At 41.8% G+C, this 134,747-nt stretch overlaps 5 protein-coding genes and 1 long non-coding RNA gene across 13 annotated transcripts; 2 read left to right on the top strand and 4 right to left on the bottom strand.

Moving 5' to 3' along the window:
* Positions 1-2,747: 2,747 nt before the first annotated feature.
* Positions 2,748-5,832, bottom strand: LOC310998700 (uncharacterized protein). Of its 2 annotated transcripts, none has more exons than XM_083988866.1 (4): positions 5,727-5,832; positions 5,118-5,195; positions 4,836-4,942; positions 2,748-4,279 (listed from the first exon to the last, which is right to left on the bottom strand). In XM_083988866.1, the coding sequence occupies exons 1-4, from the start codon at positions 5,751-5,753 to the stop codon at positions 3,913-3,915; spliced, it is 579 nt and encodes a 192-aa protein (XP_083844992.1). In that variant the 5' UTR covers positions 5,754-5,832; the 3' UTR covers positions 2,748-3,912. The 2 variants fall into 2 exon arrangements, with proteins under 2 accessions (XP_083844992.1, XP_083844993.1); XM_083988867.1 differs by having other exon boundaries at positions 5,535-5,807.
* A 30,603-nt stretch (positions 5,833-36,435) lies between these two features.
* On the bottom strand, positions 36,436-40,232 carry LOC310999908. Its single transcript, XR_014596070.1, has 6 exons — positions 40,017-40,232; positions 38,654-38,671; positions 38,426-38,455; positions 38,091-38,138; positions 37,801-37,857; positions 36,436-37,075 (listed from the first exon to the last, which is right to left on the bottom strand). It is a non-coding gene; the product is annotated as an uncharacterized lncRNA (long non-coding RNA).
* Positions 40,233-41,941: 1,709 nt separating this feature from the next.
* On the bottom strand, positions 41,942-49,741 carry dhdds (dehydrodolichyl diphosphate synthase). Of its 4 annotated transcripts, none has more exons than XM_083989252.1 (9): positions 49,623-49,741; positions 49,153-49,233; positions 47,172-47,288; positions 46,945-47,087; positions 45,528-45,644; positions 45,303-45,404; positions 45,035-45,149; positions 44,266-44,373; positions 41,942-42,685 (listed from the first exon to the last, which is right to left on the bottom strand). In XM_083989252.1, the coding sequence occupies exons 2-9, from the start codon at positions 49,213-49,215 to the stop codon at positions 42,443-42,445; spliced, it is 1,008 nt and encodes a 335-aa protein (XP_083845378.1). In that variant the 5' UTR covers positions 49,216-49,233; positions 49,623-49,741; the 3' UTR covers positions 41,942-42,442. The 4 variants fall into 4 exon arrangements, with proteins under 4 accessions (XP_083845378.1, XP_083845380.1, XP_083845379.1 ...); XM_083989254.1 differs by having other exon boundaries at positions 49,611-49,662; XM_083989253.1 differs by having other exon boundaries at positions 49,600-49,636.
* A 2,028-nt stretch (positions 49,742-51,769) lies between these two features.
* Positions 51,770-72,190, top strand: ago1 (argonaute RISC component 1). The gene is made up of 19 exons (XM_083989599.1): positions 51,770-52,185; positions 55,936-56,122; positions 58,790-58,910; positions 59,925-60,106; positions 60,834-60,970; positions 61,292-61,426; positions 61,688-61,775; positions 62,748-62,895; positions 63,638-63,757; positions 63,850-63,972; positions 64,112-64,245; positions 64,555-64,739; positions 65,000-65,159; positions 65,935-66,025; positions 68,232-68,426; positions 68,560-68,694; positions 68,795-68,896; positions 69,017-69,216; positions 69,553-72,190. Exons 1-19 carry the CDS (start codon positions 52,161-52,163, stop codon positions 69,659-69,661), a joined length of 2,577 nt encoding a protein of 858 aa, XP_083845725.1. The 5' UTR covers positions 51,770-52,160; the 3' UTR covers positions 69,662-72,190.
* Positions 72,191-73,109: 919 nt separating this feature from the next.
* On the top strand, positions 73,110-107,471 carry ago3a (argonaute RISC catalytic component 3a). The gene is made up of 19 exons (XM_083989598.1): positions 73,110-73,866; positions 87,176-87,347; positions 87,606-87,726; positions 87,905-88,113; positions 88,921-89,057; positions 93,566-93,700; positions 93,860-93,947; positions 94,396-94,543; positions 94,801-94,920; positions 97,434-97,577; positions 98,483-98,616; positions 99,275-99,459; positions 99,961-100,120; positions 100,332-100,422; positions 100,585-100,779; positions 100,975-101,109; positions 101,698-101,799; positions 102,327-102,526; positions 102,640-107,471. Exons 1-19 carry the CDS (start codon positions 73,848-73,850, stop codon positions 102,746-102,748), a joined length of 2,604 nt encoding a protein of 867 aa, XP_083845724.1. The 5' UTR covers positions 73,110-73,847; the 3' UTR covers positions 102,749-107,471.
* A 14,299-nt stretch (positions 107,472-121,770) lies between these two features.
* On the bottom strand, positions 121,771-128,078 carry LOC310999369 (uncharacterized protein). Of its 4 annotated transcripts, XM_083989771.1 has the most exons (6): positions 127,817-128,078; positions 127,233-127,292; positions 125,318-125,686; positions 123,908-124,147; positions 122,495-122,591; positions 121,771-122,180 (listed from the first exon to the last, which is right to left on the bottom strand). In XM_083989771.1, the coding sequence occupies exons 2-6, from the start codon at positions 127,282-127,284 to the stop codon at positions 122,120-122,122; spliced, it is 819 nt and encodes a 272-aa protein (XP_083845897.1). In that variant the 5' UTR covers positions 127,285-127,292; positions 127,817-128,078; the 3' UTR covers positions 121,771-122,119. The 4 variants fall into 4 exon arrangements, with proteins under 4 accessions (XP_083845897.1, XP_083845894.1, XP_083845895.1 ...); XM_083989768.1 differs by having other exon boundaries at positions 121,771-122,591; XM_083989769.1 differs by having other exon boundaries at positions 121,771-122,591; positions 127,233-127,289.
* Between the last annotated feature and the right edge of the window lie 6,669 nt (positions 128,079-134,747).

Below are 134,747 nucleotides of genomic sequence, written 5' to 3'. Positions count from 1 at the left end.
AAATTCTGTTAATTCAGGGGTAAAGGGAGCCCCCTGTTGGTTAGAGGAGATTAAATTCATGCTATCACATTATATTATAGGCCTCTCAACACAACTATGGCCAAAACCAAACACACGAGGGATACAAGGACAGAGTTTATACTCAAAGTGAGGATGAGGACGACCATGAAGCTGCTAAACTGAGTACCCTCACACTCACACCTCAGGACTTCACTGAAGTTAGTCAAAACTTTGTGCTTGCTGGAAACTGCTGTTCACGATTCAGTATATAAAAATAAAAACTCCCTGTTTGTGACCATTTCAAAATAGGAATTTTTCTTAGACACATGTTCCTACTCAAGAGGCCAGGTAAATTGGGTTTGAAAGTTTTTGTGACCCTCACAGCTAAACTTCATTGTTTCTGGAGCAGCTGGAGCTAAACCGAAATGATTAATGGATGACTGCAGCTCTGGGCTGTTGTTATGACGGTACCAGGTTGTGCTTGTGGGTGTATGTGTGTGTGTGTGTGTGTGTGTGTGTGTGTGTGTGTGTGTGTGTGTGTGTGTGTGTGTGTGTGTGTGTGTGTGTGTCTGCGTTTCAGCTTATCTGAATGAATTGTGTGTGCCCAGCGGCAGTTTTTAAAATTTGAAACCTTTGAAATTACACAAATATTTTATGGCCTCACAGCGTCGGAGCCACATTTACTAAGCAAACCAGGATGGTATTGGACTTTATTGTTCTTTCATTGGTCTCTAGCATTACATGGACACAGTCACTGGGTAAAGTGTTCAGGGGCACAGGGATATTATAATGATCCATTCTCAAAGCATATGGATATGATCAAAAAATTCTATATTAAAGTCTTTATGGAGGCCTACAAGGGCCATGCTTAAAATGATCATGTAAAATGTAAAATGAAAATGTAGGTTTAACACAAACTCACACACAATTATGCTCTTAGATTACTCTGGACTCGCCATAAAGAGGAGCATGTGATGCTTTTCCAAATATTTCCTTTCCTACTTTGGGTTTTTCTGGTCATGTTTATGATCTACATTCAGTAGCAAGGCTCAAAATACACAGGAATAACTTTGCTGCAGTAAAACCAACTCCCTCAGGGTCCTAGAAGCACAAATGTCAATCCATCCCTCAGTGTCAACCACATCCGAGGTGGACACACACACAGCACGCAAGTACTTAAAACCAAAAGACACTGTGGTCCCATTTGAACGGAGAAATCCATGTCGGCTCTGCCAACAGCACAAACACAATGAACCCAGTGGCTGGAATTAATTTTCACCAGGTTTGTTCCAGTGTTCCTGCACACAGGCCCTGGCTCAGCAACCACGCACAGTCTGAAGCTGGATGTTCACACAGATTATTTGCCCACTAACAGGACGAGACTCCAACTCACAGCCTGCAAGTCTGCATTAATATCTGTGGAACCAGGTTTGCTGTAACCTGATCCCTGACCATGCAAAGCAACTAGCAACACATGTAAATCCTTAAAACACTCATTAATATTCACATGCTACAGTTCAGACAAATTATCAGCAATTAAACATCCTGGTTATTTTTTCACTAACTATGAGGATTTAAATCATATCTCAATTCGTATTTACCAGCATCATAAACCAGCAGGACAGTGAGGCGGTGACTTCCTACCTTTGAGGAGTTTGTGAGGTCTGATTTGTGTCCTTTTACTCCAGAAGTTTCCACAGAAATAATAAGTGATCCAGGTGATCATATGCAGTCCAGAGTGTGGAGCACCTTTTTGGCACCGAGTCATCTTGGTTTCCATTTTTAATCCAGGTTAGTTGGATCAGTTATAATCCTCTCCCTCTAGATTGAGTTTAAATAGATTAAAATTGTGTCAATTGAGTCATTCTACTTCTCCGGAGTTTAAAGGCAATTGGTTTTCCATTATGTTACCTTACTGTCCCCTCCTGGTTGTGTCCATCCATTGCAACCAGTCTGGTTTCAAAAACCTCAATACATATTTCTATGTAACATGAGAGTTTACTATGTGGTAGTATGGATCACTTTTGATAATATAAACATCTGGAGGCAGATTTACTTTAAGAATCTTCTTTTCAACTCTTTTTTTTCTTTTCAACTCTTCACTATGTAGCTTCGCGGCAACAATACTTCCTGTTTTCTTAGTCACATGTCACTAACCGAACCAATCACAGGTGAGGAGGACTCAGGTAAATAAGCGGAGAATTAGAGAGACTGATTCAGGAGATCATTGACTGTTTTAGGGTTAAAAGACTTATAAGTAAATATTTCCCCTTGGAAATGATAAATGTAATATATAATAATAATAATAATGTAAATAATAAATGTGTATATATTCCTAGAAAAATAACTTCATCAAAAACGTTTCATTTACATTTCCACCCTTCAACCACATCAATGACCCTTGTGTCTCTGTAGGCCTAACAGTGTTATAAAAATGAAGAGCAATGTTAGGCTAACATTGCTCTTCATTTTATTCTCTTTATATTTCATAAATGAAATCAATAAATGCTCCAGTGTGCTTTGATTAATTGTGATTGAAATGGCCACTTTGGATGTTTACAGAAGCACAAGAAAGCACGACAGAATCAGTTTCCAGCAAACATTTTTAAAGATGAAATATTGAAATTTTGGATTTGATATGCTCAAGTGCAGCTCAGTCAAATCTTGGCACAAAGATCTTGGCACATTTTTCAGCTGCAGAAAGGAAAAATTACAACCAGTCATTTATGCTTTGTCAGATCTTTTAGTGCAATAGTTTTTATTATATCATACAAGGAGACAACACGACAGCAGTAAACATTCAACAAAGCAACACCAGGATTGGAGAGAAAATCATATCCACATTAAATATATTAAAATAATATTCCATGTCACAAAATCAGGAATGTTGAAAGCTCACACATTGCACATCTCACTCTCAGCCACTGTCGGAAGATTCAAGTCAGTTGTCATGATCTCAACACACACATTCATATTTCACACATTTATATCATTGTGCAACATATTTTCACCCCTACTTCTGAAAAAGAAGTGTTTTGTAAATAGATGGTTACAGAATATTATGTTATGGTTATGTTGCACTGCCAAATCTCTCAGCGGTAATCCTCTCTGCCATCTCAACAGGTGAGATAATGCTCAACTAATCCAACTATCACTGCCTTTTAATCCCTTAATCCAGTTTTTGCTACTACAGATTAGATTAAATTTGCTGACAGGTGCGAAGGCTCCTCTTAAAATAGATATCACCATACAATCCCAAATATGCTGAACATCACCATGAATAAAACAATAACTCTGTTGTGTTTACCTTTATTGCATTGGTGATTTGTTACACTGTTGGCTAAATGCTGTGTTTTAGGATTGTAAATAGACAGAGATTAGCTGTGCTATCACCTTTCTTATTTCTGGGGCATATTTCATCAGCTGTAGTAAAAGCAGTTTAGTCATCCTAGTGAAGCAAATACTAAAGCAGTTCTATGAGTTTCTATATTCCTCTGAATTGTCTCTACACTTTTGCTTCAGCACCATACTAGATGTCAATACAGAGTCATAGGTCATTTTGACAGAAATATGATGTCACCCATACAACGACCCCTCCTTTCTCTTCCAAGACTGGAAACAAAAACATATTTCCAGATGATTTTCTATTTCTGTCCTGACAGTATTTGTCCTTAAACTGGGTCGTGGGAAAGTAAAAGTTGTGCGCTCATTGTGATACAATGTTTAAAAATAATTTCTGGGAAGTAGTGCAGTTCAGTATTTGAGAAAGCAATAACAAAGGACTTCTACAATAGCTGTATAGTTGAGTTTGAGGATGTGTTGTGTAAAATAGACCCTGCTCTAAATGTTCCTCCACTATCTAACCCCCTCCACCCCCGCTGGCCACATACTGTTGTTCCCTAATCACAGCAGCTAGTTGGTCTTGGTCATGCTCTTGGTCTTCAGATCTGCCAGTTTGCTGGTGACAAAGTTCCACTTGAAGGAGGCGTCCTCACTTCCTCCACCCAGAGAGACGTATTTGGAGAAGCTGTTGTTGCTCCTTCCTCCTCCTCCTCCTCCTCCGCTCTCCTCTCCCTCAGTGATCTGCTCATCCTGGGTCTCCTCCCCTCCGGCCTCTGTCACCCCCTCCTCACATTGGCCCGCTGCCGCCTCGTTCGCAGCAGCGGCGGCGGCTGCAGCTTCGGCCTGCTTCTTGGCAGCCCAGTTGGTTGCAAAGCTATCCCAGAATCCTGAGCGCCTGCCGGGTCGAGGAGGCTCCTCTGGCTTCACTGCAAGTGGACTGAGAATTCAGATAATGTAATGGAGTAAATATAGTTTGGCTCTGAATGCTGAACACTTTTTAAATGACTATGTTTACATACACCATCATTTATACTGGCATTTAAATTACAGTTTATGTATTTATGTTATTTTCTGCACTGAGTTTGAACATGTGGGAATGTGAAGGGCTTAATGGAACTTAAATTAATAGTTCAGCCTTTCTTGAGGTGCTTTTTTAAAATAATAATGCACAGAATCTACAGCACAGACGTCCGCCAAGACCAAATCAAACAATATACAGGCAGTTCAGAGAAAACATGATCTAATTCAGAGTAAATGATTCAGATCAGACCCATTTTTCCTTCCTCCACTAAGTTTTATGCAAATTGGATCAGTGCTTTTTATGTAATCCTGTTGACAAACAAACCAATGGGGTGAAAACATAACCTCCATGCTGTTCCACTGACCACTGGCCGTTTCACCTGCACAAACAGATGGTTCAAGGTGCAGGAGTGAGACGCTCAACCAACAGGAAGGAGAACAGATGTCAACAAAAGAGAAAGATTTCCACTTACTGGTCAGCAACCGGCGGGCTCTCAGTCTCCTCCAGGAGCTGGTGTTCGTCATCTTTGTTGAAGAGAGATGATAGTCTGTTCCAGCTTTTGCTCCCGGCCCCCTGCATCTGGACACACAACCAACCACATACACAGAGGTCAAAGGTCCAAACAGTGATGCGTTCAGGTGTTTCCAAAGACTCATGGGACACTAATCCTCTCTGATACTATTTATTCATCCTTTCTTGTGAAATACCGAAGCTTCAATTATTCAGCAATAAAAATGTGTCAGTGTTCACATACTCTCTTGGCCAACTGGGAGACAGCATTGGGCCCCTCGTCCTCCTGCACAGGACTCATTTCATTCTCCACTTCTGTGACCTGCAACAGCAGAAACAAATGGTGATAAAAATGGATGTAGACAGAAATATCCTGACTATATTTAAAACAAACAGTCAAACTTGACCAAAGAGATACACAGGATTTGTGCACATTAGTCGCCATCTAGTGTATAAAAAGGAAATTACAATAGAAAATGGAACTTTGTTGAGTTCACAAGAGGACACCTACATTATATACAATAAAATTGATTTTAATTAGTGTTTATACTATGGAAAAACTAATCAGACTGATATAGCCAGTTGTACAGTTGTGCACATACAGTATTAATAACAGTAATCAATCTCTGTTTTGCCATAAAGACAGGTCACAGTAATTTACCTCAGCTGTCTCATATTTCACAGGTACATATGGAGTAATGTCCACTCAAATAGCAGCACTGACAACCCAGCTCATCCCTCTAAATGGAAACTATCTCTTAAACACCCGCAGTATTCCCTGTTGTCTGCGTAGAGGCCTCGGCTTTGTGTGCGACCACAGTTTGAAGCTGTCGGCCGGCTCATTCAAACACACCCCGAGGCCTTGGCCGGTCCGTCTCATCGCCCTGTCAGTCAGTCAGTGGAATGCCAACTAATCCCCATGTTCAGCTCCCGTGCAGGATCGAGTTTCTCAGCACTGTAGAGATCTGGGTCAACGCAACACTGTCTGTTTCATCACTATCAAACACTGGGTAAAGTACAGGTGCTGCAACAAGGCCCTGAAAACTGCTGGCAAAGTAAAGTGAACATGATGCTAATACATAGCTGCATTTATATTCCCACTGATGAAGTATATTCCTTTTGTAACTGAGACGCATGGAGTGTTTAACTGCTTCATATAGATTGATGGTCCAGTGGGGTGGGTGGGTGGGTGGGGGGTCACATGACAAATCTGAGGGGTCATGAATTGATTAACAGGGAAATCTAGAAAGAAAACCTCTGATACATTAATTTACATTCATTCTTTCAGCATTTTCTCTAGAGGGGAAATGGGCGACACTGACATCAAACACATAACAATGCTTGTTTGTTGGGTTGAGAGCAACTTGAAAAATACTTTGTATAATATGACTGTATTTCATGAGCTTATCACAAAATTTTAATCTATGAATGACAATTATTTACAGTGTTAAAAGTAAAATAAATAAATAAATAAAAGTAGTGTATGTATGCCTCTGAATTATATTGGAGGAAAGGTAAGAAGCATACAGTGGAAATACACATGTACCTCTGAATTGTACTTAAGAACAGCACAAATTAATAAATTAAAGCATTTAGTAGTACAGTAAGTTACAAGTTCACAGTAGATCTACATATCATTTTACTCAGTCAGTGTTTCAGTCAGCAGAGTCACCTTTCATGGAGGAAACACAGCAGAGGCCTAACTTCTGTCTTTAAGTTCCCTAAGCACAGAAAACAATACAGACCAGCTTAACAAGCTCATCTGAGCCAGTGATGAATAAAGAATGATCAGCAAAACTAAACCTGATGACTTTCTGACTTCGGTGCCAACAACCACATCGGCTGTCTCATACTTGACCATATGCGTATGGATCAGTATGAGGAACAAAGGTGGAGAAAGGAGTTGATTCTGTACCTCTTCAGCAGCGTCCTCCTCATACTCTGGGTTCAGCGTCTTCAGCACTTTGCTCTTATAAACCTTCCACACGGGATTCATACTTGCACGAATAGGTGCTCAACACTCAGGGCAAGACCTGTGAAGACCTCTCTCTGCCTCTGTGGTCCACCCTCCACCAAGTCTCCACTTCCAGCGTCAGCTCGTCTCAGTTGGGCCAACTCGGACCTGTTTACCATGTGTAAAGGTCTCAGTCGCTCAGCAGTGCAGAGGAACCCGTTCAGCACCGAGGCCCGCGCTGTGTCATAGCGTTTCTGCTGTCAGATTGTGTCTGTCCTATCAAGCCAACTGGGTTGACAGCTGCTTTCGTCCCTGCAGAGCGCCTGAACAGGTGAAGCTGGGAAGCGGTGCAGCTCATGCATGCGCCCACGCAGGTGTATACACACACACACACACACACACACACACACACACACACACACACACACACACACACACACACACACACACACACACACACACACACACACACACACACACACACACGTACGCACTCACATTCAGCGTCACTGTTCAGAATCTTACCTTGGTTACCTGGAGACAGGTGTGGATTTCCTCATTCATAATTCAGAGGGTTTCTTTTCCAGAGCCAGAGGTCCATTGTCAGGCAGCGTTGGTAGACTGGCTCTTGTAACCCTGATGCACACACACGCAGACACACATACACATGCACAGTGCTGACATGTTTATGTTGAGAAAGAAGGGTTAGTTTGATTACATTAAAACTACAGCAGCTCTTTGTTTGAGTTCACCCCTGAAGAGTTAGCAGTTTCCATCAAATCTGGATTTTAACTCTTAGTAAACAGAAAACTACAAATCAGTGAGGCGTTTTTTATTTTTTTAAACGCCCATACTGTATTTCCTCACATTCATACGTGCTGTTTATTTATGGAAACACACCTAAATGCCATCTCATTAAACAAACCACTAATCTCCCAGTGATACCTGCATGGACACTTCCTCATTGTCCACTCCTCTATTCTCATTGGCTGCTTCAACATATCAGTCAAACACCAATCAGATTACAGGTGCACCACAGAGTTGTTTTTTCTTTTTTTTTTCTTTTTTTGGTGACTGGTCTCTTGGCAACGCAGAGATCGCTAGCGCATGTTGTGTAGATAGAGTGAGATGTATAAAGCTTTGATGACTGATTGGGTTTCATCAGCCATCCACCACAATACAGTGTTTTGCTTATTCAACACAATCTTGCCTGCTAAAAACAACTCATTGGCAGTCAACATATTAACCCAACATGTCTTAATCATGCCTTTTGTTGCAGCAACAATTAAGAATAGAAGAGGTCTGTATATTGATTCAAACAATAGAAATACAGCACCCATCCTATCACTGTACATTTATTGTGGATTAGCCAGCGTAGACTTGATGATAATCTTGATTATGCACCAGAGAAATTCGATATACCCTGTCCTACAGCTCTCCTCTTCCTGGTTTTGATTACCATACAGACTTCAACTGCAATGAAGCTGAGAGGTCGGGGCAGATCCATAAGATGAACATGAATTATGAATGCAGTTCTATGGACGACACGTTGCTGCACACAGACCGAAGGATGTTGGTTATTTGAAGAGCAGCCAGTTTAGTTGTGGCTGGTACAGATCGGGTTTCAGATTGGAGAGGACACACCCAATAATCTATCAGAGTCAACACACCACAAGGCAGTTGATTGTTATGGAGGCAGTGTGGCTACTTTGATGACATGCATATCTTTTTTTTGTTCTTTTTAGGATTAATGAAACTGGTTAAGAGGTGTAGCAGTGGAGCTTTGAGAAAAACCTATAGGGGCAAAGCTTCAGAGGAGATTAAAAAAGACCTGAGAGTAGTTTACAAACTTGCAATGAGAAGACATTCAATGAACATGTTCTCTGTCTGTCACAGATGGATTTACGTATTATGATCTCACAATCATGTAATGAGCTCATGAAATACAAAGCAGTGGTAGTTTAAACTAACCAGATATGAAGAAGCTAAAGTAAGCACCACCTCAACCAGCTGCAAGTTGCTGCATGCACAGTAATATAGCAATAATACTACATCAACCATATGACATATAACAGCCTATTAGTATTCTTATTATCAGTTTAAGTATGTTTTGATGATACAATTTTACTTGAGTGACATTTTTTTGTAATAGACATCAACAGCAACTTCACAATCCAAACTTTCTGTTAATTCATCCTCCCTTCCTAGATATCAGTTCATCTCTCCTTTTTTAATATCACTGGTATTTGCACATTAGTTACTGACTATATTAAAACAAATACTAATGAGCAGCATACTGTTACAAGTCAGCATAGCCCTCATTTTATCCACCAGGTGGCTCAAGAGTCCTTCACAGTGTTGAACATCTAGTTTGCACATCATGAAGATAGAGTTATTTACATTTTGAAAAAAAAGAAAGAAATCATTTTAAATGTAAATGACTTTTATGATTCATAACGGTATCTGTTGATGCTGTTATTAAGGTGTGAAGTTTTTTTTAATTACAGTATATGATCAATTTAATCTTAAACAACTGAACTTTTAATAAGTAATGATAAAGCAGTCACAGACATCATCACATTGTCATTTGATAAACTGTAAAGCTACTGAATAGAGAAGAGATCATTGCGTGGCAGATTTAGATGGAGAGGTTAAACTCATCTAAATTATGAGTCTGATCTGATGTCACTTGGCAGCATTTGACAAACAGCATCTCTGTCAGCCAGATGTCTGGATTTGTTCACTTTCACATTATCTTGCCAAGAGATGACGATCATCTTCATTCTCCCACTTCAGAGTTCTCAGTGAAAGTGGGATAACACCTTTGTCTGAGACACGGACGTAATTTTAGGGGGGGACGCAGGGGACATGTCCCCCCCACTTTTTCAAAACGCCGTTTTTGTCCCCCGCTGTTTTTACCGTCCACAAACAATGTTAACACTAGCACCGCCATTGCACACTATATACCTATAACCGCCATGAGTCGTTCATTGGACGAACTGTAATAAAGCATAGCAAAGCAATTAGAGCTGTATAGGTGTTACATTTGTCGTAGTCTTTTAACAGCTACTCTGGGCCATGAAGTAGGCTGCACCCCGCAGCCTCCCCCCCCCCCCCCCCCCTGTAAAGCCAGGTTTCCACCGTATAAACGACCTTTTTTTTTCCTCTCTCTCTCTTTTACGGCAACATCCATAGTCCTTAGTGATCTTTGTTTGATATGTCAGGTGGAGCTGCCCATCATACCGACGCAGGATTGCCCCCCCCCCCCCCCCCCCCCCGCGTGCGCTCACGTCGGCGCTTTACATGAAGAGCACAGCGACTCTGTTTTTACACTAGTTTGCTCCTAAATACTGGCTTTATAAAACGAATTTCGTTTTCTTTTGATATCATATTGATATTTCCCCCCTGGATGTAGGCGACACCTCTTCTACAACTAGTCCAGTCCAGTCTGGAAAATAATTTCTGCACCGTGCGTGTGTGAAGTGTGGACCTGAGTGTGCATCTGCGCAGCCTGCGCACGTGTACACACAGAGATACACTTTAACACGCACGCACGCACGCACACACACACACACACACACACACAATCACACACACACACACACACACACACACACACACACACACACACACACACACACACACACACACAGAGAGAGAGAGAGAGAGAGAGAGGGGGAGAGAGAGCGCATAAGCCCAATAATGCCGGCGCAAATCGGTGAATTCTCTGGTCGTCCAATGAACGAACGTGGCGGTTATAGGTAAAAATGAGAAAACATGATCGATATTTTTTTGTGTGAGTAATATTGATTGTATTTAACAAAACGGGGTGCTGCCCAACATCATTTTAGGAAAAGTCACAGACTGGTGGACTTCAATGTATTTTTTAAATAAAGTTATGCACAAATGAAAATCAAAGTCAACGGCACTTGGCGGTTCTAGTGTTCATAGTCACAGCCATAGTCATTGTTCAGTCATTGTTTTATGGTATCTGTGCATCCCTAGTAGAAAACTAAAAGAACTGCTAGAAAACTGTAAGAAACTGAAAGAGTTTGGGTTTTATTAAAAATATGTCCCCCCCACTTCTAAAATCAAAATTTCGTCCATGGTCTGAGAGCTGTCAATGTCTTGATGCACTCGCTACATGAGAAAGTTATTTGTATTTTAGCTCTTTAGAACATGTTGGCCTACATTTACTTTTTTGCTTGAACCCCCTCAACTGGAGGTGACACTCCAAGAACACACCCGAGGCAGTGAGTACTGGCTGAGGATGGTTTGGAGTGTAATTGATTGCTGATGTTGTTGGAGGACAATAAAACTAAAGTGGAGCTCAGTTCACAACACCCGAGAAACATTATTTTATTTATTCCAGATACTTCCCCTCCTCTTCTCCACTGTGAAACAGACCATGTTCATCTCTATATGTGCATCAGATGCATGTGATGCGTCCTTTTGTGACTATATTGTTACACTTGCCTCTCTTTCCCGACCACTAGGGGGAGACCGCCACACAGTCCTATGCTGCTGCTGCTGCTGCTGCTGCTGTATGGTGCCTGAGAGGTAAAGAACAAAATGTACAGAACACAGTGTACACATACATTACTTGGTCATGTTTATTATATACATTGACACGTGCCATAGTGTCAACATGCAGGCTTGTTCAGAGTCATCTATAGAGATAAACAACTGCTGAACTTTGACTGAGAACAGCCAGCGAACACCGAGACATTCAATTGTAAAAATACGGATTTTTGAAAAATCCTACACTTTCCAATAGAAAGCAAGAGTGCTCTGTTCAAAAATTGAGATTTTGGTTTAGTGAAAGCTAATCCTGCGGACAAAGAGAACCCCCCCACTCTCAAGACAGCTGCGACTGATCAATTGAGGCTCTTTTGCATAAGCAGACCTCTCCCCAGTGCAGTGGGGGTCACTACGTGGGTGGTGGAGGCATGGAAGGAGAGGATGGCAGACTTGACCTGTCACAGAGACAGCTTCTCTTCACCACTAAATCTAGACTAACAGCCAAGAATACAACCAGAGGAATATCATGAGATAAACTAGACAATTATCACATGAGTGTCAAGTAGTTTTAAGTGACCATGCACTGAACTGATCTCTGTCCTGTCCTGTGTCCATCAAGCATCTCTGTGCCTGACATCACCCATTTTCATGTATTAATTCACATGAAGTGCTGAAAAGCTCCTGTTCATGAACCATAATAAAACCACTAATCTATTTACTGGAAAAACAGGAATTCTTCTCACACTCAGGGGTCAGTGCAGTAAAAACCAGGCGTCTTCCATAAAACACCACACTCATTGCTAATTTGGAGGCACAGACTTTGGCAGCAGATGATAACTCCCATCTGCGCTCATCCTTCTCCCCAGCTCCAAATCGACAGTATCTAGTCACCGCTGTTGATTCGTCCACTGGTGCCGTTTTGTTTGACCTCCCGCAGTGACTTGGACCGGACAGTGAAATTCCACTGCTGTACGTGTAAAGTGTGTGTGTATGTGTGCATGTGGGCCTGGACTTCATATAGCTGATGCATGTGTATATACTCACACAGAACAGAATGTTTCCACCCCCAAATAGACCTGAATGTAAAAACAGAGCCATGGGAAGATGAAAACCTGCCGATCCTCAAGCTCAGTATGAGCCATGTGTTGATGGGGGTGTGACACGGACCCTGCTGCACTTTGCTCTATTTACCCTGTGCTGTGAACCATTAGGTTTCTGATTGAAAGGCAGCAGTGTTTAAGTCAAGTCGACTGTGAATCAAATGTTCAAACTTATAGCATCTGACGTTCAGTTTTAGCTACAAGTGAAGCGATCAATTCAGTGACATCATGGCATTTCACAAAGCAGGTCAGTGGGTCAGTGGGTCAGTGTATGCAGTTTTCAGATGCCTGTCTTACGCTGCAGCTGCACTTTGACCTTTGGTTTATGTAATGGTGGATAATGACAATGGATGAAATTTCAATATTCTTGCTAAGAGAGAGAGAGAAGATTGATAACGCTCGCATGTCTGCTCTCTCAATGTGAAGCTACAGCCACTAGTTAGTGTTTTATCCTGTTTTCCCCTTTAATCTGAACAAAAATCAATCTGAAATAGTTCCTGGCAAAATCTGAAATAGTTCCTGGCATCTTAGCTGCCAGAAAATCTTCTTGATTGATGCTTTTATGAATCAGTTACTGTAAGGAATAATGATAATGAATTATCACAGGTTAAATTGAGGCACTTAGAGGCTCTTCTGTTTACTTAGTCTCTCAGCTCCAGATCCAGAATAGCAATACTAACATGGAGTGATTGTGGTTTTACAGGGAGTTATGTGATATCAAATTAGTTATAAATAATGAATCAGCCAAATGCATTTTGTTGACTTGATCGAGCCTTGCTATCCTGCTTTATAAACTAAGCTAGCTGACGCAACTGCACATTATAGCCTCATATTTAAAAGGGGCACATGGCTTGAAAGAGATTGTAGGCTATAAAACAAAACTTCTGGTGCTTTGTGCATATAAACAAATGAGATATCCATTATAAATGTTACCTAAAAGAGAAGACTCTTTAAACGTTGGACAGAACCAGATTTAGATAACTACCTCTGGGCTTTAGGTCCATTTTTAACAAAGAGACTTTTGAGTTTCTCATCTAATTTCCCAAAATGTCAAGCTCTATTTTTAAAATAAAGCAATGTCTGTGTTCGATCCCAATACAGAGAACTGAATCACATTACTTTCTTCCTTATAATCTTCTCATAACTCATTTGAATATGTAAAAGTTATTTAACAACATTATTTAGTAGACTACAGAGAAAAGTCAGAGGAAATAAGAATCAGCACAAAATCCTTCCTCTTTTGTGTCCTAATTATTTTCAGACTGGTTTGCAACCATTTGGAGGAGAACCTAAGGCTGGAAACTGCTGTCACACTTTATGTTATTATCAAGCATTTATTTGATCCAGCAGATTCTCATCAATAAATAATAATCCGGACATTGCTGCCGATAAATATTTCCCTCTCTGCCTGATCAGAATCATTTGGGTCATAATGTTCGTCTGCTCAAGTAAATATTTCTTCTCAAAAACAACTGTTTAAACTTGTTTGTTAAAGAGATGTCATGTTTTTAAAGGAGTCAGGTGAGAGTCAGACCATGTGCATTTTGCTTATGCAAATGCAAAAGATCTAAATGTAAATGTAACATGTCACATGGTTTAAGGTGTGGTGATCAGCATCAACTTTAAAAACAGTCCCACTCAGAAAGTAGGCTAAGAAATCAAGGAGCATCACCACTGACTTGCTAAAACATGTCTTATCTCCTGTCACATTTTTTCCCATCAAACATCAGACATGTGGATTAATCTAAACCATGTTTCACTATTGAGTGTATCATCCTAGCTGCAATGGAAAATACACCTTGATAGAAGTTATTATGGTCAGTTGACTGAATAGTGCTTCATTGTTTCCCCTACAGGTACATCATGTGCATGAGTACACAAACACACAGGTACATACATGTGTCTGCATGTTTGTGTTTTTTCTCTCTGTGTACATAAATGTATGTTTAAAAGCAGTAATGCTATGCCATGCACGTTGCCTGCACACATCCTTCTACGTTATTCCCGTGTTTTACGAGTCCCTGCAGACGTGTGAGTTTCAGCACTGTGGCCTCTTGTCGTGCCAACGGTTGTGTAACGTCCAATAAAATGCCCATTCACAGCTCCTCTTACCTCCCAAAACAGGATTTTGCTGTTGTTATGTTTCCATCATAAACTTGGCTTCAGGCTCTGGTTTTACATAAGGGGTCTTTGTCCAAATTCATTAAAGTACCCGCACACACAGTTGTGGATCTCATTGTCTGGTTGGTTAGAATCATCGTGAACGCTTTCATCTTAAGGAACAAAACATTCATGAGCAGGATGCTGCTTTTGCCAGCTCCCAAATGTTTTAACCTCTTACTGTCTGGGGTTTGCATGTGAGAGATATTTTGCAGACGTATTGGAAAAACTCAGCAAAGTGCAGATCTAGTGAACAGTGTGTTTCTTGGTACCAGGCTGACCACCAATGATATCTACAGTATATATGCACCCACATTGGGAAACGTCACAAGTCATTCACAAATCGATGTCAGTTTAACTACATTGATCTGTAATAACTAATTATATAAGAATAATAGATGCCCCCCCCCCCCCCCCCCCCCCACACACACACACACACATGAACACACATGAACACACAAACAAAACTCCTCCTCAGGATCTTCTTCCAAAATAGGCCACACTGACAGGTTGACCTCTCAGCAAATAGTGAAGCATTCCAGTGAATAACCAGAGACCCTTTGGACCAGCAGGCAAAGCCTCCTCAAAGCCGCTGACCAGCTCAAACCAGCCTATGCAAACTTTAACATGTTAGAGTTTGTCAGACATGACTGATGCCTGTCATGAGACTGTCAGAATTGACAATAGGACAAGAAGGTGCAGATATTCACCCAACAAAGATAACGTTAAAAGGAAAAATGGGAGAAAAAATAAATAAATTCTGGTGACTTAAAAAGAGTAGAAAAAGCACTGTTAAATTCAGAAAGCTTTTGCCAACCCATGATGTTAAAAAAAGAGACTTAAATGTGATTAATCCAACAAGTTATTGGACAGCTGTTGGATAAGTTGTTTTTGCTCTGGAACAATCGATGACATAAATGATGTCCTGACACAAGACCCGTCCTGAATGTGAAAGGGTCACTGTAAATGACCTGCGGACCTATACTTTACAGGGCCTTAGGGTGTTATAAATATATACCTGCTGCTGGTGTTGCCAAAACTGTGAACTCAATGACATGTCATGCTGTAAGCGAGATGATACTTACAGTTGGATCCAAATGTCTGATCCCTGTGGGGTTTAACACCATTTCCCTAATTACAAGGCATGCAGGCATGCATTCAAACACTCTGGATGTGGATTTCTATGTTTTGGTAGACCTACATGAACTGTATGTTTCATTTACTCATTAATTCAATTGGATTGCCATTTAGACTATAGCATGTTTAAGCTTGTTAGCCACATAAGTTTTCAGCTATGCTAGCAGGCGGGTCGATCAGTCCGTCAGTCCACTACTTTGGCCCTGACTGAAATACCTCTACATCTATTGGATGGACTGCAATAAAACTTTATGCAGACATCTATGCACTCTATATATGTAATCACTTTAAGGATGACCTTGCCTGTGGGATCATCCTCATCGGATCAAAATCCCTGCAAACCCAGTGACACTTGTACCTTGGCCTTAGATAGATCTTATTAGAAACAAGGGTGGACATGGTAAGCATTATACCTGCTAAACATCAACATGTTTGCATGGTTTCTGTGCGCATATTAGCCACATATTAACCCACCAGATAGCTTACAGTGTACCATAGTATTGCTATATAGCTGTTGAGTTGAAGGCTTCTTGTGTCTCAGGTATAGTTGTCAATGTCAAGTCATAAAAGAACCACCCTGTTGTTCCCCAGGATTATTTAACTGGGAAGAGAAAAAAGTATGTTGTCAGTTCACATGCCAGCAAGATCTGTTTTTGCTATGTAGCACTGGCATCTGGGTGGGAACATTTTGGCAGCATGACACAGGTGGGTTATTTTGGTAAAGAGAACCAGGGGTCACATTACAGGTAAACGCGAGTTACCTCCTGGAGAATAGAGACAAATAATACTCTTATGTTTCGGTGTTTGTGTGCTCATGTGTGGTTACATGTGCTCTGGTTTGTGTATGCACAGTCACAAGATACCTGGAGGACACTTGGAGATGTTTTCAAGCAGGTGCTTTATGTACACATTCAACGCTTTTTTTAAACTGTATTTGTGGTTGTGTGTTTACCTGTGAACTCGTGTAAGGATTTTTTTTCAAGACATAACCAGTTGAAACTGGCTGTGAAGGGCTTACAAGCAGGTTTTTCACTGCAAGGCTGGAGGCCGTTCCCAAACAGCAGGCCTGCTGTTTCACTCAACAGGAATGTAAAGCTCACGACCAAAAAGAAAACACAGTCACATGTAAAAGAGTTTAAAACAGTACAGATGAGATAGAAGGAGATAGATTTCAAGCAGATATGGAAATTAAATAGAAACACAAGCACAAGGCTCCATTTAGACAGACTGAAAAACAGCACTCAAAGACACGTACGCTCAACACGCAGGTACACAGTACACTTAATTGTTTCTGCACTGAACTGAAAAACAACCTGAGGGGATTTGGATCTGAGTAAAGCTGGACAACAAAACACAAGTGATCAACTGCATTCATGTTCATAAAAAGAGACTTTTCGGCATTCTCATTTTCTACACAACACCTTGTGGCGATGACTTTGAGTGCTCACTTTCAAAGAAAAAATACTAGAGTAATGTACTGTGCTCTGAAAAAAATCCAAACAAAGAACATCAGAGAATGTGCTGCAGAGTCTGCATGGGAGTACGTGTTAATACAGACATAAGCAGACTCTATATCATGCAATGCACTTACAGTAGTTGCATGCATGAACGTTAGTGGTAACATGCATTGCTGGACCAGTATATGTGACAGAGCTCCGATGCACATTATGCAACAGAGCCAGATGACCAGCAGTGGGAGATCACAGGCTCCCATTCTACTTAACAGCATCGACTGCTGGGCTCGCAGCGCTTCCTCTCATCCCCACCAATTCTCAAGGAATTAACTGACAGCTCCTCTGACCAATGAGAAGCAGTTTTGATCATGAAAGAGGGTTGCGAGCATGCAGCGGCCAAACATTTTCTGATGCTGAGCGTCCCAGCGCGACCTGGATGCAGTTGCATAAGTTAGCAAGCATCCATATAAGAAGCACCATGTGTTACAACAGAGTCTCTCAGATGTCTATCCACACCTGTCTGCTCATCCAAAATTAACCTGGCCTGTTTCTGTGTGAAGAAGAGAAATGGTCGCTGCCAAGGGAAGATTAGATGGAGGGATTCAGGGGGGATGGTGAGATGAAATGAGAGGATTAGATAGTAACAGCTCTCACTCAACTCTGCATTCTCTTTATAGCAGTCGTGGTTGCGGAGCCCTGGGACAGCTACTGGTGTAACAGGAACTTTACCAGGTGTTAGATGAGTTACAGCAGTGACAGGAGAGGAAACTGTGGAAAAGGGTGTGGACAGAGTGAGTAGTAAACAGAGAATAAGGTGCTTCATTAGGACACAAGCAACATGCACAGCAAACAAGATGTGTTTAATGTCAGCCAAGTTAGGTTTTAGGTTTAACAGGTGTAAATACAAACCGAAAGGCCATGTACAGAGCTTATATTTTTCTTATTGCTGACTCAGCAGAGAAACTCAGCAATGTATGACTAAACTTGAGAGGAATCTGTCATAACTATGCCAAAGTTTACAACAGGTTAACTTAAAGCTGCCCTGGGATTTTTTAAATTGCTGGTTCAAATAAACCCACGAGGAGAATCTGGACAGAGACAGAGAATTACTGGCCAACACCTTCCTAAATGCCATTGAGCATGACATTTAAACTATAACTGCTCTGATGAGGGATCCGAATGCCCTGTAATGACACACTACAGCTTCAGTCAGCCGCAACCACCATGAACAGATGATTGCCGAAAAGACAAGTGAAGAAAAAGCAAACATTTCACGCATGGTTTTGACAGCTGATATGATGCAGGTGCAATGAGTCATGGAAAACATTAGGTTCTTATTTATTTTATTGTGCCTAAACCACTGAATCATTCACTGGAATCTCATCAATTTATGTGTCCAAGTGATGAGATTAAAGGGTTTAATTGTATTTTTGTTGGTTTTATGTGAGTTTGACCAAGTAAAACCTTTGCTCCATTTCCTAAAGACTGAAATCGATGACTCTGTGTTTTTTAGGTGCCTCTATGTTGGTGGATGCAAAGTGAGAAGTGTGCCATGTCACAACTTATGCAAGATGCTGTTTACTGCTACTGAAGTAGGCCACATGGCCCCGAGGCATTCCCTTGGATAATATCTGTCAAGGTCTGACAATGACATAGCTGGGAAAGGTGACCCATTCCTAACAAGGCACTCCTTTCCTCAGACCTTTCCTCAACATTTGTGTCGGTTAACCTTTTATCAAGATCAAAGGAGATAAGAGACAGAACTGAAAAGAAGTGCCACAAGTCAAAAAAGATTCAACAAAACCTGACAGGAAATGAATGTGGACAACCTGCTACGAGTCGACTTCCACAACACCTCCTCTGCACACTTTTGTACGTATGAATTTAATGCCAGCACTGAAAACAGACCAAGGTGTTGATCTTAACATTTGAAAACCGACCAAAACTCCTTTTAAGTACTGTTTGCCTAGGAAAACCATTTCAGAACAATATTTGAATCTTCACGTCAGGAATAGCTCTCAGAGGGCCACAATGAGAGTATTCAACATGTCAAAGGGAGGGAAGAAGAGTCTATAATTCCCAAACCACCGCCTATTTCCAGCTCTGGCTCCCACAGCCGCTGGTATTCTCACAAGCATTCCCCACCAATACAGACAGGAAATCAGCAGCTCTGTGTCCCTGGTCCTCTCATATAGTGGCTCAGACCAAATATGTGCCCATCAAAACTGTACGCAGGGAGTTAAAACAACATTCTCAGGCTGTGGATTTTCATGAACAAAGGGAAAACAAAGAGCGTTAGTTGCAGAGCTAAAGGACGACATCCAACAGTGAAGATACTCAAACTCTACCCTGCAACAGCTTGCTGCGATGCATCATCTTTTTTTTTTTCCTTTTTTTTGACAGCACTGTCACTAACGTGTGTGACAGTGCCAGATATCTGTGGTTTTACCGAGCTGCCACTTCCTCTTTCAGTGATTTCCACTTCAGTTTTGCAACAGGTTCTGCAAATGTTTGCCCCACATTAGTTTTGTCTTGAAATAAAGCTGTGAATTTAAAACTAGTGGAAAGCTAACTCTGGTATGAGGAAGGATGACACTCAGTTGCGTGGCAGAGGAGGAATTAAGTCACAAGATTTGAAAACACATCCTTTCAACAACAAGTATGTCACACATGCTAGGTTCTAGCACGGCGTCGTAAGGCAAAAGCTTGTTTGCCTGACCTAAAAGCCATTGACAGCATGCTAACATGCTCATAGTGACAGACAGGTGATGGCAAAGTGGTATTCACCATCTTAACTTAGCATTTTAACACGCTATAATTTACTAGCACTTAACATTAAAGCAGAAGTAAGCGATCCGGTCGTTTTGGCTAACTTCTCGTCAGCCGATGGAGTTATCAGTCCCCGCCCTCGTCCCTACGTCACCACATTCCCGCGCATCCCTTGGCTGCACACACAGAGAGGACCGCCCCTTTATGCCGTTCTCTCTCCTCATTGGATAAAGGTTGTAGGATACAAGGAAAGTTTTCTCCTTGGCTTACAGCAGAGCAGAGTGACTGACAGACCCGTGTTTCAGACCAAACACTCTATATAAGTGATTGCTGTCGGAAGATATAACTATTTAAGACTTATATTAACACAAACATTCAACTTACTTCTGCTTAAAGTATAGCTAAGTTTGAAAGAAATGTCATTAGCTTAGTCATTCGTGTTGGTGATTTTAGTGAGTGACATCAAATTGTTCTTACAAGTGTCAAGTGTAAACATTTGTGGGTTATTTACAGCTGCACACTTTATCACTGCTTTTTTTTTTTTGCACTTAAGACATGACATCAGCTGACAACAGTCATAAAGCAATAAACCTTGTGGGAAAAAACAACACATTAACGTTAGCGTCCAAACAACCCTTAGAGTCCAGAGATAAGCGGCTTTTCAGTAAATCCTAATGAAAAGGAGCCATAGGGAGATAGGGAGGGGGGAAAAACATTGAGTGAGATTAGGAGGCAGAACATGGCGTCCCACATCACCGACCTGTGAGGGTGAAGGGCCCAGATACAGGAGCACTGACAGCAAAAGAAAACCTATAAACTACAGCTTTACAGTTATTGGTAGCAAATTCAATTTTTTACTTATCTGTGTTTTGGGAAGGGCAAAGTAAAAGTGATTCAACAAAACCAACATTTATACATAATCATAATCACTGGAAAAAAAAATAGACCTTTGCTTATTATAAAATGTTGATTCATAAATAGAAATCTATGACTGGAGGTTTTTATACAGCAGCAGATAAAAATGGATGATGCTGATTGTGCGGCAGGGCGGGGGTGTCTGGATCTGAGAGACTCTGTGTTCTCTTTAGTCTGCACGTTGGACGCCAGTCACAACAACAGCTCTGCAGGCAGAGGCCACCCCAGAATGAACCCCGATGTAGCACATGCTCCGGCCCGGCACGTGCACGCTGCTGTCTCCTCAGCCTGACTCTGTCAGGGATGCTGAGATGTGACCTGATGCGATCCCGTGCACACAAACAGGACCCATATCTGCTTGTTGCTGTATATTTTGTGTTTTTAATAAATCTGTGGTGGAAATCTGAGCAGAGCAGAGGTTTTATGTGCCATGTGAATTAACCAAACTGAAAATGTGTATTTGGCCATTCTCTTTTGGCAAAAAACACTCACTAACTGATTATGAGTAAAAGGTTGTTGCCCAAGATGATGCTAATCATCCGGGGCAACAACATTTCTCAATCTAGTATAGAATATACATATATATGGTGAATGTGACTGTTATCTAACCTGTATAACTACTCAGAAGTATGCTTTTGATATAATATGTTGTTTCTTATGTGGTGTGTTGTTGCCATGTGATGTGCTATTTTCATTTCATTTATTGTTTATTTGTTTGAGGACAGTGCACATTCATGAACAGTTAACGCCGTGGCATCCTGTAAGTTTGTTGTGTGTGTCTGCACCTTCACCGACGCTCTTTGTGATAAAGTTCCTAACTGAAAAAAAACTTTGATTTGAAAATAACCACAAATCAAAACTTATAGTTTGATGTCTTTATTAAGCATAGAGCGCTAACAAAACATCATATTTTCACATAGGAATATGAATGCCTCGTAAGGCTATAAAACTTCACCACCCCATAAGAAGGGTACTTTTAGGCCCATGTCATAAACTTGACAGATCTTTAAGCAGGTTTGCACACTTACAATGGAGTTCAGTCAGTACAAATATCATTCAAAACAAAATTTCCTCATCAGTATACAGCCTGAAATAGGAAAGCTCATGTTCATCTGAGAGGGTGATGGCAAAATCTCCCACTGTCATACAGTTTAAAGGTTTCTCATGCACACACAAGCTGAACATACAGTATTTATGGTAAAAGTGAACTCAGTGGCTGGAAAATTAAAGGTGACGTTCACCTGAGGTTAAGTTTCACCCTCATGTTTATGTCTCTTGTTCACACCTGCAGCTCTGAGTCCCACCCATTCCTGAAATTGTTTTTTCCACAGAAAGCTTGAGGGCCCTTCACAAGCATCTACAAAGCCACCTACAAAACCTGACTTGGTGTTGGCTCTTACAGCAAACTCTCTCCAAACACGTCCATAAGCCCCTTAGTGAGAATTGGTTCGACATTGAAACAAAAAAAAGAGGCAGTGGAGTCTGCACCCTCGTCCCAAATAATGATTCTCTCATCCACATTCCCCACCAGTGACCTTATCCCCATCCTTTGTCTCTGTGGCTTAGAACCAGGCCGATTTTGGTGACGCATCATCGGACAGCCAATGGGCGCCCTTCGTTAAGGGGTCGTGTCCTGCTCCTAGCATCACTGAGACACCAAGGGGGCATTTCTGCCCAGTGATGTGCGAGGGGGAGGGGATAGGGAGGGCGGCGGGGGAGGAGCTTGGCGGCGTGGGCAGAGGGGCACGTGGCGCCCAACGAGGTCTCGGCTTGTCATAGGGCATCACATCAGCCCACGAGCAGGCATGCGCACTCTAAACTCCACACCCTGAGAGAGAAAGGGAGAACGTAGAAGACAAGCTGTCGCAGTCTACCTCAAACCGATCTGCGTAGCAAAGGATCGTGGGAATAAGGTGCCAAACAAAAAAGATTCACATCATGACTCATCTCTGAAATGAAAAAGCCTGCAACTCTTAACACAGATGACTACATATTTGCTCTTTAATGTCATCTAGAGATAAGCTGGCCAACTGATATTATCTCTGATCACTTTCAACATCACATTTCCTTGAGTTAAGAGTTTCAGCTCATTAAAACAGCTGAACAGTTAGCATTTTGGATTCACCGAATAACGGCCATCGACTGTCCAGTTAAACAAGCCTTCGCCTTAGTTTCCCTTGGAGCACCTGAAACCTAAAAGACTGGATCAGCATGTTCTTACATTTTTGCCATCACAAAAGAGCTCAAATGCATCAACTATGAGCTTTACATTTGAGCAAAGCCACACCTCCATGGCTACAGGTTTGACTAATTTGGGCTTGCGTGTGAAGAGGGTACACCATCAGGCAGACACAAGAAAAAGCTACCTCACCCAAGACGTGTGCTTTAGCCGGACCACTTCCTGTCGCGTGCAGATGACACCACAGAATCTCTGATACAGGAAATACTGAAACTCTGCAGCTTCTAGTGCCAACCTCAGACCTGGTCTTACTTAACTGCTTCTGCAAACTAAAACGATACGAGCTTTGAATTGTCTGGGATGATTTTCAACACTGCTGAACAACCAATATTTGTTCAAAATATTCACAGCTTTATTAAATCATTACAAAATAAAGTAATACATTCATTCATTCATCAATAAAAGACAGACTGATGAATTTTGATTAAAAGTCTGCACACACATGCAATGTTCAATAAAGTTAAATGTTTGCATTAACATGTAGTTGATACTACAGGAAAGGTTTTTAACCAGGGTGCTTATCTAAGTCGTCACATGTCTTATTAAAAAGGACTTTGTATGTTATGTTAAATGGTGTGAAGTCACAGAAAAAAAAGACACCATATAAAAGAAAATAGGTAGTGAGTAGTATTTTAAGTCCCTTTGCAGTTCTATTGTAGTATTTAAAAACATTTAAGTTTTGTGCAAATATTCTTCACTTGAGCTCTGGACGCCTGACACTTGCATTTCACAGGTAAATATATTGACAGTAAATGAGTAAAGCTCCTGATCTGTTCACAGGCTCTGCAGACCAAAAAAACAAAACAAAACTGAAAAACTAAAAAACAGGTTGATCTAAATTGCATCCCCTTTAATTTTAACCATGTTCTGGGGCTGTCATCACTTCAATACAAGGTACATCTCAGCTGCACGGAGCCTTCCCTTAAAAAGGCATTACTGTTCATATTATTTGGCCATGCTTTGAGCACTGGCAAAAAAAAAAAATCACTTAGAATTCTTTCCCCTTTTTTGTTTTGAACAGTATTGACGGCATATTGCAGGCATGTACCTTTGTAATGACTGATGATCAGACCCAGTTGGCACTCAGCTGGTTTTGATCCCCCACCCAAAACCAGTCACATTAACCCTGTCCATTCCGAAACCCCAGAGTGAGCCGTCCCCACCAACCCCCTCAAGAGCCCGACAACAAAAAAAGTTACAGAAAACACTTCTCAGCAGCCCTGAAGTGTCCGCGCATGGTGAGTGAGGGAGACCAGAAATTCAGTGTCTGAGTGCGAGTGTGAGGTGAGAAAAGTGCAGTCCTGGAAGACACTGTTGTGCTTCCTGCTTCCTTGCGCCATCTCCTTCACTTCTCATTGGCTCATCCATAATCAGCATGTTCAGAGTAGTCGTGTCTCTTCAGGGCGCCGGCTGGACGTGGACCTTCTCCGTCATCTGTTTGGCACTGTAGTAGGACAGGCTCAGGCCCATGATGGCCAGCATCATGGCGATCTGGTTGACTGTACGGTCCTGTGGCTGCGTCTGCACCTCGCCGGCAACTTGCCTCTGGAGAGACAAAAACAAACAGCCAAAAAAAAAAAAAAAAAGGTCAGAGGTCAGTTACAGCCAACAGTGGAAACAATGAGCCATTGAGATGCTCCAGCCCTGAAAAGGCCAGACCTGTGTAAAAGCAAACAAACAGTCGCCACATATTTTGTCTTTAGATGCTTCTTCCTTAAAAAAAAGACTCAACATCTGCAACTCTGGTTCCACAGGCCTGTGCCATGTGATCAAACCTTTTGGCAAGAACAGTGATTAAACATTTAGGAGGGGGAGAGATCTCAGCAAAAAAAAAAGGAGAACACAATGTCCTGGGCACAAGCTAGAGTATGAAGAGCAAAGCATGTGCCCAGAATCAAACTGTGTATTGTAAGGAATGACTGCCTACTTCAGATCATGGCATGTGTATGTGGTTTCCAAATGTACAGCCCCTCCTTGCTCTCCGTGACCCCCGCAGGGCAAGAAGCAAACTGATAGGAATATCTCAGGCATGTGAGACAGCTGCTCACTCTCCAAAATACACCCCCACATCAGTTAAAGAAATTATACATCCACTCACACGCAGCGTCAAGATAACGCTCGACGTCTGGTGATACTAGAGGTACACACTACACTGGTTAACAGGATGCTGTTGGAAGCAGCAAATATGCAAATCCCCCCCCCCTTTTTTTTTTTTTTGCAGGGCTTGACTACCTTCAGCTCTTTGGTCCACACCAATTTAGTTATTGAGCTGAGCAAAATGTACAAGGTGGAACTGGCAGCTAAAATGTGGGTCACAGCTACCTGTCCCCTGAACTAAGTTCGGCTGCAGCCTCAAAATCTATCTGCCATCACCCTGACACAGATGTGTCAGTCTTTATCTTCTTACCAACTCAGCAATAAGTTGGTAAGGGTTTTTTCTTTTTAAAAATGAAATGATAATTTTGAACCTGACATTGAAATATTTGTCAATTCAAAGCAAAGAGCTGTGATTGATTCTGGTCCTGTACTTGTCGGGTTTTGTTTTTTTCCCCTCCTATTTTGTACTCCGTCTTGTCTTATCCTCCTGTTTGCACCTTTTGTTTGGTTGTTCTTTTTGTTTTTGTGTTAATTGATGTTTGTTAAGTTTAGATACTATTTGCACATGCAATTAGCAATTCTTAAAAAAAAAAACAAAGATAAGATGGTGTATATTGTGTGTTAAGTGGGAATGTACAAAACACTGTATATATTTTATGTTTTATAGACTACAGATTTGCGCTAAATCTGGTGCACCCATCTTTTCGCTTTATTTCTTTTTAAAAATGATTCATGTAAGTGCACATTGTCCCTCAAATAAGTTTAAAATTGAAGCGAAAATAGACTCATGGTTATAAACGTTCCAGTACAATTACGCAGAATTAGTTAAGTGAATTTACTGTCATGCTCAAGTGTCAAATCTTATGTAACAGTGGGTCAACATTTGTATGGTCTGTTAAGCATTTGAGTCACTGTAAAGCTATAGGATGGGACAACCTTTGTTTTCAAATTAAAAGTAAATGAGCGAACAAAAACTTTTACACAATAGACGTGACATATGGAGGATCACTACTGGTGAGTGGATTATGCTGACAGCAAGAGGAACAAAAGAAACTGAGGAAATGATATCACTATGATTAGTGTCACCCCTAATTATACTGGTGATGAAAGCGGATTGTGGGTCACAGAAGAGCGCTGGGCCCCTTGTCTGATGGCAGGTCAGATTATAGTCACCGTAGGTAGGATAAAGACATTGAACAGGCAGAAACTTTAACGCCCTATTACACTGCAGGTGGTTGAGTGGGTGGAGATGTATTCAATTTACCATTATAAAAAGAACCTGTCACTCATTTTCTTCAGAGTTAATAAAATCAAATGGTATGAAAGTTGGAGTCAGCAATTAAGACAAGTGTTCATGTGTAAACAGTGGTGAGCTGAACATACCTGGAGGAGGCGAAAGTATCCAGGTGTGAGTCTGCCCAGTCTGATGATCATGTCTGTTGTTGTGGTGTGAGGTGGCTCAGAGAGAAGAGCTGGTGTGGCTCAAGTCCTGGAAAAGAAAATGGAGAATTTAATTTGAATCTGCAGAGCAATCCAAGAGGAAAAAACAGTAACAAAACAAAAGTACAGCTGAAAAACTAAAATCTAATGCTTTTTTATAAGCATCAGCTACAATGGGCTGTCCCTGTCGAACTTTCAGAATAAAAGTGTAGCCGACAAAAGAGGAACAAGACCGCTGTTGGATTCCAAACTAAGCAAAGCCATCTGATCCTGCACGAGGAAGGAACATCTCTTGCCTGAAGCCATGACACAAGCCTCACCATGCGCAGATCCAATATGATCACCATGCACAGAGACCAAAACATATGCAATAAGTTCCTATATCATATGCTTCACATCTGGAATTCTTTTGGGTCTGCCCCACTTAGCCAAGTAGGTCGGGCAAGAAACCCCCATGTTATTAAATTATCATGTTTGAACTATATCTGGACCAGAGCAACAGACCCTCTATTCATGCTGCGTCATAACCTTATGCAGCAAAAAGAAAAGGGACAATTTAATTCATTCCACCATGGGCAATCCCATATGTAATCAATTAAGTGAGGTTTTATATGGCTTTTGGACACAAATAGTTGAGACAATATCAGAGAAAAGCTTATGGCAGGATGGATGTCCATCCAACCGTGAGTTTAGAACACAAAGTACCCAAGAGGCAAAGCCCAGGATTTTCACATTTAACACCGAACAAACTGTATAATCTTAACTCGCACAATGTTGGGAAATGGTCGTCTCAGTAATGCATCAAGACTAAGATGACGCAGAAGAGATTGTACGTTATAAGACACAAACCGCTAGGTGTTCACTTCAGAAACAAGAACCACCTGTCAAAGCCCATTTTCAGATGGGCTTTGATGAGTGCATCTCAGATGAGGGGGTCCAGGGGAGTTGAGGTGCAGGATTATCGGGAAGGTAAGACATGTGAAGCACTAAGGTACCAAGCTGGTTGTGGTTACACCGCTTTAAGGGAAAAAGTAACGCAATCCAAGCTTTAAAAGTTGCTCCTTATGTGAAAAATCGGTCTTAGTCATGAAAACCAATTGCTTGGGATTCCTCACCTTCGAAAAATAAAAACGCCAGAAAATGCCAGTCCAATTGGCCAGCAGGACCTTCTACTTCCCCCAAACACGCTGAAAATCCAAATAAAAGCCAAATGGTGATGAACTTGAGCTACTGAGAGCTCCTGCGCTGTGCTCCGCCTTTTTATACAACCCTGCTCTCACCCAACCAGATCTACGAGCTCGCCCACAAAGCCCGCCCACTCCCCAACACATACACACTGCTGTCGAAATGCATTACTCTCTGTGGGTTGCTTTCCCAAACACACCCAGTTCCACCTCCTTCCAAAACAAGTCAAACCCTCAGTGAGCTGTCGGATATGATTTGGATGACACAAGGTAAAGTGGAATCAAACAAAACAATGGAGCGCAACAATGCTCTCTCGCAGCGTGCATGCCTCAGTGTTGGGTTACATAACCAGCTTGATGTGTCCATCTGATCTGAAACTAGGGCAGGAATTAAAGTCAAAGACCTCAGGACTGTCCACTGACCACCTGATAATCCCCCAGGTTATAAACAAGGGGAAAAAAAACATCCCCCTTTTTTAACATTTAGTTTCAGTGAGTGTTTTAAATTTCATGAGTGACTCCATGTGTTAGCTATATAATTATGCTTTTCTGTTCCCCTGAACAAATAATTTGGGACAGCCGTGTTTACATCATGCAGTTTGGGTTTTAAAACGTTTAACTCAACATGGGATCTACAAAAATACAGCATGAGTCAACTTCCTATTGTGAATAGTTTTGTCATTAGTAAGCATATAAGTCACACCTTCAGCAAATACTACAAGAAGTCAAAGACACTCTAAAGTGACGCCAACGTCTGATCTGCAACAAGGAATTATCCAGGAGATCTGGTTTTACTGTCAAACAGGAACCAAATAATGCACATTAAACCACAATGTAAGCTCATTATTGGAAGTTAACAGCACCATGATTAGAAGATTTAGTTGGATTAAGTTGGTGGATGACTCCCAGTGACTCAATCTGATACAAGCAGGAGCCAAGAGAAGTTAAATACCTACTATAGAGTTGGAACATATGCAGAAAGGAAGTATAGAGTTTGAAAACTTGCTGCAAGGGACTGACGTCACAGATTTTTCTGTATTTACAGTCTGTCTAGTATCAGCCGGTTTCAGTCCTTTATTTACTTTTCTATCTCTCTCTTATCTATACTACACAATATAATACAGTTGAATTCCCAAAAACCCATTCTCACTCGCATTTTTCTGTCAGACAATGTAACAATTTGAAATAGTGGCTTAATTGTGGCCCATCAAGATTTATAACCACCTGAATAAAAAGGAGCTTCATCTGTCACTAGGTGCTTTATTGATAAAGTTGCTTAAGGGGTCTGAAAAGATGGTCAGTCTAGTGAGATATGTGATAAGTTGGGAACAGTGTAGGTAGTAAACACCCCCCAACTCAAATCAGGAAGCGTTCGCACCAATTCTGAAATGCAACGACCCACAGGAAAGCCAACGCTTGAGCAGCTGACCAATGGCGTGACTTCATGACTTAGTCACATGGCATTTGGCAAAATTTTTTAAAATGCTGCAACTCGATCACTCACGTCAGTCATGGTGGACATTCACATTTATAGAACTGGCAATGCAGTTGTGGTTCAGCCCCCAAAATAATGGCTGAGGTTCTGCTGAAACCATTTTCCAGTGATCAATTGACAATCTACTGTAGTGCCAGGCTTTCCAACAAGCTGGGTACCTACAATGTGTCCACGCTGCCAGTAGCTATGATTAGAAGTAGTGATGTGGGCTTGCTTCCATCCTACTTGCTAGATGACAGGGACAACACAGGGAATGACATTACCTCAAACAACAACACGCACTTTCACCTCATCCACCTTTTTTGTTTTTTCTACTCACAAACTAAAACTGAAAACCACCTGCTTGCTGGGTCATGTACACATTAACGTCCTGCTTTACACACTTCAAGGACGATAAATTAATTGAAGTGTAGGAACATACAGATATTTAAAATGTCAGTCACTCTGTCCTGTCATCATCTTCCCCTGCTAATTAGTTGACTGAGCAAATACCTCAGATGGTTTAAATGCTTTAGCAGGTTTGTATAGAGCACAGTATACACATGGTGCAGGTCAGCTCAGGTATCACCAATGTGTAATGGAAACAGTCACTTTGTCGGCATGTCAAAAAACTGTGGCGCACTCTGCCAGTTTTACACATGTAATCTAATTTAACACATCACAAGGAGATTTGAAAACGCATGTTTACAATTCACACCATTATTTCTCTAAATCTGTCCGTGTTCTGAGCAAATCGAATCAAATCACACACGCGGGCTCAGCTGTTACTCAGAGGTATGCTTATACGGGACACCATGACAAGTCATAACTTCTGAATGCAGCAAACACCAGCAGCTGATCCAGCTGCTGAGTAAGTTTGTAGGTGTGGCTCACTACACGACACGCTTGGTGCAAATCCACGTGAATCACCTGCAAACTATTCAGGTTGATCTGATGAGGCATAACATAAATGAAAGAAGGCGTGTCTCATTTGTGTTGCACTTGTGGTCAGCTTTCAAAACACTGGCTCAATGAGCAGGTGGGCTACTGTATTAACAGCTGGACTCTAAGCAGAGACATCAGAGACGGATGTCTGCTTAATGACCATAATGATATCTGATTTTTTTTTTAAAGAAATACAAAACTGATGTTAATCGAATTTGTGGGAATAACAAAAGGAGGATCATCAATCTGTCATTCAGGAGGTTTCTCAGCAGAATGCAATGAAAACACAAGGAGGGTAAGACTGAATTCATTTAGGCTACGTCATCCCTCAGAGAGTGTTTGAAAAAAAAAAGGATAAGAAAAGAAAAAACACTTAAAGATGTCAATCAGCATTAAAGCTGCACGTGAAAAAGGGCTTGTAAACATTTACTGGGTACACTGTGTACCATTCTCGAAGTGTCCAATCAAATCCAGTCATCGCCGCTTCCTCGCTCTCCTTGGTCCGCCTCCTAATGTCACTTTTTTTTTTTTTTTTTTACTCCCATCCGCAGCCCATCCACCCACAGCAGGGGTTCTCTTGTGAGTGAACATAGTAGTCGACAAAAGCCGAGCTGTCAGCCAGACAGTACAGCGGGCACAAACTCTCCAGCCGGGGAACAAGCAGTTCAGGATTACAACATCATCACCATCGACAGCCCCGCTGTCTGTGTGGCCGTGGACTCGCTGCACTCGTCTGCCTGGGAATCCTCCACACTCATGACTGTAGCATGTTCATGGCTGTTGCCATGGTTTCTCTGTGTCACCAGGCTCTCCATCTGCACAAGCTCTTATTGTGATGGAGTGATGATGGCAAATATGAACAGAGGCCTATTTATGTCTGTTTTTACTGAATTGTTTAACTTCTGGGACAAATATTGTGAAAATTAATGTGTCAGGATTTAAATTTAAAAACAGTTCCATAGAAATGAATAAAATAAAGTCACTGGCAACTAACTATTTTACTAATGTGGGGAATGATGAACCACTTCTTCAAATTTGTTAGCTACAACCTGTTTTGTGCATTAGTGGCAGACATACTTAAGGTAGGCTATACGTGACAATGAAACCCAAGAAGTGGCCTCCATTTTGGGCCCCCAGCTGTGCATGAGGAGGCCAACATGGCTGACACAGAGACCCAAAGAATAAGTTCTTGGTGAAAGTAACAGACGGATAAAGCTTTGTCATTTCAATGAGCCAGAAACCATTTGCCCATCCACTGTCACACAAAGCCTCCCACCTACTACGCCCACACATGCGTGTTAAAATCTCTTCCAGGAGTGAAAAGTGAACCAAAAGTCCTCACATTTAAAGATGAGAACAGCTGGTCAAATCAAAAACCTCCAGTCTTAAGAAGTTAACATTTGGTGTAATAATTTGCTTTGAACAGACTCCACCTGTATTTCCAAGAACATTTACCTTCCAGGATCTATATCTATACTGCCAGAGCACTAAATGTATAGATGACATGCCATGCACAGGAGAACTTCACATGTGGGTCAGATAAGAGCAACTGTAAATATGTGCCACTGATAAGGAATGTTAAGACCCTGTTTTAGCATACCGGTATACAAGTCACAAAAACATGATATTTTCAGATGTTAAACTCACACTTTCTGTATTAATGATGTTGAAATTAGAAAACACAAAGAAAAAGCAACCGAGACATTTAAAAATTAAAAATGGTCTTGGATCAATAATGGACAGGGACACTCCTCAATCTCAATCTGCAGTGTGGTTGAAAAGCAGCCCTGCACTTTAGGCTACTGCATGGACATGCACAAGAAATTCAAGGGTGAGAAAAAAAAAACCCATCTCAATTGCCTTTAAAAAAAAAATCTTACTTTTAGTAGCATTAATGCAACGTTATTGCCCCCAAATGGATTACTGAAGGATGTACGGTACTCCAGTTTATTCCAATTAGCTGCATTAGCCCTTTATTTCGTTTCCTCCGTCCGATAATTTACTAGGCCTACTGCAACAGTTTTATCTGGATTTCTGTTTTTCTTTTGTTTTCTTTTTTTTAACCTCGTGCAAAACCGATTCTTTTTCACAATTAAACATCTGATTCACTGTACATTCACGATGGTTTAAGTTTTTCAACAATGTCAGCATTTTCTCTTTAAATAACGATGTGCGGTGAACGAAAAAGATGCTCCGAGGTTTAAAAAGCATTAACATTAAGTTTTAAATGAGAGAACAAAGCTGACAAACACACCACATCAACTTTTCCACAGACAATGGGACACTTTTTCTTTCATCTATCGGACGCTACGTGTTGAAAAGAAACCTCGTGCCCACTTCTTTTTCCATCAGACGTGGGTGTAAAGTACCAGGTGTAAATGTTTGCTCTTACCTGCTGCAGCTGCTCTGGGCTTTGGGGCAGTTTTTGGGGCCGCTGGGTCAGCTTGGTTTGGGATAGTACACTGTGTTCAGGCTCCAGTCTTTATAGGAAGCCGGTAACATGTTCTATAGGAGAGGGGGGTGGGGCACTCACAGCCCTGCAGCACACACAAAGCATGCCACTGTGCATGTGAAACACACAGACCCCCGCGTCTGGACGGAATGAGCTCGTCCGACCTATGTGCCTGCACGTCCACACATCAGCTGGAACATTTTGTCTTCTTCCACCACAGGTCATCGTCAAATACACATCGTGACACATAGGAGCCATGTCTGAAACCTGCAGGATGGGGTCCGTGTTCTGATTGATTTCAGATCTTGAGCAGACAAAGTGGTTGTGGTAGGTTAAACGTGGGAAAAGAGCCTCCTGCATGTGCAGTCACGTGATTCAGAATGATTGCAATGACAAATGTAGCTGAAGTTTCCTTGTCTTCATTATAAACCCATAGTCTGAAGCTATAGTTTCCATCAGCTGTGATTGGGTAGGCTAGTTAACCCTTGCCCTTGAATCAGCATCATATCAAATCAAACTTTATTTATAAACCACTTTTCATACATTAAAAACGTAGCACAAAGTGCTTTACTTTACATGTTAAAAAAAACAACAGCCCCCAACCCTTCCCCATCCCCCTACCCGCCAAACCATCCCCCACTCCGACCCCCACCCCAGCACATACACACAGACACATGCACACACAGATAACAAGATCTTAGAAATGTGTGGCTGAATACAGAGGAGCCAGGTCAGGAAACACCGTCTGCACTGGGCGCTGCTCACGGCCCAGGGCCAGGATGCCTCCACCCGGGCGCCCACCTTGCTACAGGCCATGCAGCGAGGGGCCCACAGCAGCCAAGCACTGCCATAAACTCCCCACCTGGCCAAGCCGATGGTCACCACGGGTCGGAGACATCCCAGCCAGGGACAGCCACAGCCCCCGCTGAGGAAACACTGGAGATATGGTCAAAAACAAAGGACAGTCCCCTCTGTATGTCCGGGAGATTCTCACCATGTAAATGCAGGTCAAGTGATGAATGATTGAATCAATCAACGCATCAGTCATTTAGACTTCATTCATGGGCACTTCATACAGGTTAGAGCAACAGATCAAAGTGCTGCTCTGATGATTGATAAGCTAATAAGGACAAACCAAGAAAGAATGAGAGACAATACATTCATTTGAAAAGCAATCACAACAGTAGAAAACAAAAACAAACAAATTCAGAGTCCAGATTAAGTCTTTGACCTTACCTGAAAAAACTCAGTGCAAGGTCGATCTAGTAGACACTTTTCGAACATTTCACACAACCTTCCTCTCTGCATCACCATCTTCATGTAGTTGTGTCCGTTCAATTTTCACGATTTCAAAGATGATTTCAATCTTAACTTTTAAGAAAACATGAAATGCCATCAAGGACCTCAAAACACATCAGAAACTCTCCAAACACATGAAAAAAAAACATTTGGATCGGCTGTCTTGACCCTTAAAATAGCAGTGGACACAAGGAAACTAATCTGGATATAAATGTTCAGGTTTCCATTTTTGTATGAGAACATCTTGTCCATGATGACTAAAAAAAAAGGGGGGGGGGGGGGGGGGGTATTTGAAAATGTCTCTTTATTTCCTAAGATGACAAAACCAAAGACAAATCAACAAACTCACACTTGTGTCAGGCAGCAGGAACTTAAATGCAACACTTAACAGATGATCTTTCTGTTGTGCAGGTGTAGGAGTGCAATAAAAAGCCTATCCGGACTGAAGGTGAGAAAACTGCTCCATTTAGAAGAAACAAACAGGTTAGAACCCAAATCTGGATTCAGACGCCACAGCTAAATTACCTGAGGTGGGAACAGCCTTCATCCTGTTGGCCGAGGTCAGTGGGTTTATACACATTCCTAACCTGGGAGACAAAGGCTGGTGGGTGAAGGATCCTACACATAGTGCAGAGTAAACAGCTTCAGCTTCAGCCACATGTGTGAAGCTTACACAAGGACAACGACTTCTGGTTCATGTCATGACATTTTCTTCCTTCAGATGTAACTTTTGAGGAAGATTCAGTCAGTTGCATGTAAATCTGAGTCAGTGTGACCTTTAAAATTGTGCACAGTGGGTTAATACTCTTGTGTTTCTTTGTGTCGTTGATTTAATTTCAATCCAGCGTATTCAGTCTTTCAGTAGTGAGTTTATTACTTGACTTGTATGTTGTAGGACAGGTTGACTGTGTTGCATGTTGCAGCCTTCACTCCTGTGTCACCTTTCTCTGTGGTATTAGCATATGTGGAGTACCACAACAGTTCGTGTTTACTTTCCAGTATAGTTTGTCCTACATTCTCTCCTAGTATAGGAATGTATATGAGCCCATTTAGCCCAGAGCTGGAGCAGGAAGGATGGAGTTCCCACAGCACATTGTATGGTTCAAATATTCTGATTAGTTCTGATGGTGACGTCTTCCCCACAGTCCCAATAAGTCGATCACACAATCAACCATGTGTTTGCTTGTTTTTTTTTTTTAAAAGAAAGAAAGCTAGAGAGATTGTATTCAACCCATACTTCAATTAATTACTGTCATTAAATAAAGAGAAGAAATGGAAATCATCAGTGCTCTTCAATGATGTGTCTAAACAAAACATGTCATATGTGACCAAGTTTCAAGCGGTAGCCTACAAATTAAAGCAAAGGGAGACCCCAGCTGGAGGAAAGACATCAGTCAGCAGTGGTGTGGTACTGTCCTCTAGTGGTGCTACGCAGCAAAGACACTGAGGGAAGAACCCGTGGAGCAGTTCTGCTTATTTTTGGGAGAATGATTATGTTTCTAAAAATCCATGTCAATATATGACAGGAAAATGTTCTACCTCCCTGCTTGTGCTTATGGCACAAGATTAAAAAGCAGTGATGGAGTAGTTGCAGAGTAACAGGCAGGATATAATGTAGTGGATCAAAGTACAATGCTCTACTGTAATAGTAAAGTAGCTGCGTGTAAAGCAGGCTTAAACGTTAGATACTAAACTGTCACCTCCTTTAATGAAGCTCATGTCCTTAAAATAAAATATATTAAAGTATGACCAAATGTAATATTAAAGTTCATCTTAATGCACCTCTAAATTCCTCCATATGTACTTTAAGTACATTTATTTGTGTAGATATGAAATCATTGACTGCACCACATTTCAGAGTCTTTTTACTCCTTTTATTATTTCTGGAGTTGCTTTGTTGTTGAACACATTCCCATTAAGATCTTCATTTAAATACGGTACTAAATGTTATTTTCTGCAGACAAATGAACATGTTAGTGATATTTTGGTATTTTTCTACATAAGGGTGCACCGTTTGATGTTTCAGTATTAATCACTCACACAGGAACACTTTTATAAGTGATGGGGTCATAATGGTAGTTACTTTAAAACTTCAGAGCTGCTACTTTAACCTGTGTAAATGATACTTCTGATAGTTTTCTTCTTCCATTGCTGTTTACATGTCTGCCAATGTTCATAGTGAATTATGCAAGATAATACAGGATATAAAGCAATGAGACAAAGCTGATGTTGAAATGAACTTCATCTGTGTTATAGAAAAGAATGACAAAAATAACCCAGAATCAGTGTGACCCTGAGTTAAGAAGAATTATGAAAATCCCTGCATCAGAACATATTGAATCCTTGAAAGGACACACCCCAGCGTCCTGCGTCCACGTGTCTAAGAAACAGACTTTCACTTCATGACAAAATTACACCCAGGTGACATTTTGACAATTTTTATTCAAGAACATTTAGATCAACCATGAAGTCAGAAAAGCTTCCTTTTCCCCTAACAGAAACATAACTTAACAGAACTTTATCAGATGATCAGGTTCACATCATACATGTTTTTGGGATGTATCAAACTTTTGACCTAATAACAGTATTTTTCTGTGGCATTTTCACTGACTACATCTAATGTTGACATACAGTGTTTCAAAACATTTGGTAAGCAAATCATTTTATTAGTTTACATTAAAATAAAAGGGGGATAGAATTGCTATTCTCCCTCAAATTTTAACAATATTTTAGCTGCCTTATAATGTTTAAAATTAGATTTAAAATCCAACTTGTTGGAAAATATCTATTACTCAGCAGTTTTAAAAAACAAGATTAGACAAACTAAAAATGCCACGTCTACAAGATATGGACGGTATCATTTTAAATGGATATAAAATGGATATGAATGTGACAACAAAGTTTTGTTACGTCAAGTGCAAGCCCAAAACAAACCTATAAATGACATTTGTAATATAAAACTTGGTAAAAAATACTTATTTAAAACTGTACAATCACCAAGTACACAGAGTGAGCACATGAACCGTTATTCATTTGGCTTCAGTGGCTTCGGCCTTTGGCTCCTAGGGACAGAAAATAAAATCATGTTACATGCAGTGCTTGTTTTGGCAGCAGGAAAGTACATTCCCCTTGACTCTGATTGTCATCACGCTGTGATATCCTCCATTTCATCTTATTTTGCTTGCAAGTTTGATCAAGTCAGACTTGGATCCCTTTAAAGCCAAATAAATATGGGCTAAAAAGAACTTCAGAATGACACTGTCAGAATCACAATCTCTTTTGGCGCCCTCTGTCAACAAATGACTTCATTTGTTGACAGAGGGCGCCAAAAGAGATGGTTTGTGATTTTCCAGATCTTGCAGACACTATCGAGTGAGAACATGTTCTTAGTTTAAGTTTGTAATTAAGACAATAGTTGTTGTTTTTTTAGTAATGTGCAAATGCATGTTATCAAAAAATGTCTGCAAATTTCTTTGGTACTTGTAAGGTTTGTGGATAATGTTTAAAAACTTTTATACTCTAATAACAATTTAAGCATCTGATTGTGTCATTTTGCATTTTAATGTAAAGCACCAAGTCTATGTGACAGTAGTTCAGTGGATCAGTGTTGTTGTATCAGTATTGAGGAGTCTTCTAATGAAAAAATACTTTACATCGATATTGCTACATTATATTGAAGAAAACAAACATCTTAATTGTATTACCTAACAATCACTTGTGTTAATTTACCATCATGAAGCTTTTTATAACAATCATGGAGGAAACTTTCTGTCTAAAAGAAACAAACCTCAGCCTTGGCGCTCCCATTCTCAGCTGGCTTGGCCTTCTTTGCTTTGGGTCCCTTCTACAAAATAACATGACAATTGATTACCAACAGACTGCAGCTCCCCTGCTCTTATACAGTTATCACATGATTAAGAATAATGAACAGAAACATGTGTACCAAAACGCTTGAAACATTTCTCAAAGGCTTTTGCCCCGGGTTTGGTCAAGCTTAATGTCCCTCTGAGGGTCATAAATGTGTTTCACATGTGACAGGCAGAGGCATCTTGTTAGTGTTATCAATCAGTTTCATACTTTTGGAGCAGCTTTTTTCTTAGTCTCCACTGGTGCCGCTTTAGGTTTCTGCAAAAGAAGAAGAAGAACATTTTAGATTGTATGTGACAAAAAGTGCATGGGTGCCAAAACAACAACTTGTGACATTTAACATATTATTTTGTTATTGATCCCTGCTTTTTATTCTCGCCACAAGAAAATGAAAAAAATCAAGTAACAAGTGAATTTGTTCATTTAAAAGCTTCCTCTAACGTACTCTCTGGAAGAAGTTTGTAACAACTATCTTGTGGATGAGTAATAAAAAAACGTGTAATCATTGATAATGAATTGCTTCATTGTGTTTCTCGGGAGCTTACCAAGGCCAGTCGTGGGGAACATCTTCTTTGCTGTAAAGATATAAAGGAGAAAAACTTAAGTACACAACGCAAATGTAGTTGACTCTTTCTACACATAGCCAATTACTTTTCAGCTTGGCCAGTCAAAATGACTAATATTAGTAAAATAAAAAATGTGTAAAATGTGAAATAAAATCTCTACTACTTTGATAAAATAAAATAAATGTAAATATATAATTTCATACAAACCTCAGGGGGAACAATTTGCTGAAAATACAAAAACAGAAAAACATAATATTACTATTTAAATACCAGTATGATGACAGATTCATAACAACTCAAACATCAAAATAATCTTTAAAAGACCTGGTTAGATATCTTAAGGCCTGACCGTGTAATGCGATAAAATAAAACCAAAAGACAAATTTAGAAATGTTCACACTGCTGCCGATTTTCAAAACCACAAAGGAGTTCCCGCGCATATTTGAATTCAAACCGAGGCTGTCCTGTCACCAGGACACCGCCTTGGCGCCTTGACAGCTTCCTTTGTTTTGTATCAGTGCGCGCCGACACACAGCTGTTGGGAAACTGATAAGATTACTACTTCACTAATCTGTAGCTACCGCCATAGAATAAATGCAAACAAACGTAAGGCTACGGATGCAGTATGCAAATCAAAATTACATTTGAGCTGAGATGCTGCGCAGAGCCTCATTGTTTTTAAATGTTAATGTCGAATTTTGAAATGTTAAACCTACATTTTCACGACAAACAGACGTTGCTTCAATATCGTGTGGCAACTAATTAAACGCAAAATCGACATAATCGTAATAAAACACGATTTAGACACATTAATATGCATATCTGACATTAAGCATTTCTGCATTTTTTTTTTTAAACGCACTGATGCACAGAAAACGTCAGCGGATTTTAATAGATTAAACATATTATGCTGATTAAATTAAACTGGTTGATGAAATACAAAACCAGTTTTGTATTAACACGAACACGCCTGACTTTTCTGATTCAAAACAGTGGAGCCAAAAAAAAAAAAAAAAAAAAAAAAAATCCCCTCCCCCCGCTCTTTCCTTCAATTTTGCAGACTGTTTGAACTTCTGTCGATCACCTCGTATCTACCCTTTATTTGTTAATTTCAATCGAAATCAATGCATTCGTATCAATGTGTTAGCTACGCATTTATAGCGCGTATCGAAAGTTTGTTGTTGCGTATAACCTGTCAAAGATTTTCACCCCCCCTGATCCGGAGAGGGAAAACACAGGCAGTGCCAACAATTTAAAACCGCGCAATGACCACGGCTGCACAACCGAGGGTTTTGGCGCAGACCTGAAATCGCCATCGTGTTTTATCAGCCGTTCATCTGGTCCGGAGACATTTTTACACGACTAGCAACAATATAAACTTTAATTTTTCGACGGATGGGAGGATGCCTGGACAGGTCTCTGTGTAGGACCGCCATTGCTGTTAACGTTTGTTGGTGATGATGACGTTCCTCTGATGCAGAAATATCAAACGCAGCCTCACGTTAACCCTAAGTTAACGACACCAGCCTGCCGCGCCGAGATAAAATAAAAAATAAAAATAAAATCTTACCTTCGCTTTGCCCATGCTGATAGCTGGAAATGAACGGAAAGCTCACTTTAAAAAAATAACGTAAAGCGGTCTTTTCCCGGAGAGACGATACACAACAACCGACTAGTCGCTGTGTAAAATGGCGAATGTATAATGCAAACGAATGTTTTTGTAGTTTATACACTGAAATATAAGAACGAAACCGGTTTGAACCAGTTTTGTATTTCCAAGTCTCTCATTGGACAGAGACGTGTCACGTGCTTACAGGTACCACCCATTTGTTAAAGCGGCAGAACACGGCCTGAAAAAATACTGATCAGTGTCAAAGGGGGGCGCTGCACTCAAGGTTTCTGTAAAGCGCTGATTTTAGTTTCCTCAAATTGTTCCTCAGATGAGTTAGAATTAATTTACAGCCACAATTTTCTAATAACTTAGTCAGGCCTTAAGAAGACAGGTATTCTATTTGTCTTCTGCAAAACTGGTTCTTCTGGTCCTTGTTTGTTTTTGTTTTTTTCAGCAAATTGTGCCCCCTGATGTTTGTAAATACTTAGCAATTATATTGCTACTTGAAATTGACTGGTAAATGCTACCGCTTTATGTTTTTTAGGCAATTTTTAATGGACAAGTTGCTCAGCATCCAAATTATGCGCCCGAAAATGTTTAGACAACGTCAGTTTTATAAGGCAACAAATCAACATTAAGAAGTTCCTTCCCCACAAAGTAGTTGTTTTCTGATAACAGCTTTATCTAAGAAATGACCTAATCTTTTATAAATCAATAAAACCTTATACTGTTCTTATCAATGCTTATAATCTCATTTGTTATCATTACTTTTTGTGACAGGAGGTAAATATCTCCATTATCAGTGTTTTGTAGTGAGAGTTTTGATAATGATATGCTTACAAAATGTCACACACACACACACACACACACACACACACACACACACACACACACACACACACACACACACACACACACACACACACACACACACACACACACACACACACACACACACACACACACACACACACACACACACACACACACACACACAGTTTTTTCTAGATTGCACTACTAGAGATTCCAGATTGTGTAATCTATTGTTACTTCAAAAAAAAAAAGTATGAAACTGATCTCAAAAGACCACTTTTGTCTTTGTAACATGTGAAACAGATTCATGGCTCTGGAAGGGACAATACGTTTGATGAAGTTCAAGTCTGGTAAATAAGTCTTGTGCGTGTGAAGCTGTGATCTGTTAGTAATGTTATTTTGTAGAAGAGATCCAAAACAAAGACTAAACCAGAGAGTGGGAGTACCAGGGCTCAGGTTTGTTTCTTGTGAAGGGAGAGAGCTTCCACTGTAATCATTACACAATTTATTAATTCTTATAATAAAATACTAAATTAAAGGTCCTAAATTGAAAATGCTGTGTTAAACTACAGTCTTTAAAGTAAGTTGCTTAATGTATAAAAAATTATAAATATGCAATGCAGGGAAATGGTAGGTGTTATATTATTCTTTGACACACTGCTGGATCATTTGGTTGAGGACAAGCTGATTCTGACATTATTACACACTTAAGGCAACTGTATGTATAAAAATTAATCATATTTTATAACCATATTAAGTAGTATCTCTGTAAAATGTTTACTTGAAAAGTAAGAATTCACTGTAGATACTTCTCTAGTGTATTTAGTAAATGTAGTAGAATTAAAAAACAAAACAAAAACTGAATTCTCAAGTACAGTTCAAGTAACTAAAGCTCATACCTTACAGTACTTTTTTGGTGAATGATATCTTAAGTTAAGACATTAGATAACAATATATGGACAGCCAGATTGTTGGGAGTACAATATGCAAGGAACTGTCCATTGACAGCCAGGGCTGTGACGTGTGCAACGCATGTGCAAAGGTATGATTCGTACATGGTTCGATCATATCCGACATACAGTAATTACTTTATTTTGTTAAGAAAGCTGGTCAAAATCTAGTTACTGGTTCAGTAACATCACACTCAAGAGACAACTCATTCTGTGGGCCTCGACAAGAATTAAAAACAGCACTGATATATGTTAATCCAGGTGAGTGCCTTGGAAGCTTTTCCAAAAACACAGGATCCCTGGGCTTCACTCGTGGAATCGGGTCTTCCAATCAACGGCATGCATCTGACAGACAATTCACACAATTATTTAACTACATCTTGACCAGACATTTCCACGTATTAGACTCTTTTTTTTAGTCTACTATCATAAATATCACAATTACTCTACAGCCCCATAGGGGTAAAATTGCCCTCTTGTATCATACAAATAAGCGACAAAATGAAAACGTTCCCAGTTACTGTTCGATCTTTTTCTTTTCCACTGAAGCCCTTTTGGGAGCAGGACGACGAGACGGCTTTCATCCCCATTCCAACAACTGCTTTCCTCTTTGGAGTCTTCCTAGGCCAAGACACCTTCACTGGATAAGTCATTATAGAAAGAGTCTCTTTTGTGCTTCAGTGCTTCTAGGAAATCCTGAACTCGTTCTTCCCGGCAGGCGGTGTAGTGCAGCTGTGCCTCTTGTCTTCTCTGGGCGTCGGCAGGTTTTCCATTCCCATGATGCTGCAGGTGCTCTGCTACACAGGCACGATCTGACTCTAGCTGCAGTGAGGCCTGATGCTCTCGATGGAGGTCTCTGGCTTTCTGAAATACAATACACATGAATGTTTGAATTACTTCAGTTACTGATGAAAGACATTTTGTATTTTGGTGACATTAATATTAATGTGTACCGAAATCCCAACATTCATTGCATGCACAACACACAGTACCCTTATGTGGCAGACTGTAGGCAACAAAATACAAGCTGTTTTAGCAAGTAGCACTGGGCCAAGATATTTCCTCTGTCTCCGACTCATCCAGGTTCAGATATTTGGCTGAAAAAAACCTGGGTTTACCAACGAAGCTGAAGCCATCAAGACAAGATAATAAGGTTATCATAGTCTTGGCTACCAATCACGCACTCAGTTTTAATTTGATTTAGCTGATTTGTGTTTTGCACCAAAATAGCTGGTGTGCACATAACAATATTTGGCATTTGTTGAGAATGACCAGGTTGCTGAAGCAGTGATTCTGGATGCAATTCATCCACATGGCAGATATCCTGAATACATCAGTAAGCTGTTATTCTCAACTTGCAAAAAAAAATTGCACAAAATTTGTCTTATGTTTTAAATATTCTTATGTAGGATTTGTTGTTTTTTTTTATTTTGCTACAGTGCATCAGTTTCTGAGTGTGTGAGTGTGAATTTCTGGTCCACACGGACCGCAGAGATACCTGCTATAATACTAACTTCATAACACTACAGCCTGGAGGAGTGGAGTTGAATTAATATCTTTGGTGGGGTCAAAACACAAACAAACAACAAACATTATGACCTTCTCCAACGCTGGCAGCATAGATACATGTGGCCAGAACTAACGCCTGCTCCCATGATAACGGTTATAATGGTCAGTTAGTGTTGAAGTTTGCTCCGGAGAGGTGTCAACATGGCTTAATGCTCGCATTGTAGGCTGCAGATTGTGGTGCTGATGAGGCAAGGCAAGGCAAGTCAAGGCATCTTTATTTATATAGCGCATTTCATACCAAGGCAACTCAATGTGCTTTACATAAAGACAAAAATTTAAAAAGAACAGCATAAAAACAAAAAAAAAAATTTAAATGGAAAAAAAAAAAAAGCTGTATTATATCATAGAGACATAGCCTAGAAATCTAGCTGCACCCTAGCGGCAGCAAATATATTTGCTCCGTAGGTGGGTCTAGAAACGAGCCATAGGAACTTTTTGAGTCTCGAACACCGTTTGTGTTCACCAATCACAGCGCTCTATCTGTTTAGAGAGTCGTTGGGCGGGCTTAACGCGATGACGACATACATTTTAATTGGCTTGTCAGGCTAATGTCATCCTGCTCTTTGCTCTGATTGGTCGTAGCGCTACCCTATTGCGTGCAGAGGCAGTTTGAAAGACAGCCTTCATCCCGCCCCCTGGATTGAGCCGAGGTCTACCGGTCGTTGCCAGACTAGACATTTTAATGTTATAGTCTGGTTTGTCAGGCTAATAGAGACACACATTTCTATTCCTTTGTCTGCCCCTCATATCAATAAAAGTAAGGACCAATATGACCAACACATTTAAAAAACAATGCCACTGCATTGTGGGGTGTTTTGCCTGTAAACCCATTCCAATGGCTATTGCCATGATGGTGACGATACTATAAGTCTTACCTGAATGGATTTATGATTTAACTGATACTGAAGGATGGCTTCACACAGGTTCCAGAAGGAGTACTCTGGCCACAGGACCGACTGAAACACTAGACAGGAGTGGGAAGTCTGCGGGATGGAAGATAACAGTTATTCAATACAAGGGTCAGAGGTAAAGCTGCAAAGTGTCAGACGGGATAGTATTAGTAATCATTTGACCTGCAAGAGCCCACTGTAGGTCATGGAATGAAACAGTCAGAGCAACAAGTTACATGAAAACAGACAGTGTTCTTTTCCCAGACAAATTTGATCAAAACATGTGTGTGGCTGAAAAAATCCACTGTATGAGGAAAGGTAGCCGAGTCTCTATAGCCCACATGATCTATATAACTTCATCAAATAACTGTTTATTAACGAACACATTTCAGTTGTTCAGGCCCAACAGTATAATGAAAACATAAAGTCACCTCAGCCATCTACAGGAACAGACTCCTATCATGTCTGGACTCATTTTCTGCATCGTAATTAAAGTGCTTTAGTTGCAATGCCCTCGTAAACTGAAAACCTCGTTCAACCTCGTGTTTGGTGGTGAATATTTTAAGTAGCATAACCTGACACACACACCCAACCTCCAAACGCTGCAGCTTCTGTCCCCCAATCAAGCTTAGACATTTGCAGCTTCATTCTTCCTCTTAATACCTAAGTGAGATCTCTCAGGTGGTATGTGAAAAGAAAACAGTTCTCATGTACAATTGGTGTCATGTTTCCACACAGTCATTCTCATCCTCACCTGCCAAAGCAGGAAGTCGCTGAGACGCACCTCTCCAGAGGTGCGGATGAGCAGATCAGGATTGGGGGAGTTATTGCTGTACAGACACTCACTCAGAAGCGCCTCTGAAACGTCACTGCACACACACAGAAAACAGCTCATTAATGCAGTAGTAAACCTTTATTTTACCAGGCAAGAATTGCTAAGAATACATTCTTATTAAGGCAATGGCCTGGTAACTCCTGACAGTTATAGATACTGACAGTTCCTTGTCTTGGCTATTGTTTACCTTGCTTTGATCAAGCCCTTCTCCACTCCCCAGGCCATTTCTCTGACTGCATTTGTGATTTCATATCGTGACGTGTAGGCAAAACACACATTGAGAAAACATCTGCAAAACAAGCATTTGTACGATTGTGGTCATTTATAATGTATAATCTATTTACATCAGCTGGACAGTAAAATGATAAATGAGTTAATAATGATGAGAGATGAGCAAAATCAATAAACATACTTATTGTGAGCTTTGGTCATGACCACAGCTTTGGCAATCGCTTGCTGAAGGTCATGTGGCAGCATGTCCAAATCACCCAGCACCCGGATACACACACCGTGCTTCTCCAGATTGTCCCTAAACAAGGAGAGAGGAGAAAAGCATGAAGAACGGGGAGAACGAGATGACTCCCGTCTTCGCACAACGCTGCTGCTTAAAACGGGTCTGTCTGCATTTTGTACCCAGACATGCTTAGTGAGTGAGTAACCAGTGAGTAGTGTTTGAAACAGTCTCAAGTCCAGTGTCTTGTGTATGGTTGGTTAGTTAGTCACATGTGAGTGTTCGACACAATAAAAATCAGCTTCCATCATAAACCATCGTTTCATTGCCCTTTTAAACATAAACACAAGGGTTGCAACATATCTTGAGCCACATACTGAAAATGCCTCATGACACGATTTGATGTGCTCTCGACGCCATTGGAAATGAGGGTTTTACCCTCAATGGCTTTCGAGATCTAAATAAAGGTTAAACAAACAAACACAACATGATGAAAAACTAATCATTATTCTAAGGATTAAAAAAATGCTCAAAAGATATTTCAAATTAAAATGATATATTTTTTAGATAATTGTGCCCCATCAACTTCAGTGAATTCAGACATTTTCCAAAGAATGACGTGTTTTTCTAATGAAGGAGGAACAAGGATAAAAAGAGGCAAAGCAAAAATGCCATTTGACATATTGTTCAAAGGAGAGGAAATTAGTCAGAGTAAAAAAATATTCCTCTTTGTGGAAAAACATGATGGGAGTCTGGCAGTCTGACAGTACATCACTCTTGGCCAGCATCTAGTGGCTATTTCTTGAACTGTGATTTAACACACCTCTATTGGCTTCAAATTCAACCGTGGCAGATGTCAATTAGACAAGTGGGTTTTTTTTTCAACATCTACATTTGCGCAGTTAGTGCATAATTGGAGGTACAATTCATGTGTAAACCAGTCATGTGACTCAGACAGCATCAGTCCAAATTGCAGATATTATGGACTCGTATTCATAAAGCAGCCTTTCTTCCTCTTGGCCGTCAGTCTACAGTATCCTATACACCTCTACAGTGCTTCTGGTCTGTGTGGTCGACTACTGTTGTGTCAAATTACAGGAAAAGAAAATCCAATATTTCCTCCAAGATCCCTACTGGTGTCAACAATAACAACTTTAAAACATCAGCAGTGAGTCAACAGGACCTTTGAGAGACACAGAAACTGTGGACCGACAAGTTTGCAGCTTTTAACAGGTGGTTTGATTCGTTTTTGCAAAGACTGAGACTGAAACATGCTAGTTTCAGCCCTGTGAAGACATTCACTTGTTTTAACTACACTTCAGAGAGCTACTGTACTGCACCTGCTTCAGCAAACTGAAGATCAGGATTTGAAACTCACCGTTCGTCCAGCAGCCGTTCAAATTTCTGCTTGGCCAGCTCCATCAGACCATCCACCTCATCTTTGGTGCGTTTGAAGTTCTCGATACTGAAGGCGTACACCGTCACCTCTTGGATACTGAGATGCTTACACCAACGTAATACCTGGTGAGGAAGGGACAGAGTGTTACACGTACATGAACAGCCTATTCTAGGCCCAGACTACATGGTTTTGATGAGCCGTCTCACCTCTGCCAGCTTGTTGAAGCCCTGCATGTGCCCTTCCTGGCGATCCATGTTTTTCTTCCGTGCAAAGCGACGGTTGCCATCCATGATGAAGGCCACATGTCTCGGCGTGGGTCCCGCCTGGGAGAGACGACACAGATCAGAGGAGTCAAAGGATATCTGGGATGTGCTGTTGTTAATGCATGTCATTCCCACGTCATGTCATCTGCTACAGTAAACCGAGTATCTCTCTTTGGAAGCAGCTGCTTGACACTTGACACAGATGTCTTTTGTGGACATTTTCAACTGCCTGTCTCAGTCACTTCCATCAGCTGACGATCATAAGATACAGATGGAAAGATGGAAAAAAGTGGTTGCTTTTTCATTCTTCCGTATTTCTAGGCACTTCACAGAAAAATTGGTAATATCCCTCAAATAAATTTTGAGAGTGCCATGGGGTGGGGTGGGGTGGCTGCTGGGGGGTGATCTCTGTCAACATGGAAATCAAACCCATGACATTAAGATGAAGAGTCACATGTTGTACAGTCAGAGCTTATGAGACTGACACATGATCATCTCTCTCTGACCACTGACATGAAGGAGCTGTCAACCTGTGTGTGTGAGAGAGAGTGTGTGTGTGACTGTGTGTGTCCGACACTCTACATCAGAGAGAGAGGTGCAGCAGGAAATAGTGAGAACGAACCACAGACCAACGTCTCAATCAGAAACAGAGTGGGTGAATTAAGTTGTAATAACAAATAAGAAATCTGTTCTGCTGATGCCATCTGGTACCCAGAGTAGAACTGATCATGTCAAGTGGTTTTTGCTGGAGGGGAAATTTTGAAAAAGAGGGGAATCCCTGGGACACACGGGGAGTGAGTTTACTAAGTGTCAGAGATGCAGGACACAGGAATGTTTATTTCCACATCTGGAGGAAGAAATGTGGAAATACAGAAATGGAAAAAAATATTAAACTAAAGAAATAAATGAACATATTTTCTTCGTGTGCTGTACTAAACCTGACTGTTGGTGTATAACGTATGTGATCTTTGACGTAGTGAAACTTGGCGAGACCTGCTCGGGGTGGTGGAGCTGGTGGAGCAGGTCTGCTCCAAATATAATTGCAGTTTATAGGCCTCATAGTTAGATTTGTGTGTCTGTGCTGAGCCCCAAGTTGGCACTAATTAATTGAGAATATGAGCATTTCAATACTTAGTTTTAAAAAAACTGCTGAAATCATTAGTTGCCAATTTCTCTTGGGTGATAGAAACTAGTTGGAGTTTGTGCCTCATATACAAACTTAACATTCAAGCCACAGAGCAAAGCATCTGTATTTTCAAGAAAAACAAAGAATGCAAAAGGAGGACCACATACTGATTTAACACAGTTCAATTTTGCACATTTGTTTAGCTGTTTTTTGCAGGAATTGTTCTTACTTCAAAAAGCAACAAAATATAGCATTTGTAGCCAAAATAACTAATGATATTTGAAAAACAACACTCAACACTGTTCTTACATTTCCTCTATGACCCATGTGGAAGAAAACATTATTCTGCCTGCTATGCAATATTTTCTCCTCCCTACAATGTTCTTTTTGTGGCCAGAAAAAATGCATGTGCTTGCTCATTTCACAACACAGGAAAAATAACATTTAACAATTATTACTATATGCAAACATAAATAATAATCTAATAGACAACATGACTGCTACTGAAAAGTGTTTTATTTTGTCTCAGACCACAGATTGAACGAGGCTTCTTTTTCAACTGCTGTCTTGAGAAATCAGGGTAAATCATTCTTCATTGTGCAATGAATGAAATATTTCTTCATCTAGTGTGAAGGGCTCTAGTCTCTAGTCTGGAAATGTCCTGGAAATGCCTCCAGGAGCAGGGTGAATGACGTTCAGCTGTTTCCCCAGAAAAGGGATGTTTAGCAAATGCAGCTAATGGGAGACACTAACTGGAACAAGACAGAGAGGTTTGAGGAAAAAAAGATCTTTGCTTACCTTTAGGATATTGGCTGAAATCTTTTCAAGCAGGTTTAATTCCCCTTCCCGTATCCACGACATTTTCAGGCTTTTGACGGTCTAAAGAGAGGTGGTTGGATGGTTTTAAAACATACAGGAATACTTATCCCATAAAGCACCCTACTGCTGACATCACAAAAAACACCACCTTACGGTTTAGTCGACTGAAAAATGATCTGAATGTCATATAATCATGTCATTTTAAAAAGCATATTTCATTTCACATGCAGCCAATGAGGGATTCCTCCGCTACATGACAGCCTGACTCACAAGACATGCAATGAACTTAACAGCTATGAGGCTTAAAAAGCTCAAACCTTAACACATGTGGTGCAGAAAACATCTACTCTTAATGGCAACTGCTTAGTTCATTCAAACTATTAAAGCACACGCGGTTCTTCTCTCAGTTTACTCTCATTTTCTCACATTTCTCAGACCTTCCAACTCACGGCTTTTTACGATGACGACCTCTTCCGCACTGAAGTCAAGTGACGTTCCCGCACGATGACGACTTCCTGTCATATGACCGTGGATTTCAAAATAAGTGGATGGGCTGCTTCAATCCCCGTGGGGCCTGATCCTCCTCCTGATTGGCCACCAGTCCTTTAGGTTTGGGAAGATAAAGTGGTGATTGTTGAGAGCACAGACTTTAGGCTAATAAAACAAAAACTAACGCAGATACGTTTGCGGTTGTGAAGATTTGCTGCGTGTCCTTCATTTATTTTTTATTTTTTAAATACATTTTTACTATCACAATTTTTATTGTACATTTAATTATACAAGATAAGTAAATTGTGGAATTAATTATACAAATTGTTCACTCTTTCCATCACTACTGTACAAATAATTAATCAACAGATAGAGATAATGCACAGCTATTTTATTTTATTTCTTTGACAAATATTATTATACAGCTACAGTATTTAATTTTTTTTTAATAAATTCATTTTCAGTGATGTTTACTGCTGCTGCAATACTGAAAATTTCCCCATCGTCGTGGTAATAAAAATAATATCTTATCCTATCTTAAAAATAAAAAAGTATATAATTTATTAAATGAATAGATAACATACCCACTAATATTAAAGTATAATTATACGCACTTGTTTTGATAAATAAATAACATTTGATATGATGATGATCAAAAAGATATATACATAACATTAATGAATTGATTTATTTCAGTTTCAATGTTTTAAAGGTAAATTGACAAAGGGCCCAGCCTGCCCTGATGAGGAATAAGAAGAGTGGTTATTGCTGTGCTCCAAATAATAAATAATTACTTTCTTTAAGAAAGCTCTAATCCACCCAGGGATCGATGTCCTGATGACAGTTATTGAGATGTTTTAGTTTGCTGTCATGAATGAATCCTGAGTGTCACCAGTTTAATGACAGAGGGAGAGGTTTTACTTTACACAACCTACTGGGACCGAGTGAATAACTCAGAGGAATATCACAAGAGATGGTGGCAAAAGATAAGGATGAGTTGCTAATACAAAAAGGAACAATCTGTTAGCTATGATCTTCGAGTAAAATCTATGCAACTTCCTCACAAAACCACAACATTAAATTGCTGCTTACACTCTGATGCATGAGAAATAATGATATACAAAAAATACAACTGTCACTGGGGCTATTTTTCTGCATTGGGCCTATTTATATTAACCTGATGATGTAGTAAATGTTTCTTACAAGTCTATTAATACTTAATACTCTGAATGATTTTTCCATCCCCTGACACTGTCACAATCACAGACTGACTGTGCCCTGACACTTACCCTTACCAAAGACGGTTTATAAACCAAGACCTGTCATGACGAGTCAGCTTCCTGTATGCATGTCACGTGGGCTTCTGCACGGCCACGCCCCTTTAGAGAGACCAGAGGCAGCTTGGAGTGTATTGATTCCTATGGGACAATTTAATGTGAACACCGATTATGGTCGGGTCTTTCTCCCCACGGTCACTGAAGCAAATTTTGGACTCATTTTTCACGAGCCACATCTCTTCTGAACAGTTTGACACCAAAATGGTAATTTTCAGACGGAGAGATCCGGAGAAAATCCACTTTGTTCCAGACCTGTCTCTGTCTCTACGACACACTCTCGCGAGATTTGGCACCGATCTCCTAGGCAACGTCAAACAAACGGCCGCGAACTCCCGTGAAAATGATTTAAATTATTTTTGGCATGCTAAATATTACTGTTAGTAGTGTAAATATTTAATGTTATCATAAGAAAATATAAATATCTCACTTTCATCTACCTACAAATTTTATAAATCCACACACACGTTCACAGACGAGGTGGGGTGACGGTTGGCCACGCCCATTTAGAGAGACAGGAAGTGTATACCATTTCTATCATTGGAGCAGCCGCTCATGGAGTATCTTTCCATTTATCCAATATCTTTGCCCTTACTTCACATTTGCATATCTGCAGTGCAGTTCCCCCTTCAGCCTCTGGGGTGTGACAGCAAGTTCATCAACAGTTCCTTTGCACTTTTTTAATGGCAAAGAAGAAGTTTCAGATTTTTGGGGGGTGAGGGGCTGGCCTTTTTTGTTCCGCTGGAGAATACTGCTTGAACGGAGAGCAGGAGCACAACAGACCGAGGAGAAACCACAACGCCGCGGACCATCGGCTGAATCACGGCGCCGGCAGAGAGCCCGCACGGCAGCGCGACGGCAGAGTGGGCGGACTGAAGGCGGACTGAAGACGGCATCGCCCTGCAGCTGAGTCCGTCCGCCGCGACTGGCTCCAGGGTCAACGGGCAGCGGGCAGCGGGCAGCTATCGCCGTTAGCCTCAACTCCTCTGCGGGTCTGGGGGGTTCTGGTAGGGGCAGGGGGCGGGGGTACACCGAGAAGGGAGAGGACTACACGCCGAGAGGAGGGGGCTGGAAGTCTGAGACGCTTCCAGCCTGAAGGGGCCGGCGGTCTGGCCACAGCACCCCGGACTTGCTAGCTTGTACCCGCGCGGCTAAGTGAATGGGATGGAGCCGGGACCGTCTGGCGCTGGTAGGTTTCTTTATTGTTGTACTTTAACGATTTAACATGGTATCACTTGAGAAATCCGACTTATGGCTGCAGATAAGACACCGCAGCTGCGAAAACGAGGCACCGTAGCCTGGCCTTAGCATCAGGGGAGGGGAGGGGGGAGATGTACAAGGAGGCTTGGTGACAACCCCGTCTGTTGCACCGCAACGTTTAGAGAGGAGAGAGTGGGTGATGGAGAGGAGCTTTGCATGCACAATACTTCTGGAGGAAACTATATTGTTTATCCAGATTTATAGCTGCAGACGAGCTTCTTGGAGCGCTGACAATATCCACAGCCATGCGCGGGGGCAGGGAGGTCGTGGGAATCTGAGTGAGGAAGGACGAGGTGAAGCCCGCCTTCAAGAAGCAGCAGCAGCAGCAGCAGCAGCAGCAGCTGGCTGCACCCCACTGCTCTCCACTGCTCTCCAGCCTCCTGCACACTGACAGGTTATGGCTGCTCACACTGCCCAGGTTGTGGGAAGAAGGTGTGTGATGATATCCACTGGCCTGATTCCCTAACACGCGCACATTGGAGTCACAAACTCGGGCCCTACATCTGCGGAGACAGATGAATTATTTATTTATGAGACCCCCCCCCCCCCCCCCCCCCCCCCCCCAAAAAAAAAAAAAAAAAAAAAAATCCGCAGTTGTGAAATGTGCACATCTGCTGCTGTAGTTGACAAGAACCTGTCTTAGACTCAGATTGGGCCGAGAAGCATGTGTGCAGTGTGTACTGCATTTGTATGTGGGGATTTTTCTCTGCATGCTGCACTTATGGATTTACAGCTAGTGCTTATCTATCATTGCCAGCCATGGTGTTTATTTGCCATGTTTCTTTAATGACACTGAGATGCGGAAGCAACCAGTTAAAGCACAAACTGACTTTACACCCAGTTCTGAAGTCCACTGGCTGTGGAGGCTCATAAAACAGCCTTGAATCTGTCTTGATTTTTTGGGGGGATGGCAGGGTTAATATATGTTATATGTGTGCAGCGTCATGCTTGATACTGGACCTTGAATTCAGTTGAATGGGCTTGTTTTTATTTTTTAAGATGGGGGGGGGGGGGGGGGGGGGGGTCCTTAGGGGGCCCCTCATCTTAAAGTCTGCATTCGTGTTTGAAGTGTGATGATTCAACATGCTATTCTCCAACACTGAGCTGATTGCCGTGTTTAGCTCATGGTCAACAGCCAATTACTTGGTGAGCCAACTAGTTTGGCCAAAACAATTGATGCACAATTGGCTGTTACTTCTCATTCATGTACTTGTGGTATCCTGATAGGGTCTCCTCGTAAACACACACACACACACACACACACACTACTGCTCTGTATTTGAACACTTTTAAAGAGTGTTTTCATCCATCCATCCATCCATCCATTATCTTATGCCGCTTATCCTGTGAGGGTCGCTAAGGGGGGCTTGAGGGGTCTTTTCATTGTGTTTTTTTTTTTTTTTTTTCAATGTCAATTTGCTCTGCAATAAAGCCCAGAAGTACTCAGGCTACATTATCAGCTACTCTAGGCCAAATTTAATTATTTACAAGCTTACATCTGTACTCATAATGTAGAAAAAATAAAGACGTAATATCCTGTTTGTTTTGAAATGTGTGACCAAAGGATCTGGAGTTGGGCACTTTCCAGTTGGGCATAAGTGCACAAAACTTCAATGCACACAAAACATCAATGACCCCCGCAGGAATATTAAAGCAGTCATTCCTATGTGACTTGGGTTCATTATGTGTTATGTCATCGTCAAAGACGGTAAGTGGTGAGCGTCTTCACGTTGTGATGCATCACCAACAACTCTGCCTTTAAGTCTTTACCGCCCGGGAAAGACTGCTATTGTCTCGGGATATGCAAGAGTGCTGGCTCTGCTTCTCACCATCTGCCTTCACTGGCACGGGGGTGAAGTGTGTGTCATTGTGTGTGTGTGTGTGTGTGAGTGTGCGACGATTACAGCGCGCTCGCATATTCACACACATACGTGCAAGCAAGAAAAGCATGTGAAGAAGTGACACACATAAGAGTACGTGTGGCGAACACATGCCCGCTGTCTGTGTTTATTGTGTTTGTCAGATGTGTTGTGGCGATGTGTGAGTCTACATGTAGATACAGAGCAGATTCATGTTTTGTATTGTTTTTTTTTTATAGCTAATGTTACTCCTTCTGTCAGTTTGGCATTTTCTTATGATTGAGTTGTGTGTTTGACCCAAGGATTTCCATAGCAGCTATTTAAAGCAGAGCTGGTTGAGTTTGGGATACCCGGGCGCGTCGGCCTGATGTGGGAACGCGCTCGGTGCAGGAGCAGAAAGGCCAAGGTCTCTTCAGCATGACCACAGCGGCACCCTGCCTCCTCCCGCCTCCTCCAACAGCCCCACACACACACACACACACACACACAGGTCCCCTGATATCCATGACAATAATGTGTTGCCGTGGTGTCTCCATGGTGAGGCTGGGAATGTAGAGGGGGGCCCCCTGTGTTTGTGTGTGTCAGTGTGTGTTCGCCGTAGCAGGGGCGCTCCCTCTGTCATACAGCCGTATTTGAGTGTGTGTGTGTGTGTGTGTGTGAGAGTGAGACAGAGGAGCGGGGCAGCTGGGGTCTTTGTTGTGGTGGAGGAGGGCTGTTCTCCTGGGACCCCGGGGTTAAGGCACTGGGGCCCTCTCAGGCAGGAGTCACAGCTAGCCTCACACCCAGCACCCAGTCTAGGACCCCCCTCTATATCAGACCTCCTCATACAGACCGGATCAGACTTGTTTTCTTTTATAGATAGGATGCTAGAATGAACCCTGCAGGCACCAATCGGTCAGAGAGAGGGAGAAATCTTATTTTTCACAATCCGAATGCACTCAGTTTACAACAGCAACAGGAAGAAAATCTTAACCCTTAATCTTTCCTTGATAGATTATGTCAATGATTAACAACTTATCAAAAGTATTTGTTTACCTGAATAGCAGACATGCTTGTGGAATCAATGAATAGCAGTGTATTGCAGTACTACCCTCACCCCAGCTTCAGACTGACATGAAATATTCAGATGGAACAACAAAGTTTTGACTACTTTGTGCACAGTTTCCACAAACAATTTCTTTGTCAATGATATGTGAATGAGAAAGTGAATTCTTCTAACCTGTTCTTTCTCCTTTTCCCTGCCATCTTTTCTCACTCTATTTCCATCCCCTTCTTTTCCCTTTTCCATCCTCATTTGACCTTCTCTGCCCCCCCCCCCCTCCTCCTCCTCCTCCTCCTCCTCTTTATGCCTTGTCAATAACCTCCTCCATCACCCCTGGTATCAACCCTCTCTCTTCCTCTCCCTGCGCGCCAATTCACAATTTGCCGCTTAACTTTTTCCTTCACACTGTTTTTTCTTCTGACCTATCTTTCCTCTCCGTCTTCCTTCTGTTAACTACCACTTACTCTCGTGTCCACCTGTCATGTCCTCTTGGCCCCTGCCTACGCTTCCTTCCCCCGGCTTTCGGCCACATTTTTGCCCTCTCTGCCCTGCCTCTGCTGTTCACAACCACTTCCTTTGCCACCTCCTCACTTTAACTGCTCTTTACCTCCCATGCGCCTGCTTTGCCCGCGCCTTTTCCTCCGCTCTCGCCTTGTTCTTTTTCCGCTCCGACTGTTGTGTTACTCACACACCCACTTTCCTCACCGCCATCGCCCTGAACCTCTTCCCCCTCGGATCTCTGTCCTTCTCTATGCCTCGCTCTCCTCTCTCTGTGCAGTGCCCATGGGGGCCTTCCCCCCACCCCTGCAGCAGGTGTTCCATGCCCCCCGCCGGCCAGGCATGGGCACCGTGGGCAAGCCCATCAAGCTGCTGGCCAACTACTTTGAGGTGGAGATCCCAAAGATGGACGTCTACCACTACGAGGTGGACATTAAGCCCGACAAGTGCCCGCGACGAGTCAACAGGTAATAACACATCCCAGACGTGGATTTTGTTGTGTTTCTCTGTGATGTCCCACATTAAACTGAAAGACCAGTACTTGTCAGTCGTCATTTGTCATGAATGGTTATTAACTGGTGGCAACAAAGCACGCATTTGAAGGAGTCAACAAGAGACTGCAATGTCTGCTGTGTTTTGAAATTGGATAATGAAAGCCCAGCAGCCACTTGTAATCACTGTGTTGTCATTCTTTCAGGAGGCGGCCCAACCAGCTGCTTTCAACATGAACAATTCAAATGGAATTCTTTGTAACAGCCATTAATCTGTTTTTACAGGTTGATTATCATATTTTATGTGGGGAGGAAAATAATAAAAAATCTGTCGCCACCAAAGCGAAGCTCGCCAGCACTCAGTCATTCTTTACCTTGTCTGCTCTCAGCCATTTATGTAACACAAATATTGTATCAGTACATATTAAATCACTAATTACTCCAATCAGGAGAAAATTACCTGAACCCTGTGACATGCTTCAGATATTTTAAGCCAGTGAAACTTATCTTATTTAGTTTCATATTGTGTCATGTACTCTGCTTTACATGGTATGTTTAACTCCTTTGAAAATCATACTAAGAATGAGAAAAATGAAACGTGTGAGAAGTCGGTGCATTAGTGCAGAATCGGGCAAAAACCAAGCCATGCATGGGTTTCATCTCATATGAAGCAGCAGGAAGCCTTCTTTTCCTGCAGTAGCTGTGCCCAAGTGACAGGACGGGACAGATGGTGGAGTCACAAGTGAATCTGACTTAACTGACCCTTTCATCTCTGTTGGTGTTTATGCTGCGCAGCTTGTCTGAAGAAGCTCATGTATACGCGTGGCCCGGTCGTATGTGTCTGATGTAGCTTCAGTCAAAATGGTTGTTTCAAAAAATCTCCGATTGAGCAGCGTTCTGAAGATGTTATTCGGTAGCATTAACATACCCTAATTGGCTTTTCCAATCAGTGTGGCGATATGCAGGGGCAAGCAAGGCACGCTGAAGTTTTTCAAAAATTGGGATAGAGCGCATTAATCGAAAAAAAAAAAAATTCAAAGGAATTTGATTTATTGAAGAGATGGTCTTTTTGTTAAAACTATTCATGTTAGTGCAAATGACTGTGTTAGTTGCTGCATGCTTGTAAGCTTCAACATTGGCTGCTTTTCATGAAAGTTATAGTCTGTACATAGGTTTTTACCAGATCCATCTGTTAAAAACAAAGAAAGAAGAGCTGCCATGTTGATGATTTGTTTGTTATTACTTTAATCCAGGCAATAAATGGTACATGTTGAACATAAAACACAAAACCCACAGGGGAAATATGGGATCTTCCTCGCTGACTTTGGTCCCAGGCAGCTGACCACAGAGTCAGTTCCTCAACAAATAAAAGACTGTCTTCTCTGCCTTTGAGGGAAAAGTGACAAACGTCAGTAGTACGTGTTTCATTATGTTTGATTCAGGAGAATTCAGCCTTTCATGAAGGAATGATTGTTGTTTTCCCTCATACTCGGTTTTATCTGCGCTGAATTCTACACTGAAATTGTAGTGTCATACTTGACGTGATTGGCTATTAAATAGCAGGCAGTTGCCCTGTATGTGGAGTTGTGTGTCAGCGGCAGGCTCGGAGCAGGAATATGATCTATATAGGCTAACTTTTTTATCAGTGTCTTCTTGACACTAACCCAGTCCTCAAGTTTACTGTCCCAGTTTACTTACTAATGGCTTCGGGCTATTGCATAATTGTTGATAATGCGTTGAGAACAGCATGGAAAATGGAGAACTTTTAAAACATTTTGCCACAAAGGTACATTTGTGAGAGTGGCATCTGGGATGTTTGAGGCCAGTTGTTCATGTTAGACCGTGGTGTGGCCGTTTACTGTTGACAATTTCATTTGGACTGGGGCTGGGCAGCTTTAATCAATTAAACACAGAATCTGTTTTTGCATGTTTCCTGAAGAGAAATTTATAGCTCATCTCATAATCTAAAAGGAACAACTTGACATAATTTATTTCCGTCAACTAAAACAGCCTTGACTTTGTGCTTGTGTCCTCATGCGACCCTCTGGTTTTGATTAAACAAACAATCTTTTGTTGAAATCCATGAAGACCTCAGCAGTGGTTGCCTTGAGAACCCTCTACCAAGAGTCCTTTAGCTTTGCGCTTATTCTAAAGGTTGTGCGCCGACAGGGACAAATGAAGCACGTCGCTTCTGTCCTATTTCAAAAAACTTCAAATTGTAAAAATAGAATCCCAGGAAATTGCACAAGCTCGCGCCATTTTCTCACCCAGAGAGGCTCTCAGAGCTTCGGTCTCTTCAGGCTTTAATGTTTGAGACAAAGGGTCCAAGAAGGCATGCAGAGGTCAAGCCCTTTGACCTTTCCTCATTCAGAACGACTCTTCATCCCCCCACACTTATATGAAGGCCAAGGCACCGCGCATTGAAAGGTGGTGGCCCCCCGCCTACGGCCCCTCGCTCTCTTTGTCCTTGCCTTCCCCTCCATGACCATGAGATATTGCACCCACCAGCTGTATCCTGCTTGATCGATATCCCGTCATCGTGCGACCTGCCCCCCAACCCCTCCCTTCCATCACAATGGTACACCTGCATCAGGCGATGGGTTTAACTGACGGTGTTGTGTTGTTATGTGTGGCTTCCTACAGGGAGGTGGTGGAGTACATGGTGCAGCACTTCAAGCCCCAGCTCTTCGGCGACAGGAAGCCGGTGTACGATGGCAAGAAGAACATCTACACGGTGCTAGCACTTCCTATTGGGAGTGAAAAGGTAGACTTCTGCTGTGGCTTTGGCTCACACTGTGACACTGCTCCCTAATCACTCACTAATTCCTTATCAGCATTCAATGGGGCGTAGTATTAATTACAGAATTTGTCTAGTTGGAGGAAGGATCTTTTGAAACACACTGAGAAGCATGCGCTACTTGGTGTTTCTAATCTCCTGTAGAGCCCATATGTCTGTCCCAGTGTTAAAAATAACAACAAATGCCTTCTGTTTTAAAGGACGCACTCCTACTGGCCAGTTGTCCGCTTGGAGACATCTAGTTTTGATGCCTATTTGAATAAGAAGACGTTAGATATGTGTTGATACCATCCCAGATATCTGTCACGCAAACATGTGACCTCAACCAGTTAACTTAGCTAAGCAGTAAATCATGGAAATAGGTTTTATCCAGTAGAGTATCAGTTGGAAATGACACATTCCGATTCAGGGAAGTCATGAAATAATATGACACATAACTTCCTTTAAAATTGCAGTGTGTCATTTTTAACAGTTTTGTTTTTCTAAGCATTTAATTAATTATATAGTATATAACATAATCATTTGTAAGCTTAAGGTAATGATAATGATTTGATTTATTTGGATCCCCATTAGCTATGGCAATGCCAAAGCTATTCTTCCTGGGGTCCATACAACATTTATAATGTATCAATGCAATTTATGTCCCATACAATACAATACACTTTATTTATATAGCACCTTTAAAAACAAATGTTACAAATAAAACCAATCAAATCAGGAAAAAGTTTGAGATGGATTTTTATTACTTTTGTACAGAGACAGGCCAGATGTGTCCCTCTGGTTTCTAGGATTTATGCTAAGCTAACAGGCTGCTAGGTGTAGCTTTATATTGACTGGTGTTGAGTTTTTTCATTTCTTCCATCCAGCAGGAACATGAATCAGTAGTAGTGCCTTTTTATACTTTATTCAGCCTGTTCAGTCCCTTTCTAGCCTGAGTCTTGTTCTTTACCTCTTGTATGTCTCTTTCCTCCGTCACTCCAGGTGGATTTCGAGGTAACCATCCCAGGCGAGGGTAAGGACAGAATCTTCAAGGTGTCCATCCGTTGGCTGGCCAAGGTTTCATGGCGCCTGCTGCAGGAGACTCTGGTCAGCGGCCGCCTGCAGGTTCCCCTCGACTCGGTTCAAGCCCTGGATGTGGCCATGCGCCACCTGGCCTCTATGAGGTACACCACAGGAACCCTTCCTCTCTCAGCCACACACACACACACACACACACACACACACACACACACACACACACACACACACACACACACACACACACACACACACACACACACACACACACACACACACACACACAAGTACTTGTCCTGCAGTAATCTGACTCAGTTATATGCATGCTTGTCTTAAAAGCTAATTGGAAAATTGTGTTTTTTTTTGCTGAGTTCATATTTGCTGACATCCAAACCATGCAGCCAAGCAAGGTTAACGTGATTCTTCCATTCACTTGCATCAGACCACCGTAGCTCCAGGGGTCAGAGTCGCTAAACAAAAGATGCTTGTTAGCTGAGACATGTGTGAAAATGTCTACTGAACAATGCTGAGCAGGAGAATAATGATAACTGGCTTGAGGACTTGACCTGATAATGGTCAAAAAGGAAATCCTCGAGCCACAAAAGTAATTTCCAAGATAATGTTTCTTTTTCTTTTGCCCCCTTTTTTTTATGAAAAAGACTTTTGAGGTTGATATAGCACTGTGCCTTAGTCCAATATGCCTTTTAACACAGGTTTTTCAAATAGTTACAATGAATTGACTTATTCTAAAACCTATGATGAGACATGGGCTTTACCGGACCTGAAGTCACACTTAACTTCTACCCTAAAATCAGTCAGGTCATTCTGCACGTTCATTATTCTCATTTTCACCCCCCCACCTCCTCTGATTAGGTACACTCCAGTGGGCCGTTCGTTTTTCTCCCCACCTGAAGGATACTACCACCCACTGGGTGGGGGAAGGGAAGTCTGGTTTGGCTTTCACCAGTCTGTGCGCCCTGCCATGTGGAAGATGATGCTGAACATTGACGGTGAGTCACTGAAGACAAGCTCACCAGAGTGTGTAGTCAGTCAGTGATCTCAGCGTGATTTTCCTGACATTGCATGACCGGGCAGAACACAATGGGACAGGAATGGGCAAAAAGTAAATGCAATCTGGTACCAATAAAGATCTGATGTCATATTCATGTGATGCTTTCTACTGGCTGCTTGTAACATTAACTTGGCTCTGATGAACGCCTCGATTTCGTAGGTAAATTCCAGCTAAACGTCTGGACATCTATGCACCTTATGATAAGTTTCTTCCTTTCCTGACTCTCCTGGACCTGTTGCTGCTCTCTGTCTCCCTCTAGTGTCTGCCACGGCCTTCTACAAAGCCCAGCCTGTAATTGAGTTCATGTGTGAGGTGTTGGACATTCGCAACATCGACGAACAGCCCAAGACCCTCACTGACTCACAAAGGGTCCGCTTCACTAAGGAGATTAAAGGTGGGTCACTGGACAGTTTGGACAACCCAGTCAAACATCACGATGAACCCAAATCAAGAAATTATCTCTTCCACCTGCATGCCCCTTTTTTTCAAAGTATATCTGCTCATTTTACACCTGGACAATGCATTTCAACCTGCTCCTAGATCCAAATGTGTGAACGTTCTTTCTTATGTCACACAATAAGCTCTTTTAATTACTTTGCCTGCACTGATCTTGTATGTCTGTGTCATTGTGTGTAACCTGTTTGCTGCTCGGCAGGTTTGAAAGTGGAGGTGACCCACTGTGGCCAAATGAAGAGGAAGTATCGAGTATGCAATGTCACCAGACGTCCTGCCAGCCACCAGACGTAAGTACAAAGACACTAAATTCCATTGTATTAACCTAAAACAAAGTATTCAGCAGTAATAATGACGTTTCACAATATACATTTATTAGACATGCAGTGCAATATAAATACAAGAGCACATACATGACTCTACATTAGATCAAACATACCCACTGGTTATGTTAATGCATACATCGGCATTATATGGATATCTCCAAATTGGCTGTATAGTACATACTAGAAATAACCAGTTCTCCCAGTAAGATTTATCTGGCAAGTGTGTTAGCAAATGGTTTCCTTTCTTACATGTGCAGTACAAATGGAACAACATTAGCATTCATTTGGAGTTGTGTTTGTATCCACCTGATGGGCCCCATATCTGAAGCTTAAGCTGCTAAATGCATGATCTACTATTTCCACTGGCCAGTCATTTAATTCTGTCTGTCTGCAGTTTGGTTTATCAGAGATTTTGGCTAAAAACACAGCTGCTGGCCACAGCTGGAGACAGGGTTGATGTGGGCAGTGAGAGTGAATAGAAATGTATCTATGCAGCCGAGAAGCAAAAACATGGTAATTCTCTGTGGGTTGATTACCACGAGCTGATCCTCTCACATACATTTGATCCTTGTTCAAATCAAAATACTGATTATATCAGCTTTTAGTGTTTGCATTGACATGTTTTCAGCAGTATTGTATCGAAAAGGGATTCACACCGAGAGCTGAAGTGATTATTTGGGAAGTTGTTTGACAGATAAGAAGTTTTTACTAAATGGGTCATTTTAATACTTAATGCTGGGGTCTGGCATCGTGTGTGCATTTCCTTACGTAACATTTCATTGACTAAATGATTCATCAATTGATGAGAATCTTTTTTGACAGGGGTGAAATTGTTGCTTAAAACTTTGGCCGGAAGACGCCTCACTCAGTTATAGTAGAGAAAAACTTGGTCTTTTCTCCAAATCTTCATGTTTCTCATATTCTTTTCTTTGGCAGGTTTCCCCTCCAGCTCGAAAGTGGGCAGACAGTAGAATGTACAGTGGCCCAGTACTTCAAGCAGAAGTACAACTTGCAGCTAAAATACCCCCACCTGCCCTGTCTACAGGTGGGCCAGGAGCAGAAGCACACCTATCTGCCGCTGGAGGTAGGAACTGGAAACTAACAGCTATTTGAGGTATATGCTGGTGCTTTTAAAGGGATAGTTCAACATTTTGGCATTGGCCCATTGCCATAATCCCTATAGTCTTAGCAGTAGGTTTGTTGCCTTTAATTGTCGGTGCAAGCTATTTTTAGAATGGCAGAGAAGAGCCGCAAGCTGCTCAGAGCTACGCTACGGAGGCTAATAGGATTTCTTGGTTTCCCTCATCAAACTCATCAAATACACAATCCAACAACTCCAAAACGCTCTGGTGGACAAGTTGTGACCTGCACATTCACCACGCTATGAGATAATCACAGAACGTTAAGAGACAGAGTTGTTCTTGAGGTAAATGCAGAGACTGCTTGCTGAAAAACTGCCCTGGACAGGAACGCGTATCAGCGGTTTTGCACGAATTTACCTCGTAACATTCCATTATTATCTCATAGCTTAGTGAATGTGCAGGTCACAACTTGTCCACCAGAGCGTTTTGGAGTTGTAAGGTTGTGTATTTGATGAGTTTGATGAGGGAAACCAAGAAATCCCATGAGCCTCCATAGCGTAGCTCTGAGCAGCTTGCCACTCTGCTCCGCCGTTCTAAAAATAGCTTGCACCGACAATTAAAGGTAATGGACCTACTGCTATGACTATAGGGATTATGGCAATGGGCCAATTTGCCAAAATGTTGAACTATCCCTTTAAGGACCTGATGTTTACACCTTAATGAATTTGGATTTCCTCGCTCCAGGTGTGTAACATTGTAGCTGGTCAACGATGCATCAAGAAGCTGACAGATAATCAGACCTCCACTATGATCAAAGCCACAGCTCGCTCTGCACCGGACAGACAAGAGGAGATCAGCAGGCTGGTGAGTTGTAGAGACGACTGGAGTGGAGGTTACACAGCTGACCTAGTCATATTTAAAGACAAAGGTGTAATGGCGACCTTCTCTCCTCACAGATGAAGAACGCTAACTTCAACCTGGACCCGTACATCCAGGAGTTTGGGATCAAGGTGAAGGATGACATGGCCGAGGTGACGGGCAGAGTGCTCCCGGCCCCCATCCTGCAGTACGGAGGAAGGGTAAAAAAAAAATCATTCATTTATCAGCTTATATCAGTTTTTGTGTTGAGAAGTCGATTGAAACTTAAAGTGTGTAGTGTACACCGAATTGCTGTAGATCTGGTTTAATCTTTTTCTCTTCTGGTCTTCTCACATACAGAATCGTGCCATTGCTACCCCCAACCAGGGAGTGTGGGACATGAGAGGGAAGCAGTTTTACAACGGCATTGAGATCAAAGTGTGGGCGATTGCCTGCTTTGCCCCCCAGAAACAGTGCAGGGAAGAGGTGCTCAAGTAAGGACTAATGAGTGGGAGCTGTGGGGAATTCATTTTATTTGAAGCAGGATTAAATAATTTTCCTCTACAACATTCTTCGCTGTCTCACAGTCGATTGTAGCAAGTCCTTAGATCAACTTTTAATTTAGCCTTTTTACAGGAGAAAAATGCTTCTTATTGCTGTACATTAAGCAGAGTCTTTTCCCTTCTCACAAAGTACAGTTCCCTTCAAAAACACATCTAGAGACTTTGGGGCAGAGACATAAAAACGTGGTACATCATCACACCTTGCTGAATTTTGACCCTACTACTGTGGTTCCCTCTCAGGAACTTCACAGACCAGCTGCGGAAGATCTCCAAGGATGCTGGGATGCCAATTCAGGGCCAGCCGTGTTTCTGTAAATACGCCCAGGGAGCAGACAGCGTGGAGCCCATGTTCAGACACCTGAAGAACACCTACTCTGGACTGCAGCTCATCATCGTCATCCTGCCCGGAAAGACTCCTGTCTATGGTATGTTTACTGTTGTATTGTTGCATGTGCAGAATAGATAAATGTGTCCATGGCGTATCATGCCGCTATTGTGTCATTGTAGGTTGTAGATGTGTGCAGCACTACTGCATAAGACATTTTTTATTAGAAACACACTGAAGTAATTCAAAAATAAAGTGTCTAAAATAGTCATCAAACCATACATCCATCTGAAGGCATACCCTGCTGAACTTGGCAGAACTCCTCCTCATTCCCCGTTTTCCAAATGTTGTCTTTTGTAGCGGAGGTAAAGCGTGTGGGGGACACCCTCTTGGGCATGGCCACCCAGTGTGTTCAGGTGAAGAACGTGGTGAAGACGTCACCTCAGACCCTCTCCAACCTCTGCCTCAAGATCAACGTGAAGCTGGGAGGCATCAACAACATCCTGGTTCCTCATCAACGGTGAGCTTCACAGTTAGGACAGGAGAATAGCAGTATAGATTTATATATAATAATACAGTCACTTATAATAAACAAGTGTAAGCTGCTGCCACAGGTCTTTGCTAGTGTGATTATATTCATTTTGTCTTCTTTTTCAGTTATTTAGCTATTTTGCTATTGGAGATATATTATCAACATGGATATATTATCATCACAGGCTGAAATGCTGAGATGGGTCATTTTAGTTCATCTAGTTTCACCTTGTGGGCTCTGACTTAAAGTGCAAAGTGTAGCTGTGCTATAGGAGAAAAATACAAAATGTACTTAAGCCACTTCTCACTGACTGAAAATTAATAGTTTTTAATATAAAAGAAAATAACTTTGTTTTCACTATAAATTATATAACAGGGGCATATACAGATAAGATGAACCCCCAGGTCATACATGACCAGCAAAGATGTTATTTAGAATTTTCGACTTCTTTTTAACAGACAAAAGGACTTTCCTGATGGTATTTTCTTTTATATTAAAAACAATTCATTTTCAGTCAGTGAGAGGTGGCTGGAGTATGTTTTGTATTTTTCTCCTATAGCACAGCCACACTCTGCACTTTTAAGTCAGAGCCCCCAAGGTGAAACTAGATGAACTAAAATGACCCATCTCAGCATTTCAGCCTGTGATGATAATATATCCATGTTGGTAATATATCTCCAATAGCGACCCTGCACTGTCTTTATGAGCAAGTATGAATTACTCCTCCTCCTATCCTCCTCTCCTCCTCCATTCGCACTCTCAGGTCAGCAGTGTTTCAGCAGCCGGTAATCTTCCTGGGAGCAGATGTCACACACCCCCCTGCTGGAGATGGCAAGAAGCCCTCCATTACTGCTGTAAGTCTCTGTACGAACGCCTTCATTAAAGTACACCAGTTGACCTTGAACACAATCTCAGGAAGAGGGAAGAGAACGAAGGCGACTTGTCAAAACTGGGAGTGTGTGGTCCTCCCTGAGTGGGAGGTGGGCTGGGTGGGGCACTGTGAAGGGCGTTTGTCATAATTCCTTCCTATCTGAAGACTACCGTACATGATTACTTTTATTAATCAAATAAGCATTGGTTTGCAACAATAGATGGTCGATTGTGTAATTCTGTGTGACCTTATTAGAAATTAAAGATTAAAGATAACAGATTTTTACATGAAACACAGGAGTTCTGAAGAAATGTTTTTAAGACTATTTTTTCTGTCTATGGCTATCTTTGTCAGTTACTGGAGCCACAAAGTCCAAATTTGGTCTAAGTGGACATTTAATTTAATTTAATGTAATTCCTGTTGTGCATTGCTGTAACTGCCATTATACAGAAACTTTGTATTCCAAGAGGAAAACATTTTTCAGTTTTTTAACAAGAGCAGCTTGAAGCATTTGGCTGCCACATTGTGTAGATAAACCAACAAGTCAAAGTAATGCATTTATATGCTTTCCAGAATTTATCAGCATTAATGTCACGCAGGTTCTGTCCTCTGCCTGTGCTTCAGTTGGACACAGCAGCTACCAATAACAGCAGCAGCTCTGTGTCAGCTGCGGCACATGCTGCCACAATATGATGAAAACTACAAAATGTACCAAATGCTTATCTGTAAGGTCAGTGGAAGGTTTCCACCACGGGGGTTTGAACCTGTCTCTCTCTTTTCCAACCCACTTCAAAGCCTTCCATAACCTTATGTATCTATTAATAAGTATATAGTTTCGTAAAGTGAAGTAAGTCACAGAAATGTGTGCTTTCTCTGATGGCAGCCCAGATGCTGAGCTGAACAGGGGTGGGGCACTTCTGTTTATAGGCAAATCAAAAAACATCAAGGGCATGTAAATAATGCAAACGACCCCAGGATGTCAGAGAAAAAAACAAACGTGCATGGTTGAGGTTGCTTGGTGACAGTGGCACCGGGTGGCCATGATGCACAGCAGTGCTGGTGAGTGAAGATGATAAATAATATGTTTGAGACAGAAAAGCTTCAACATGAACTTTAATCTTAACATTTACCTCACTGTTATATCATCAGTGTTATCTATTAGTTTGACTGTTGACTGGAACATAGCATAGAAATATTTGGATACTATTATGTTCTTAGACTGGTGGGTGTGAAGTATTCATCACCTTGGGCTCTGGTACAGTAACTTGAGATGGGCACTGGTAATTAATTTTGGCATTTTAATTAAAACCACCATTAGTTGAAGGCCTAATTTACAGCTTTATTAAGTATTGTGTACTTCCAGGCGGTCAATAACACTTACCAAGCAATTTACCCTGTAGAGCTGTGTAAGTGTTTTTTGTTGATCAGAACGTTTCAAAACTTATTCACCAACTTATTCCTTTTCTGAAGTGTCATATAAGGTATAAACAACCAAAGACACTCTACACTGCTTTAAAAGTCACTTTTTTGTGACAGCAGTTGATATGACTCTTTGTTTAGACCTGGTTACGTGGTAAACGAGTCTGAACAAAGAAATAAGTATTAAGCCGATAGTTAGTGAGCTCATCACTGACTCACTGCTCAAAAAGGAAATGACGTCAACCCATAGTCCACCCTTGACCTCAGCTCAGCTGTGGTTGGCTGCGTTGTTGCCTAGAAATCATGACGAGCACTTGAGTCACACAGAGAGAAATAGGAACAGGCAAAGGGGAGTGGGTCCGTCTCCATCCGCCGGATTGAGGAGGAAACAGTTGAGAAACTAAGGTCGTGCAGTGAAAGGTTTTTTTTTTAGGAGAGAAGAATACAAGGTTGATGCTGAGCCTCTTACACTTTCCGATCGCAGCCTCTAGAGGATGCCAATATGCAAAAATAGCTATTGGGTCAAATGACTGGTAACTGAAAGGACAATGAGACCACGGCAGCATTAAAACTGCTGAAAGACATGTACACTTTTTTTTTTCCTCTGCAGTGTATTTTGTTGTTTTTAATTACTGTGATCACACATAACAGATGCTGTTATTCAAACCACCTTCTTTTTTTTTTGCCTCTGTCACATTAGTGCGACTCAGATCACTAGCTCTGTGCGGTGCTGTGTTAAATTCCAGCCCCTGTTTGCTTCCCTCTCCCAGGTGGTAGGCAGTATGGATGCTCATCCCAGCAGATACTGTGCCACGGTGCGAGTCCAGAGACCCAGGCAGGAGATCATTGAAGATCTGTCTTACATGGTGCGTGAGCTGCTCATTCAGTTCTACAAGTCGACCCGCTTCAAGCCCACCAGGATCATTTTCTACAGAGACGGCGTTCCCGAGGGACAGCTGCCACAGGTATTTCATCAGATTTTTTTTTTTTTAAGAGCTGATAAACTTGAGCGCATTGGATTTCCCATTATTTTATTTGCATGATAAGTGCAAATATTGACTGAAGTGTTGCTAAGAATACTTGCATGTGTGTGTGCAGATTCTCCATTACGAGCTCCTAGCCATCAGAGACGCGTGCATCAAGCTGGAGAAAGACTATCAGCCAGGCATCACCTACATCGTTGTGCAGAAACGCCACCACACACGCCTCTTCTGTGCTGACAAGTCTGAAAGAGTGAGCTTTTTTATTATCTAACACCATTTGTTCTCCTTTCTTAAGACAAAGCTGTTTGTCATATGTTTAATATCCATCACTATGTGTCATCATTTGATAGATTGGGAAGAGTGGGAATATTCCTGCAGGGACCACAGTGGACACCAGCATCACTCATCCATTTGAGTTCGACTTCTACCTGTGCAGCCATGCAGGCATACAGGTAACAGTCCCCTGAATGCCTTAAACAATCAAATGCCATATATGGGATTGTTGTCTAACATATTTGTCAGTGCATATTGTTGATTTAGTTTTCATCAGCCCCTCCTCTCTCTGTTTCTAGGGTACCAGCCGGCCGTCTCATTACTACGTCCTCTGGGACGACAATCGTTTCACGGCTGATGAGTTGCAGATCCTAACCTACCAGTTGTGCCACACTTATGTGCGTTGTACCCGCTCAGTCTCCATTCCTGCTCCAGCCTACTATGCTCGTCTCGTGGCCTTCCGCGCCCGCTACCATCTGGTGGACAAAGAACATGACAGGTTAGTGTGGTTATGAGAGATGGAACACAGGCGCATGGTTTCTGAAACTTTGATAGCCCGTGACCCCATTTCTGGTTTCCAGAAGTCTGACGACCCATGGAAATTTATGCTATAATGTGAATTTAACTATTGAATAGGCCTTTGTACTGTATCTATTCTGTTTTTAGAAGCAGTACATTTAGTACTACACTACATCACTACATTAATATGACCCCATTTAGTCTTTGAACTTTAAAGCCTGACAGATGGTGCTGTTGCGGACTTTATACGATTAATCACATGTGAAGAGTGGCTGATCTCTTTTCTCCATCCTCTCTCTCCCTCTCGTGTCTGCAGTGGCGAGGGGAGTCACGTGTCCGGTCAGAGTAACGGTCGGGACCCACAGGCGCTGGCTAAGGCTGTTCAGATTCACCACGACACCCTGAGGACCATGTACTTCGCCTGAGCTACACCAACCATCACCACCATTGACCCCCCTCCCACCTCATTTCTACCTGAGTGGGCAGATGGCCCGCCACCACCACCTCATCCCCATCCCTTATTCCCAATGACTGCCCACTACACATAACTCCACAGACCTGCCAGTCAATCACATAAAACCCAAGAAACATACGGCCCTTCACCTGTACAACACAGGCAGACTCTACAGCCTCATGCACTCAAAAGGTTATGAATATTATTATTGTATTTTTTGTTGTTTTTACTTTACCAGGACTATTGCTCTTTTTATGTTGAATTTTTAAAACGTGGGTATTATTATGTAATTGTATTGTACACTACCTTCACACTCCTATGTATGTAAGTATGCAATACGGATGGGAGGAAAATAGGCGACAAAAAGAAAAAAAAATCCTGAAAACTTTTTTAACTGCCACCACGATGCTGCCTCTTTACCCATCCGAACGCCGGATGCCAGTGTTCCAAGCCCCTTAGTACGGGGATCCTCCAGAGGGGTGGTACTGGGCACGCACACTTACATGTATCATTTTAACGTTGTCATGAACTCATGTTTTTAATGTTTTTTGAATAATGTTATTTTTTTAAAACAGCCTTGAGGAGTCTGAGGTATGGTACATTAGCACTTAGTGTTAGCATGTAGGTGCCACCAGTCCTGCACATAAGAATTTGTTAGTACATGTGAGGCTAGCCCTCTGGTCTTTATATTAGCAGAGACAGAAAGAGCAGGTGTAGCATATCGTAGACACAGGAGAGAAGTCCTGCCGCACTCTCTGTGCTGGTTAGCCAGTCCCTTAGAGATTTAGCCTATAGAGGCCAGCTTAGCATAACAATAGAGGGACCATTTGCATAGAGTGTATCAAATATACTTGCACCCCATGCACCTAAACCAGCATTATTAACCAGCCAAAAGTGATGCCAACCAATGGAAAAAGGGGCACTTAAACAGGAAGATAATCTTTCATTTCTGTATGCATTGCTCTTCTAGGATATACGAGGCACTTTTTTAATTTACTTATTGATTTATTTTACTTCGAAATGGTGAGACTTGTCTGTCCTGAGGCTTGACACACAGACTGCTTTGAAGTTTTCACACTCGACACTCCCATAGCTTTCCGAACAAAGAGGTAACTAAGGCAATAGGCAAGGTCAACACTCCTCTGTAGATTTGAATACAGGCAAATACAAAGTCTGTGATCACTTAAGTGCTGCAAAGCTGAATTCGCATTCAGCAATCGACCTTGCTCCGTTCATTCTGCACATTCCGACATGTATCGGTGGAGACGATGCCAACATCCACCCGTGCACTTCTTCGCATACCCGTACACACAACCATTCTGGCACCTGTCCCACAGAGCTCTTCCCTCTGCAGCCATGTACAACTCACAGCCTGAATAACAAAAGCACACACACAACTCTGCCCTCTGAGTCTCTTTTCGAAGCATGTAGAGACGTACCTCTTCAAATGCACTTGTCCCCTTGTTTCCTTCTGAACCAAACTGTCACCCTCTCCATCGCCACCCTCTATCCCTGCTGTCCATGTTCACTTCTAACCCGCAGCATCCCCTGCCCCAGTCCCCTAGCTTGTGTTAGCCAATCCCCATTGGTGCTCTGTGTGCATGGGCGACACAGATAGGGGATTGTTACAATGGACAGGGTGGGCTACTATTACTACTACTTAAATATGCCCTGCCTTTACATCTAGTCACTTTCTGGATTAATGGAAAAAAAATGCATGTAATTATTTTTACGACTGGATATTCTGAGCCACCTTATTTTGGTTTTTGTAGAGGTAGGAGCCAAGCGCTCACCACTGCCTGTCAGTCGTTTTGCCTCGATTGTGTAATGGTTATAAAGACTGCTTTTTCCTTTTTGTCATTATTATTATGAATATTGTGACTAGTGTCAGAGTGTATCCTCAAGAGGGCACTGTGGAGATGGTCTCAAATTCCACCTCAGTTGCCGTTTAAGCGCCTCAAATCTTGTCTGATGGTCAAAGCCCCTTTGAGATGAAAGGGATCAAAAGATAAGAAGTCAGATGAGTTTGATTTTTAAATCATGTTTATGAACTTGCATAATCAAAATGCCTTTGTACACCGTTTTACTGATCCTTCATTGTGTCCAAGGTGATTTGTATATATAAATATATAATATTAACCTGTTATGTATTTTGGCTCACCGTTTGCCGGGCCTTTCACAGTTGGGGCCAGTACTCTACCCCTCATTCTGTGCTAAAAAAAAAGAAAGAAAAGGAAAAAAAAAAAAAGAAATCAGTCTGGGGTCATTTCCCAGCACCACTGAAACCAGATGCAGTTCTTCACTCACTGAAGCCACAAAGCACCTTGCAAAGGGGGGAGACGAAATGGCAGTCACCCTGGAAATGCATCATGTGGACATCGGAGAGTCCACTCCTCTCCACACAGCCTCACTGTCTGACTAAGCAATATTGAAGCCACTGATCAAGACCAGTCCTTGTCATAGCACTTCCCAGTAGATTTGAATGAAAGGACGAAGCATATTATTTTGGCTCTGTATGTGATAGTATGGGAACTCTGTTGGGGAGGGTTATTTTTTAAAGAAAATAAAATTGTTTTTTATTACTCCTGTTTTTGTTTGCTTTTTTAAAAAATACTTGAAATTGAATGTAGTCACTGCTTAACCTTCACCTATGGACCCCCACTTAATTGTTTCATGCACTCAGAATATAACCAGACCTCTGGAGCTGAAATGATAAATTGACCGACCAAAAATTCATAGGTAACAGTTGTATAAGTTGATTAATCATTTAATAATTGTAGACATATCTTAAAAAGGCGACTAGAATTGCCTGGTAGCAACTTCTCAAACAGGAATATTTTTATAGATTTCACACTAAAGGTAAACTCATTTTTATTAAAAAAAAAAAAAAAAAAAGATTAAAGCATTTTTCACTATATTAGATTTTATAGACTTAGAACATAGAACAATGATCAAATGTCATGATGAAAATAATGGGTGTGTGCAGCCCTATAGTCCCTCTCTAATGGGATAATTATACTGGATGGTTTCCTCTAAATTTCAATACAGGAAAAGGGCCATGTCAAATAAGCTCAGTATAAAGTAGCCTAATACAAATGCTGTATTATGAAACATGTATTTTAATTTAATCTGCAAATTAAAAAAAACAAAAAAACTTTTACTCAAGTTTTAACAGAACATAAAAAGAAATCAACAGATTTTAGATTACAAAGGGCTCTGACGTCTGATCGCCTCTTGTGCAGTAATTTATTCCCAGTGTAGTAAACGCAGGGTTACCTTTAGCAGTAGGCGGGGCTGATCGGTCTGACGTGTGGTGACACAGAGCCCACCTCTTCCTGTCGGTGTCAGAAGGCAACTTCACCATATTTAGCTGGCTTGCCGAAGCCCTGCAGAGTTGATCTGTCAACCAGACTGAAAATCTTGACACTTATCGGCGGGTTCGGCCCGGTGTTGACAGCTTTATTTTGACCCCGGGGTACAAACCACGGAGGACGACGTCGTCGGGACACGCTGCGCGAGGAGCGGGGCCGTGTCGGCGGCTGTTTGTCACGCGACAGAACAAGTAACCGTCGTCTGTCAGAATTCCAACTGTCCAACAGCCGAGCTAGCCTCGAGCTAATTAGTGTAGCTACCCCCCGACCGACGCTCGGCGTACCGGACATACGGATTTATGTGGTTTCTGTAAACCTTCACCTATCGGTAGGAATTCATTTGGACTCGGTGACCCCGCTGTGATGATATCCTGACAGCTCCTCTCCTCTTTTCCAGCCACTTTCCTAAGCCTGGCTAGCGAGCTAACTTGGCTAACTAGCAGGGTTTTCAGTGGCGCTACGTCGCGTCGAGGAGCTGCTGCTGCTGCTGCTGCTGCTGGGAGCCTCCGCCGTGGCAGTCAAACCCCATTGGATACGTTGACAGTGTGCGGACGGCGGTGTGCGGGGACGCCGAAACCCCCCGGCGGCCGGCGAAACCACCGTACTGAAGGGCCCCCATTTTTGTGACAGTTGTTAGGGAGGGGTGCTAGCAGAGAAGCAGGGTACTCGCCACTCGGTGCTGCAGAGGCGGCGCACAGCCGAAGGAGACACCGGATTGAACGGAGGAAGAGTCCCACACGTTTGACAACTGTGATCCGGGAAGTGAACCGGGCAGAGACCTCATGAATGGAAATCGGAACTACAGGTAAATTATCCCACAACGTTTCTTTAACCAAGTTGCCGGCTTGTACAGTTAAATGTGTTATAGTTTGCTGGTGAAATGAAACACACCGGGATGGTTGGGTTGCCAAGGGTGAAGCTCGAGAGGTGTTACACTGTAACCAGGGACTTTTTTTTTCATCTTCCCCCTGTAAATTTGCCCAAACGTGAGTCACAGCTGAAATGATTTCACTAGATAACTTCCAGACTTGCGAGACAGAAACCTCATTCTCTGTAGGAAATAAGTAAAACATTTAGCTGCTATTAGCAATTCAGAAGTCATCCATCAAGAGCACTGAGCAGTTGGTTCTGTCACACACACACAGAGAGACACACACACGTACATTCACAACCAGGGTGTTTGGCCTTCATTAACAGGTGCTGAGGTCCATGCCTGGTATTCCCCTGGATTAACCCATGCTATGAAGATCCTAAATGCTTTAAATGCTCGTGTTGCAGAATGAGATCTTCAGTCCAAACCAAGCATACCAAGTCACATGAGAACTTGTGACAGATAGTGAACTCTGTCCTTTTTGAGCACCCACTGGGCCTTGGTCACCCACTGACCCCAGACCGACCTAAACACAATTTAGCTTAGTTGAGTGTGGGTGCTGTGTGCGACAAGGCCACAGCACCTGCTTTCTGAGATTGAACCTATGTTGGCCCTAGTCAACAACACTTAGCTGATGCTGTTACTAATTCCTAAATAGAGAGGAGGTTGGCACTAACACTGACAGTCTTTCTTGGAGTAAGTTGAATGTAAAAACTAGAAAACTTTGTTATTGAACGTGTTTATCCGCAGCAGTGACCTCATCACAAATTCCTGTCTGGTCCTGGTTATATTGTCAGTCCTGCCTGTGGCCAGTAAACTGTCCCTTTCTTGGTCGTAGTGGCAGTTAAACAACCGCCTGTCTTTGTCTCAGCTGTAACAGAAGCTCTCCTCTTATGTGACCATAAACGAATACCAGGTAGTCTTGATCTGCCAGTGACACATGACACAGCAGTTGGCCCTTAACCCACCCCCTCCTCCTCAAGAGGAGATCCCTCTCTGCTACCTACTGTCTCATTAGTGCCTCAGCCCTTCTCAGTTGGGAGACTTTCCATTATTGGTAGCATTAGGGACCTTGAGGTGTTTTCCCAGTAACCAAGCACCTACAATAATGTCAAACTGACTATAGCAGCTATTAGTCAGTGGTGAGGGCAGGTGTATGAGTTAAGCCAACAGTATACCGACTGATGGAAAAAGTAGTGCTCAAGTGGAGCAGTATCCTTTGATCACGTTGACCTGTCTCTCATTTTACATCCATCACTATTTTAGTTTATGGATTTTCTACTTTTAAGGTTTTTTTTTCTTTTTTGTGGAATTTGAACTTTCCCTACATCTGCCCTAATTCTCAAGCTTCTCAGCATGGCTCTCATAAAAACAGACCCGAGGACTGCATCAGAGTGCCTCTGAGTGGTTTGCTTGCAGGCCGCTCACTATTCTTCAGCAGTACGAGAAAAGCATCAAATGCAATTTCATGTGGAGTGCACTGCTAGCCAGAATTATTAGGTTAAGTGTGTTAAGGAGTGTGGTTGATGCTTTCACTTTGGAGGATGTTAATACATTGATACAGTCAGAGAGACTCATATTTTTCCATATAAATATGTGGCTTGCCCTTCTAAGTTTGTGCAGGTTTTGATATGATGTACATTGGTGTTGTTCACAGTCTGATATCGCTAACCACCATCAGCCACCCAGTGAAACCTATGTCTGGGTGAATGATTAAAAGGAGGCCCTCCATCAGTCAGCCAGCAGCCCAGAGAGTGGCGTGAGAAAATGCAAATTGATTGCACAGCCTGCTCAGAGACTGACAGTTACTCCTCTGCCCAGTAGTAGTCTAAGCAGCAGCACATGTGGCATGGAAACCATGGCTATGGAGAGCTTAGCACTAGGGATATAATGAGTGCAAGGCTTTTGAGCCTTAAGCAAATCAAATCCATTTTGATGTGCTAACCCTGTGGTATGCCTACAAACAGCTCGTCATTCGATCTTGATATGATGTTACGTTATAGTTGGGTTGCAAAGCAGAACTAGTCAGATTTCATATTATGGGCTGATCATTGTTAACATTTCTGGAGACCACATGGCTGAATATAATCTTAAATGGATCTTGATATTTTTTTCATGTATTGTTTGTGGCTTACATGCAGAATGGAGGTATTGGAGTTATGGTGGTTTCAGGGGTGGGCCAGCATTAGAGGGATCAATTCAATTGAGTAATTGTGGTTATTCACTTTCTTGTTGAAACTGGATTAGTTAGTTGAGTTCCACCCAGGAGCCGGTTTGCTCATCCTAGCAGAAAGACTGGACACACGGAGAAACTGCAAGCCTGGCTCTGTCCAAAGGTAACACAATCTGGACATCAGGGACCTCTAATGCTGGCTAATTGTATTGCTCTTTAATGTTTAATTTGTCCAAAAAACCTTGTTCAGGAACATCATCATCATGGGACTCTGTGTGAAGGACTACTTCTTGGCTGGACGCAGCAACTTCTAGTCTCAAAGCGCTGATAAGCAATATAAAGCATGCTTAGTTATCAGTGAGCTTTGGAGTAGCTGGGTACTGGATCTGTTTTTCCATCTCCAGTATTTTTATCATGTAAAGCTAAGCATGTGCTGGTTTTAGTTTCACACGGTGGTATCTATCTTTTTATCTGGGTGGGAATGGGGAAAAAAATTCCAAAATGTAAAACAATTCCTTGAATCACTTCTTATGAAAGTGTCTCAAAGTTTTCCTCCTCCAGCTGATCACAACATAGATAGTTACTTTGACAGTAGGACCCTAGGTTTTTTTTTCTCCATCGGACAAACCTGTTATCATGGTGATGACAACATAATGTCTTACAGAGGGATGCAGCTTACTGGAAGACAATGAGGTGGCAGTTATAGTACAATAGAGGGTGGGGGGCTGCCCCATCCTCCACCTGCTGCAACGCATTTGCAACCAGGTGGGATTTGAGATGGCTGGAGATGACTCAGCTGGGTGTGAAAGGTAGTCTGGGTGGAGGTGGTTTTGCTGTCCATTAACACAAACACTTAAGCAGAATGGTATTATTCGTGCAGACCATCCGTGGGTTTTCATTGGAGGACGTCTGAATTCTGAAATGAGCATTACTTTCCTCTCGTTTGTTGTCGCATTGATGTCATAGCCTTGTTCTTCTGCCAGTCTCTGTCCCCATGTCCTACCCCTTTCTTTCCCTCGCTTGTGTTTTTCCCGCTCTTTTTTTGATTCACAGACAGTTACCACCCCCCCACCGCCCCTTTCTTCCCTTCCTTGGTAACTGCCTCTATTTCCCTCTCTGTGCCTCAGTGGGAAACTGCCTTCCCTGTCATTCTCCTTGTATGCTCCTTCTCTGTGGATTTTGTGCAGACAGTGGGGTCGGCTTTGAGGGAGGGCTTTACTACTTGATTTGCAGTCTCCCCCCATAATGCTCAGTTCATTCAAGCAGCCTGTTGACAATGGACTACCCCCGTCCACACCCCCAGCCACCCATAAGGCTAACCATTGGCATATTGTTTCTAGGTTTCTATGGAAAATGCAGTTTGCTGTTGCGCTTTAGGCTCATTGTATCACACCGAGAGTTATCTATAGATTTATCAGACTAAAGAAAATCAAAAAACCCTTTCTATTGACCTGTCTTCTCTTTAGTTTTATTATACGATATAAATTGTTATGACATTAGATCTGCCCAATGTTGACAATAATATTCAAATCAATCAAGATAACTGCTAGGGACCAGAATCTACTAGGAGCTGCTGAGACAATTCTTTGCCCTCAGTGTGATATCATTTGTAGTCCTGAGATCAGATATCACTTTTGTTTGGTAAATGTTGGTTTCTGTATTGCTTTTCTTTAAACCGTTGATTAATGCTGTCAGTGACTTTCAGTATTATACGTTTAACACAAAAGGCAGTCTGCCCTCTTTTGGATATATTTCTGAGTAATTAGTAAATTAACGGGCTGCTCTGTTTTTGACATTCTCATTTCTTTTTGTGCCGAGCCATGTGTGGTTTTTCATCCACAAAATGTAAGCTCAACATGACAGTAGTTACATATAGTTTGGATAATGAAGCTCAGGGTTGACGTTTTAAGCTGTGAAATTCAAAATGGTGTCAGAATCAAATCCAGGCAGCCAGGTACTGTTTGCTTTTAACTCTGCACTGAAGCATCATCATTCTCTATGTCTTTTTCCTGTTTTCTAACCTACATGTGCACGTCTGCTTTTATGACAGAGAAAAAACTGAAAAAATGCAGTTTCAGCTCAGAAGTCTGTGTATTTTTACCCATTGAAACAAAGTAAACACCCACAGACACATGCTCAAAACATATCTCGTATTTTGAATCATATGGCCCAGTGCAGAATATATTTCTCCCGTGTTTACTAAAAAGACTTATTTATGTCCGTGTCTGTGTAGTAGACTTATGAATAACTCTTCTGGCTGACACATGCTGTTGTCATAGTGCGGAGCGGACAGCAAACTCCTACAAGTGGGCTGAGTAGACAGAGGGAAAAGTCAAGGGATGGTGTGTGAGTGTGTGGGGGAGAAGGGGGGGATTCAGAGGAGTGTGAGGAGGAGAGGGGGGGAAAGGCTGAATGTTGTGATGTGTCACAGAGATTAGGAGCCAGAGCAGCCAGACCACGCTTCTTTTCCACCTCCTCCTCCCTCGGCTTGAGCTTTTCCCCTTCCTGAGATCTGTTTTTTGGGGGAGCTGAAAGGGGCTCATTTTAGGGGGAGGATGTGGACAGGAAGAGAGGGAGTTGGACGGAGAAGTCTGCATGTTTTGGGGGGGGCTCACTGCAAGACGGACAGAAATCTGGCTCTTTATCAGAGGCTAAGAGACTGATTTGTGGTAATATCTTGTCACAGTACTTATCATTTCGTTATATAGGCTCAAATTATGATAAGAGAGATTTTGAGCAGATAAAGTGATGTTCACCAGAGTTTATAGTTGCAAATTACAGGTCTCTAAACCTGTAAACCAAATTTGCCTGAGAAATACAAATGAACTAAAATGCTCCCACATTGCTGACTTGGAACATCTTGTGCTAATTAAAGTAACTTTTACCACAGGCGTGATGACTAACTCATGGTTGGACCAAAATAGTCATGTGACACACACAGTTGGAAGACAATGATGTGTAATATTATAAAATGTAGGCTATACAGTGTGTCCTAACTTTATAACATAATAATAATTTCATGATTATCCATCTTTTATACACAGCCCCAACAATTCCCACCATGAGCAAGCACTTGGTGACAGTTGCAGGGAAAAACGTCCAATTGAGACACAATGAGCAACTCTCCCATTGCCAAAAAACAAGTGCACTTTACCCGCATCAAGAGCACTACTGAGTTTTGTCTATTGCATCAAATTGTAAGACAGAGAATAAGTTGTTTTCATCCTTTCTGTGCAGTTTGCTTCACACAGCTTGTCTCTTCATCCTGATTGCCGGTTCTTTCGCATTCGTCTGTTATAAATAAAGCTCAGTGTGTAATAAAAAACCAATGAAGATCAGTTGAGGAGTTGAGGCCAACTGTTTTTTGGGACTATTTCTTATGTGGATGTGTAAACGGTATGCAGCCACCCATGAGATTTGTAAAGAACAAAAACAAAAAACATGCTTTTTTTGGGAAAAACTTGACCTATTTATGCATGCAAGATGTCCTGGTGGTTAACACGGCGACATGACCCTTAGAATAATCTTAATAATATTACTTTGGTTCTAATTAATTTATTAGAGTGCATGTAAACTGTCAGAGTAGTGGAGCAGCTGTCAGGCCCAGGTCAACATAGAAAGTCAACAACCCCTGGCCCCTGTCCACTGTTCCACTCAGGCTGCACCAGCAAGACTGTGAGGACACAAGGCTCCATTTAACCTGCTCTAGCGGAGTCTCCTGGTCTCTTCAACAGAGCAGCTCCTTTCTATGTGTGAATGTGTGTTTGGTCACTTTGATTATTCCTAATCAAGTCTAATCACATTAGTTCATAAAATCACCTGTGGACAGCTGCCTCGGTTTTTGCTTGGGTTATGTCAAATTCAACATGGCAAATAACTATTTAGACAAGTTGTATTAATAGGTAATGTATGTGAGTGTTATCTTCCTTATGAAGTATTTACTAACTTTTTTATTTTTAACCGTACTTAAATGTGGACTTTTTCAGTTGTAGCATGAAAATGCAGAATTTAACTGCACAACTGCACAACAGCTGCTAGCAAAGACAACAAGGTCAGCAATGCTTGTAATCAGTTATCCATGTTGCCCTCACCATCAAGTGTAAATGCAGCAAGTAGTAAGATTTAACCCTAAAATGTACTAGTGTGGATTATGGATGCCACGATGAATTGACCGCCCGTCATTATCAGATGATTTATCAGATAATGATTGGTATAGATCAAATTTAATGCCTTTGATGCCCTGTGGTTAATACTCTGGTGTCTGTGGATTGAGAAAAGCAATGTCATGCTGTGTAGTAGCCTTGTCTCCCACCTTGTGCACTGCACTGGTGTGTGACAGGCCATCAGAACAACACAACATGTTGGCAGTGAAACTTTTTGCAAAGTGTGTGAGACCGTACGCCAATGACAAAATAATAAATATCGGCTTTGGATTGGCAAATCCAATTTTTTTTTGGCTTTTCATGCCTTTTATTAGATAGGACTTAATCAGGGTTTCCCGCAGCGCTTTCCTGTTAAGGCGGCCGCCTTAACAACAAAGAGCTGCCGCCTAAACTAACGTCTTAAAAAAAAAAAAATGTAGCGATATTCGCCGCAGCCGCCGCAGTGACGCAAAAGTCTGTGGAATTCATGCACGCCAGGCGCCTAGGTGGCAGTGTCCCACACAACACACAACACCACCAAGTCCGCACGCCTGCGTTTCTTCTTCTTCTTCTTCTTCTTCTTCTTCTTGATTCCCGGCAGGCTGTATGCCGGTGATCGTAATGCTGCCCTCCGTGCCCTCCGAGCAGACTTTTTGCGTTTTCACCCTTTACACGGGGACTAAATGGCGGAGCGTTTTTAAGATTTCCACTCTGGAGGGTGGTTTCACTTTTTTGCGTTTTCAAGCCCCGAAAACGCCGTCGCCGTCTAAACAAAAGGCACATCCGATGAAATATTTTGCTGTTTTCATCCGCGAGCGTTGTTGTGTAAACACACATACACTCGCTCCACTCCAACTCCGCTGAAAATATTCCCTTGTCACATCTCAGGTTTGTCCTGAGGGTGATGTCAACATTTTTGCATATTGTTGTGACTGACCAGTCTTTCGTCGGCCCGTCAGCATGTGGCTGCCTGCCGGTGTTTATCTGTGACTCCCATAGGTGCCACGTGCAACACTCCTGAGATAGATGTGAGGAATAGGAGGGAAGAGTGACCGGCTACGTGTTATGTGCATCAGTCCTTCCTCGCCGGTCCTCCCGTGCATGTGTATGTGTGTTTCTAGTTTCTGCCCGCTGTGACTGACGCCATTGTGCCTCGCCACTGAGCACTCGCCCTGTTCCCACAGCTCAGGCCTCTCTGGATTAGAAACACAACAGCTGTATTGTGTGTGTATGTGTGCGCTGGTGTGTGGGCCTGTATGTGTGTGGACCTGTGCACTCGTTAGCAGCGTGGCGTTTGTGTAGCGTAGTGTGGTGTGGTGTAATGGGTGTGTGTGTGTGTGGGGTGGATGTGTGGCTGTGGGGGTTAGCAGGGACTGGATGTCAGCCTAGCTTCTCACTATCCAGTTATTCTGGATCCCAGCCCACTGTGTACAGTGTGTCTGTGTTGTGTTGCAAAGCAGCGGAGTGGAACCGAGTTCACATTGCTGAGATGTTTCTGCAAAATATTCATCGCTAAGAAATGGATCACATTTTGCTGCGTTTATATAATGTTTATTTTATACAAATATTCCACATGGACCATTGCATCGTAGCGCCTGTGCCCCTCTTGCTGGGTGGTATCACTCAGCTTTGTTTATAGTTAATTAACTTATTTCAATTCAGTCATTTTTCCCACAAAGGATTTGCATTTTGATCTTTTTGGTCCTGAAGTGGCACATGGATCGTGGAGGAGAGAATGAGACCTGTAATTATTAGTGTTACTTGTTGCTATTAATGCATGACAGTGCCTGAGCTGGACTTCGGTCAAATTGAAAAACACTGACTTTAATAAGCTGCCAGACACAGCGGCTCTCTCAGACACAGAAAGTCATTTCTATCGTTGATTAGTGTTCTGCATATTTACTGTTTGTTTGAAGACTGAGGTTTGCCTGTACTGTAAAAGCTGCCTGCAGCTCTTCACCTAGCCAGTTGACTTGTGTAAAACCGATCTGCCAACAAAAAGTGTGTCCAAATGCGGGGCTGCCAGCAAACCACACAAGCGGCGCACAAGATGAACTCGGCGCATAAGCAGAAAACTGAAGCTGTGTGTTCAGTGAAGTTTTGGCAAAAATATGAGCGTCTGGAGAAAACTGGGCACGCTGAAGGACAGGGGAAAAGTGGATTATGTTTCAGGGCTCGTAGGAGTAGTTTTCATACTGTATTTCTGCCATGAAACCATGTTGCTGTTGGAGTACAGTGTAAGTGACATAAATTCAAGCTGACCACAGCGGCTGTCTCTGAAACGGGAAACTACCAGCATACAAGACTTATCTCTCTCAGGCCTCAGGGGTGTAAGCGTTTTAGATCCTGGTTGACACATGGCATATATTAACTGAGGGATTAAAATTCAAGAACTTGGTTTCATTTAAATTTATATGAATTATTTTACCTGTGACTCAGCTTCCTCCAAATCAAGCGATAATTCCTTTTTAATGCAAACTCCATGCTGCCTCTGGGCCCCAGAGTTATTTTTAGTTTTTCAGTGGCAGCAAATGGAAAGAAATACAAGTTTGATTTGAAGAAAGATGTTTCTAACTGCAGATTGTTGCTGACAGGATCTTAAAAGGCTGTGCATATCTTCAGTAAACAACAGCCTATGTAATGATAAGGAAACAGACCTATGATGATTCACTTCACAATAAAGAGCAGTGGAAAACAAAACAAAACACTTGAGCTACTTTTGCTATAGGCCTGGGGGCTTGAGTGGCAATTTCCTTTCACATTTACCATAGAGTTGTTGCAATTTTCACTGAAATACACACAGTTAATTTTATTCATGGTCATGAAGAGCTTTTCCCGCCTTTGTCATCTCTGACTTTCTGAATATACAGGCTCGAGAAATGAGAAACATCCTCATAGACACAGGCGGATGAATAGTTCTTCTCTCTCTCTGTTTGCTAAAGCATGTCCTTCCTGTAATTATCTGAAAGGGCATGCACAAACACACAGTGCGGCATTTTTCATCTCCGCAAGGGGAGGTTTCCTTGAACTCTCGCACTCGCTACACAAAGAGTCAATAAGCCTTCATGTGTCTGTGTAGATTTGTGGATGAGTTTTCATGGTTTTGTCGTAGCAGAGCGCAACACGTCACCCACCTGGAGGACACGGTAATCCCTGACAAGTTCTCCATCAGCTTTCTGTGTTTAGTCTTGCACTAAGTGGATGTTCCTGTGAACTCGTGCAAGCATCTTTTTGTTGTTGTTGTTGTTAGGGACTGTACATCTTCTCACACACTTGATAAGCACAAAGAGCAACCATTTTTGTCCTTAGAGGGTACATCAACATTAAAAAAAAGTTTTCTTTTCCCCCACTGACTCGCTTGTTGATCTAAAAACAAAGGTATTGTCAGTCTGCTGGTTTACTGCAGCATGAGGACCAACCCCCCCCTCCACCCCCCCAGGCTTGACAGTGAAACCTCCCTCTCTGACCCCCTCGTTCCCGCTCATTTGGACAGGCGTATTTGTTATGTCTGTGTGTGGAGGGAACAGAGAGGCACAGTTTCTAAGAACTACAGATAGGAAGGAGGTATTTGATGCGCTGCTGGACGATCAGGGCTGGGTTAGCTATGCAGAAAATGCTGCAAAACACATCCGTGTGACATGCCTGTCGGGTCGTCAACATCCCAGCATGTTGCCTGCCATGTGCTTAATGTTGATGATCAAATTTGCTAATGTGTGCCCACAGCAAGCAGTAGATGGTTGGTGAGTGGCCGCTTTATGCTGCATTGAAAACAAAAAGATCAGACTTCATTAATGCTGCTGTATAAAGACGCGCTTATCTCAGTTCAGTCATTTTTGAACCTGCAACATTTCACTGGGGGGAGAGGAGAGGCGTTTGTCCTTGGAGAGATATGAATAGTATCTTTTGTAAGCACCATTGCAAAGGGAACCTAAATATACCAACTGCCAGGCCTGTCATAATCTGCAGGATTTGCAGGAAGCCAAAGAATGCAGATGCAGGCTCGCCAAATATCATGGCGATGGGGCCATGATGTTTTGATTAGACCCACACAACTTGTTTGTTTTGATGTCTGTTTGGAGGTTGTCAGATTGCCACCAGACTGCGGGTGGTGGGTTAGTATGTGTAATGAGGTGCCTGTGTTATTTCTTTCCACCGTAGAGATCGTGCTGTGTCGCGGAATAATTTGCTTGTTTGAGTATTGAAGAACTGCAGCAGTGTGTGTCTGTGTGTGTGTACGCATCTGCTTTGAAAGAACATCAGGGAGCGTGTTTGTGCAAAACGCCAAATGTTGCAACTCTGCGTAATGCGGGGAATACTAGCTCATACTTTCAGTGTGTGTGCGACGCCGCAGCTACAAATTACTGTATGGCTCTGTGTGTGTGTGTGTGGGTTTCATACAAAACTGAAACCAAGTGGGTGGAATACCAGAAGTTATCCCTGTGTCATGGTTTTTCTTTTTTCTTACTCTTAAAACCTGGCCATTGCCGCTGTAATTCCTCCATCATTTAGTCCAGAAGCAGAATCCTCCGCTGTGTGTTCGGTTGTGGCTCAGTGACTCATGCTGAATGGAAGCCAGTAGTGAGAGGCAGATGAAAGCTGTAAAACACCAGCCCTGCCCTCTGTGTAATCCAGCCACTCCCTGATATTCTCCTCCTACTTGTAAAAAAAAACCCACCACAGAAAGCTGCTCTCAGTTATAGAAGACCCTCTTGAAAGTTGCATCAGTCGCCCTAATGAAGACTTACCCGAGTATCTGTCTTCCTGCTTTTTTTGTCGCTCTTGTCTGTGTGAAATTGGGTTTACCTCACAAGTTTCACTGAGGGCCCCGAGGGAATTACCATGACAAAAGTTTGTGTGCACATGGTTTTGTGTGAGAGGGCCAGCCTCGGTAGGAATTCCAGACTTTCCTCTCTTTTTTTTTTCCATCATTTTATCCCAGCAGGCAATTTGAAACACGAGGCATTCACCCTCCATCAACCCTGTTAGCCTCCACTCCACAGCCCACCAGAGGAGACTGAGAGCTGGACAGAAAATGCATACTTCCTAAGCATCCCCACTGTAAACAAACAGCGTTGCTCATTTTGTCTCCTGTTACCTCACAGACGGTTTCGGTTGTGTTGTGGGGACCTTCCCCTCAGCAGGGCCCTCAACACCAACGTCACCCACACATTTTAGCCTATGAGTCAAATAAGTGATGAATCACCCACAACCATGACTCTCATTTATCAATGACACATTTGGGGCAGTTTTTTTTTTTTTTTTGGTAGAGACTGGCGAGTACCAGGCCTATGGCTGCGGAGACAGAATGAGACAGTTGAATAAAACTGAAAACAAAACAAAAGGCCACGGGGACTGGAAGTGAATGTGGAGGAATAAAGAGAGCAACTCTTGCCAAGGAAAATGGACGTGTCTCATTTTGAGTTTTTGTGTAAAGATGCACTGTTGCATAACAAAAACAAAAAGGCACGATAGCATCATCATGAGTTTAATCCAGACATTGTATTGGCACGTCAGCAGAGCCATTTATTCTCTCAAGTGTGATGTGGAGGGCAAGCCTCAGCAGACCCAAAAATAGCACTGACATGAGTGTGCCGCATTAGGTTGAACAGAACTCACTGTTTCTGGATCAAAGTGACTCATGTCTAAGATATCTCATGGTTTTGGTTTGTGTGCGTGGCTGCGTGCGTGTGTGTGAACTAGTGATGCCACGTTTTAGAACAAGTGTGAGAACTGTGTAACTAACAAACAGTTTGCCAGACACATTTTCTGCTGTGCCACCACACAATTAACAGTCATTAATGACACATTGTATTTGTAAGTCATAGAATATCATTTTTTTTTCTAGCTGAATCATTATGCGTCGACTTTTGCCTTCTGGCCCTCATTCAAAATATCCTGTCATGAAAAGTGATGCAATAAAATTGTTGGAAGTATTAGATGTTGTTGCATCTGAAATGTGAGTGTAATATCATCTCTCAGTCATCTTCACATCACTCATCTTAGAGCGACAGATTGTTTATTTCCACCACAGTGAAATTGAATAGCTTCTTTCTAGATGCAGTATAATTTATAAATTTATAAAGTATTATTAATAGGTATTTAGTCATCAAAAATTCTCCATTCGTTAAACACTTCCTGTTTCAGATGCTTCACACATGGTGAACACACAGGAGTCATGTGTGTTTTCAGGCTACATGTTGGTCCAAGTGCAGTTGTTTGTTAGGGTTGCTCATGCACGTGTCAATGTGTTTACAGTCTTTGCGATGACTTTTCTTTTTTTGTTAAACATGGCATTGTATTGTTCATTTTGATACCGTCTGTATTCCCCTGATACTTTTATGACATCTCTGTACTTTTTTCAGTCTCAGATCATATCAAATCCAATGTGTGACAGCTAATTGAGAGTGTGGTGGTGGGTGTGTTTGTTTGTTTCGTGTAATGTTTAAAATGTCAAAGTCAGTTGTGTTTAGTCTGGGTGTTTCCCTTTTACAGTACATTATCTTGACATATGGAACTTTACAGCTTATTTCCACCGTCAAACACCTTATCTAACAAACCACTAACAGGGTAGTTAGTCAGAGAATTGGTTTAATTTTTTTTTTTTTTTCATTTTTAACTTTGTATAACATAGGTAAGTAGTTAAGAGTTCACCATTTTGGCTGTATTTATTTATGCCAGTATTTATAAACAAAACATAAGCATATCTGTTTCTGGCAGAGATATTCTATACATAGCAGTAAAATTCATGTGGCATGCAGTGTATAACTCCACTCCACAAAGCATACAAACATGTATCATGTCTTCGATAAACCTGTCTCTGCTAGTGATGTCAGTTTCATGACCCTGTGTGCAAACACCCTGCCCACCCTGACTCTGAATAACCTGTGTCAGATCCACACTGACGTTTTACTCTCATCCTTCCTCTCAGGAGCCGTTGGGGCCCAGTCCCTCTTCTCCATGCCTCGGCGGCCTGGCTATGGCACCATGGGGAAACCCATCAAGCTGCTGGCCAACTGCTTCCAGGTGGAGATCCCCAAGATGGATGTCTACCTCTACGAGGTGGATATCAAGCCTGACAAGTGTCCGCGCCGAGTCAACAGGTAAGACGGAACTTCTTGCTACTGTTTCTAAAACTTTTTAAACCATTCTCTGAAACAAGCATTTATCTAATATATAACATAGAGCAGTTTACAGCGAGTGAGCACACAAGGTACCAGTGGCTTGAAAAAGATGTAATAGTGGTTGATGAATGCACAAGATATTATTTGGATTTAATATGATGATTTTGATATTTTAACTAATGTCAAGTCTTAAAAATGTAGGTACAGTATAACTGAGAGTCTGTGTGTGTTGTGCAGGGAGGTGGTTGACTCCATGGTGCAGCACTTCAAGGTGACAATCTTTGGGGATCGCAGGCCGGTCTACGATGGAAAGAAGAGCCTGTATACAGCCAACCCACTGCCTGTGGCACCGGCTGGGGTGAGCTGGGGAAAAAAAGACTAATATTAGTGCCAACACAAACATACAGCTTCCCCTCAGCTCCTATGCATGCACACCACATGTAGTATCTATTTACACTACCTGAACACGTACACTTCTACCACAAGTACATCAAACTTTAATAAACACTACCTGACACCTCCTCTCTCCTCCACAGGTGGACCTGGATGTCACTCTACCAGGTGAGGGAGGGAAAGACCGTCCCTTCAAAGTGTCCATCAAATTTGTGTCTCTGGTCAGCTGGCACATGCTCCACGAGGTGCTGACCGGCCGCAGCATGCCTGAGCCCCTGGAGCTGGACAAGCCCATCAGCACCAACCCCGTGCATGCTGTGGATGTAGTTCTGCGACACCTTCCCTCAATGAAGTGAGCTGCTGTGTTTTTTGTTGCTGTTGGTCCGCTCTCTCTTTGTCAGTGATGTTAAAGAAAGATTGATAAAGCCTGCCGTGTCAAAGAAACTTCCTATTTATCCTTACCTGCTCGCCAAAACCTTGAGTCAAAGGATGAAACATCAAACAACCTTGTAAAAAAAAGCGATCCCTCTGATACTCATAGCAAATATTTGTTTTGTCATAGTGGCACAAGTATCAGCGCTATGATCCCAGCGGAAATCAAACACAGCTTATATGGGCTCTCACGAAGCGCCGTACTTGACCTCATACCATCTTCCACTCGATATCACTTTCCTTGGGCCCAGCAAGAGGACAGTTGAATGTAATATCACCGGCGCTTTAATGAAAATCTTTTTCCGAGCATTATTAAAAAGTGGTTATATCGACACCTTTCATTTAGCTCTGCTATGGAGGTGCTGGGAGCCCGGTATTACATTGGCACCTTGACACATTGTCAATGCAGGGATCACCTAGAAAAATGTAGCCCCTGTACAGTTATTAATGTGTCCCTGGGGCAGAGTAATAAGAGGGTGATGGATCCAGGCGGTGTCACCACCCTCTTATTTCAGTACTTTTAGAGCATATTGAAGAACAGCTGAAAGTAAGACTATATGGCACATATTAACCCAGATTCTCAGTTCAGGATGTGTCAACTAACCTATGCCCTTTCCTATGTGCCTCATGTTCTCCTCGTTTTGTTTGTGTTTTTATTTCACAACCTTTGAACCTGCTGTCTTTTATCTCTTCATTGTCTTTTTTTTTTCTCTCTCACTATTCCTAGGTACACTCCTGTGGGTCGATCCTTCTTCTCAGCTCCAGAGGGCTATGACCATCCCCTGGGCGGTGGGAGGGAGGTTTGGTTTGGCTTCCATCAGTCCGTGCGGCCCGCCATGTGGAAGATGATGCTCAACATAGATGGTAAGAACCAGACTTCATTGTTTGCCCCTGTTTTGATTTTCGGCTGTAATTGTAGCAGCCCCTTCGAGGTTCAATATGGCCTCACAGCTCTAACAAGATAAATAAAATATCACTTACTGCCTGAAATGTGATAAGAACTATATTTAGCAATAAAAGCAGTCCAAGCTTCAAAATATTCAAGGATATTCAAATATTCCGACTCGTTTCACACACCACTAGTTTTCTTTGTGATTCAGGCAAATAGAAATAAAGCTGTCGTCTCCTTTACAGTCACGCAGAAATTGTTTTCTCTGTTCCTCTGTCACAGCTGGGGAAATGAGATTTTAATAATTAAGCAGATAGATTAGAATGACATGGAGCCTCAGTGATGCAAGCTATTTTTAGAGGTGCACGCATGAGCAATTTACTTTCAGTGATGTTATGTTTGAGGAAATTTAATAGCTTTATTTAACATTAATTTAATGTGACTGTGGTACATGCTCATGAGGAAGTTATTTCAGTAGAACTGAATCTAGTCTGTTGGACACTGGATGAAGCAGCACACACATTATGTTTGCTTCTTTTTTTTCCTATCAAATCTAACTTGAAACTCAACTTGCTTTAGTTTTATTTGGTGACGATGTAGCCTCTCCTCCGCCAACACAGGTTTTATATTTATACACCAACATATTTCATTATTCAGAAACGGAGTCAGTTCTTCTGGCTGAGAATCAGTTCATCGGATTCAAGTTGAATGGGTTGAGTTTGGTAACTGCCCCCATGTCGGATGAAGTTTGATGACCTGGAATACTTAGCTACTATTTCAATCTGTTATTATTTGTGTAAAATATGTTACATAAAGGGTGGGAGAGAATGGGTTTGTGCCATATGCACACTGTAGGAGGTTGTTGGAGACCAAGTATCTGCTGTGTGTGTGTCTCTGTGTGTCTGTGCTTGGAGGAAGGTGGGCTCTTGGCTGGATGGGAACTGACTGGTTGCTGTGGAGACAGAGTGTAGCTTGTGTGTATGTGAGTGTGTGGCTGTGCCTGCATGAGTTAGACTTGTGGGTGTTGCTGGGGTCAGGAGGGTAGATGTGTGGAGCATTTCCTTGAGACAGCTTTTGTTTTGCTTCGAGTGCTCGGAGCCCTTCTGTTTGAACGCTTCCCTCTCTACTCACTTTGTCTCATTTTCCCGCCCTCTCATCCTTGGAAATCAATTGGTCACCCAAAGCTCCTGTCTACTCTGCAACAGCGTACGAGAATGGCAAATGTTTGCAAAGCGTTTGTTGTCTGACTCTTCGGCATGACATCATGTACTGCGAAAAACAACAAACGCTGCCTCCAGCACTGATTTTCATGGAGATCAAAGGTCTATATATCATGTAATTGTAATGACAGTGAAACGAGTCCTTTTGTATTTTCCATTTACATGACTGACTCAGAGACACTTCAGCACACAAGAGTGAAAACACAGTGCGTGGGCAGGATAATTAGAAGTGATGCCACTTCCTGTCTGTGTGTACGATGCAGTCATCTATCTACCTTCTTGTCGGGCATCACAAACAGATGTGTGCTGGCAGTGCTTTCGTCAAACATATTGTCAGAGAAGGGTGTCATGCATCACAGCAGCCAATCCAAACATATCCGCCAACACCACACTGTCTTCATCTCTAGCCATTTTTGAATTTATTTTTTATTTCTACATTACCTTCATTTAACCAGGAAAATGACTCATTGAGATGAAAAACCTCTCTGACGTCGTATGCCTTGCTCTGCAGTCTCACCTGTCACATTTTCACTCGTTCTTCTGTGCTTCTGTCTTTGCATTGATTGAGAAAAAAAACCTTGTATCAGAACAAAGGAAACCTACCTACATCTGACAGTGGGAAAGTCTCCATAGACCACAGATTTAGCACTGCATGAATTGCACTTTCTGTGTTCAGTCTCTGTTCCTGCTACATTTATTTTGCATCGTGGGCTGGCTAGAAAAACGTTATGTGAAAAAGCCTTTATAGGAGCTTCATAATAGCTACATTGTATTCCATCCCTATGTCACAGTGCGTCTGGTAGTTGGATTGACGTTGCGTGAACATTTCAAGTAGCTGCCAGTCTGAACATATGGACTTATGTAGTTTTTAAACTCACTGAAAAATGTTAAGTATTTTTTATTTGTTTGTAGTTGTAGTGACATCTTCTATGAGTAGAGCTGTACTGGTGGTAGAGCATCATGTGTCCATGTACAATATAGGAACATCCAGGTGCCATCTCCAGTTAGTAATGGTTTGCCAGCAGAAGTCAGGCAGTCTTACACAAATAAAAAGAAATCCTCAGCAATGACTAACAGTGACTGCTCTCAAGGAGTTTTTAAGTTTGTGCTGTTGGCCAGGATGGTAAGGAAAGAGCCAGCAAGTACACCAGAGCCCTGTATGTTGAAAGACATGTCCAGCAGAGGTGAAGCAAGCACCGTGAGTCAGATCAGTTTCAGCCAGCTCAAAGAGAACAGCCAGCCAGCTCAAAGACAGTCATAAGACAAGTGCCAGACTAATACTGAAAGGCTCAAACGTCAACTGATTAGAGTGTTATTAAGTTCATTCTAGTCATATTTGTTGTTTATGCAAATGTATGGCTTATAGATTTTCCTCTTAAAACACTGCAAGGGCATTTTTGATGGACTTACTTCAAGCGAAGAGGACTTGCGTAGTTAGTTACTGTAATGATCTGAGGGAGATAAGAGGCCTTCGACCTAATGCAGCTATTCGCATCAGTTCTGGACCTCGGTGACACAAGCCTCTGCTTCTGAATCACACGCTGAAACAAACCTCCCAGTGCCACTTCCCTTCATGACAAACAGCTAAAGGGCCCCGGCCTCCCAGCACATGTTCGTACAGAGAAGTCTTGAGATGTTTTGGGGACTTAGAAAGAAGCTTACTTGAGATCACTGTGAAACCCTGGAGCTTACTACCAGGGAACAATCAAAAGGCACGGCCTGGCACATAAACACATACACACACAGAGGGCAGAATAGCAGGCAAAAACTCCCAGCTAGAGAGCTTATTGACAATAACATTAAAAACATCATAAGACAGTATTTATGAGCAGAGGTCAGACTCTGTCCTCCTTCTGGACTCTATAGTCTTGTTCACCCAGACTGCTTACATCGTTTTGCATCAACCTGATGAGATTGTGAGCTATTTATGTGGTGGGAGGGGAACAGTAGAGATTAAGTGCCCATATAAAAAACGGTGAGGGCCTGACCAGATGTTACAAACACCCACAGCTGTGCTTTGACACAAATGTGCAGCTGAACAGGAACCACTCGTATTATTAGCGAATCCAGCTGCAGATTTTGTGCGCAATATCCATTTCAGTGACTTTGTAGTTTGGACCAAACAGACCATGGTCCTAGAATGTGTTGTGAGAGAGGAAGACTTGCTGCCCAGAGCCATTCCCAGGGCTCAACAACTCTTCCTCACCCAGGCTTCTTCCTCCCGAGTTGCTTTGGCATTATTCCTGTGATTAGCTTTTCCTGTTTTGTCATGGGATACTTCATTTTTCCCTGTAAAGTCGCAGACATTATAGGGAGCCATAGTTTCTAAATATTGGAGGCGATGTCCTGAATGTCCTTATTGCTCACAACCAAGTAAGTTTCATTAACGCACAGAACAGATGGTCTCTCAGGCTCAAAGTTCCTTGCATCAGTCGTCTCTCAATTTTGACAGCAACCCGTTCTTTTATTTGGAGCTTCCATACACTGACATCAGAAGATAAACAATGTGAGAACAATGTCTGGACTCCCTGAATCCATAGAAGCTTCTCCTTTTAAAACGCACTCTGCCATTACTTTGTAACATCAGTGATACTGCGTGGTGCCAAGGCTCAGCTAAATTTGTGCTCAGTCATAGTGCAAAGTAAATGGCATGCCACAGATATATTAGCACCTTATGTCCCATTCATTCATCAAGTGCTTGCTTATAACTGCCTAAGAGCAATTTGATTTGTCCACATACCACTTCTACTTACAAGCTAATGTCGCTCAAATTGAAGCATTATGAAACGGCCGACTAACAACTCCTAACAGCGGAGAACCGTTACCTGATGTCAAATCAACTCGGCAGAGAGATACATTCTGGATGTTTTCACGGTTCCAATGTGCAACCACAAACACCTGCGTTTACTTTTGAAGGGCATCTTCAGTGGCGGTACTCTAATCAAATGACTCATTTTTTTTTACGTTCTCATTCTTGCATCCAACGTCACAACTTTTGTTGTCGCTCATCACCCTCCACACCTGTGTCTGCTTGTTTTTCTTGCTGTACGACTTAAGTGACGTAGCTGTTGGTCCAATGGAAGTGCCGGAACCACGTTTGATTTTTCACTCACGGTCTGAATCTTACGCTAAACAAAGTGCCCACTAACTTCTTTTTAGATGCTAGTGCAGCCAGTGGTGTAGTGTTGTTTCATTACAGAATCGAGTTGTTGTTGTTTTGTGTATGTGTGTTAAATGACTCTCATCCTTGCTTTATCTTGCAGTGTCTGCCACCGCTTTCTATAAGGCCCAGCCTGTCATCCAGTTTATGTGTGAAGTGCTGGACATCCACAACATAGATGAGCAGCCTCGCCCTCTCACAGACTCACACCGGGTCAAATTCACCAAAGAAATCAAAGGTGAGCCAAAGGGTGGGGGTGTCAAGTAAGTGTGCCAGTATGCAAGACGGAGTTAAACATCACCATGTGTGATGAGGGAGACGGTTTGAACGGGGAAACATCCAGCCACAGAGAGACACACTCTTTAACGCCACTACAACACTTTGGGTTATTCACCAGGTTTGAAGGTGGAGGTGACGCACTGTGGAACCATGCGGAGGAAGTACCGCGTCTGCAACGTGACCCGCCGGCCTGCCAGCCATCAAACGTGAGTCAGCGCTCTGGGTGGGAGAGGGGAAAAGGAGACTCTGGGTGGAGTGTGTGGATAGGTCGGGGGCGGGGAGGCACAGACCACAGAGGATGTGATCACCAGTCCACCACCACCAAACAAGCCAGATAATGGCTGACTCATCCGACAACCATGCGCTCAAGATGAGTCATTGATTATTGAAGTAGCTGCGTAACTGCTGATTTTCAGTGTTTATCGTCCAGAGGAGAATACCCCGTTCAGTGTATTCCTTTTACGTCACAATACAGACATCAGTCAATAAAAAGTCAATACATATGATAATAGATATTACCTACTGTATGATAATAAACCATGAGGCTGTGTGTAGTTTAAATATATTTAATGATATTTATATTTACTGACTAAGCTTTTAAGGTCAGTGGTTACAAAGCTTGGTATTGACATTAAATGTTTTTTCTCTCTGTAGGTTCCCTCTACAGTTGGAAAACGGCCAGACTGTAGAGCGTACTGTAGCCCAGTACTTCAGGGAGAAGTACAACCTCCAGCTTAAATACCCACATTTGCCCTGTCTACAGGTTGGCCAGGAGCAAAAACACACCTACCTGCCCCTGGAGGTGAGAGAAAACATTCCTCAGTCATTTCTCTTGGTTATGAGCTCTAATATTAAACATAACTCCAAACACAATGAAATGTGTAGTGCCAGGAGGCAGCTCCCAGGTGTGTCTGTGTATCAACTGTATAAATATTTAGCAGCTGAAGAAAAGGACCTTTTTTTCCAGGAGAAATCTTTTGCTGGCTAAATAGCAATTGAAATGATTAAAAATGCATGTCCCAAAGCATTGTTCAAACTTTTGCCTTTGTTTCCGTGCAGGTGTGTAACATTGTAGCTGGTCAACGATGCATCAAGAAGCTGACAGATAATCAGACCTCGACTATGATCAAAGCCACAGCTCGCTCTGCACCTGACAGACAAGAGGAGATCAGCAGGCTGGTGAGTTGTAGAGACACCTGCGGAATCAAGGTCTCTTCTGTCACCCTCACAGACCCATATTTAATGACTCAAATGGCATTTGGTGATATAGATGACTCCTTACTTTAAACTTATATTACTTACTTATAATTGATTCTTATCGTAAAAAGTAGACACAAAGAATATAGCTTCCTCCCTCAGTCCAAAGACATGACAGTAGGTTGATATGAAATTCTAAATTGTCCGTAGGTGTGATTGTGAGTGTGAGAAGTTCACTCAGGGTGCACTCACCTAGAGCCCTATGTCAGTTGGCACAATCTTCATTCATGCCGAGATTCTATCTGTGGACACATCTCAGACTTTTAATGTTTAGCTCACCCGCTGTCCTCTGAATAAAAGGCTCAAGGTTATGTTAGATTTGTTTTTCTAGATAACTGGAAGTGTACTCACTGATCACTATATTTTTTATTACCTGTAATTATCACCAGATTACACAGTTCTTCTTCTTCTTCTTTTTCTTACTTCTAAGGCAATTATTTGGAAATAAATTGGAATTGAGGGACCCGTGGAAAAAAAAATGGCCGTGGTATTTGCTGATGAATTGCTTGTCTCCTATGCTAATAAGTTACCAAATATTCCCTAGCATCAACGTACTATACATTTTGTGATATTTGTTTGCTTTTAATTAAATGCTCTTGAAAATTCAATAGATATAATAATTGTGTTATGATTATAAATGGTCTTTTTAAATAGATGTGAAAGTGTAGAGAGCTGCAGAAAACAAAACACAATTACCATTCTAATCAGATTTTTCAATTTAAATGTGTTTATCTGGCAGAGTATCATTTTATACTGTGGGTTTAGATAAAGTTTATATTATGAAGGACACAATTTAAAAACATTGTTAAGGGTTATTGTTTGCTAGTCCGAGGGAAGGACAAATGCTACTACTGAGGCTAAAATCTGAGCAAGAAAGTCACTGTATTATGGATGTATGATATAATGAAATCAGAGCAACTATATAATACACTTTAACAAGCTGCCATTGATGTTAGAGCAGCACACCACAACAGCTTTATTAAATGCCTGTGTTGCTAGGTCTGTCAACAGCTTGTTGCCATGCTGCTCATCATGATATCAAATTGCTTGTTTCGTAATCACCTCATCCAGATATTCATTTTATATAATTAACAGAGGCATGTGTGCATGCTTGGCCATCGCATTTAACAATTACAAGGCAGGTCTACTTTGGGTCAACAAAACGCGCGAGTGGTAACGACTTTAACGTGTGTAAGTCTGCTGCAGTGTTGGCAGCGTATTGTTTATGTCAGACTGTGCACTGGCTGCCTCTGACCACCATCACATTAGCAACGCACATTTGGTACCTGTTACTGTATTACCGTATCACCACGTCTCCCTGTTTCTTCACTCAGGGGGAAAATGACTGGACTTGCTCACAGGAAATTGTTGTCGACATCACTGCGGTGGTGTTTTCATTTAGAAACAGTGTTGCTTAAAAGTGACAGGGCAGTGTGGGTGGAACAGCGCAGGCTGAAAGGCAGCAAAGGATAAAACCAGCAGATAAGCAGTGTCTGTCAGAACTACATAATGAATTCTGTAATGCATTTGGATATCTAGCCAGCTGGGCTGATCATCTACCCTGTGCTTACGGTCGTGTTGCATTACGGGGCTGGCACCTAACATTCTGTGTCATGTCACCAATTTGTCATTTCATTTTCTCTGCCCACCAACATACTAGACAATCATGAGTACAATGCACATGGTGGCTGCAAAAGAGAAGCTGGATTAAAAGGGAAAAAATAGTAATACAAAACAAAAACCCATGCATACACCAGAGAGAGTAGAGAAGAACAGTGACTCATTAGGATAACAAGCATAGGCTGAAAAAACATGATAGCATAAGCACTTGGCACAGCAGCAAGCAGTGTAGTGATCATATTTTTTAATACAATGCTCACTGAACTGCTGCTGCACTTTTGGCCTGGGTCTATAAATTAGGTCTGTGTTACTAAGTTTTGCCCTACAGCACTCTTCAACATCTTAGAAGCTGTTTTCTACAACAGCTCAATCTAGCTGGTGTACTCAAAGGAACATTTTCTTCCGCGCAAATACGTACAGTTTAATGTTACAGACAAAATCTGCTTATTTAGGTTTAGCATAAAGACTGAACGGCCTGCCATGTTTTTACATAATGTTTTTTCTATGGAATAGTCAAATAAGATTCAGCATTTAATTAGTGAGCCTTAGAGATGATTGTTACTATTTCCAGTCTTTAAGCTAAGCAGCTGCTGGCTGTAACCTGATACTAACGGACACATGTATAATGAGAGTCTTCCCATTAAATTGTTGCCAAGGAAGCAAATACGCTTTTTTTCCCCCAATGTCAAACACTTCCTGTAACTAAAACAAGCCGCTCTGACTGATCAGGTAACTCTTTCAGCCCTGCAATGATCTTTACGCCAACAATCTAAGCCTGATGTTGTGTCCATTCTCCCCTTTGTGCTCCCTTGCAGGTGCGTAGTGCCAACTACGAGGCGGACCCGTTTGTGCAGGAATTCCAGTTCAAAGTGCGCGACGAGATGGCCCACGTGACGGGGCGAGTGCTACCCGCCCCCATGCTGCAGTACGGCGGCAGGGTGAGCACAGAGCACTTTATGGTACCCTTCCTTTAAATCACGCCCATTCTCTCTGTTTGTCTGACACGCTCTCCCCTTCCTCAGCCTCTACTCCACTGTCTGTAAGGGGGAACTAACTCACTGGCTTCTGTTTGAACTTCATGGTGTCAGTTTTGTTGGCTTGTTTTTTTGTGGTTGAGTCTCAATTTTGCAAACTTTAATTCCACCTTTAAAATAAAATGCAAACAACAATTCCTTAATTGGCCTTGAAATGGGACTAATACCTAAATTGTGATTAGATAGCATTAGACAGACTTTGTCTAATCTCATTGAACTTAATAAGAGGTGGATTTAAGAAATGTCCATAAGAAGCAGCTTATTGAGACTGAATCACAGAGTTTATTAACATCCGTCCGTTAAACATCTCTGCAGAGACACACCTTTATTATTGTACATTTCATATGTGTATTACAGAGAACTATTATGCCATTATGTACATTGCACTGATCATCATACACACATCCATCACAGTCCCAACACATGGTGCATCACCCAAGCTTTGTATCATCCAAGGTTCACATCAAAACCATTTGGTGATATTTTGTTATTTGTCTAGAAAGTTAAATGTTTCTCTGGTGAGAACATGCCTTTGTGCAAATGCACATTTCTTAGAATTTCAAAGAGAAATTGTGTGTGTGTGTGTTTTTTGTTTGTTTGTCTTTTTTTTTTTTTTACAAAAAAAAAACTGTCTTAATAAGCCTTGGTGTGCATGAAGAGTGTGTGTGTGATTGCGGTGGTTTTTTTTTTTAAGAAAATAAAAGTACGTATGTGAGTGTGTGCACACTTGTTTGTGCCTACTCAAGTGTGAGTCCGTGCGAACGAACAGTACGAATGTGGATGAACACATGATCATGAGTACATGTGGTGAGATTGCGATGTTGTTTCAGAACCGCACTGTAGCCACGCCCAGCCATGGGGTGTGGGACATGAGAGGGAAGCAGTTCCACACCGGGGTGGAGATCAAGATGTGGGCCATCGCCTGCTTCGCCACACAGAGGCAGTGTCGGGAAGAAATCCTCAAGTATGATCATTTACTAATGGTCTTTCCCCCCGTAACACTTCAAACAGTCCTCTCAGAGACTGTGTTACCACTGTGCATACAGTGACCAGTGTATCCATGATACTTTAAAAGACATTCATTATATTACTACTCAAACCACTGGCTAGTTTTACCTTTCTCAGTGCAGAAATGATAGAGATGATTATTTGTGTTTTCTGTCTCCGTAATAACTTTGTATTCTGATTTGAACTGATAATAACTTCAAAAAAGGTAGCATATCTTCATATTATGTTTCTACAGCCTTGATACTATTTTATTTTATATAATTACTAGTTATAGAGGTCAGATGTTAATTTTAAAAAAAACAACAACTAAATCCTAGAGCTGTTTGTTTATGAGTCAAAAAGAAAAAGAAATTTAAACCTAAATGGACTCAAGAAATCTGTTCCGACTCAAGTTGGAACTTCAAAAACTCAAGCAAGATTTCTAAACTCCAGGTGTTACGTGACATAATGCCAACAAGGCTAATACTAAACAACATTATTTCCAATTTTCTAAATTAGTTTTTCCAACATTTTTTGATGAAAAATCTTTGTGAATTGATTCATTTAAAACAGATGTTTACTAAACTTTTCCAGCATCATTCTCCTGACTGTGTACCCTCTCCTTCCTGTTGTAGGGGTTTCACTGACCAGCTGCGGAAGATCTCTAAGGATGCTGGGATGCCCATCCAGGGCCAGCCATGTTTCTGTAAATACGCCCAGGGAGCGGACAGTGTGGAGCCCATGTTCAGACACCTGAAGAACACCTACGCCGGACTACAGCTCATCATCGTCATCCTGCCCGGAAAGACTCCTGTCTATGGTTAGAAAAAGCCTTAAAAATAAATATTATGTATATTAGGGTCCAGAGATATGCTTGTGGTCAACACTGTGTGGAAACTATTCTGGGGGTAGTGCTGGTGCATTATTCTCTACACCTTGTCCCACCCAAATGTATTGTTAGTGAGTATGCTGCACTCTCTAGTAGTGAATATTCTTTCCTTTTTACTATGTTTTCAATGTTTTATTTATTTTTTCTCAGACTGTGAGACAGAAAATTTCAAATCTGTGTTTCAGAGTATTTGCATGTACTGTATGGCTGCTCTCCTGTGTCTTAACAATGTGAGAAATTCTTTCACACTTGTTACCTGAAAAGATCAGAATTAGATAACTGAGCATGATCTGAATAATCCACTGTTTTCCTAAATCTCCAGTGTGAGGGCTAGAGTTTGAAAAGTGACATCAGCATCATAATGTATGCTGCTTTTACAAGGATGACATATTTTAAGATTTTGAATATGTTTTTTATTTCTTATTCCTATAGCGGAGGTAAAGCGTGTGGGGGACACCCTCTTGGGCATGGCCACCCAGTGTGTTCAGGTGAAGAACGTGGTGAAGACGTCACCTCAGACTCTTTCCAACCTCTGCCTCAAGATCAACGTGAAGCTGGGAGGCATCAACAACATCCTGGTGCCTCATCAACGGTCAGTTATGCTCTCCCTCTCTCTCATGAAAGGAAATGCCCTCATTATATTTGATTGAATGGCTTTTAGCGGCTTAAATTGTTTGAAGAAATTACATTTTTTATATATGTTGTGTACAGAGGAATTGCTGTAGTAACACACGCTTCTGTTTAAGAAGACGGTTTATTTTGTCAGAAAATTAAATGTCTTTGTTATGTCTCTCAATCAACAGACCCTCAGTGTTTCAGCAGCCAGTTATCTTCTTGGGAGCAGATGTCACACATCCACCTGCAGGAGATGGGAAGAAGCCTTCAATTGCAGCAGTGAGTGTTTTTTCCACCTGACGCTCTCACCTGTTTGGCATCTGTATCTGAATTCTCATCTCTCTGACTCCCTCCCACACTCCTCCGTCTTCCCCTACAATCTGTCACTGCCGCCCCTCACTCACGCTACATGTGATCCTCTCCTCTGTGTCTGTCTTCCAGGTGGTAGGCAGTATGGACGCCCACCCCAGCAGGTACTGTGCCACTGTGCGGGTCCAGAGGCCCAGGCAGGAGGTCATCCAAGACCTTGCCTCTATGGTGCGGGAGCTGCTCATCCAATTCTACAAGTCAACCCGCTACAAACCCACCAGGATCATTTTCTACAGGGATGGAGTTTCAGAAGGCCAGTTCAGACAGGTCAGCTCTCACTTTATTCATTTCTGTCACAAAAATGACGGGTCGGTGTCCAAAGGAGGAAGCTGGAGGCAGAATCTTCTTTACTCTGTCTGTGAGTCAAACTGTTTGGTTAATGTCTTTGGCTCCGTTGCTGTTGGACACTGGCGATGTACTGTAGCTGTGTGCCAGGTTGTGAATCTTTCTCGGCTCCCTCAGGTGCTGTATTATGAGCTGCTGGCCATTCGTGAGGCCTGTATCAGCCTGGAGAAGGAGTACCAGCCAGGCATCACCTACATTGTTGTGCAAAAACGCCACCATACACGCCTCTTCTGTGCTGACCGCAACGAAAGAGTGAGTCCCTACCACACACACAAATACACACTTGACACACACTATGACACAGCAATGGAACACATTAAAGTCATTACAGTGTGTTATGTTTTAGTACATATTCTTTATTATGCTCCGTGGCAGCACATTAAGTACTTGAAATCGGCCTCCTTAATTACCTTGTGTTGTCAATTGAACTATTCACCCTCCTAACCCCTGTAATTACATTCGATTAAAGAATTAGGGCCCAGTGCAAACGGAGAGCTCTGGAGTGGCACTCAAGGCCCCTGGAGTAAGACTCGGCTAGTAACAACCTTATTTTCAGTGCACACACTTCTCATAGAGAGCATTATGCTCTCTGGGCCATTAAGCTTTTAATTGGTTGGTTGGGAGCACTTGGTAAAGCTCCATCAATTAGTCGTTTTTTCAACAATTAGAATTTTTACCCCCTGATCTCATTTGATGCTTTAAAAGTGTTATTTTCTGTTGTCCTCTACCTGCATCTTACAGTTTCTGTTCTAGTTGATTTCTGTTTTGACGGAACAACAGAAAAAAAACACAGTCAAAGGGCATCAGCAGGGACTGACCTTCACTTTGCCTTTTTGTCAGGTTGGACGTAGTGGAAACATTCCTGCTGGTACTACCGTGGATACGGACATCACACATCCCTACGAATTTGACTTTTACCTCTGCAGTCACGCTGGAATACAGGTCAGACCAACTTCTTGTCCTCTCTACCCAGCCCGCTCCCTACTACTACATCAGTGTTTCTTCACGCTCCGCTAAAAGCAATGCATTGTTTCAACTAGACAGAACAGAATTCAGTGAGACAGATCAAGGAGCCACTGCACAAAACAGTCTACATCCAAACCATAATCCACACTCATTTACAGAAATTTACAAAATAAAGCTATAGAAAATAGGACTGAGATTTGATAATCATGTTGCCAGTCATTTTAAACTTGCTTTTTTAAATGAAAATTATTTAAAAATAAAATTAATATTATTATGTATTATTACAAATATTAGACATTGAATTATTGTCTTGTTGTTATGTAATGTGACTTATCTCAGAGTGGTTGTATGATATTAAAGGGTCTGTGTTTATTTTTTTGTTTTTGTATGAGCTCAACAAAGTAGATTCCTATCAGTTATATTAAAAAGGAAATGAAGCACTGAATCTTGAATCTGATTCTCATAATAATATAATTGTGTGATTTAATTGTTTTTTCTCCCAGGGCACCAGTCGGCCCTCCCACTACCATGTACTGTGGGATGACAATTGTTTTACCGCTGATGAGTTCCAGCTGCTCACCTACCAGTTGTGCCACACGTACGTGCGCTGTACCCGCTCAGTCTCCATCCCCGCGCCAGCCTACTACGCCCACCTGGTGGCTTTCCGCGCCCGCTACCATCTGGTGGACAAAGAACATGACAGGTGAGGAGAGCAGAATGCGAGCAGAGCCAACACCGGTATCTTCTTTGAAACTGTGGCTGAAAAGGTCCTGAACTTTTATGTGTGCGTGTTTGTGTGTGTTGTGTGTCTTTCAGCGCCGAGGGCAGCCATGTGTCTGGTCAGAGTAACGGTCGGGACCCACAGGCGCTGGCCAAGGCTGTTCAGATTCACCACGACACCCTGAGGACCATGTACTTCGCCTGAGCTACACCAACCCTCCCCAATCATTGCCACCCTTAACACACAACGTACACACACACACAAAAACACACACCGATGCATCCATGCACGCCTGGCTTGCCAGTCAAGGAGTCCTCATAGGTGCAAGTCCCGCCCCCCCACACGCCTAGTCAATCCGGACCTGACACTGTGCAGAGGAAAGCAGGGAGGAGGGAGGGGAGGAGGCACCCCCACACTGGACTGAGGATGCAAACGCTGCTTTAAAAACAAACAAGAGAGAAACTCAGCACTATTATGCAATATTAAACCAGCCAACTAGTTTATTTTCACCCTCATCAGGCCCCCTAGTCATCGCCCCTCCTATCTGTTTTCTCCTGTTTGTCTCCTTTACTCGTGGCCTAGTGGGTGTTTTTCTTGTTTGTTTTTACTTTTCCTCTCCTTTGGCACAGTCGTTGTTATGATCCACTAATCTGCTCCTTTGCCATCTACAGTACCTCAAGTCAGTTTGAGCAGCAGCACTTTTACATTCTGTCGGTTTTACTGTAGTTTGTCGTCGATTCTCCCTGGTGTTTTAAAAAGGAGGGAGCAGAGAGGGAACGGTCAGACTCTGGAGTCAGTCAGTGGTGTTTGATTTCTTTTGGAATATAGTTGTTTCATTGGACCAGAGGTCCTCTGAATTGCCACTTTTATTTTTCTCCTTTCTTCTTCTTTCCTCTTGTTGCCTCTGTTCTATCACTTTTCACTATTGTAAGAAATCACCAGTTACATGTATGGAGCAACATGTTCCTTTGAGCACACTGCCACCTGTTGGCAACGAGGTATAAATGCCCCCTTAAAGTCACAACAAGTTGATGTTGTTGTCTTGTAAGGTTTCAGATCAGTTTTGATTTATCTTTAGCAGTCAGCTGTCACATTTTAAGAGGGGGCAGTTTATATTGGCTGATATATCAATTGCTCAATTGCAGCCATCTATGAGTTTATTTAAAGTATAACACTGTTATTTGATTCTGGTTGTCATTTTTCTCTTCTACAGTACATTATGTGAAATATTTTATGACTAACTTTTTTTTTTTTTTTTTTATCATTTAAACATGTAATCTTGTGTTTTTAATCTTAGTCCTCGTCATGCATTCATTTCCCTCAGTGCTTTATCTCACATTTCCCTCTCTTGAGTTTGAGATGGTGGTTAAACAGAGATCACGTCGATGGTTTCCTCTAGTGCAATAATCAGTTGAACGAAGGGAAGAGGATTTTAGGGGACTTGTACAACCCAACAGTTACACATTTCATTTGGAAGTGAGGGTCCTCGGTTGGAGAATAGTTTGCCACTTGCGAAGCACTTTCATGTGTTCCTCCTCTTGTGAGATGATTGATCAGCATGTTTTATGAGTTCGCCCTTCCTATTGGGCAGCAACGGTGCAACTGCAGTTTTGGTGATTTTTTTTTTTTTTTTTCATGTTTTTACTTGAAGGATTTTATGCGCCTCTGTGGTGTGAGAATATTTTATCATCAATGGGCATAATTTCAGAATTCCTGATTATCAGTTTGCTAATGAGGCTGATTTTCTTAATTCCTTTTGAATTTTGGAGAACAAAGCTTTTCACCTGACAGCAGCAAAGTGGAGTCCAAAGGCCATAAAGAGGTTGTATTCAAGTGCCTGGTGGAAGTTAAAGCGTTAAATGGTCGATAGCTGCATAATCTATTAACAGGATCCTGTTTCAGTGGGTCAAAGAATCAAAAAGCATATTCCAACTATTGGACAGAGTAAGATAGTTTGAAGCAAGAACGTTTCACCTGATGCCTCTTACTCTTCTCAACAACCGTCTACTGACTTTTCTATACATCTCATTCAAATCATCCGAAGATCAATATATTTATTATGTTTGCCTATACAGCAGTGTTAGCTGTTGGCTTTGCTTCAGAACAGCATTCAAAGCAAAGCAGGCCGAGTTGTCTTTTGCTTAATACTCACCAGATATGGATCCAGCTGCTACAGTGTGTTTGTATCTAATGGGCCGGGTTCATGGGCACGGAGTCAGCCTCATAATAAACTAATTCTCTCAATAAACTCTTTTCTTTCAGTAGACATCCAAGTCCAGGACTAGGTCTAATTCCTGTCCATGTAACCGGCCCAAAGCTGGGACTGGCTTCAGAGCAGAGCCAAGAGGAGTCAAGACGGTGACCATCACTGGCAGCGGAAGTACAGCTGACAGTTGATTTAAAAATAAGCATGTATCTGGATCACAGTCACCACTTGGCTCCTCCGTGCTGCCGATGACCTGAAGCTCGTCCGGGGGGGTGTTTTTAAAAGTTATCTGCACTAAAAGAAGCATGTGTTTCGGGGCTGAACACAGGCGTGGTGCTACTTATTCTGAATTAGAATCTGAAGCTGAACCTCTTTACGAGACTGTATACGAGCAGGTGGGTTAGGGTAGTAAACAGTAAACCTCACTCACTGAAGGACAGGACACGGTCCCACTGCTACGGTTGGCGCGGGGGAGCTCGAGATTTAGGGTTTCACTGGGGGGTTATGGTCGGCGTCGAGAGCCTGTAAATGGTACATTGACAAGATGTTCCCGTGGACAGTGAGGTATAATGTAGGGTCCTACATCCGCTGTTGCATTTGACTGCCTCTCATAGGCCGGCCCTCCAGTGGAAGCCAGTGGGTTTGAGCCTTCATGATATCACTAGTGTCTGAAAGCCTTTTTAAAAAGCCAGATCGAAAGTATATTTGTACATTTTGAATTATGTAATGCACACCACTTATTTTTGCTAACAGAAAAAAATGTAGTCTAATTATTAATCTTAGTAATAAATGTATCATAAGTAATGGTTAAAAAGTTATAATAACAAAGTTTTATTATTGCAATAGACTGTTGACTTGTTCTTGTGTCACTGTATAACGTATAGTGTATGTGTGAACAGTGGTGAGGTTGTTAAAACTAGTGATGTGTGTTTGGACTGTCATACTGTTATTGATAGGGATGTGGACTTTAAACGCCTCTTGCTTTGATGTTTGGAAAAAAAAGCTGCAAGATGTTGAACACTTATTTCTCTCCTTTTTGGTTTAGTTTTTTTTTCTCTGAAGTTCGTACAGTCGATGGTTTGTCGTAGAAGAGAGAATCTCAAGAGGGAAAACATGAACATACTGTACTCTGAAAGGTTTTTGTATTGAGACATTACATCCTTATTGTGATCACAAACGGGAGAATAGAAGAAGAGCCAGTTGATGTATCAAGGTGTCTTACTTCAGCTCGGGCTGACGTCTGCTCCTTATCAAGAGGGAGAGTGAAAAAGGAATGGGGCGTGTTGTTTTTGGAGGTGGTGTTGATCCAATTTAACGACACGTGGTCAAAGAGTAACCTAACATGGGGTAGTAGCTCTCCATTTCTCTGTGTTAAAGCCTCCGGGGGATTTACATTGGATTGCAACCTCTGTTGCACCTCTCCTTACCCGAGCCTCTTCATGCGCCCACAAATACAAAGAGTCGGCCTCCTGGTAAATCTGTGGTGTGACAAAGCCTGTAATCTTATTGTTGCTCCCTTTCCCCTTTGCTCCTGAACATTTACTCCCCTGTGCCAGAGGACTACATTCCACGGCCGCACAATCCCATCCGATTCCCCTGGGAGGCGTTAAAAAAGATTAGAGCTGAAGGACAATGTGCTGTGATATTGTGGGTTCTGCGATTAATTCAAGTATGTGTGCGTTTTGAAAGGAGTCAAAGCTGATCGGTGATGGCTTTGACAGTATTTGGCGGGTCGTGTTGGAAGTTGAGCAAGTCTGAAGGTTGATTGTGAGAATTAGAATCCATTTATAACTCGCTATCTCTGCTGTCTGTAATGGATGTTCAGTTTGTGTATAAATTACACTCTTGAGGGCAGTTGAACACATGTTTACATAGCAGATGTGTTTGCCTCGCTTACAACTGAAATGTCATCAGCTCTGCTTTGCAAATATTAGCCAGTGGAGAAGTGACCTAACACGAGCAAAACCATTTGGGGTCTGTGGAAGTGAACGCTTGAAGGGATACAAAGACGTTTATTTATTTGGCCAATTTTTCCCCAACGGACATCTGTGTCCCATAGCAAGGGGAATGTCTTGTTTGTCCTTCTAGATCTATTAAAATGACTTGTGAGATTGGATTGAAATAAAAAAAAAGGGTACACTCGGCTCACAGCTTGCAGCTAGCTGTGGCCTTTGGCTCTAAATTAGGATTGTTAACAATACAGACAAGTCTATTTTATAGAGGCTGAAGAGCAAACATCTTACCCACAGAGTGGGTGGTGACAACTGTCTGGTGGAGAAAAATAACGACAATTAACTTTAAAAGGTCAGCGTGCCCTTTTTTAAACAGAAGTAAAGGTGTATTCCATTTTGAGTAATCGATCAATATCCCTGATTTTGGTTGCTCTCTGTTTGCAGTGGAAGGTAGCAATGGAGTCAGAAGAAGAAAAAAAGTCCACAGAAAGTGCCTTTCCTCTTGATGGTGCTGTAAACTGAAAGATAAAAATGTAAAATCAAAGAAACAGAATCTCCTTTACAAGAACACGTTGCGATGCAGGAATGGCTGCATTTTACACACACACACACTCACTGTACACGTTTATTTTATAGAGATGGCAATGCAAACTCGTGTATCTAGACATTAAGCCTACATAGAAACAGAATATTATGCCAAGTATATGGTTGTGGTTGAGCTTTCGCTTCCTAGTGCATTTAGTGTCTTGGACCAATGGTGTCGTTGGTACAGTAGAATGTGTGTCGGGGGGGTGGGGGGGCGGGCGGGCCGGGGTGGGGGGTGGGTGGGAGTCATAGCTGACACTAGCGTGGTGTGACACAGCCCAGCCCACGAATGACAAACATAGCACAGCACTTTAGAGACTGCCACTCTCACTTAGACACATAGCCAAGAGGTTTCGATCTCTGTCCCTCCAGTCCCCTTCTGCCTCCCTCCTGTCCAGGAGGAGGACGAGAGGATCCAGACCTCAGCGTAAACGAGGAGTCAAAGAGATGTGCGTTACCAAACGAAGCAGTCGGTCATTAAAAGTGTGCCTCATGCTCTCGTGACTTTGTTGTTGGCTCGGTTGAGTCAGCCTGCTCTCGGGTGGCGGTTGGTCCCCCTGGGACAGCCACTCGACACTTTGTTACAGCTAGGGCTGGGTGTCAAAACGTGAAATCAGTACCTCCCTGATTTTTTTTTTTCTTTTTTCTTTTTTTTTCAACATTTTGAAGCCTCCCAAAGTTTAAAAAAAAAAAAAAAAAAAAAAGTGGTCCAGAACTTTTTACAATAGCCGACTTTTGCACTGAGGAATCAAGGTTTTCTTCTTGAAGGGCATTTTTACAAAAGAAAGCAACATGAGCAGGATCTAAATCTGTCTGAGAATTCAGAAAATAGCAGGAACGACAGAAAATATTTGAGTCTGTTTCACAGGGATGTATGCTTTCATCGAAATGTCATTTTACAGCAGGTATAGAGATGAAATCAACAGAACCAGTGTCAGTATTGAAACTCTTCTCACGATGCCCAGCCCTAGTAACAGCCCATGGCATTCTGTCATCTTAGTGCAATGCCCTGCCATGTGTCTTGTCCCTAACGGAGGGAATGTGTGCCCAGTAGTCTCCCTGTCTTGAGCCGGTAGGGTGTCGACTGAAAACTGAGGGTGGTCTGTAGTTCTGTGGGTACCTTTTCAGCCCAGGGGGTGAAATCTTTCTATTACAAGAGATCTCAAAAACACTGCACCTCACTTACCTTGGTATGCTGCATATGTTATACTACATGAAAGAAAACTGCAAATTGCTTTTATTATGACATATAATGCTTGAGTAATGCCTGATTGCGATATTCTTATACAGTAACTATTTTAGAGTCAAAATAAGTATAACTGTAAAAAATATTCTCTGTTTTGTCTTAACACTTATCCAATTTTGAAAAATTGTTCTTGAGCCGACTTTTATTTTGTTGTCCTATTTAAATGTGTTGTTCTTTAAATATATATATGAAATATATATATGCGGAATATTTTATGGTGTATTTATTGAGAGTGCGTTTAAGCGGCTGGAGTCTCCGCATCATTTTGCAACATGGTGGGGGCGGAGCCAGGAGGATGAGGCCTTTTAGCCCCTCCCCCTCCATGTTGACGCCTTATTCTCCTAGACACGCAAGCACAACAATATGGAGGGGGGTACGAGGTGGAGGAAAGGCAGGGGGTGGATTTGACTTGTCAGAAAGCGGCGTGGTGAGGTTGGGTTGATCGTCACAGGTCACCTCCCCCTCCTCCTTTTCTTGATATTCTTAACCCTCCACTCTTCTTTGACCACCTGACAAGGCCAAACGCCAACCCCCACATGTTGCAGCTCATCTCTGATGAAGGGAACCATTTCTGAACCACACTGACTTGAGTGTTGAATAGCTGACTTTTTTTTTTTTTTTTTCATCCCAAGCTGCTAACTGGTACGTTAGCCATTTCAATTCCCTGAGCCAGTAAAGGGCAGGTGGGAGAGCGTATAATTAAGAAATAATAAAAAAAGAAGAAGAAAAAAACTGCGGAGGAAGAAAGAAAATATGTTGGAAAGGCAGAATTCTTTTGGATTATGGTGAATATTTTTAGCGTAGGCGTCGCTTCTTTCCTCTTAAATCGTCTCCTGTCAAGTTTTTTTTTTTTTTTTTGGGTTTGTTTTCTTGTGCCAGAACATTTTTCAGCAGGAACAGGTCTCATTCCACGAGAAAAGACATGCCTCAGCCTTAAGTGCGTTCTTACTTACTTGTCAGATTTCTGTGTGACTTTGCAACAGTTGCCTGTGTTGGGAGGCCTACCAAGAAAACAAGCCTACGTACTTGATCTGCCCTGACACCCCCCAACTGGCATCTTCATCACCTCCCATGTCTCATGTAAACCACTAATATTGCTACAGAAACTAGTGAACTCTGATGTACGAACAAGTGGAAGCTTTTGGGGTTTTGTACTGATGTCAGAACAGAACCAGGTCTGGGTCAAACTGTATTTGGAAACAAGTCTTTGACATTTGTTTTAACCAGATGAGCAACGCTTACTGCCGCAGGACAATTTAAATACCAACAAATAAACCTGGACGGACATAAAAATGTGGTCATTTGCCTTTTATACACTTCAATGTCCTGTCATAGACTTATTGGTTTTTCTATCGGAATAATTACCAAATCCAAAAGAGTTTTTTCAGATACAGTTTGACAGGAACCTGGGGGCTCCCTATAGTGCTGGATTACAGAGACCTGTGCCTGTATAATGAACCAAGGATGAACTGTGTTGTGATGAATTGCTGTTCTTTTCTTTTTTTTTCTTCTTTTTTTTCTGTTGGTTGTCCCTCACCCTGTTGGAGGATCAGAGACATGGAGCTTTTGAGTGTTGTCAGTCCTGTTCCAAAGCAAATAGGCCCTTTGCCCATGAAGCCAAATAAATTTTGGTTAATAAATGTTTACTGTAATGTTTACTCCCATGGCTATCAGATTGTTTAACCTGTTTTCATCCCATTAGCATTCCAGTAACGACTATGAACCAAATATTGCAAAAGAGATTAGGCTCCTGATGCCGCTTTTCCCTTGTATCCAGAGAATGGTTTTGAAGACAGATACTTGACAGTGGCCAAGGATTTTTTTTTTTTTTTTTTTGAGTGTACGCTGATTGTTCAGGTTGTCATCATATTTTTTTTTTAATGTAGCATCACTCTTGTGTCAGTCTTATTTCAAAACTAAAGATCTTGTGCTCTGATACCTCTTGAGTGAGGCACCAGCAAACGGATGTACACACTGAACAGTGAACCTTCACCACCAGATGATCCATGTCTCAGTCTGTGTTCGCCTATGTTGCAACGGCTCTGTTGTACCAACAGCTCGATTCCTTTCAGTTTTAAATGTCTTTCTTTTGTAACTCTCTCTTACAGGATGTTGGCCTTTTAGTGTTGCTTTGCTTCAGTTTGAAGTGTATCTTTGACTAATACTTGCAATAAAATGCTTTGCTTTACCTTGGCTGGTCTTGGTGAGATACTGTTGGTCAATTGCACAAAGATTTTCTTCTTATGTGAGATAACTAACTAATTATACTATACTATATACTGCTAAACTATACTATACTAGCAACAGAGATACAGGGTGGTCACACAACTACAACATAAACATATGCATTCTTTTTCTGTTTTAGGAATGAATGTAATATATAATATAAAAATATAATCTGAGACATAGTTGTCTTATTCTTGGTGTTCCAGGGGATATGTCAGTTCCAACTGAATCTACCTCGACCACAGAAAGCCAATCTTAATGTGAACTTAAGTGTATCTTATTGTATAAACTCAACAGCCCTGGAAGCAGTGCTAAATGCAAATCAATCTGTGCACTCACAGATACACATTGTCCCATATCCATACTGCACACTAGTTCTTCACATGTATCAACTTAATGTACACTGATCGGGGATAACATGACCACGGACAAGTTAAGTGGATAACACTAAATAACACTTCATCATGGCACTTGGTAGTGGGTGGGACATTTTAGGAAACAAGTGAACATTTTGTCCTCAAAGTTGTTGTGTTGGAAGCAGGAAAATGGGCAGTGTAAGGATTTGAGCAAGAAACAAGGACGACTGGATCAGAACAGTGGTGAACCGGCCACAGGCTCATTCACTGATACATGTGGGGAGTGAAGGCTGGCCAGTGTGGTCCCATCCAACAGACCAGCTACTGCTACTGAAGAAGTTCATGCAGGAAAGGTGTCAGAATACAGAGCATCGCAGTTTGTTGTGTATTTGGCAGCAAAAGGGACCAACACAAGATTAGGCAGTTGGTCATTCGGTGTATGTACCACAATGAAAATGCAAAAACCACTTGAGTGCTACTTTGTGTTGTGTTGAACCACCATTGACCAACCTTCACTGTATGGAGTTTTAGCAGTTATTTTTACAGAAATAAATACATCTGCTGGTTTATATTGTATGGCAGTACATTGTAGTCATTGATTGTCAAACTATAACATTGCAACTGAATAGCCTACTGACTGCAGATTTTTCAGAGCTTCACCACCACCCACAATTTATTTCAAGATAAGTTTTCTTTTCTTTCTTTCTTTCTTTTTTTTTTTTTTTTTTTACATCTCTGTGAGCGGCTCCTCCATTTCTCTAATGCACTGGTAGAGCACCCGCCCCATGTGTTGAGGCTATAGTCCTCGTTGCAGGCGACCCCCGGTTCGAATCCACCGCATCGAGTGGCCCTATCCTTCGTGTCACTCCTCCCCTCTCTGCCTCCCATTTCCTGTCTCTCTCTCAACTCCTGTCCATTAAAGGCGAAAAAGGCCCAAAAAATATTCTTTAAAAAAAAAAAAAAAAACTAACCATACTGTATGCTACTGTATTGGATGGAGTATGGAGCACGCCCACAGACTTGTAAGAGCACCTGTAAAAAGAGGGGGGTTCACTACTCAAACTGCCTAAACACACACACACAGCATGCAAAAGGTGAAAATGGTGGATCACATCGCAGCTGACAGCCAGTGAGAGTAATCAGGAAAATGTTTATCGGCTTCTACCATCAACCAAAGTGACACTAACGAGCTCAAATGTCTCCAAGTGATAGCCTATCTGTGGTGGAAGTGAGCTGAGTCTCCACCGCCATGGTAACACAGGTGCCTTCACTTATTTTCCCTGATTGCACCTCTTCGACTGTGTCACTGTGCACAAATTGTGATATCGACATGTCTCTCCCGCCCTCGATGCAGCTGTTCGGCCAAGATAAACAGCACCTATATTATCCTTGTTGCTACATGATTTCATATAATCCCCCACAAAGCTCCTGGGCAGAGGCCTAATCAGCCACAATAACAAAAACACCTGTGCGAGTGTGAGGGGTTTTGAAAAGTTTTAAAGTTGCTTTGAAATGAATAGAGAAGTATTTCAGTGAACACTTCGAGGTTTAGTAGCACCTGAACCCAGAGGAGTAATATGTTCACAGGTTTATATTAGAAAAACAACAAAAAAGGCTGAAGCACAGGATTTTCTTTACAACTCTCCTCATTGAACAGCAACTTTCTCATCTAGATGGAAAAATATGGACAATTTCAGCAATGTTTCTCTCCTTTTTCTGTCATTCTATAAAGACAGTTAATTCACAAAATAAACAGCAGATTAATCACTTACGGTAAATTGGATTTGTGAAACGTTTTTCCCCAGTGTGCATCACAAATAATAAGAGAGTCTTTAATGAATTTACGAAGTGCACACCTCTTAAAGTCCCCCTCCAACGACCCTTTTTGGTTATTGTAAAGCATTCTCTGTGGTCTCTAGATTGTGATTATGACGTTTTTAGCCAAAATCACAAAACCTGTGCCATTTCCCAGGGCTCTCCTTCTGCATAGCACCAGCAGCTCATTAGCAATGCGCCTCTGAGTGGTGGGCGGAGACTGCGCTGCTCTGCAACCACCAGGGCAAATGCCACAACGGCCGCGTAATGATGCGACCGCGGCGTGACGATGTGACCTAGGTGGCCCTGTGAAGATGCAGCCGAGCGTGCTGATCCGGCTGTATTAAAAAAAATCGGGGTGAGCTGTTTACGACCGGCCAAGTCTACAAGATTTACAACACAATTTTAGAAAAAGCAAGATTGGTGTGTAGCTCACCTGGTAGGGCTGCACTTATGGTCCTGTTTGGGTTCAAATCCTGGAGATCAATACATTTTCTTGTCTCATCATCATTATGATCACTGCTATGTGTATGTGTATATAGTGCACATATTGGCATACTAGTGTTTGTCTAATGTGTGGCCTCTCTCAAAAATGCCAGGGCCTCTTTTTGGTGCCAGTCCGTCACTTTTTCTTACACACCAACTACCAAAACAGTCCTCTGTTTGAGTCATAATAATATTATTAAAATGTGTCGTTGAGACAGGGCTTGATTGATGCCCTTGTCTTTCAGCACACTCCATATTTGAAATGGTTTATTATGGGTTAAAAGTTCCCAAAACAAATGTAAGGAGTGGCCTATTATCTCATCACTCATTGCCGTTGGTTTGCAGATTAACTAGAGTGAAAACTCGATTTGAATCTGTTTATTTATAGCAAAACTGTTTGTTTCTTCATTTTCAGAACATCAAAACTCTGCAACAAACAGGGGACGCATTAAGCTGCGGCTCAGTGTAATGAGAGAACAATAAACAGCGAACGATCAGTGCCTGGCAGGAACACTTCTCATCATTAAAAGCATGGAGAGACGGATGCTCTCCGAGAAACCAGATGCACTGCAGGGTGGGACTCAGCACTGATTATGTTCACAGACTAACTGTCAGAAACAGCTCAATACCCCCACACAGCCAGCTACACCCAACTGACAAAATGATGGGGTTAATTTCTGTACATCATCTAAATAAGGGAGAGACACTGTTTAGTCAAGCAGACGTCCCCTTGTAGGTCTAAACGCAGCTGCCACAGTTTCTCGCTGCCTGAGAGTAACACGCTGATGCTGCCTGATGCTGCAGCAGCTCTGTGACCAAACCCACTGATAGAAATTAAACCAGCTCTAAATCACATGGGACAGAAAATGCACCGCTGGGTCATTTCAAGCATGTTGCTTTTCTGGCCAATCAGCTCAAGTCAAAACAGGTTTTCCATTAAGATTTTTATTCAGTTATGACTAAATAGTTGCGATAACAGCGAGCAACATGAGGCATTTTACCAGAAACCTTTGCACTGTGTTTGACTGTAACACTAAATGTGGATGTCAATAGTATCAACAGAGCTTTTTTTGGCCCATGGGAGAAACACAAAATTTAGACGAGTGCCAAATGACACTTTTCATTTGTATACAAACACTGAGCCAAAAATAAGTCACAGCACTGCAGGGATCCAATTTTCAATTATTTATTTTATTACACTAAAAATCAAGCAGCCTATGAAGCAAAGATGCATCCATTTAGTGCATAAGATACATGAGACTTGGAGCTTTTACTGTAGCTTTAACGATAAAAGGATTTGTCACAACTAAATGTTGTTGATTCATAGTAATATTCAGTCAGTCTTCTTCACAAAGATGGAGGTCAAGGTGCTACTGCTTGACAGGAGTGATTTTTTTTAACAGATGATATTTCAATCATATCTGAGGTTGCAGTTTGTTGAGCTGTTTTTTAAAGTCAGTGTTGGTGAGTCTGAGAACCTGCTCCCTTGCCACATCACACAATTTAGCAGTCAAATATTGGTGCCACAGCCAACCTTTGAATCATAATTACCAGTGTGGCTACAGTTCTAATTAAAGTAAACACAAACTGAAAGTACGTGTCAGCTTTGATACATGTCTTAATTACCAGTTTTTATAAACAAGTTTACAAAGTAACTGAATGTACACACAGACCTATACAGCCAGCCACCGCCTGAACTGCACACATGAATTAAACAGAAAGGTAAAAACCTCTCCCTCTCTTTTTTGCCTCGTTCTTCAAGCAGGAAGGCTGCTGTGATTGAAAATATTATCTCTCCATCATGTATATCAACACAATCTCACACGTGCCCTTTGTTGGTGTTTCTTTGCTAATTTGCTCTCCTATCTATCTTTCCCCCTTTTGCTTCTCGCTCTCGCCTCTGCAGCTTTCCTTGATTAGCAAACGCTGATTGGCTGCATCTGTGCCGCCTTGACCTGGCAGCTACTGTATGAGAGGAAGGTTTAGGAGAGATGAAGAGGGAGTTATTTACTCAAGAGTGTGCTCCTGAGCTGTTTTGTCAAAGCTGAGTAACACAAATTTGTACATCTTGAGATTCTGTGAAATGTGAAATATATCAAAAATTCATAGAGAATCTATTGACATTCATGTTTGGCCTATACAAATTTGTGTGTTTCTGTATATACTCTTGTTGAAGACATGCTTTATAAATGTACAGTAAATCTATCTGAAAGCCTGTCATTACATGTTGATATTGTACACACCGCTTTCCAAAGGTCTGCGACTATGTTCCCAGAATGGGAAGAGAGACGTAATTTAAAATCAGTATGAAATGAAAGAAAAACACTTATCATAAATTATTTTCATTTCAAAAAAATTGAGGTACAAAATGTCCTATACGTATATCAGTATGTTATAAACATCCATCTTCATCCAGTTGGTGTATACGTAATATCCTCTCATAGAGACGTGACAAATGTCATATATTACATCACTGTATGGACATTGTCACTGAAAAAATGAGGCATTGTTTACATGATGTTATGCTGAGTACATTCTGTCACTGTGGATGGACTTTGCAGCAAATAAGCAGATCACCTAATTTCCAGGCTGTGGCTTCACAGACACAACAAATTTGAGGTTTGAAATTCAGTAAAGAGGATTCCTTGTGCGGCTGGCAGTGAGGCCGCTTTTCTCGGGGATCCAGCAGACACAGTGTGATGATTACATAAGCGTTAGATAGCCTTTATTTATTCAGGAAGTCCCACTGGGATCAAGTTCTCTTTTGCAAGTAATATACTGAGAGCAAATCACAAGATCACAGAAGACTAGTCAGTCACACATGAAAAAATTGCATGCTCATTAAAATAGTCAAACTTTTAAATCCCTCAGAGGGGCGAGTGTCTCGAACTTCAATTTGTTTCATCCCAGTGGTGAAGTAAACAGTTTCCTAGTTCAGAGTTGGTTTAAGAAACCTTTGCAAAGCTCACAGATCTTGCAATCTGATTTATGAGTGTACTCTAAAATGTACGGTATGATATGATGTCTGGTCTGTCTTTCTTGCTGTTTTAAATCCACGATTGGCCTGGAATAACATGCAGCTCTGCAGTTTCACCTCTCACCAGGAGTGGGAGCAGTTAACCAAGAAAACTGTCTTGCTCAGTAAGGAAAGACTGAGGCCATACTTACAACACAAGCGAGAGATCAGACATCTCAAGGACGTCAGTGTGATGACTGCACTGGAAACAATGATTTTAAAAAAGGATGCGTTGGTAAATAGATGGAGACTCCTGGAAGAGATAAAGGAATCCTGCCAAGTGAAAGTACCTTAATATGTTTTTTTTTTTTTTTTACATAAGGAGATATATATTTCAGGGCTGTATCTGGAATGTGACATTTTCATTTTACCTCTAACCTCTACCATTGCTTTCTGTCGGGGTGGGTGGCATACAGAGAAAACAACTTGACTCACAGTCTGCACACACCACTATCTACTGTCACATAGATGACAAATGACCTGGTAGCATGGGAAATTATCAAAGATGTCAACCTGCTGAAAGAGCATCCCCCAGAGTGGGACGGCCATCCCAGCAGGAGACACAGCCTCTGTTGGGCACAGTGACACATAGGCTATTGATTTTATAAGTATAGTTTGTGATTGACTGCTGAGAAAATTAAAGTTGGATATGTTTGGCTGTTAATTTTGGCCCCAGGTTAGCTTAGTACAAAGAAATGCAAATGAGGAGAAAGTGCTAACCTAAAGCATTATAAGTATAGGCCTATCTTCATTTTGTTAAATTGGTACAAAAATAAAAAAAAGATGAACAAAAATGTAAAAGTTATAGGTTTAGGATTAGGGGTTAGTATATGTGGAGCCAGAACCCTTTGGCCCAGGGGTTTTCAAACGTTTCCATGCCTCCCTGATGGCTTTAGCTTCAGGCTGGGCAAACCTCCTGACCACACAGCAGATGTAAAATAAAGGAAAAAGAACAAAAACAAACAAATGCAAATCTGGACTGGTCTTTTCTGTGTTAAATCACATCCGTTTTTGTAGAACTATACGTGCTACTGTAGCAAGCAAGTTATTTCAGAAGCAGAGCTTGGTGGCAGCAGGCAACAGAAACACAAGCATGGAAAAATATTATTTCAATAAAATAATGAAACAATAATGCACATAAAACAATGTGCTTTTTTTTTCTTCTTTCCTTTTTTGGATCTGCCCTCTAATTTGCTGTCCCCTGGTGGGCTCCACTTTGAAAGCCACTGCTGTAGCCTATGCTAAGCTACTAACTGTCTCCTGGCTGTAGATTCACATTTATCTTATGATGAATGCTATTAATGTTTTCCTCCAACTCTGTCTCTGACGTTATATACAACAAAAGCTGCAGCAGCAAAATATGGCTCTGCTTTGTAGGAACCACAATGCTGACTGGACTTTCTACTTTTCTAGCAGAATGAGGACATGTTGTCAATTTTTGTATTTGGCAAGTCCCACATGAATGTATCAGCCACGTTTCACCCCCCAGCTGTTTATAAATATAATCCCTATTTTCAATGATAATAAAATAAACATATTTTCTGCTCCAACTCTCAGCAACAAAGCAAATAAGCACATTTCCCCAAATCAAATGCTGACCAATTCTCTGCCTCTGACTATAAATAGCTACTCAAGTTTTTCCTCTAATCACACTAGACCACCCATTCTCCTTTTGTTAGCCCTCCGCTGGTCTCTTATCTGTAACCATGAATACATATAGTTCTGGCAAGGAAATCCAGCTGTGATAAGGGCAACACGACTGGAATGCACAGAGAGACGCTGAATAATTGGAGGTCAACAGAGGGAAGACTGGCCGCTGATGGTTCTCATGGATGTATCATGGATCAGTGCGCTGCTCTTTACAGCTCCGCAGAGAGACACAATACAATGCACCCCACAAACAAGGATCTGGACCTGAATCAGCTTGTGTGTGTGCATGTGAGCGTGCCCCCGACTGCAGGGACTGTGATAAGATAATATTGAGCTGTCAGGGATCAGCAGACAGTCTTTTCTATTTTATGGACTGTGAGAATTATGATGGACCTTTCTAACGGTTTGTCCTTCCTGGGCCATTATTCAGTCACTGTACACTTGTCAGCCCGGAGTCTGCAACCGGTCCGTAATAAATTTGATTATTTGCAGATAATTTTGATGGAGATTTTACAACATAATTTAGGGCGTGCTCTTTTCATCATGTAATTATTTTAGGCCATGGTAGCAGTGTGGCTAATGCCAGTACACCACTTTGTCCCAGGCTGAAATGTGTCAACAATTACGAAATGGATTGCCATGAAATTTGGTACAGACTCTCTCTCTCTCACACAGTGCCTGGAGGATAAAGTCTAATAATTACGATGATCCACAGACTGCTAATGTCATGCCAGCATCAGGTCAAAGTCTCAATTTGTCTGATACTTCAACCGCACTTTTGTCTAGAGTGCTAATTAGAAAATGTAAGAGAGCTAACACATGACAGATGTTGAGCATTACACCGAATCTGCTGACCATCAGCATGCTAGCATTGTAATTTTGATTGTTAGCATGCTGACGTTGGCATCTCGGGCAGCATCTGAGAGCAGAGCTGCTATGGTGGCAGCAACTTCCTGGAGTCATTTCTGTTACAGAGTCGAATCATGTTTGATTTTTTTTTTTTAATCTTTTCTTTGCAGACGGCTGCTCTGGGCCAAAACCGGCATGGAGTGAAGATAATTCAGCTACTTTTGGGGAAATACTGACCCATCTTTTGTGAGAATAAACACTGTTTAAATTGTAGACTAAATTACATTTCAACCTGTTTTCCATTTAAAGATAAGTCTGGCAATTTCTATTTTATCCCCCCACCCCCCTGCCTTTTTTTTTTTTTTTTTTTTTTACTGTTGTCTGTGAATTGAAATAAAAACAATGAATGTGTATCTGAATACTTTTGGACCTCCCTGCCCTGTTTGTGGCACTCAGTCCCACGCCACAGGTCGTTGTCTGAATATGGCAAATTTTTTATTCTTGCAACACTGTTATGGCTGGACTGTTTTTAGGGACAGATTGGGTGATAATAGTGCTAATGTAAAACAGCCTACAATGGCAGCTTGAGAGATGCAGCCTTTTTTTTTTTATGTTTTTGAACAGTGGAGGTCTGATGCAAATAATCTAAATCAGGCATCTATTATCATTATGAGTTCATTTTCAGTTTCTGCCTTCTAATTGGATCTGTTTACAAGAATACAAATATAGATCCTACTGTATATTCTTTAAATGACAAATTCCATGCTTGCCCTTAGCTGGAGTTAGAGTGGGATTTCCTGTGACACATTTTTCATACTTATCATATGGGGCCAGCTTCACAGGAGGCTTTGCAACTTGCAGGTTCAGCTCCTTATGATGAATGTGCCTGTGCTGAACCTCCATCTCCTCCGTAGCCTGATGGGAATCGCTGAATGCAAGGAAGGGTGCACTAACAATACAATGAAAGCAGTGCTAATGGGCTTGTGACGGGGGCTGGAGAGGGGGGGACTTTGGCAGATATCTGGGTAAAGGAGCTGTTTGAGAAATGTTCTGCCCCTCCTTGCACTTATACTGTCCTCTCAAGAGGGGTTATCTGCACACAGTGATGTATGTTTGATATAATGCCTACGTTTTTTCAACTTTGCAGACTCTGTAGCTGACAAGCAGTATTTGTTTCATACAGAGTAGATGTATTTAGAGCGCAGGCACATTACTTACTCTGAGCAACAGTCTGACTTCAGGGGTGAGTGATCTGTATTCCACTCTCATCACTCCAGTTTTCATTCCATTTTCATAATATTTCATCATTGTCTTTTCCACCTCAGGATGTAGCCTGAGGGAGCTATAAGCTGTTTCCACCATTCTTGTATTAGCATTAAGGTTTGGCAATATTGAGGACTTTTGTAGCTGCAAATGAAACTACTTCATTGTGAAAGATTTCGAAATATTGGCACTGAAGGTAAAAATGATCTTTGACTAAATCTCCCGGAGGCACGCCTAAAATCTCATGGCAGAAATTCAAGTGTTTTTTTCCTCCCACATAGTGTGACTTGTCCTACATGTGACCTCTGGTTCTTTGGCTTTCTGTTTCCTCCAAGTGGCCTGATGTAGCTCTGTGGAGCAAAGCCATAACAGTGCTGGGGATTATTGGGTTCATCTCTTAAGCAGTGTGATTGGTTTACTGTGAATGTTTACATCGCTGGAATGGATGATAATGTATTACGCAATCTGCAGTGTCTGGATGAGCACCAAGAACTGTATAACAAAGGAGAAAAAACACAAATTAACAAGAATCCCAGGAGATAAATTTACCCTCAAAATGATTACACAATTGAATACACAATGGAGTGGGATCACAGCTCCCTGAAAATACAATATAGTGAAACTGCATTCACGCAATCAATGCCAAATTAGGTTTGAGATTGTACTGAGTTTTATATCCTAATTTCTGCACATGGTTTCCTGTGCAATATACATTATGCACTTGTCCATTACTGAGTGATATCAAACTGGTTATATGGTGAAAAAACTAATAAAACTTTTTAGGTATAAAGTTGTAAAGTTAAACCATTTTCAACTTTTGTCAAGTGAATGAATTTTAAATATTTAATTTTGATTGCAGTTTTTCCTGTTATCAATTGAAATCTGCATCAGCAACAGCAAATAGCTTGCTTTATATCATATATTAATAAAAGCTAATGGTTGACTCTGAAGACTGATAGATGGGACGTTTGGGGAGTTCTAAAATGATTCTAAAATATAATCATTACACAGAAGTCACATTTCTAATATGATGTTATTTATTCATGATCCAAGTTCGCAGTTATTATACTAATTGTAAGTGTAATGTGTCACTATTATAATAATTTAACTACAGTAACTGTTAAATGACAGTTGGGTTAATGACATGAGCATGATAATAACATTATCAGGGGCAGGAGCATGAGGGGCAATGTGACTCTTTTTGATGGCCACTTTTGTGAATGCAGTGACCCTGTTACAGTCTAACTCTAGATTATGTAATCTCATCCTTTTCTGATTTCTAATGGGTTTTCACAGTTTCAAATTGCTTCCATTGTAGACGTTACCCGCCGTCTTCAACCTTTCTTCTAGCAGTGTTGATGTCCCTGCATGGCTGTGAACCTAAATGCAAAGTGAAGGCGGAAGATTTGTCAAACTCTGTGGTAATAGCAGATGAGAAAAAAGATAACAGAGCACACAACTCTGTTCTCATGAAAAATTTAAGCCACAGCGTCTCCTCAAACTGAAACTGTCTTTTTTCCCCCAGATTTATTCAAGTGAATTGTTGAATTAGTAAGTTTCTGTCACAGTTTGCGAGAGGATTTTATTACAAAGGCAATACAGTACATTCAAATACAATGCAAAGTCGATACAAGCTTTACAAAACGATCATTTCTTTTACTGTTAAATACCCAGTGTCAGGTGCAGCCCAGCAGGAGGCAGTGTGCAGACACTACTGGCACTTCAAGATGGATATCCATTTTTAGATGTTATTTGTTTTGCCAGTGAGCAGTTCACTTTTCACATTGTTCCACTGCAGTGTAAGGTCATACTGCTCACAGGACAGGAAGTTCCTCCCTCATAATCCAGTCCATTCCCTGTTCTCCTCTCTTAGACCTCTGAATAACAGAAATAAAGCCTTTGACCCCTTTCTTCTGGTTCTTTTTTTAGATCGAAGCATCCAAAGGTTCATGCAGAATCTCTCTTCTGTAATTGTGTCTGCGCTTCCTGAAAAGAAACAAGATAAATTTAGACCAAACAACACTGACAAGCCTGGCTTTAGCAAACATGACTGTTGTTATATCAGCAGGCACACCCTGCTGCCCGTCATGGACCATGAGTTTCTAATATGATGTGTGAGGAATGTAGGTGTGCAGCCTCTCTCTGTTCTCACTTTGTTCCCTCAGGTTTGTTCCTCTCCTCTCTAAAGGAGCTATACTCCCAGTGTCTTATTTTCTCTCAGCGTCTGGTTTTGTGATCAGAGCATAGCCTGAAATGAGATTTGTGACTGTGCTTGCCACTGTCTATGTGCATTACTGTACCACCACAGCAGAAAAGCCAGCACTCCTCCAAACAGCAGCAGGAGGATGAGACACACTACAGCCGCCGTCGTTCCTCTGCCCTCTGGAACACAAGGTGCTGTCAAGTAGGAAAAAAGAAAATGATGAGATGAAGGGATTAAAAAAACACACACATGCAGTCATCAGACATGGCTCCTCTTCTCTTAAAGTCCAGAAAGGTCCACTGCAACAAGTCTGCACAGTCACACCCACTAGCTGGCTGTGGTGAAACACCCTGAGTGTCTTCGGATCATCAGGCCTCCTGGCAGATGCGAAGAACTGCATTTGTCTCGCCTGTTTAGCAGCAGTAGCAGTAGTAACGGTAGTGATTTATTGATCGCACTGTGGAAAATCCTTTATCGCTGAAACACCACCAGCGATACAGTAAACAGAAGAAAGTGCAATCATGGCACGGCTCAGAAAGACACGAGCCGTGGCATAAAGGAGTCTGATGAGCTGAGCTTTAAATAAGACGTCAATAGGCAGAGCCACCTTTTCACCCAATCAACCGCTGTCAGATCTGATAACCAATACGGCAGTCGGCAGAGCAATGTAACATGCTCTTTTTATTTCATACTAATATTATAACTAAATGTAGCCTACTGAATCTATCAAACTTTAAAGTATTCATGAAGTGTGAATGAAGAATGTCCAATTTTAAAGTCTTGTATTTATTATTCACGAGTCGTTATTAGTGATGTATGAATGTGTGTGCAGTTTGTCAGTGTTGGAAGTGGAGCCGTTTCTAACTGCATCACATACACCATAATTATTTGCATCCATTCTTTTTTAAAGGCTGCTCATCCTTCTTGTATGTAAAACTGACATGTGCAAAGCTGCCAGATAAATATAGTGAAATGTAAAGTGCAATATTTTATTTTGGAATTTCTTGGTTGTGTAGAAGCAGCAAAAAAAAAAAAAAAAAAAAGTATTTTTACACAAAGTACAAAGACGTGCCTGATGTTTTTTTGGCTGCTTTGAGCATGACAACAAGCTTTGTGCACACCACCGACATGTTGATGTGGCGAGCGTGTTAGAAAACTGTTTCCTAGTAACTCGTCCTGCAGATGCAGAGCAACATTATCATTCATCTGGAGTTCTGGAGTTTCCAATATTCAGTCTCCAACAACTAACTGTGCGCCTGCTGTTTGCTGATGGGCAGATAGCATACAATTATTTATCTTACCAGAGCTTTTCACTGAGGGAAAACCTGCATATGTCTAAAAAGAAGAGTTGCGACTGTGAACCAAAACAATGAGCTGAAAGATGCTTGAATACTGTAGAGTTGTAGGGAAATGACATATTGTGAATAATGCAGCAAATGCACTGATACATTTCTAAGCACAATGAGGGCGGCACAGACAAACAGTAATAACAATAGTGTCAAAATCCTACCTGCTGTGTAGGACGCAGACCCATAGCTCACTTTGTTGCTAATTGTACAGGTGAAGTGGCCACACATGGGGGTCATGGTCACTATCAATGTGCTTCCATCAGCAGAGACCCTCCCCACAGTCTGGGTGACGGCGACCCGTTCGTGGAGCCAGTTGAAGCGAGGGTCTGTCCCCCAGGCCTCGCCACAGATCAGCAAGGAGTGAGACATGTTGATGCTGACGGAGACTTGGTGCACGGCCTCTGGAAATGTAACAGCAGTGAGGATGAGTATGAAACCAGGCAATAAAGGAGGAAGAAATGTGTAGATGGATAGAAAGAAGGGGAGATATGAAATGCTCAGATGTGTGCATCTATCGGTTATAAAATGAGAATAATGGCACGTGGCCGTCCGAGGGGGCTAAGACAAAGAATCATGAGAGATGTTTAATGCCGACAGGAGAAACTGGATCTTGTTTCATAGACAATAATGATCCCAGAGAGTGAGGTGTAATGTCAGAGAGCGGGGATGATGGAACCCCTGAAAGCTGAGAGAGCAGATGTAGAGAAGAGTGGAGCTGATGAATTGAAACCTTCAAAGCAGACAGATGAGAGTAAAGGCAAAGACGCTTTTGACAGAAAACTAGAAAGCTACAACGAGACTGAAAATCATCTAGAAACAAAGAGAGAGGCCCACAAAGTGAGGCCCATAGGCAAATTTAATTTAATTTTTAAATGATACATCCACCATCAGAAAGGAAACAATGCCTGCTGGCAAGAAATTAAAGCACATTCATTATATCATTAGTAATTGTTGGAGTTAACTCTCCAAAGGTCAGCCGAGGAGTTTTTTTTAAAATATATTTTATATTTCTGCTTTCATATCATTACTCTGGGATGTATGTATGAAACATAAACTGCTGCTGTTAAAAAGACAGAAAAAACACCCATTATATCAAGATTATCTAACGTTGCTCCAGAGCAGCTGCTAAATGGACTTTGTGTTTGTTTTTGTCAACAAAGAAATTCAGTTTGAATTGATCTGAACCTCAACCTGAGGAATCCAAAACCTTCAAGTGTTGGTCACTAAGCACTCAAACACCTCTATCACAACTTGAAAAAAAATCTAAAATCCATTCACTGTAACAGTGGTGTGGCGTTGCAGGGAAACTCACAGATCTCATAATAACGTGTAAAAAATCACCTTTGAAAAACGTGTACTTCATCTCCTCCTACAGTGTTTAATTTCCTATCCTACATCAGAGTAAGTGAATAAATTAACTTCTCGCCAATAGAATGACACCAGGAACTATTAGTGAAATTGGTTGATCTTTAACTACCCTATTAATTAAGTAAATGATTCAGCATCATCCATAATGTGCACAAGAGGCTTTACAATAAATTCCCTCACATGCCACATGCATCATACTGTACCATATTCCCTGACAATGCATTGTGCAGGGGTCTTGGCTCCTGTGTGATCCGTCACAGTCACCGTGTACACGCCACTGTCGTCCGCTCTGCTGTATCCATTAATCTGAAGTGTCGTCTCCTGCTGCTCCATGTTCGCCTCCACGTTGGGCCTCGTACCAACGCACTTGGAGCCTCCAGCCTGGCAGGTAGCCAGTGTCACTCTCCTGAGAGAAACTCCTGTTTCAGACTCCCGCTCCCAGGTTACCATGGAGATCTTCTCCAGGGGCCCGTGCTCAATCCGGGCTCTCAAAACCAGAGGGGAGCCGGGGATTATGTGCACAGGCTGCTCATTGATGACGTGCACTGACATACACTGGAGGCCACATGGCACTGAGGGCAGAGAGTGGACTCATCAGTGTTTAATACAGTATGTTCCTCTATTCAACTGGACAAAAGTATTTCATATTCATCAGTTTTGGGGGTGGGTTTGCAGTATTGGAAGCTAATAAAACAAACAGTGGCATAATACTTCATCTCCGTCCTCGGGTATGGGCTTTATGAATATGTATGGCTGCTTTCTGTCAAACAATGTCAAGCGATGATTAATAGTGCACGACAGCCATGCCTAATGCGATATCCATCAAGCCACATCAATATCCTAAAATCTGTGTCATATCTGCAGTGGACCTGGTAAAGCCAGTGAGCGTTTACCACAAGGAGTATTAATCATGTGTCTTAACTTGATAGGCGAAGGAGGGAGGAGATGTAAATAATGCAAACGTGGCCATCAAAGCAAACAGCAGTTTACAGCCGCCGGTCCTTTGTATTTGCGCCGGAGAGATCTCAGAGATGTAAAAGATAGCATCACAAATTTTCTAAACTATCTTCAAACAGCAGTCAGGTTGTCTGGGAAATCATTCCTTATGTTCATATTGAGAGAATACGAGATCTGTGAAGTGAGCAGTCCACGCAAGTCAGTCTTCTTGTCAAAAAAACAACCCCATGGGTTTGTCTGAGCAGGCAGCTTATTCTAGTGATGTTGATGGGTTGACATATCATTTCCTGTGTGTGCAACTACTTCTTTGTTTCTTCAGCGTAAAAATAAATATTATTAATTAATATACAATCAGCATAAAAGAACTGGGAGGAGGCCACTGGGCAGAGCAAGGACTAGGTGCATGGAGAGATTATATCTCCAGCCAGGGAACGCCTGGGGATCCCCCACTCAGAGAAAGCTGGCCAGTGTAGCCAGGGAAAAGGAAGTCTGGAGCACGAACAATCCAATCCATGTTACATGTGTCTTCAGACTGTATCCTGAACGTCTCTATGGAGACCAATTGGTCCAGTTTGATTGAGTTTTGGAGCCCGTTCCATTTCTCAGGAGCATCAAAGGAGAAAGAAGCACCCTGCTGGTATTACTGTATGCATCTCTGGGTCATATCCCAGCGTATGGACAGAAGTCCTGCTCTATATGGTTTGTTTAGGTTGAATGACTTGTTGGTGCCAACTGAGGCTTCAGCCATCTGCGTTTGACAAATTGATTGGATATCTTCTCGAGTTACAGCCAAATTCCCTCTTCATGTCTCTGCACAAAGTGTTTCCTTGTTGAGCTGCAGTGGAAAGATAGTGACACAAAGAGGCACTTTTGTACTAAAAAGGCTGTAACTTTAGAGGATATCCACTTGATTTGTCTAACTCAGGCTGCTTAAAGCCCTGCATTACCTTCAGATAAACTCTTGGATGTATTCATGCACAAAATAAGGATTGTGGATTTTGCTCCCCCTTATTTTGGAAGCACAGGAGGAAGGATTACGGCGGGCAGAATGTTCCCATGGGCAACAGACTGTTGTTTTAAGACAGACTTCATTTTAATTTCTATCCTACTTTTTCTCCTAAAAAAATCATTAGGGTGGTGCAAACAACAAAAAAGCCTTACTTAAGAGAAGCAGCAGGGCAACTCTGCAGCACAGGAAATTCTGTTGATCCATAACACCTGCTGATGTAGATAGAGAACAGAGAGAGGAATTTGTCCGTGACCTCAACAACAGCACAATTTCCTCTGTACTGATGCAGCAGGGGTGCCACCACAGCAAGAATAATAACACCACCTCCAAAGAAAATGCGAAATAAGAGTGAGACTAACAAACAATTAAAGCAGCATGTACCTCTATTAAAAATGTAATCCAAATGGTTGGGGCATTCTTTTTTGTTCTTAATTTATTTGTGAAGTATCCAAAGAACAACAGTATTGGCACTGCAGACGGCACTAGATTCAGAAGTTGGAACAAAATGAGGACGGGTCTGCTGCCAAAATTAAAATGAACCCCCTCAAGCACAGCTGCTACAACAACAAAAAAAGACAGAGAGAGAGAGAGAGGGAGAGAGGAAACACTGATAGCGGTGCAGGAACACAACTCCAACCTGCATGCATAAACATAACCTGGAATTCACCTCACTGTTTACCTTGAAGTCATCCACATCAAACCCCCCCACCCGCCCCCCAGAGTGGGATTCACCTACCTTTCTAAAGGTGAGACAAACAATACTGTCAAGCCAGAGCTGCTCCACTCTGTGTTCACTCTCTCAGAGGTGAAGGTGCCATGCAATTCGCTCACAGAGTAGATTTATGGCTCAAAATAAAACAATATCTTCAAAGAAATTGCCATCGAAAAATAATCGGGTTACAGATGAGATTTTCCAGATCTACAGCTGTTACACCATCAGACAGGAGTGGAGCTAAAATATCTGTGGACCTTCTAGTGTTGTCTCTGGCCTATTTGTCTCTGATTCTCAGGTCCAGTCAGTGAGTCATGTATAGGCGTCACCTTATTCCCAAGCAGTTTCCTCCCCCACCCACAACCCCCATCCCTCTCTTTCCTGTACAGTAGATGGTTCTAGCAGCTTTGTGTTTTAAATAAGTGAACTTTCCCATTGTAAAATCGCCCCCTCCTCTCTCCCGACCCCCACCCCCATCCTTTCTCTGGCCTGTGTCCGTGGCCGTGAACATGCACCCCCCCTGCACAACAATACGACGTGTTTGATTTGGGATTTTCACACCGCTGTGGTTGCACTGTTTGTAAACAGAGATAAAATGCAATGGTATTCTTTTGAAGGGAAACCACTGACAATGTTGGAACTCAGTCTTATGAAACAGGCTTTGTACTGCAGCTCTCTTATCCAGCATGAACACTATTTGCCCCACAGACACAATACATTGTCTTGGCTTTGGAATGTAAAGAGGAGCTAATACATGAATTACTCTATTCTATTTTTTTTTTTCGAGAATTGTTCCTCGCATGAAACTGAGAGACACCGTTGAGCACGTAAAGGGGGCTGCCAGTGATTTTTATTGTTTTTTTTCCTCTGGGAGAGTTTGGTTAAGTTTGAGAGAAGACAGAGAAGTCAGTTATTCCAGGCTTAGCTCTGCAGTTTTTCACTTTATGAAATGCATCCCGGGGCACAGATATAAAAGGTGATTTAAAACTGATGATAAATCCATTTGTATTTGCAGAGGGGTTGTGAATAATCATGGGTATAACAGCTGTGGCTCCCACTGAGCTCTTTGTGTACAGCAGAGTGCTGTTGGCTGGGATTAGCCAGTGGGTGGCACTAATACATCAGCTGCAAAAATCAACACTTAGTTTGCCCTCATATTGTCCTCTTTTCGTCATAAATCAGCATATGCTTCTGGTTCTATATGCAAAATAATTAGTGTCTGGTTTTGCTGCACATACACTGCAGTGAACAAATAAAGCAAATAATTGAATGCATAATGTTACTGTATTACCTCCATACAGTTTTATCAGCCACTTTATCAGATCAGTTTCTGCGTAACACGTGAGGAGTGATAATATAAACGGCTGTGAATTATGTCCAAAGGGCAACAATCACCATTTAGAGAAAATAAAATGACTGTATTCTCTGAAAAGTGATATAGTGTCTGCGTAACGGTTATCAGTGTGACATTATACCACATCAGTATGAATTCAGTTAATCTACAACCCTTTCAGTTGTAAAGTTAAACATAAGAAAAATTAGTTTAAACCCATTACATTTGGGTGTAGCCTGTTACATTATGTGGATGAAAATGTTTTTGTCATGTGAATTCTAAATGATCTAATATTGTAATTGATACACACACATTCTTAATATTATTGTTTAAAGAGAGCATAGAAACATGCACATTTTAAAGTCCTGTACTTAGATACAATTTTAAGGTCATCGTAGGTCAGTATATAGTTTTTTTTGTTGCTATTTTATACCTTCAACCTACCAATAGGCTACTGCTCATTAATTAAAATACCAACACATTCTAAAGTAATAATAATATTAAATTAGCCTATGCTTATGCAGCAATAACAAATAATCCTACCAGTGAAAAATGTAAATTATAAATCTGTGTGTAAGTACTGTGTACAATCACTGTACACAGTACTTACACACAGATTCATAACCAAATAAACCAAGGTTGGTTTAGTGTAGCCTAAATACAACAACACCTACAATACATGTAGCTACAGCGCAATTGCAAAGGGCACCTGTCTAAATGTGGCTGCGGTCCCTTTAAGAGGACAGGTGTGTCCTTGACAGGTAATAGTGGATGAGCAGGAAGTGGACACATTAGTTAGCAAACAAACCAAAACGCAGCTGCTGTTCAGCGCAAAATATGAACATGAAGTCAGGGGAAACCTACTTTGGTAAGTTATAAACAGCTAATTCCTCTTATCAGTGCTCTGGAATAAATATTAGTCTTTGGTCAGCTATAAACTGAGCTCAGAGGTGTGTGTATGTATAGTACTGTAATAACAGCATGGTTCATGTAGGCTACAGTCTCTACAGCATGAAAAAACAACCTACTAAACTGTTATGACTTATCAGGCTTCTAAGCGAAAGTAATTTTGTATAATAAAAGTGTTTAATCTCTCCGCAGACCGGCCTGACTGACGACATGAGACAACCTCTGCTGCTTATCAGTCTGTCATTGGCAGGTAAAACAATTTGCACCGACAGGCTCCTCTTTCTCCTCTTCCCGGCAGAAACGTTCAAATGGTTCAAACAGCTCACAAAACTCTCTAAAGAGTATCGGTGGAGTCTTGACTGTGAGGCGAGAAAACAGGGTAGGAGGAGGAGAGAGTAGAGACTCTGGTATTCAAGGCACGTTTATAAAACAATTGCATTTCAAGTTGAAGGCTCGTCTTAACTGCTCTTAAACCTGCGAGGCTGCATTCCCATCTGTGCACTGACTGCTGAGAGCCGCGATGCCTTCACGGACTCCTCCCAGGCTCCTACATCTGAGCTTTCAGGCTGTCCTAGAATGACTGGGGGATTTTGGTTACTGTTTTATGTTTGACGATTTATAGGTATCATAGCCGATTACCTATACTGCTACTTAGGTGTTTGTGAAAATGATACTCACACATAATAATTAGTAAGTATAGCCTAATTGAACTGACATTTAACAACAAATGCCACACAAATAACCCAGCCATTAAAAATGAGAAAAATAAACATAGAGAAGGCAATATTTTGTACTTTTACACTCTCATGTGTAATACAGAAATATAACTAATTAAATATACAGTAGATGTGTAAATTGAGAAATCTCTCCAAGGCCTGATCACTGATGAATAAGAGTGGAGATCATTTGTGTTGTTTTTCTCTGCCAACAATTCCAAGAAAAGATGAAAACCAACAATGAATTGATTTTTTCAAACAAGTGTTACCTTTGAAGACAGGGTCTGATGTAGCTTATTCCTTTGTTACAAACATTGAGTGAGCACTTTTTTTTTTTTTTGAATCAAGACCACTCTGCCTAAAGACACTTAACCCACTGCTGAAAATATTCCCAGAGTCCGACTAATGCAGTTAATTAGTTCTCAGCTGTTTAGGAGAGTTACATAAAGCCTTTACCTAAAAAAAGTCAAAGCTTTATTTTTGTTGTCTTGTTGTCTTGGAAAAATGTTCACAGGCTGGTTTTTGACCTTTTCATGGCACATTCGGCAGTTGTAGGTTGTGTGTGTGTGAGGATATTATAATTGTACCAGTTTTCAACCCAAAAACTTCCAGTGAACAGGGTTTGGCTTACAGTATACTGGTTGAACTAGCATCATGGTGTTAATTGTACAAAAATCCAGCAGCAAAGATTGAGTTCTTGTTTTTGTTTTTCTGCAGCAAGATGAGCAAAGAAAATAAGCACCGGGAATGTAAATGATATTTTAATTTGTTCATTAACTAAGGCTTGTTGTTCATGCATGAAAGATAATAATTAAAGTAATAATCAGCAACATTTTCATATAATTAAATATTCATTTTGCGGCTGTCTATTGGCAATTGATATTACACAAAAGGGATCCAACCTACACTGTTCGTAAAAGCTTTTTTTTTTGTCAGTTCTGAACGCCTGCCGTTTGGTGGAAGTGTTTCTGACAACAATTCTTTGGTGCACATGCACAAGAAGTGATATAGCCTATTTTACATTTCCAGGAACAGCTGGTAGCTAAGAAGAGAAGGATTATTAGGGAGAACAGTTATACCCATCTGACCCACGTTCACAAACCTAAAGTTGAGCAATGGGAAGTGAAAACTTTTCTGGCTTCCATTTAATCTCTGTGGTTTATGATTTTATCATCCGTTTATTATATTGCAGTTATTGTGATGATTTCTGGGCTCCCTGCCATTGTTCATTCAGGTATCTGCATCTAAATCACTTGCACAGCTTTATATTGGTTGTATTTTTATTATTCATCGGTGGTTCCAGTCTTACTTCCTTCTTACTTGAATTCCCTTTGTGTTGTGGCCTTGAGTAAACAGTCCAGCAGGACACGAAGGCACCTGAAACTGTGCTGCGTCACCCATGGGTGAGCCTCCCCTCTGACTCATTGGCTCATTATCTTTCTGTCTCTACTGTAAAGGCAACAACTCCGCTGATGTTTTGAGCAGAGCACTGAAACACTTGTGTGTGGAAACGTGAGCACAATCCATACAGCTGTTGGCTCTTGTCACTTTGGCTCCCCGGTGAGAATCGTGTAAAGGCAGTCCAGCGAGACTGATCAAGACTATATTGATTTAATTCACTATAATTTATTGGCCAGTGCATTCTTGCATGGTAGCTTCATATGCCAGTAAAAGGGCACTGAAAATACAGTCTGGGTTTTCCTGTCTTAATCTATAATGCCAACACAAACATGAGGAAGCATGGGCAGCTAAACACAAAAGAGCCTTTTTTTCTCCTTATCCATCTTCATAGACATACATATCACAAATGGACCAACAGTTAAATGCCTGAATGTGTAAAATCAATGGCTCTTAATAAGGATTTTTTTTAAAAATTGCCTATGCGCCACTGATTCTTGAGAGAGGAGACAGCAAATATGATTTTGACATGGCTTACGTTAAGTCAGGCTAACAAAAACACAAAATAGATGTTTAGCTTGGGATCATTTACAATCCAACAAAGATGGTGTGAAATCTGCAAGGAGAAAAAAAAGAGTGTGTACCTTACTAATGGGTTTTTACCCCTTGAGCCCAGTCTGTGTGTGTCTGTAGATTTAGTTCCTCCATGATGGTGAAAGCAGTATTAATACCTTCCTGGGCCTCAAACAATTATTTAAATGGAGCCGTCTGAGAGGTTTAGAGGGGAAACTGCTAACAGCTCTTCAGACACCTGTAAGGTGATAAGGGCCCCGACTACACGTTGCTAATTTGTAACGTGTCATAAGATATAAGGGTTTGAACCACAGGTTTGATCTTTCACAGTACTTTGTGTTGTTTATCACGTGTTAATGTAAAAGCTGCAACTATAGGTGTCAAAACAGAGTAACAGGCTCATTATTTCTGCCTGCAATATTGTGGAGAAGATGTATATAAAGTAGTTTAAAACACAAGCTTTTAATTAAGGCACTTAATGAAGTAGTAAATGTATGTTTCTGTCACTGATTCTCATTTTCTTCTCCCCTTTTTAGTCCTCCTCTCTGCCAACGTGCTGCTGGCTCAGGACCCGGTGGATATACAGTTCCAGGTAGACCCAGTACTGGTTCAAACTGGCACTGACATTGTGTTTACAGTGCTGACTGTGCCTCAGATCCTGTCTATGACATGGGAGTACCAAGGAGGAATCGCTCTGGGCCTGTGGGCTGGGGGAGCTCCAGTGGTTGACACAGTGCCCCAGTTCCAGGGCAGAGTCAGCATCACCGCCACCCAGCTCCGAATCGGAAGCGCCCAGCTCCGGGATGCGGGGAACTACACGGTGACTGTGGTCCCCATCGCTACCACCGGCCTGACTTCTAACTCCAGATCAATACAGCTGAGGGTGTTTGGTAAGAGATAAACAGAGAGCCGCGTCAGTTCCTTTAAGAGAGAGGAGGGGGATGTGGAAGATGGAGGGAGCAGGAAAGGGAGTTTTTGAGTGAAGCGATAATGTTAAGGAGGACCAGAAGGGAGTAAAGCGAAGAGAGGGAGGATTTGGGGAGTAAGAGAATTAGTCTGGGAGGTATAATGAAATTAGTGACCCATAGTAGGCGAGGTAAAATTAATGAAAAAAGGAGGAGGGGATGAAGCTGGTGGCTTTGGGCTTTATGCTAATCAAAATTCATTTAATATGCAGCGTTCATGCTCTTAGATGTTTGATATTGTAGCATTTTATATGTAGCATCACATCTACATATAGTACATACAGTACTGTATTTGCATTCATTTACATTCAGCACCGTAATGGAGCTTGAACATCCCGGTGTTAATCTCTGTTCTCGGTCATCCACCCACACCGCGGAGATGACGTACTGTCTCTGTCAGCCCTGTTAGCAGTACACCAGCTGCAGTCGGGGGTGTGGGGGGCGGGAGGCAGGGTGACCAAACTGTAAGAAGCACTAGTTCATTATAGCTGAAAGGTCACATCCTCCAAACTCATAACAGCTAGCTGATAACGTGGAGCAGGCGAGTCCTTCAACAGACCTCTCAACCTCCTGCTTACTCACCGTAACTTATTCTGGAAACGAGAGGCAGCGAAAAAACCCTGAAATATAAAATGCTGCTGCCGCTGCTGCTGAGTCACAGGCGAGTGGAAAGTTTGCCGAAACGCCAGAGACTTGAGCTGTTTAGCAGTTGCTCGAATGTTTGCTTGTTTGTTTGCTGTTGCTGCTGTGGTTCTGTCTTAGTCACGGCCTCCTCCTCCTCCTCCTCCTCCTCCTCCTCCTCCTCCTCCTCCTCCTCCTCCGTCCGCACGCCCTCTCCTCTCCCTCTCCCTCTCCCTCTCCCTCTCCAATTATTTAACTTAGGCTGCCCGCCAAGAGGCATCTCTGCTACCACTTGTACCGTCTGCCCCTTATTCACCATCTGTGCGTCTATCTGAATCCTGTCCCTACTCAGCTCTCACTTGCTTTGATTACAACAAATTATCCTCAACAGAATAATAAAACTGCCCTCTATTGTCCTGTCACTCCAGCTTCTGAAGTGT

This window comes from Trachurus trachurus (genome assembly GCF_905171665.1).
Source record: "Trachurus trachurus genome assembly, chromosome: 16".
NCBI classification, from domain to species: domain Eukaryota; kingdom Metazoa; phylum Chordata; class Actinopteri; order Carangiformes; family Carangidae; genus Trachurus; species Trachurus trachurus.
The sequence above is the reverse complement of the archived record's forward strand: the minus strand, read 5'-3'. Positions and strand labels throughout refer to the sequence as shown.

Coding starts and splice junctions, on each gene's coding strand:
- ago1 (XM_083989599.1), top strand. CDS start 52,161: ATGGAGCCGGGACCGTCTGGCGCTG. Junction 60,971..61,291: donor GATGATGCTGAACATTGACG/GTGAGTCACTGA, acceptor GTCTCCCTCTAG/TGTCTGCCACGGCCTTCTAC. Junction 66,026..68,231: donor AGAAGCCCTCCATTACTGCT/GTAAGTCTCTGT, acceptor TCCCTCTCCCAG/GTGGTAGGCAGTATGGATGC.
- LOC310999369 (XM_083989768.1), bottom strand. CDS start 127,284: ATGGATCAACAGAATTTCCTGTGCTGCAGAGTTGCCCTGCTGCTTCTC. Junction 124,148..125,317: donor ATGCATTGTCAGGGAATATG/GTACAGTATGAT, acceptor TTACATTTCCAG/AGGCCGTGCACCAAGTCTCC. Junction 122,592..123,907: donor GTCTGCGTCCTACACAGCAG/GTAGGATTTTGA, acceptor CCTACTTGACAG/CACCTTGTGTTCCAGAGGGC.
- ago3a (XM_083989598.1), top strand. Junction 94,921..97,433: donor AAGAGGAGATCAGCAGGCTG/GTGAGTTGTAGA, acceptor GCTCCCTTGCAG/GTGCGTAGTGCCAACTACGA. Junction 98,617..99,274: donor TGTCGGGAAGAAATCCTCAA/GTATGATCATTT, acceptor TTCCTGTTGTAG/GGGTTTCACTGACCAGCTGC.
- dhdds (XM_083989252.1), bottom strand. CDS start 49,215: ATGTCGTGGATACGGGAAGGGGAATTAAACCTGCTTGAAAAGATTTCA. Junction 47,289..49,152: donor TTTCAGCCAATATCCTAAAG/GTAAGCAAAGAT, acceptor CGTCTCTCCCAG/GCGGGACCCACGCCGAGACA. Junction 45,645..46,944: donor GAACGGCTGCTGGACGAACG/GTGAGTTTCAAA, acceptor CTCCTTGTTTAG/GGACAATCTGGAGAAGCACG.
- LOC310998700 (XM_083988866.1), bottom strand. CDS start 5,753: ATGAGACGGACCGGCCAAGGCCTCGGG. Junction 5,196..5,726: donor GGACCGGCCAAGGCCTCGGG/GTGTGTTTGAAT, acceptor CTGCTGTTGCAG/GTCACAGAAGTGGAGAATGA. Junction 4,943..5,117: donor TCTCCCAGTTGGCCAAGAGA/GTATGTGAACAC, acceptor TTGTGTGTCCAG/ATGCAGGGGGCCGGGAGCAA.